Source organism: Crotalus tigris, unplaced genomic scaffold, assembly GCF_016545835.1.
Source record: "Crotalus tigris isolate CLP2741 ecotype Arizona unplaced genomic scaffold, ASM1654583v1 scf7180000017694.5664430, whole genome shotgun sequence".
Taxonomy (NCBI): domain Eukaryota; kingdom Metazoa; phylum Chordata; class Lepidosauria; order Squamata; family Viperidae; genus Crotalus; species Crotalus tigris.
In genome coordinates this window covers 1-144,179 of record NW_024096572.1, presented here as the reverse complement: position 1 = coordinate 144,179, position 144,179 = coordinate 1, and the positions used below count along the sequence as shown (strand labels likewise).

At 37.5% G+C, this 144,179-nt stretch overlaps 5 protein-coding genes and 1 long non-coding RNA gene across 17 annotated transcripts in view; 3 read left to right on the top strand and 3 right to left on the bottom strand.

Annotated features, from left to right (window-relative positions):
- WASHC3 (WASH complex subunit 3) overlaps window positions 1-13,007 on the top strand; it is a 16,979-nt gene extending 3,972 nt beyond the window's left edge. Inside the window, exons 2-7 of one of the 2 annotated variants that reach the window (XM_039338175.1) lie at window positions 180-278; window positions 1,386-1,451; window positions 1,793-1,906; window positions 2,509-2,616; window positions 8,807-8,871; window positions 10,504-13,007. In XM_039338175.1, the coding sequence (XP_039194109.1) occupies window positions 180-278; window positions 1,386-1,451; window positions 1,793-1,906; window positions 2,509-2,616; window positions 8,807-8,871; window positions 10,504-10,588 (537 nt within the window). In that variant the 3' untranslated portion in view covers window positions 10,589-13,007. The remainder of the gene's footprint in view (window positions 1-179; window positions 279-1,385; window positions 1,452-1,792; window positions 1,907-2,508; window positions 2,617-8,806; window positions 8,872-10,503) is intronic. The other variant, XM_039338176.1, reaches the window with a different exon arrangement.
- Window positions 13,008-27,211: 14,204 nt separating this feature from the next.
- DRAM1 (DNA damage regulated autophagy modulator 1) lies at window positions 27,212-52,394 on the bottom strand. 6 transcript variants are annotated; one of them, XM_039338173.1, is made up of 8 exons: window positions 52,159-52,388; window positions 51,526-51,714; window positions 46,310-46,377; window positions 39,311-39,453; window positions 36,049-36,226; window positions 34,638-34,696; window positions 29,074-29,166; window positions 27,212-27,538 (listed from the first exon to the last, which is right to left on the bottom strand). In XM_039338173.1, exons 2-8 carry the CDS (start codon window positions 51,654-51,656, stop codon window positions 27,494-27,496), a joined length of 717 nt encoding a protein of 238 aa, XP_039194107.1. In that variant the 5' UTR covers window positions 51,657-51,714; window positions 52,159-52,388; the 3' UTR covers window positions 27,212-27,493. The 6 variants fall into 6 exon arrangements, 3 of the variants coding, with proteins under 3 accessions (XP_039194107.1, XP_039194106.1, XP_039194108.1); XR_005556113.1 differs by adding an exon at window positions 33,598-33,714 and having other exon boundaries at window positions 27,495-27,538; window positions 51,526-52,394; XR_005556115.1 differs by adding an exon at window positions 33,598-33,714 and having other exon boundaries at window positions 27,495-27,538; window positions 34,623-34,696; window positions 51,526-52,392.
- Window positions 52,395-69,825: 17,431 nt separating this feature from the next.
- Window positions 69,826-109,550, top strand: GNPTAB (N-acetylglucosamine-1-phosphate transferase subunits alpha and beta). Its single transcript, XM_039338171.1, has 21 exons — window positions 69,826-70,117; window positions 72,727-72,812; window positions 79,226-79,345; window positions 79,581-79,622; window positions 81,176-81,381; window positions 82,186-82,250; window positions 83,379-83,513; window positions 88,399-88,560; window positions 88,766-88,945; window positions 90,197-90,367; window positions 91,709-91,832; window positions 93,910-94,113; window positions 94,988-96,099; window positions 98,198-98,397; window positions 99,486-99,705; window positions 101,831-101,944; window positions 102,831-102,916; window positions 103,831-103,929; window positions 105,205-105,372; window positions 106,360-106,450; window positions 107,469-109,550. Exons 1-21 carry the CDS (start codon window positions 70,001-70,003, stop codon window positions 107,544-107,546), a joined length of 3,780 nt encoding a protein of 1,259 aa, XP_039194105.1. The 5' UTR covers window positions 69,826-70,000; the 3' UTR covers window positions 107,547-109,550.
- A 1,209-nt stretch (window positions 109,551-110,759) lies between these two features.
- Window positions 110,760-122,426, top strand: SYCP3 (synaptonemal complex protein 3). 6 transcript variants are annotated; one of them, XM_039338170.1, is made up of 9 exons: window positions 111,254-111,387; window positions 112,386-112,524; window positions 113,883-113,964; window positions 116,047-116,081; window positions 117,089-117,206; window positions 118,057-118,156; window positions 119,111-119,209; window positions 119,691-119,795; window positions 119,932-122,426. In XM_039338170.1, the coding sequence occupies exons 1-9, from the start codon at window positions 111,346-111,348 to the stop codon at window positions 119,983-119,985; spliced, it is 774 nt and encodes a 257-aa protein (XP_039194104.1). In that variant the 5' UTR covers window positions 111,254-111,345; the 3' UTR covers window positions 119,986-122,426. The 6 variants fall into 6 exon arrangements, with proteins under 6 accessions (XP_039194103.1, XP_039194099.1, XP_039194098.1 ...); XM_039338169.1 differs by lacking the exon at window positions 111,254-111,387 and adding an exon at window positions 110,760-110,826 and having other exon boundaries at window positions 119,691-122,426; XM_039338165.1 differs by lacking the exon at window positions 111,254-111,387 and adding an exon at window positions 110,768-110,847 and having other exon boundaries at window positions 119,691-122,426.
- LOC120305857 (cholinephosphotransferase 1-like) lies at window positions 119,801-134,562 on the bottom strand. The gene is made up of 9 exons (XM_039338163.1): window positions 134,325-134,562; window positions 132,715-132,862; window positions 131,123-131,264; window positions 129,996-130,080; window positions 127,561-127,692; window positions 125,827-125,985; window positions 124,912-125,037; window positions 122,797-122,907; window positions 119,801-120,011 (listed from the first exon to the last, which is right to left on the bottom strand). The coding sequence occupies exons 1-9, from the start codon at window positions 134,553-134,555 to the stop codon at window positions 119,967-119,969; spliced, it is 1,179 nt and encodes a 392-aa protein (XP_039194097.1). The 5' UTR covers window positions 134,556-134,562; the 3' UTR covers window positions 119,801-119,966.
- A 5,144-nt stretch (window positions 134,563-139,706) lies between these two features.
- Window positions 139,707-144,157, bottom strand: LOC120305856. Its single transcript, XR_005556112.1, has 2 exons — window positions 142,407-144,157; window positions 139,707-140,407 (listed from the first exon to the last, which is right to left on the bottom strand). It is a non-coding gene; the product is annotated as an uncharacterized LOC120305856 (long non-coding RNA).
- Between the last annotated feature and the right edge of the window lie 22 nt (window positions 144,158-144,179).

The following is a 144,179-nucleotide window of genomic DNA, read 5'->3' as shown; positions in this document are numbered from 1 at the left end:
TACCTTGGGCATGAAGGCAGCTGGGTGACTTTGGGCTAGTCATTTCTCTCGGTCCTAGGAAGGAGGCAATGGCACACCACTTGTGAAAAATCTTGTCAAAAAAACAGCAGTGATTTTTCCATGTAATTAATTGATCTCTCTTCAGTATTGTATTTTTTCTATGTTTTGTTTTAATGCAGGTTCCAGCTATCCAACAAAAGAGAACAGTGGCGTTTCTAAACCAATTTGTGGTTCACACAGTTCAGTTCCTGAATCGATTTTCAACTATTTGTGAAGAGGTAATACATGCCATACTGTAACTTTCCAACAGTGTATACTACATTTCTCTATAATGCATGCTTGATACAGAAACTATTTCATTTCTCATTCTCTACCATAAAAAGGTTAAAAAATGGAGAGAAAGAATAATCTGCCAGTGGAAAACATGAAAATGTCTCTGTATTCAGAGTAGGCTTGCTAGGCTTTGGCATGCAATGTTTTGGGGAATATTTCTGGAAACTTGGTTTTCATCTTTTACTGCCTTAAACAAGAGGTAGTTATCACTTTTCATCACCATGTCACCATATTAATCTTTTTGGAGAAACAATACATTTTTATTTGTGGATATGAAAAATAAATGGAAACTTCAGAGTGTAAAGAGTTAATGTAGTTTTATGGGGGACTTTTTGTTAGAATTTTGACATTCTTTTAATGTGTTAATGTTACTTTGTCATATTCAGTGATATCTTGAAGTTTTTGTTTCTCTATAAACTCCAAATTGTCCAGGAATATTGTATTGCTTATCTGTACTTGTTATTAATTAAAAAGAATACTAAACCGTCAATAGGATTTTGCCTAGAAGCCTGTTGGGATTGTCTATTAAAACCTATTAGATAAATCACTATAAACCTTTTAAGGCTAATTAAGGGTATTCTAAATGTCCTGTGGTACAATCAGAATATTCAAGGATGCATAGATCAATAAGGGCTATCTGCAAGAGTTGACTGCTTTGAATTACAGTTGCTGAGTTAGTGTCTTTTAGTTAATCTTAAAAATATTTGTTAGCAAAGCTTGATAAAGAAGGATATATATATAATCATATGTCAATATGTAAAATGTGCAATCATGTTATTTGTTAATGGAATGATTATTAGCATAGTAGTATATTAAATCAGCTGAACATCACAATGTAATCAGTTATTTTAAACCATCTGCGTAATAGCACTTACAGGTTCATTGTCCAATATGTTTCATATTAGTCTCCAAAAGACAGAAGCTATAAGTTTGCTTTTCAGGGAGATGGATTGGGGTGAGGGAAAGAGCTAAATATTACTGGATGGAAAATGTGGAAGAGTTAAACGATACTGAGGAAATTGTTGAGTAATATTTCTCTTCCTTATTCCCAGAAATTGTCAGCACTTTCCCTCCGTATTCAGCAAATTGAGACTTTGCTCAATATTCTGGATGCAAAGGTTTGTTCCTGATATACCTCTTTTTATGTGGTAGTTTAAACATTCGTAAATATAATTTGTAGGGTACTGAGGGTAGATTTCATTTAGATCATGATTGTCTACAAACAAAAATGAACACATTTTTTCAGTATTAAGAAAAGTAAAGGAGAACAGATAGGAAATAGATACTTTCAGTAGCGCAAAGTGGAGGTAAAAATTTGGACATATGTAAAGTCTGACAGTACTAGCATCATGTAACTATATATTCTGAAAATTTCATAGAAGATAAATGTTTATCAGATGCTGTATTACTGATGAAAAGTTTGTATGCTCAATTGGTCTGTGATGTGCCCCGTCTTCAGTTATCTTCTGTGCCTGGCCTAGAAGATGAGATCTCAAACACCAGTGTTATGAATGGCTCTGTCTCACAAACGTTGGTGGATCCACAGACAACAAATGTATCACCTAACGTGGAGGTAAATTGGTTTTTCTAAAGCACAATATGACTGTATTCAAAAGTCAAGAAAATCAGAATTATTTGAAAATAACCAAATCATTGGTGCAAGCTGTTTGTCTACTCTCATTGGTTTTGAGAACTAGCCAAATAATCCAGAAATATCCATCCTTTGATTTGCTACCTTTAGCCTTGCTTCTCTTTAGATTCAAAAGATTAATGTCCTTTGACTCCAGTTTGACTTCTGGTGACTTAATAGACACTTGCCTAGTAAGTCCAATGGGAAAGTAGTTTGCCATTGCCTTTGTCTGGGATGCATCTTTCAGTTCCTCAGTGTCACCAACTGCCTTGGGGTGCACTAAGATCCCAAGTAGGTCCAACCCTGCATAGCTTTTTGCAGTCAGCCAAGCTTGACTAAATGTTATCTTAAAAAGTAATTCTTGATTCATAGGCATGGCTATTCAGGTTTGTATAACTGCTGCCCTGTCAGGAGGAGCCAAGCAGGACCAATCAAACTTCAAGTTGCTGGTAGAACTATAAAAAAAATTAACTTAATGTGATGTCCAAATATGGTAAAGTCCAAGGACATGTGACGACTGATATGCACTGTTTGTTGTATTGCAGACCAGTGTACCTGAGTTGGGGCAACAGAGGACAGATGGAACTGGTGAGAATGTCATCACTGTAGCAAAGGATACGCGTTATGCCAGATACCTCAAAATGGTTCAAGTGGTAAGTCACATTTATTTTACCAGGTTTTATCATAAACATTTGGGTTTCTATTCCCTGAAGCTTCCTTTAAACTAAAATTTGTCTTTTGAAGTTAATTGTGAATGTAGGTTGAATTTTACAAGTTTTTAGCATAGAAATTAGTATAGAAGTTGATTTTCTATACTAATTAATATAAGAGACATAAATATTGAGACATAATTTCCCTCTATGTCTCGCTGTTCTAAAAGCACAGTTATCCGTCATTACTAAAAATACGGACTTTTCATTGTGTGCCAAATATATATATACTGTATGCATGATCATGAATTACTCTATCCTGTTTAGTGTATAAAGAAATCTCTCCAATAGTTTCTGTAATTGTTTTAGTCCAACAGTGTTTATTTGTGATAGCCAACTTAAAAATCAGTTTAGCTTTAATTTTCTTACCATCAGTGCTGGCCATGGTTGTCCCAGAAAACCAGTTGCATTTCATTTATTCTATCACATATAATTTGCTTTTGACTCTTTTACTTGCTCACAAATGAACTCCTAGTGAAACAGACAAGCTTTGACTGAGCCAACGTTTTTCTTTTTAATGTCTTGTGATGCCGAAACATGTGCAAAATATGAGCAAGAGTTCAACTTGAATAAACTAATGTTTAAAATGTAAATAATTTGTAATCCTGGCAAAGTGAAACTAAATTGAACAAATAGGCATTTTTTTGTCTAATTCTGTATAAGTAATTTTATATATTGTAGATAATTGTAGATTTACAGATCCACCTCAACTACTGTTACTTATTTGCCCTATTTAGCTTCTGATCTGAGCATAGCCTCATCACAAAGCAGGTTAGAAATGTATGGTTTTGTTTTTTATAAAAATGGAGGTTTGTAAGACAGCTTTGCATTTAGTGCTACAGCTTGCAACTTTTCAGTATTGCCACGGCATTCTCCCAAATAGGATATGATGACAAAGCAATTTTTTCCGGAAGGGTTGACATGTATTTCCAAAGTCCCAAACTTCATACCAATAGTGATGATGCACATGGCATCCTGCTTTGCCACTCTGTGCAGTTTTCCTGGAAGCACACAGCTACCCCCTACAGCCATGGTGCAGTCCTGGGAGAAAAAATGACATTTGATTTAACAAGTTGTAGGCTTGTGAAGGCACCATGGACTCTGAAACATCTTTTGCTTTTGAAGCATTGTATATCTTGAAATGCAATATAGTATTATAGCTCTTTCAGTAGTGGTAAAAATCACAGGGAAATGTAAGTCTTTGTGATTGTACTTTTCCCGGATATACATGATGATATAAAGGAGGCCAGAGTTGTTCATTGGAGCAAATGGGTTTGTATTTGTATTTGTGTGTGTGTGATATAATCATATTTTCCTCAATGTAGAATCTCAAAGAAATAAATCTTTACATATTTTCTGAAGCTATGCTTTTTTACCTTGGTGCAATACAAATTGCTCTTATTTTTTAACTATTTATTTTTGAACTACAGCGTGTAGCCTTCCTGAAATTAAAATAGAACTGGCTACTTAAATGGGATGCGTGTATCCAACCGCTCCCATTGGATTAGGTTTCAATGCAAACCTTTCACATTTAGAAGGATTGTTAGGATATTCTGCCAGGCTCCTTTATTGTCTTACACCTTTTCCTCTGCATTTGGGGTAGCAAATATAATAAATATTGACCTATTTCAAATACAGGTAGTCCTCAACTTAATGACCACAATTGAGCCAAACGAAACATTTGTTAAGTGAGTTTTGCCCCATTTTACGACTTTTCTTGGCATAGTTGTCAGGTCCATATTTTGATAATGATTTGGAAGAAATGCTCTGGACTTCATACAATCCTAGTATTAATTTGCTAAAGAAATTCTAAGTCTTTTCAGGCTTCTGAATGAGCCTGAAAAAAAATATGCTGCTATTTGTGGGCATTCAGTATGAAGCAAAGAAATGCTCATATGAGGTCCCAAGTGCTTCTGAATCTTTTTCAAAGCAAGGAGAGCTCTAATAGTTTGACCACTGAGAAATGAATCTGATTCTAATCTAGTAACCAAAGAATTGGTTTTACTATAGTTCCAGTAAAAAGTTTGAAGCAATGTTGGTAATGGCAGATATTCGTGTGGAGCTGTTATCAAGATGGGTGCGATAAGTTCAAATGTTTGGTGTAAACTTCAGAATAAAAACAGAAGAGCTCTCTGTAGCAGTAACCAAGTCAACACAGAGCCTTAGGAAACAGAACTTTCCATTTCTAAATTGATACAGAATACAGTGGTTCTCTGTGTAAAGGTGGGTCTGGAAGTAAATGACCTTCCATTTGGAACAGTGTCTCCACCTGTTTCATAAATCTTAAACTAACCTTTAAGTAAGACCTAGAATATAATTTCCGTACATTAGTCATGTGATACAATTCCTTTTTTATTTAATTATCAGTCATGTTAGCATTATCTCTTTGATAAAATTATTGGCAAGTAAATAACTTTTGGTGTTTCATCTTACCCATTCCATCCTTCATATTATCCTTGACAGTTTCTGGGATTAAACATTTGATCTCTTCATTGTCAATTATTTTGACATTTCCATTCCTTGCAATAGGCATTTGATATTGGTCATTTTGATGTTCAGGAAGAAGCTGAATTTCTTGCTTTCTTCTTTAATCCTTTTGATCAGATTCAGGGCTTCTTTGGTTTCTGAGAGGAGTGTTGTGTCATCAGCATATTGCCACCCTCCTTGCTATATCTTGAATCAGTTCATATCTCCATATGTTATTTGCACAGTAGCTTCCTGATTTGTGTATAGCACCTGCTGCAATTTGACCCTCAACTTGTCATGCTCAACACAACCAAAGGCTTTCTTATAGTCAATAAAGCAGATTATAGATATTCTTTTGATATTCTTGAGACTTTCCCATGATCCAGTGTAGATTTGCAACATGAGTATGAGTTCTACAACCCCTTCTGAAGGCAGCTTGAATACCTGTTAATTCCCTTTTAATGGTTGGTGCCAGGCATTGTTGTGTGATCTTAAAGAAAATCTTGTTAGCTTGGTAAGATGATGGCAGTTGTGCAGTAGTTGGAGCAATCCTTGGAGTCACCCTTTTTTTGGCAATGGAATGAACACTGATAGTTTCCAATTCTGGAGCCATCTGTTTGGTGTTGAAAGTATCTTGCATATATGTATAATTAAAACATATTAAAATACTTGTTTTTATACATGTCTTATTTAACTATGCCAAGAAATCCTTGTAAGGCTTCCCCTCCTGCTTCAAAAAGTTATGTTGACCTTACTAATAAACCATTTTTTCCATGGTTATTTTCATGGTGGTATAATTTGAGATATCTGTTTAACAACATACATTTCATTAGAGAATTCTGAAATGACAATTTTCTTTAAAGTTCTTTCCTTTTACAATTTTGTGGGGAATTTTCAGCCTTAAATTTGTGATTCTCTTTCCCAGTAAAAATTGTGTACTGTTTACAAATGGAAAATGTTTACGTAATGATATCATGTAACATTTTCCATTTGTAAGACATAAGAAAGAAGTTCTGAATAACAGAGCACTGCCACCAACACAATTTAGTCTTTGTATTTCAGGTTACATTTTCCATATGGCAAACGGTGATTCCTAGTCATAAAAAAATGTGTGCTAACCATAATGACAACTCTGTAAATTACCACTCTTAAACTGCTGAGTTTAATTGTTTTTATTGGAGATAGCTAGTTTTATATTAGGCAAAGAACTCCAAATACAGATATGCAAGGGAAAATATTAATCATCACATCAGCATGGCTATTGCCATATTAGTCTTGACCACTCTATTGCTTTCCTCAGTGATACCAGTACAGAGAAACTTCTTTGAACAGTAAGTTTTTATTCCCTTCTTTTTAAAATATTGTACTTACCTTGGCCCAAAGTACTTGGGTTCCATGCCAAAACCAACCAAAATCAAGGTCTCTTACATCCTTTTCAGACCTCCAATAAACCTTGGAAATAAGACTTGCTTGCTTGCTTGCTTGCTGGCTTGCTTGCTGGCTTGCTTGCTTGCTTGCTTGTCAAAGGAATGTTCTATTTGAACTTTGTCAGCAGAAACATGGGAATAGCTTCTCTTGGAACATCTCTAGCAGAGATCTTGGATGTTGTGCTGTTTTCTGAGTTGAGCATCATTTTCTTAAGAAATTGTAGGGGAAAGCTAAATAAAAGTAGCTTATCAAAATTTCTTTGAGATAAATATGCTGTAAAATTAGTGAAAGTAATTGTTGAGAATAGTTGAACATTATATACTATCACTGATACAAGTTATATCTTTCTATTCAGTTTACCTTTGTAACATGAAAGGATACAGTAGTGATAATGTGTAACCTTCACATAAATACAAACACAAGAATGGTCTAGATCAGGGGTAGGCAACCTTGGCTCTTTTATGACTCGTGGACTTCAACTCCCAGAATTCCTGAGCCAGCCAAGGTTGCCTACACCTGGTCTAGATTGTCATCTAAATCAGGGGTCCCCAACCTGCGACCTGTGGCCCACTATCAGGCCGTGGCCTACTGGCCACTGGGCCGCAGAACAGGCTGGCCAGTGCGCACTCACCCCACTCATGCTAGTGCTGCTGCCACTATACAAACGGAGTGCTACGTGGCAAAAATAGGGCACCGCTGCTATGCAAACAGGGCAGTGGTGTGAAAACTGGGTGGTGCACGGTACAGAAACGGGGGGAACCAGGCAGTGCACAGCATGAAAATAGGCGGTGCGAAAACTGGGCGGCGTGCAGCATGAAAACTGCAAACCAGGCAGCACGTGGCATGAAAACCGGGCAGCGTGTGTTGTGAAAACCAGGAGGTGCACATTGCAAAAACCAGGCAGCAGGCAGTGCAAAGACCGGGTGACAGGCGGTATGAAAACCAGGTGGCAGGCGGTGTGAAAACTGGGCGGCAAGTGGTATGAAAACTGGGCGGCGCACAGCACGAAAATGGGATGATGCTAGCGCCCAAGCGACAAAACCAGCATGGTGCTAGCGAATGTCACATGGGTGCTAGCACCGCCCCATTTGCATTGCATGTGCTCGTGTCCCTGTTTATGCGCATGCGCACATAAAATGCTTCTCTCCCCCTTTGTCTCCGGGTCACCAACTGAGAAAGATTGGAGACCTCTGATTTAAATTTATGATTTAATGAGAAGCTAGAATTTTTTCCTACCAACTGCAACTAGCTAACTGTATTGGAAAAGATAGTTCCACTATGTGTCTTCTAGTATAGGTGCATTTCAGCTATGGAACACAAGATTATTCTGTCAGGTCATCTCTGCTTGGAATCTTGCTACTGCTGCTTACACAATCAAACTGGTTCCAGTGATGGCATGGCTTCTATTGTATTGTCACATCATTTGGAAAATAAAGTTCTGTGGGTTTTTTTTTTAAATGGTACCTTTGAACCATGTCTCATGGTGAAATAAACAATATTGTTCATTTGCTGTAAATATATCTTAGATGAATAAAAATACTGCTTCGTGACGCTTGGGAATACAAGTAGTATTCTGATTTGCATTGTGCCACTAAAATGATGGATTAAGTGATCCTTTCATCTTGTCTAACCTGGTGGCTTTCAGATCCCTAAGACTATTTAAAAAGGTTGAAATGATGGTAGGATCTTGGGAAGAAATTGGGTTGAATTTTGATCTATTACTTATTTGCAGCGTGGCCATTTCATACTGTCCTTTCTGCATTAGCTGTTTGATTTACCTTGGCTTCATTTCTGTGATCATCTTGCCAAATTCCAGCTGCTTTTACAGTGATATTTAATTTTGGCCCATGCAACAGATATAAGTAGTGCCTGAAAAGCAGTACTGAGCTTCTTGAAAGATTTACTTGAATGTATCCAATGTCTATCATACTGGGATTTTTTTTAAATTTAAGGCTAGTCTGTCCTTATGGATCCTGGAATAAATTGTTCAGAATTGTTTTTAAATGGAAAAGTATATCCCTTTTTTTTGTATGACTGGGTTCCATCATAGCTGCCATTAAACTCTAGCAGCATAAGCAACAGGTTGGACAGGATGCCTATAAATCAATCAAAATAAAATTTGTCATCGTTAATTGTATCCATCCGGGCCTTCTTTCTTAAAAGTTTGTATTGATGCTTATGTTTGGAGAAGAGCTCCTATGTTCTAAGCTTCTCGCTGTCTTTTTTTTTTCTTCCCTAGGGTGTTCCTGTTATGGCAATAAGAAACAAGATGATTTCTGAAGGATTAAACCCGGATCTTCTTGAGTAAGTAGCAATATCTGTTTTGCTTAAACATTATTTACATGGAACCTAAATGGAGCTGATGTTTGCATGTATTTTCCCAATTCCCAAGATTTCTCCTGAGATGATACAGTCCTCAGAAGAACAAAAGTTGTACAGCTGTGCCCAATTGGTTGAGAAATATTCTCTTGAATTATGTGGAAATAGGCATAGTAGTTTGAATTTATGAAGTGTTCTTGGAAGGCTCGGTGAGCCTGCCAACAGCTCTGTGAAATCAACCAGTGTTACCTCCTTATTGCAGAATTGTGAAGTCAACTGAAAGTTGACCTAAACTAAGCAAGATGTGAACTTGGCACCTTCCAATTTGCTTATTTAAGCCATTTCACAATACCAGTTATCTAGCCTTCCTGGATTTTTTTCCAGAGAAAAAAAACTTTTATATAATACTTCCCTCCACTGTGTCACCATATGTTTATGGCATAGCTCTACTACAGATGCTTTTCTTGCCTAGTGAGCATTTTATCAATTAATTTCATACAGTTGATGATTGTAGTTTAGGTGGTGACCTGGTTCACACAATATGCTGGATCATAATGTTATCTATTTGGCTTTAATTAGGCTTGTTTTTTTTTAATTTGTTATGTACAGCAACATTCCCCAACCTTTGCTGTTTGGTGGCCTGACTGGGAGGGGAAAGGGGAACTGTGCCATGTGAGCAATGGGCCGGTGCGCATACTCATGCAATTTGAGCTGTGTGCACGCACACATGTACTCTAGCAGCCACTCACGTGGCCCAATTCCAAATAGGCCACAGCTCAGTAGTGAGTCACGGCTCAGGGGTTGGGGACCCCCTGATGTACAGTATAACTACATTTATAATGTAATTTATAAATATGACTTAACATATTGTATGAGCCCAGGCTGTTATCCAATTTCTCAGGTCCAGAAGTCATTTTTGCACCTACACTAAAATTGTGGAAACCTTTTGGGAAAAGTGTACAGTAGAAATGCCACCTTTGGTTAAGCTTCCACCAATTTTTCTTCTAATTTCTTTATAACTGTAGCCTTGTTCACTTAATAATACTATTTTACCTTGCTTTCTAGGCAACCAGTCAACTCTTTGCACCATTACTTTAATTTTATTTCGTTTTACTAAATGAAAGAACACAAAAAACCCCAACCAACTTGATAGCAATCACATAACACACTGACAAATGTCCTCCTCTCAGCTTCAATACATGACATTAATAACTGAATCCTACTGTGATCTGATTGGCTCATTGCCAAAACAAGATGACACCTGATTGGCTCTCTAAACTCTCATGCTAATTTGCTACAATCAGATGAAGGAAAGCTACCTGATATCAACCTAAGCAAGTTGTGCTTCCTTTTTCTGGTTATTTGGCTATAACTTTTCATAGAATACAGTACAGATAATTGAACAAACTTTGTTGCATTACATTCTTGATTACATTATCTTTCCATTGATATATAATTTTATGGTACTACTTAAAAAAAAGTGGTGTTATTAGCCATCAAACCTCAAAGGTTTCCCCAATTTTGGCCACTATTGTATATGAAGCCACTTTTCTAGATTCCGAATGCCGGAGGATATAAAAGCTCACATTGTTGAGATATCTTTCCTTTTTGTTTCAGAACGCCAGAGGCTCCAGTGCCTGCATGGGGAGATGAGACAAATGCAGGAGAAAGTTCTGATAGTGAATCTTCATTTAGCGACTAATGGTGTTGTCCTTGATGGGAAAATGTTTCACTTTTCCTTAAAAGCACTGTCTAGTCTTTCTCTCTGTTAAATGCTGATGTACAAACTTGTAACATGCTTTCCTGAATTTCTTGAGCCATGTGAGGTATTCTCTAAAAGCAACAGCTTTGCACAGTAATACATTCATTTTGTATAGAATTTAGACTGAAAGCCCAGTTCAGTAAAACGGTCACATTGTGTAATTACATTACCTTATATAAGATGTGGTGTCTTTGACTTGGGTAAATGTTGCCCTAAGAATATTCAGGGTGAAGCTGAAGATGGGACTGGACTCAGATCTTTCCATCTAAATCAGTGTTTCTCAACCTTGACAATTTTAAGGCATGTGGACTTCAACTTCCAGAATTCCACAGCCAGCATTGCTGGCTGTGGAATTCTGGGAGTTGAATTCCACATGCCTTAAAATTGTCAAAGTTGAGAAACACTGATCTAAATAATGCCATCCTGCTTAACTTTTGATAGTACATAATCTTGTAAATTACAAGGATTATTTTTATGTTTATTCCTGGTAACTGTTCAGAATTCATTGAATGCTGATCCGTGTCTCCATGGTGTAGAATTCAAAGCACTATAGTCTGCCGTTGGGATAAGTGCGCACATTTTGTTTGTTCCATGATTTAAGAGTTGGAAATGGGAGTGACAGGAAGAAGGACTGAGGACAAAAGGGAATGCTGTCTGTTTGAAATGAACGGGCGTCATTTTGTTTTGGCAAGCCACTAGATGTTGTTATACAGCCTTTCATTTTTTTCTTAGAATATCCATTTGCCATCATTTGCAAATATAACCTTTGGATAGTAGCAGATTGTATCACTGTTATCCTGCCTGGCAAACCATATGTGGTCTTCCCTTGTTATAAAATTTTCTTCTTGAGAATTACAGTGAATTCAGTATATAGAAGATGTAAAATATATAAAAATGAATAAATTCTGAACACTGCTAGACCTAATTTCCTAACATTTCACGTGATAACAAAGTATTGATAAATTGAAGGAGAATTATAACTAAACAACCCACAACATTACATTATTTCAAAAGTCTGCCATTTGCTCATCAATCTTTTTCCAAAACCCGTTAGTCTTCTTATAGAGAAACTTAGTAAAGAATGATTAGAGAGGAGAGATATCTTTTTAGATTTTTTTTTAAAGAAAAAAATTACTAGGCCCCTTCATGTATTAAACAATGCATATATTTTCAGAGTTTGGCAAATTTGATCAATAATATTAACTTCACTAAAGACCATAATAGATTTTAAGTATTCTTTAAGTGTGCATATATGAACCACATTTTCACAACGTGCTAAACCTGAATCTGACAGAATGCCTTAAAATATAAGAAGCAAATATTTGACACACCCCGTCTCCAATATTTTATTGTGCTCTGTTTCTCCCAATAATAGAAAATGTTTTCACTATTGTTAATTATCTCTGAGCTGGAAGTCCTAATTAGTCATTTAAAATATATTCTGGCATTTGAAATGTACTTACAGATCCTAGTTTGTTTGAGAGTCTGGTTGAAATCTATCCTTATTCTCACCCCTCCTAATGCATTTCTGGCTACTGAAGTATCTTCTGTGATCAAGAGAAACCAAGAATGAACTGGTGTGCTGTAACGTGCATATGAACAAAATCCAAAATAGTTTATGGTTTGTGCGTTTATGTTTCTTCACGGGAACATTTAAACACAATGCATTACTATTGTTCCATTCCATCTGTCCTGATTTCTGTTAGCTATGACTTTTCTACTTGGAATAAAATAAATGTTATTAAAGCGTCCCTCAGACTGTCTTCCTGCATCACCCCGCCTAAATTTGTTTGAGGCCTACTAAACACATCCTCTATATAACAGAAGCCAAGATAGCCACTATATAGCAATAGTTCTGGCTCTGAACTGGAATCTCTTGCTAAATGGGTTGGGACAAAGCATCCCAGACCATTTAGTCTTGTCTGGAAGTGCTACCTGTTTCACAAAAGGTCAAGGCCTCTTGTTTCAGGAAACAAATCTAAGAGTATAATCTGTGATACATTTATATAAACTAATATGATTTGCTGCCTGATAAAATGCACATTATAACCTAAGGCAACTGGAACTTAACTTGGTATTTGAAAATAAGCATTTGTAATTAAAATTACATTTTGTAATTTAAAATGGTGGTCCTATTGCTACATGTAGATTTTCTTTGGAAATAACAAGCAAATAACTGGAGAGAAATTTAAATGCATAAATTGTATTGATAGTTCTCCAATAGTTATCAAATTATTAAAATGTAACTTATATGTAATATAGTAATACATGTACTTCTTTAATACCTTAAATCAGTAGCAAAGCAATAATTATGTTTAAAAGACAAGCAAGTTCCAATTAAATTTTATTTTTAAAAAAACATTTCAGGGTTAAGCTTTTATTTGGTCTCAGTAAGAAAACTGAATTTTTGAGTGAAATGCTACATTTGACTTAGAGGTTAGTAAAATAAAGTTGTAATTATTTTCCCATTCCCTGCCTGAAAATCTATCCATAAATTCCAGAGAAGAATCCCGGCTTTAGATCTATAGAGCCTCAAACAACCTACAACGGCCAAATTCATATTATTCATTTTCTTGGTAGATTATCCCATTTTGTGGGCGCACACAATCCATTGAATTGTATACTAGCCAAAAGGGATTGTGGCATATGTTCATACATGCTTAGTTTCTCTAAAAAAACCCGCAAAGCTTAAACATGTTGCACAATTGTATCCATTTGAATTTTAGCAGACCTGGTTCATCCTGTATATTACAACCTATTGCCAAAAAACCCCCCACAAATCTACAGTAATTCATACATAAACCCAAGTTTTTTTAAAAAAAACTCAGTTGGATATTGTAATGATTTTCCTAACTGAAACTGGAAAAACTGATTATTATAAAGAGAAAAGTTTTCCTGCTGAAAAATAACAATAAGAGTTCACTCTTATGCTATTTTTCAACAAAAAAACTTTTCTCTTTAGGTAATTGTACCAGGTTACCCAGGACACTTAAAAATTGTGCTGGAAAATAAATAACATTTTGCCTAAAAAAAGGTCTAATTGAGAATTAAAACCATGAATAACCCACCATAACAATCTGGAGAAAGTCTGCTGTTAGTTTTGCTTGCCTTTGCATAGAAAACAATGCTCACAAAGCAATTTCATGTCAGTAGTGGAGAAAATAAACTCTAGCTATCCTGGATTTTACTAGACCTATCCCACTAGCTTTAAACATGCTAGTCTTTGATTGTGAGAAGTGGAAAGTATAAGAGCCAAATGTATTTATTTGATTTGATTTGATTTTTATCCCACCTTTATTATTTTATAAGTAACTTGAACAGTGAATATACATAATACTCTTTCCTCCTTTTTTTTCTCACAACAACCCTGTGAAATGGGTTAGGCTGAGAGCACGTGACTTGTCCAAGTCTTTCATGAAAGCCCAAGACCAGCTTTCATGCCTAACGCAACACTAGAACTCACAGTCACACGGTTTCTAGGCCAGCACCTTAACCACTACACCAAACCAGCCAAACAAATGTGCAGAAGATCCTTTTTGTTGTATTTATTATCCACCAAATAGCCAAAGTTTTCTAGGATTGCTTAAAAACACTCTACTATATATATGTTATTTGTATAATTATAACATAATTCATATAAAGACTGCCTGAACAGAATGAAACATTTCCCCAAAATTCAAGAACAAAGCATGAAGGGCAACGTGAACAGAATTACCCACTTGCCAATTATCACGAAAGAAGGAAATGGCCTTTCCGACAGCTATTTAAGTAGAAATAAAAGTCCCTCCTGCATGCTATTGACCTCAAATATTTTTCAGTGCATTAATTTACACCATTGTTTTGGTACTTCATAACAATTACATTGCACTCTTCTTCCCTAATGGACCAAAATGATTTAAAAAGCACAAATATTACCAGATTGGCTATATCTTTCATTCAAGCTACAACAGGCCAAGATAAATTGAAAGTGAATATTTTTCCCTTCCATTTTTTTTTCTTTCAGCTAAGTAAGTTCATTAATTATAAAGATATTGAGAAGTCATCAGATTGCTTAAACTGCTTAGTTCAGGTTGGCACTATTAGAATCTTTCATGGAACCTTTGAATTGTTCAATGAAAGATCAAATGGGATTTTTTTTAAAAAAATACAGCATTATGAATTATTGAAAAAGTCTTTTACCATCTGTTGGAATGAGATTGGATGGATTTATATGAAGATTTAAAAATAAAAGATGTTAGGCATATTTTCCCCAAAATATCATTGATTACTTGACCTATGTTGGAATACGTGTGTAACAATTGGCCCAATTTATAAAGAATATTTTATACTCTCATAAAATTTATGTGAACTTTAACTGTTCATCCCCTCTCAAACTGGTAAATTTAGCACTCATGTAAAGCCAGAGAGTCTTTATCATTTTAACATATGGCATCTTCTAAGGAAAATTCAATACACTTGAATGCTTAATATTAAAAATATAGTATGAGAGGATTTTTTCTCAAGTTCAAATTTACAAATATGAATGGTGAATGACATCCCTATTTTTTTGCAGTAATTCCTTTATAGAATGTGATAAATACATCAGCAGTGCAACACTTACAGATGAGAAATAGCATGGATTTCTTTATCAATATAATTGGGTTGCAATCAAAATAATAAATCTGATGTAGTAACCTGTAATTATAGAGCAGAGCTATGTTTGAAAATTTCACATTTAATTTTGGTGCCTGAAGAGTAACTCCAAATGATTGGCCAATTAATCCATCCACATTGTACTTGATTAGATATTATTTAGTTGTACATATATACATGCAAACATTATGACAAGTGATTGACTTTGTAATAAATATCCATGGAAATGGAAATTGTGCTACATTCTTTGTGCCAAATTGAGAAGGTTCTGACTGTCACTTGTACAAGCACAGTTTGTTCAGGAAGGGGCTGTCCTAATACAATGCTGTTTGGCTGTTTGTTCCCCAAATGCATTTTTGATAAACACAACAACAGCACCTCAATAAATCAAAATGTGTCTGTTGGCTTTGTCTGTTGGTTCTTCCATATCTCAAAGGTATTAAGAAGTGCTAATATTTGCGGAAAACTTCATTAGACTTGTACCTGATTTGATAAAAAACTTGCTGAGGGATAAATGGAATTATGATTAGAGGCCCAATGGAGAATCATATTACATAAGAAAAACTTTAGCAAAATTTAGGAAAAGTCTCTCGGTGTTTATAATATAAGAGAAATAGCTGCTTTCTTCCATTTGATGGCCTCAGCTATGCTGGCTAGGAAGCTTGGGAATGAAAAACCACATCTAGAAATCTAGTTTATGGAAGTTTATTTTAAAAGCAGATATGAGGAAGCAATGCAATTCCAAACTATTGAAGTCCTAGTTGCCCTATGGTGAGGATTGTGGGAAGTCATAGCATGGTGATACTTTGAGGGCCATAGAATCTCCCTCCTGGATCAAGAGATTGATTTCAGGCCATGGTAATCACGGTAAATTAAATTTCATTTAAGCCTTCCCTCACCCTGTCACTTTAAAACAAGGGTAAAATGTGGGATTAGGTTACCTAAAACTTGCTGTGTGCATGTATGATTTTTGTCTTGTCACAATCTCATAACTCTTGTTTACAGTATTACAATGAAAACATAATCAAAAGAATCCCAAAACTGGGTGTGCAAAATGTATGTTTTTAGAAATAATGGTAATTTAAAGATACTATATCTCACCACAGGTAGGAAACTAGTCAGGGATATGAGTGCCAATTAAGTCTAGACTGCTCACTTTTAATGTGTTATTCTTTGATGTGGTGAAAAAGTGTCCCCAGAAATATGTGGTAAATTGACTCCTTACTGAGTTTGAATACACTAAATTCAAACTTTATTCCTGAAAAAGCCTCTCTCATATATCCCTTCTTATGTACCAATATAATAAGTGAAAATGAAACAGTTCTTTCATATTCAACCTTAGAGGACTCTGGATTCAGCTACAGGCTAATTTTGTATTACATTAGCTGTATTAGGAAGCATCTGCATTCTTTCCAAAGAAACTGATATATTAACTTACCCTTTATAGCAGTGTTTCTCAAGCTTAGCAATTTTAAGATGGATGGACTTCAACTCCCAGAATTCCCCAGCCAGCAAAGCTAGACTATGACCGGAAATTGTTTAATTTATTTTTTTAATCTTTTTCATTTCATATTATTGTACTTCCATGGTTTATTTTTATTGGTTTATCCTTTGCTATTGTTATGCTTACATTTTTAATCATTTTTTTTCTATTTTATTGTGCTAAGCCACCCAAAGTAGTCGTACGGCAAGATAGGTGGCAAAAATGTTTAACAAATAAATAAATACACCATGAATATTAACAACCCATCAAAATTTTCTTTTACTGGCGAACTCCTGAAGGAAGGGATGTTTCACTAAGGTTTACATCAGTGGTTCTCAAACTGTGGTCCATGGACCTCTGAAGGCCACAATGTCATCACAGGGTGTCCCCGAAAGCTTGAAGAAATGTTATGATTTAAATCTTGAGTTAAGTCTTGGTGGTCCATGGCCATAGTCTATGGCCACAAAAATATTTAAAAGGAGTCTTTGGTGAAGAAAAGGTTGAGAACCACTGGTTTACATTACCAGTATCGCTCCTTTCAAATCCTATCAGAGCACCTCCTTATGATTTTGCTGGCATCTAGACTAGGCATGGTTCAAAAACAATATATATTTCCATATACAGGAGTGTCTTGCAGAATAAAACCCATGACAGCACATGAGCTAAGAAGTAACATAATCTGAATGTTTAAAGAATGGTTAAGTTCAAGTAGGAAACCCAAACATGCTTTCCAAAAGGCAACTGGACTTTCGTTGTTTATTCCTTGAAGACATATTGCTTTTCATCCAAGAAGCTTCTTCAGAACTGAATGAGAATCTTCATAGACGTCAAGTAGGAAAGAAACCCAGAAGATTAAATGCACAGGCAGAAATATAACTGGGCTTTTTTTGTAAATGAGAGGACTGATCCAGAAGCTAATAGACCAGGGACAACCAAAAGGTTTGTCAGAAGCATAAGGGCAATGCTATAAGGCAGGGGTGTCAAACTGCTGGCCCGTGGGCCGGATGCATCATGCCAAAACCGCGCCTACCCCATTGCCGGCAATGGAAAAAAGTCGCGATATGTCATGATACGTCACGTGACATTGCCAGTTTGACACCCCTGCTATAAGGGACAAAGCAATACTTTTTTTTTTTTTACAGATTTCATGGTCAAAAGAAGGTAACTGCAGGTAGAAAACAATCTCTTGCTGAAATTCGGGGATTCTAAATAATCTGCTGTATGAGACACATTAAAGAACTGCTGTGAGAAAATATCTGCTCCCACTCCAAATTATTTTCACTCCCATTCTCCAACATACTTTCTCAGGTTGAGAAGCACTGCATTGGAGGTTTGCTTTCTCAACTGTTCTTTTTCTCCAGCAGTTCCCCTTGTATGACTTCTTATGCAGTTGACTGGGTTTTATTATTCCCACAAGAAACTGGATGGAGTTAGTTTAACCCTGTGTGTAACTGGGTCAGCCTGGGGCTAAATTTAACCTTGCTAGAGTTAGTTGGCTGGGTCAATTAACTGCTTTTTCATATTCCCACACAACACCCTAACCCCGATATTGGCCCAGTTAAGCCTGCTTTTGCCAATATTATTGTGCTTCTCCACAACTGAAAATCTTGCCAATCTCCAAGGACTGAGATGTAGCAGCTGGGTCTCAGAAGTTTGTAAAAAAATATATTGATAGAAGCTATATATATATTAAGCCATGCTTAAGATAGAGATGTCCAACCAGCAGCACAGGACTAATACAGTACTCAGCTCAGTTACAAAACCAAATGGCAGGAGAAAGATTCAGCTACTGCAGAGGAATGTTACTTTCTGCCACCATCTGTGCCTTTCTGAACAGATTACACTGAGGAATATGGCCATTCACACACACACAAAAGTTAATCACCCCAGATTTAGGTTTTTATCAAACTTTTTTATATAGAGCAGAAACTGAGTAACTAAGTCTTAAGTTTTGGAAGAAGCACAAAAAACTGCATACATTATAAAGTTCAGTAAAGAAAGTCCACCTACCTAGTGTTTTGGTTTTTTCCCCCATATGTATTAGTATATCAGATTTTGGGGGTTTTAGGACAACAATATTGCTCAAAAGAAAATCATTGAAGTAGGAAGAGCTGCTGAAGCTATTGACTGTCTTCAATCTTCTCACCACTGCCAACCACTTTGATTTCAGGAATGTTGGAAATTTTTCCAATGAAGTAATAGAAATGATTTGAGGACTGTGAACCAAAGTTAGAACAATCTCCGGAAAACGCTGGAATGTATTACTACTTGTTCCAGCTGATGAAGCAATAGCATCTGCTCTTTGCAACAATAACAGCTAGTCAACAGCAATTAAAAGTATGTGCCAGTTTGATGCAGTGGCAGTAATGCTAATTCCTGTTCTAATGACAAAACTCCCCCCCCCCAGTTTTTGATTGAATTTTCATTTTTGAGCCATCTAAACATAACACACTAAATTTTTCATTTCACAATTTGCCTTCCCATGACCTTATGGAATATCCTACATTTAAGTAGCCTGTTTAATGAAAGACATCCTGAAGTTTTTGCCAATTCTCAATTACATTATGTACTCATAGGGGATTTAATATATTTAACTGTGGATAAAAGCAACCCACTTTTTAAGATATACTGATATTCTGATTGAATTTGACTTTTAAGATGAGGTCATGCTATGATCAAATATTGGTAGAAGACATCCTAAATAGACAAGATTCATTGTCTTATTCTCTTCTCATCACAACAATAGTTGTTACATCTAAGAGAATTTTTCATGTATGTCTCGTCTCCCAAAATGTTTATCAAATGGGGTGGGTTTGTATTGCAAAGGGATTGGGATTAGATTACAAAGGGACATATCATGTGGGTGAACCCAGGAAATTGTTTTTTTTTCCCCTGGATTTGGGGGGAGTGATCTTTTGATTTTAAATTTTGCTATATCAGGTGATAGCTTTCACTACAGTTTAGGGATGCTTTTACTAATATATCAGGAAATTATACTACAAATTTTCAACAAGTATAGGAACTTGGAGGAGGTTGTGAGGGCACCAGAAAAAAAAAGAGTCTGGGGACTATGCATGGCCTTGGAGTCCCAATCCTTGTGAGAAGGCAGATGACTATATACTGTAAGTAAGATCCTATATTAATTAATACCCGGTTTGTGGGTATCTTGAGTTCTTAAAAAAAGACCTGCATGACATGAAATCTGTCAATCAATCCAAGATTAAAAAGACCACGGAATGGAGCAGCACGAATATGTTGGCCACCAAGCAGAATTAGCTTTGGAGCAAGATGGCCCAAAACACACACTCATCCTAGTATGCAATATGTGTTTGCTTTACAAAGAGAATCTCTATGAACCAAATATTATGTAACACCGAATGATGATAGTAGAGAGGAAAAAGAGATGATTTGCCAACACTGTGCCCCAGTAGCAAAGCATGGAAATAGTAAAGAAAAGCTTGCACATGCTCAAGAGAGTTAACCCTTCTTTGCTGGGAATGGCCTTGGTTTTGTGTTGTTATTTGCTCTAGGAAGTTCTCTCTCATCTGCCTTCTTTAAAATAATGCTATTTCAAGAACTGTATTTGTTTAATAAAAAAAAAATTCAAGTTAACTTCAGAAACACAGCGAAATCTTATCTCTCTTTGGATCAGTGGAGTCATTCTGAAGCCTTGTGTTTAAATACTTTAGGCCTTGGAAGCAGCCAATGCATTTCTTTTGGGCCTCAGGGTAAAGGAGTGGGTGGGGAGAGCAATAACCCATCTTCCAGAACAGAAAAAGCCCACATGAGACCACTCCAAATGATTACAGTTTGTTCTTTTACTATTTTCTTTTTTGGGGTTTCAGAAACATAAGAGAATAACCAGAGTTTTCCGTAAGGGCCAAGCTGAAACTTTTAATGTATTTGCTTCGCAGCTGGATGGGTGGGGGTATTACTCTGGCCCTCTTTGATTAGGCTTCTGATCAAAGCAACAGACATTCAAATGAAAAATCCATGTGATAATTTCAGGGGCCAGGTGGTGAGTGCGCTTGACTACATTCACGAAAGCTTGTGGTTTTGGATCAGAAGGCCTAAGTAAATATCACACGTAAATGCCCAGTAATCTCTCCCCCCCCACCTCTCTCTCTATCTTTTAAAAAATATTGTACAGCAGGAGACCTGCAGGAAAGATTCTATGAGGGAAAGTGTGCCTTTTATATGTGAGTTTCGTTCTCTGCTGTCTCCAAATTTCCTTGAAGCCACCTTGGAGATTCTTTTGGGTGCTATTCAAGCACTGATAACATTGTAGATTTGTCCAAGTCATGCCTAGTATTCCCTGGTGAGTTCGTATTCCAGCCCCAACCAAATCCAAGCCTGCTTAGTTTGTCATCTTCAGCCAAGGTCAGTTAGGTTTTACAGTGAAGGAGGGCTTTGCCACATTAGTTTGTGTGAAAGTAACCACAAAAGTGTTCTGAATCCTTTAAGGGTTCAGCAACTCTAAGATGTGTGGACTTCAGTTCCCAGGATTGCCTAACCAGCCATGCTGACTGGGGAATTCTGGGAATTGAAATCCACATATATTGAAGTTGCTATGGTTGACAAATAGTGCTTTAAAGAGTGAAGCATATCTTGCTTCCCATACCACCTCCCTCCTCTCTCTTTCTCGAGTTTTCATTATACCCATAATAAAGAAATAAATAGCAGGTATGCATGATATGCTTAACCACCATTAATACTCACCATCTCACAGTTCACATAAAATATTAATCACACAGGCTGAATTCCATAAAGATTCCAAGCTAAAATCTAATTGCCTAATTTGCAATTTAGTGTGTCAGGCTGGTTTCTAGCATCATAGTGTTGATGCTGCTCCTGCTACTGACACGTCTTTCTGTTCCCTACTGATACAGGGGATTATGATTCTCAATGCAAAAGTGTTTCAAAGCAAAATAGTGGCTTTCAACAACCTACTTTAATCCCATGATTACCCCAGAAATCAAGGTAACAACCAACCCAGCACAATCAGCACTATATCATACTGGTTTGCCAAGATAAAGCTGATGAATTTCATGTACAGGAGAACAAAAATTTACATTATGTTGTAACAGATATGGGATTTTAAAAAATAATTATTAAAAGTGAAATAAAATACTATTTCACAAGGATATTGCAAAAAATAAGATTTTATTTGAACTGGGTTCTGTCATGTCAGTTTTCTTCTTGATAGAGTTTTTTTAAAACTAGAAGCATTAAAAAGGAGGATACAATCCATGTGATGTCTCAAAATCAACACTCTGCATTTGTAGATCCAACATTAAGAGAAAAATCAGATGGAAAATTGGTCATTAAATTTAGTCATTCCAGTCAACTGATATACATACAAATCTAAGACTAATTCCTAAACTTCAGTAATTTTTCTCCTACATTCTGATTGAACAATTATTTATTGTTTAAGGAATAATGGAGTCATGGGGAAAAATAGTCTACTTGGCTTATGTAGGGAGATGTCATGCTTGAGTTTATTTTTTTTTAATGGAGGCATTGATAAATGTTTTAGGCACTGGGCCCATTAAGTAAGGTGCCAATGACTTTTTAGAAAAATTTAGATTGCTGTTTTTCAAACTTGGCAACTTTAAGAGATGTGGACTTCATCACCCAGAATTCCCTCACTAGCATGGGAAGTTTGCCAAGTTTGAAAAACACTGGTTTAGATAAAGGTTCTTATTAAAAACTATGAAGAATGAATAGGATAGTAGCCGCCAAAGAGAAAGACAAATCTTTTCATTTGGAAAATAAAGACTAGAACTGACAGCTCGGAACCCAAAGAATTGGTATATATCATGTTTTAAGTAAAAACAAAGATAGAAGAGATACATCTGAACAGGATGCCAACATTTTTCAGGATTATAAATCAAAGCAAGCCACAATAAAGACTTAAAACCTGGTGCTTTGGAAGGAGAATGAAGGGGTTTTAATCTGGAACATAGATATGCTGTAGAAAATGGCTTATTCTTATTTGGTCAGAGTTGTTTTAGTATTCATATTGTTATATAACAGTGGTTCTCAACCTGTGGGTCGGGACCCCATTTGGGGTCAAACGACCATTTCACGGGGGTCACCAAACAAGGCTGTCTGCCATTTTTTCCCCCTTTTCTTTGGCCACGCCCCTGGCACCTGGTGATGTATAAGTGGTTGGGGGTCACCACAACATGGGGAACTGTATTACGGGGTCGCGGCATTAGAAAGGTTGAGAACCACTGTTATATAGGATTACACCTGGGTCTGTTCTTGAAGATGGTTGGAAAGTTCAATCACTCGAAAAGATTGCCTCCAGACTACCATATATTTCACCATTTTTTACAATCTTTGCTGCCTTCCACTTCTGCTCTAATCCCAAATTAGGTTGCTGGTATTATTCTGTAAATTCCTCACAGATGCATCTTCTCAGTGCATCTGAGAAGAAAGCTTCTTGGAGTGGGATTCACATTGATTTTCATGGGATGACTCACCTTAGTAGGTAGGTAATAGAACTTAATTGCCATTTTAGTGTTATATGAAGATTTTTTATTGCTTCTTTTGTATACCCTTGAAAAGTGGCATTTTTTAAAAAAAAAACACTTTGTATTTACAACATAATGTGCATGCAGAGGCTGGCTGGGGAATTCTGTAGTTGAAAATGCACACATTTTAGGATTGCTGAGGTTGAGAACTTTGCTAGAGTAAATATCCAGAAATTATGTCCAGGTATTTCTAAGCAAAGATGCCCTAAAATTCTGGTGTGCTACTGGGAGAGCTGATTATATTTGGCTTGACTTTTTAATGCCTGTCTTCATCATAGTAAATTTCTGTACAGAATTTTAATGTTGCTGGGGATGCATTTTTTATGTGGCTGTAGGTAAAGGTAGGTTGTATCAGCTACTTCACAAAAATTAGTGGGTTTTTTTTGTCTTAACAGCAGAGAGAGATTTAGACTAGCGAAATAGGACAATAATTCCATTTGAAAGCAACATTAATTTGTGTAGATTCCAGTTAGCAGTTGCTTTTCCTAAATCATCCAGGAAAATCAGATTTGTGGGTGGCTTTTTGATAAAAATTCAAACTGCCACAAGTATTTATTCAAGTAGTTATGTTACTAAGCGTTATGACTGCAGTCCATTAGTGCCATCTACTGGGCAGTGGGGAGAACGTTAAAAATTTAGCATCAGAAATCTCTACATATTTCCTTCAAAGCTGCCCTTCAAGGCTCAAATGAACTGTAATCCTAAGAGCCAGTAGTGGGATTCAGCCAGTTCGAACCACTTCGGCAGAACCAGTAGCTAATTTTTTGTTGCCCAGGCCCAGAATTGATTTTCGGAAGCGGCATCCACACAGAGAACCGGTTGTTCACATATTTGAATCCCATCACTAAGAGCCCAGAAATTAGTTATTTGCTTAGAACAGGGGCCACGACATGCCAGAAACCGGTCTGCACAAACAAGCAAAGCCCCATCTGTGGGATGCAGGCAGCACACAAAACCACGCACCCTCAGGTCCGCGGAAAAACCTCTCTCCACAGAACCAGTCCCTGGTGCCGAAAAGGTTGTAGACCTCTGGCTTAGCAAACCACACCTGGCTTATGTTCATACAATATACTAAGCCAAGCCCAAATAAAACATGATTTCATGGGTTCTGCAAATGAGGACAGCTAAACCTCTCTAAACACACATGCATAATGTAGAACCCTGGAGCGTATTTCTCATAGACTTCAATTAGCACAAAACTTAGCATCTCTCCTGACGTACCTGGAGATCATAGGCTTTTGTTTGGAGTAAAATATAACGTGCTGGTTATCATCTTTAAAGCTCTTTATGGTCTGGATTCAAAATACCTGTCTCATTCCTGCTCACTGAGGTCCCTCAATGAAGTTGACTTGCAGAAGTAATGGGATTGCTTTGGTGGATACTTGGGCACTGAGCCTTTTTAAGGCTGTCCCTGGGCTGTAGAATTACATACTGTTGAATTGAGAGAATGGCATTTCATTCGAACTCCATTCATTTCTATGTAACAGAAACCAGGAACGTGTTATTCTTTCCTATATGCATATAGCAGGGAGGCACAGTGGCTTAGCGGTTTAAGATGCTGGGCTTGTTGGCTTGAAAGCTGGGAACCCAGGTTCAAGACCCGAGTGCCATATGACAGGGTGAGTTCCCAGCCTCACCACAGCTCCTGTCAACCTAGCAGTATGAAAGCATGCAAATGTGAGTAGATAAATACGTACCATTTCGGTGGGAAGATTAACAGTGCTCGGTGACATAATTCTGACCCACATGACAGCAGAAATGTCATCGGACAGCGCTGGTTCAGTGGCCTTGAGACAAAGATGAGCACTGTCCCCTATAGTCAGCAATAACTAGCAGAGTAAAATCCGCAAGGACTCTTACCTTACATGCATATAGGCATGATTTGTGAAGCTTCTCGCTCTTCTTGTGCACTAAGAATCATACATATGAAGGACTTACTTCACATTATTTTATATGCAACAGAAGAACATAGCTCCCACAACACAGAGGGAGCATCCTTGGATGGATAAACATCTCATATTTCATGAGAATTATAGTGCAAACTCACAAATTCAACTCAGAATTCAGAAATTGGTGTAATATAACTTGGCCAATAAGAACAGTGGCAGTGATCTACAAAACAGCGGGATGCCAGACAAAAGTGAATATTCTCCATTCTCCTTTCAACAGATTTCTTTAAATATACATGTGACCTTTATTAGATGCTTCCTACGTGAAAAATAGAACTGTATTAATGTGATTGCCAAAGTAATCTCTAGTACAGGCAGTAAATAGATAGACTCAGCACGTCGATGGCCATTTTTCTTCACAGCTGAACCAACCTGATGGCTTAGATCATGGGTGTCAAACTTGCCATGTCACGTAACATGTGCAACGTATCGTGACTTTTTTTGCATTGCCGGAACTGGGGTGGGCACGGCCTCCACATGATACAACCAGCCCCGGGCTGGCAGTCTGACACCCCTGGCTTAGATTGTTGGGCTTTATTGGGGAAAACCTGTTTAGATCTCCTATGCTACGAACATGTTGTAGATGATCTGCTTTTTTTAGCAGGACAGAAAGAGAGTTAAGTACAATATTCTGTCAGATTTACATGATAGAAAAACTTCTAAGAAAGATCAGAGGACAATCAGTAATAGCTCCAGCAAAATGTTTTTCAAACTTGGCAACTTTAGGATCTATGGACTTCAACTCCCAGGAATCTCTACTATGATCTCTAGATCCTACAGAAATGAATAAAATTTCATTTCTGACCTATGTATTAGAAAGATATAACATATAATTCTTACAGCCTCATAAACTGGGATCTAGACCTTCTGGAATGCACTTCTTGATGTCCTGTAGAACCCTAGTCTTCAGCTGATGGGATAATTTGAGTTTAAGAAAAGCTGGAATATTGGTTCTTGAACAAAATATTTGCTTGATAATTTAGTTGCTTTTAATAAAAAATATAGTTATACCTGGAGATATGGACTTTCTACAATGCTTACAATTTTTTTGTCTCTAGACAAAGGTCTCTATAATGGTCTTAACAGAACTAAATAACATAAAATTCGATTTTTTTCTGCCTATTAACTGTACCATTTCTACAGTGATATAATTTACAATTTCTGCCATCTACAATGTGCTATTATTTTCTCAGCTTTTGTCTGGCAGCAACATTTTTTTCACCAAAATGTGATTTCTGCATATAAAAAAATATTGCTCAGTATTTATCAAAATCACTTATTTAGCATAGATTTTCTGTATCAGGCACTAATTTTCCTTCTCTATAAAAATTCGTAAGAAATGAAGTTAATAACATTAATGATAAACAAAACCTATCTACTTTCTAGGGAAACTATGCAAACTGTCCTTTTGCTCTACCTGGGCATAGTGTTCTACTGAACATAAATAAATATTTATAGATTCCAACTGATTTTCTTTTGAAACCTGCTGAAACTCTTCTGATTTTATAATAGCATGCATCATTTTTGATTTGTGAGGTAGCCATTTTGATATCTAATATATGAACCAATCTTCCTCAGAATGGCCCTCTGAAGATGTGAGCAGACTGTAACTTCATGACATTTTGACATGTGTTTTGAAGCACATTCACCTAAAACTGGGGTCCCCAATCCCTGGTCCGTGGACCAGTACTGGGCTGCAGCATGCCAGCAACCAGTCTGCACAAACAAGCAAAGCCCCATCTGTGGGATGCAGGCAGCACACAAAACCATGCATCCTCTGGTCCATGGAAAAACTTCTCTCCACGGAACCGGTCTCTAGTGCCCAAAAGGTTGGGGACCTTTGACCTAAAAGAAAGCCCCATTGAATTCAGTTGGCATCTTCCAAGGAATTGGTAGCTGGAATTGCAGCTTGAGTTTCATTCTGAGGCCATCTTTATCCACCAAATGAGTAAAAAGGAAAAAGATTGTAACAGATAAACATTTATTCCTTGGTGATTACATATTTCAGAGGTCCTCTTTTAAAAAACTTTAAAAAAACAGAAAATGTATTTATAATACAAAAGATTATTAGTAGATAGGTTACATAGGAAAATACCCTAAAATTAAAAACACATTTTTTTTTTGACAATGATTACAAAATTTGCAGCAGTGATGCATCAGGTTCATGCCAGGTCAACCTTGGCCACTGCAACATTTTCTTTATATTCCCCTCCCCTTCCTAAATCCAGCTAAGAAAAAGTGGTCAGTGGTTTCCATGAATTTCTGTTAATATCTGTATGGTGACTCCCTAGAAGAAAAGATTACAAGAAAAGGCAAAAATCAGCAAATCATTGCAAAGCACACATTTAATGTAAGCAGAAGATACCAAGTTTAGAATTAGGGGAAGATTTACTATATAAAACAGCTGCAACTAAAATCTGAAAAATTTGCTAATATTTTAAATGCCACAACCTTAACTGCGCACTCCAATGAAAAGGCCTAGATACAGGTGGTCTTTGTTTAGGTACCACAATTGAGATGAACAGCTCCACCACTAAGCAAAGCCATCTCTGAGTGGGAAATCGTAAGAGGATGATTGTGTTTTCTGTTTTCCACTTCCCTTGAATGCTCATCTAGACAGTACTGGAACAGCTGACTCAAAACTGGCAAGATCAATCAGTTTTACATATTGACTTTTTATTTATTTATACCCTGCCTTCATGATTTTTATGTATAACTCGAGGCAGAGAACATACCTAAAACGCCTTCCTTCTCCTATTTTTCCCACAACAACTGTGTGAGGTGGGTCGGGCTAAGAGAAAGCGACTGGTTCAAAATCATCCAGTTGGCTTTCATGCCTAAAGTGGGACTAAAACAGTTTCCTGGTTTCTAGTCTGATGCCTTAATTGCTAGTCAAAATTGGCTCTAATTTGCCTCCAAACCATTATCCCACTCACCCAGCATTCAGATAATTAATAAGAAGAGAATTAATGTTTGCATTTACATTTATTGGAGAGGAGGGGATTACAAGAAAGTAAGCAGGCACACAATGGGGAATACATATTGAAAGCAATGGGCTCTTGCTGGCAGCCATGAGTATGCTACACAAACTGCCCTATTGTGTGCTTGCTTACTCTCCAGTAATACCTTTCTTTCCAACCTTTTTGCTCTGTAAGGGGGAGAGGAAATAAAACAATAGGTCAGTCACAGGACAATGCACAATGACACTGATGATGATCATGTCAATGAGGGACAGGACCACAGTCACTTTGAATGGTTGCTGAACAAGGCAGTTGGTAAGTGAGGACTACATGTAATACACCACAGTCCCACTAGTATAGATTTCTGTACTAACACTGTTAATGAGATCTAAGTATGGGGAATAAATTTTCAGAAACGTTTCTTCTAACAAATGTGGCATGAAATATGATTTAACTAGGTCACATCAAGATCTTACAGCTGCATTCACACAGCTGTTAGCTGAATTAGTTTTAGCTTCATTTTATTTTTCAGGTTTTATTACTTGAACCAAATTAAGCTAAGTGAATTATATGAGCTCAGCCCATTTCTTTTTCCCCTTCTTCCTATTCCGCAATAATTCCTGGCCAAATAAATTTGGAAAATTTCTGAAGCATTAAGGTTTCACCCATTTTCCCAACTTTCAAAATCTCTAATAAACCCATGTTCTAATCAGTCCACATATTCTTTGCAGGTGAGTGGCCACTGGGCTACAGCTTAGACAAGCACTCAGAGATGCAATTTGCAACAATCAGTGTCTCTATAAAGAGGCTACGCGAATTACTTCAAATGAATTTTGCCATCCTGATAGTCCCACATGCTTACCTGAAAATCTCTGATATATGTTAAGAAGAAGAACACAAAGCTGAAGGCTACTGTCCATTCGCAGATTGCACTTACAAAATGGTACACATAATCCTAATGGAAGGAATACATACGTAAAAAGCCGTTAAATAGAGCCATTAAATTGTTTGCAATGGCAAACAAAAGGTGAGTCAAGCACAGAGATAGCAAATAACTATATACCAGATGCACAGTGTGGTGGGAAAGTACTTATTGATTTAGAATGGCATCCAGGCACGAGTCTCTTTGATTCAACAGAAGCCTCATCAGTAGGAAAAGGATGTAATTGTCAGTAATTGACCTCCTCCTGCATTCTCCATGTTGTTCTGGAGAATTGTCCCTCAAGGATTTGGGAAGAGGAGAAAACTTCAAAGCCTGCCTTTTTCTCTATTTCCCTGACAGAAGCCCCTGCTACCTCAAGCCCTGTTGTCATCAAGTGAAGACAGTCTTATTGATTTGCTGAATTTCAGTACACTTAACTATTTTATTTTTCCTACATGGCTAATTATTACCAATGAAAACGTAATATTAAAATATAAAATACTCTACATCTGGATCATTTTTCATTACTAAGTTTCTACAAGCACCCATACAAGATATGACAAATATTGGAGCGCTGATAGCACAGTGGTTAGAATGCAGTATTGCAAGGCTAACTCTGCTCACAGTCTGGTGTTTGATCCTGACCGGCTCAAGGTTGATTCAGCTTTTCATCCTTCCGAAGTCGGTAAAAAGAGGACCCAGATTGTTGGGGGCAATAAACTGACTCTGTAAACTGCTCAGAGAGTGCTGTAAAGCACTGTGGAGTATTATATAAGTCTAAGTCAGGGGTAGGCAACCTTGGCTCTTTTATGACTCATGGACTTCAACTCCCAGAATTCCTGAAACGTAATATTAAAATATAAAATACTCTACATCTGGATCATTTTTCATTACTAAGTTTCTACAAGCACCCATACAAGATATGACAAATATTGGAGCGCTGATAGCACAGTGGTTAGAATGCAGTATTGCAAGGCTAACTCTGCTCACAGTCTGGTGTTTGATCCTGACCGGCTCAAGGTTGATTCAGCTTTTCATCCTTCCGAAGTCGGTAAAAAGAGGACCCAGATTGTTGGGGGCAATAAACTGACTCTGTAAACTGCTCAGAGAGTGCTGTAAAGCACTGTGGAGTATTATATAAGTCTAAGTCAGGGGTAGGCAACCTTGGCTCTTTTATGACTCATGGACTTCAACTCCCAGAATTCCTGAGCCAGCAATGACTCAGTCCATGAGTCATAAAAGAGCCAAGGTTGCCTACCCCTGGTCTAAGTGCTATTGCTATTTTCTTGAGAATCATTGCTCTTAGTCATTTTGAGTTATGATTATTATTTGAATTATTTCAGTTATTTTATTTTATTTAAAAAAACTGAAATATAAGTTCTTGACTTCATGACAATGTTTTCTATAACAAGATTTTTAAGGCAGGAAAAAACAAGCTTGAAAACCTGTGCTATTTTCCTAAGAGCTAGATAAGTACCTTCTTTGGATCATCTGCTAGGATAAAGTAGATCACAACCTACTACTTGACAAGATAGAAAAATGTGGGGTAGACAGAACCACCACCAGATGGATCCGTAGCTGGCTGACCGGCCGTACTCAGCGAGTGGTCCTCAATGGAACTGCATCTATATGGAGGGAAGTGTGTAGTGGGGTGCCCCAGGCCCAGTACTCTTCAACATCTTCATCAACTGGAACTCATCAAATTTGCAGACGACACCAAGCTGGCAGGAATAGCCAACACTCCAGAAGACAGGCTTAAGATACAGAAGGATCTGGACAGACTTGAACACTGGGCACTAACTAACAAAATGAAATTCAATGGTGAAAAAGCAAGGTTCTACATTTAGGCAAGAAAAACCAAATGCACAAGTACAGCATAGGTGGCACCATGCTCAATAGTAGTAACTGTGAGAGGGACCTCGGAGTCCTAGTAGACAATCCCCTAAATATGAGCCAGCAGTGTGCTGCAGCTGCCAAAAAGGCCAACACAGTGCTAGGCTGCATTAACAGAGGGATAGAATCAAGATCACGTGAATTATTAATACCACTTTACAATCCTTGGTAAGGCCACACTTAGAATACTGCATCCAGGTTTGGACACCACGATGTAAAAAAGATGTTGAGACTCTAGAAAGAGTACAGAGAAGAGCAACAAAGATGATTAGGGGACTGGAGGCTAAAACATATAAGGAACGGTTGCTAGAATTGGTATGTCTAGTTTAACGAAGAGAAGGACAAGGGGGGACATGATAGCAGTATTCCAATATCTCAGGGCTGCCATAAAGAAGAGGGAATTAAGCTATTTTCCAAAGCACCTGAAGGCAGGACAAGAAGCAACGGGTGGAAACTAATCAAGGAGAGAAGCAACCTAGAACTAAGGAGAAACTTCCTGACAGTGAGAACAATTAATCAGTGGAACAGCTTGCCTCCAGAAGCAGTAAATGCTCCAACACTGGAAGTTTTTAAGAAGAGACCGGACAGCCATTTGTCCGAAATGGTGTAGGGTTTCCTGCCCGAGCAGGGGGTTGGACTAGATGACCTCCAAGGTCCCTTCCAACTTTACTATTATTATTATTATTATTATAAATAGCAATGAACTGGTCAAAAAGGCAGAGGGCCCCAACAAGGGATTCCAGTTGAGAGTTTCATGGGGATTTATAAGTTGATATAAGGTTTGTTTTGTACATTGTAATAGAACAGTGATTCTCAACCTGTGGGTCGGGACCCCATTTGGGGTCAAATGACCATTTCACGGGGGTCGCCAAACAATGCAGTCCGCCATTTTTTTCCCCTTTTCCTTAGCTGTGCTACTCCCTTTTGTTCTATTGGCTTTTGAAAGCCAATAGAATAGATTCTCTTGAATAGAGTCTAATTCTATTGGCTTTCAAAAGCCAAAAGGAATTGTCCAGGCTGTCTCTGTCCTGCTGAGCCTGCCAAAAGTCCCATTCTGTAAACAGTGCTGCACCAGTTGAGTAGTCCTCGACTTACAATCGGTTCGGGGTAGTGGCATTAAAAAGATTGGGAACCACTGTAATAGAAGAAGGAAAGGGTACCTATAAAATAGTCAGCATTTCTCTTTCTTGTGAGAGGGAAACACTTTTGTTCCTGGGACACAAAATCTAATCAGTATGCCCATTTTAACAACACTCATTGTTATCAACAGGATATTTACAGAACATCCTTAAAAATCGTGTTTCATGGCAAAATCTTTCACCCACTTTGCAGTTCTAAATAACAAACAGAATGTAGTAGCTAAGATATGATCTGGCTAAAATTGATTAGTGCTCCTGATAGAAGAAATGATATGATCAAATGAAACATATAGGGTTTTTGCAGCCAATATATATCATTATAGTCATAATCAAAATTGAACATCATCATCATCATCTAACACCATAAAACATATCCCTGGTCTTTGGAAAGGACTCGATAGGTGGATATAAATATCAAATCCAATCTGATTGTGCCACAAACCATAACTAGTAATATAGAATAGTTCAATACTATCTTCTTGGTTGACTTTCTATTGTATTTGAAACATTTACCTACCAGATGCAATCCTTACCCATTATTTTATGAAAAATAACACAAAAATGCTCCCTTGTGGTCTATTATGTACACAGAAATAGTAGTAGAGAATCAACACTTTTCAAAGAGTAGCTATTGTCTGCTTGCCACAAAAATAATGAAAAATCTTTATAGTACCAAAACCAAATTTATTGAGGCATAAACTCTCTTTATTCCTGCATCAGATGCTTTAAGAGTTATCCTCAGTTGATCTGTCTTAGCATATAGCACTAATCAGCAATAACTATTATATTTTATTCTCCTCCAAAATATTTAAGGAAGGATCGTCAACATCATTAATTATTCAATTTCCTTCTTCAACTCCAGGCGTAATCTGCAAGCCCAGTCATTTGTTGACTCCTGGAGATTGCCTGAACAAGTCTCTGCAGTTTTCTTGTCGGCAAGTTTTAGAAAGTGGTTTGCCACTGCCTGCTTTCTAGGGCTGAGAGGGAGTGATTGGCTCAGGGTCACCAAGTTAGCTTTATGCCTAAGGCGGGATTAGAACTCACAGTCTCCCACTCCCTGGCCTCATGCCTTTAACCACTGCACCAAACTGGACCTATATGTTTATATGGCTGCTCAAGTGTCAGTGGCTCTGGGCAACTGAAAAATAAATAGAACAAACACACTACTACTAAAAACAAATTAAAAAACATTAATACAAACAATACTGTTATTAGTTGCTGAGCTATTAAACAACAGTAAAAGAATATTTCACTTTTCACCAATCTGAGAGAAAATTCTAGGAAGGATAATCCCAAATCATCTGTCAGACCAATTATATTATTTTAAGGATGCATGTTTGTGTGTGCAGGGATATAGCTTCAGAGCAAATGTCAATAATTCTTTTTTAAAAAGAGAGAGAATTTCTATCAATATAGGTTGCATGAGGCATACCTGGTCAGAGCTCAGATTTGTGAGTAGTTCTGGCAAAGAGTCCTTTTGTTCTGAATATTAGACTGACAACCTTCCATTCCTGGCCTTTGGGTGAGAGGCAAATAGCCATGGATTATTCTGAAAGGAGAATTTACACAAACCTCAATTCTCCAAGTGCAAGTCTGTATACATTTGTTTTGTTTGAACTTTTACAAAAAAAAAATTAATTTCACAGTTCTCAAATCTGTATGTGAACCAGAATGCACTTGCACATTGAAAACTGCACTTCTCAGAACTTAACAATGTAGTTTTTGGTTTTATATATAAAAAAAAACCCTACAACTTTTAAAATGTGTATACCAAAGAAATATGTGTACAAAAAAAGGATAATACCTCATCTATATCTTAATATAGAGGAAATATCTAGATTTTTTGTGATTTTTTTTTAAAAAAAACCCAAATTTGAAAGATGAGAATTGAGCAAAACAAATTTGCAGCCAGAAAAAAAACTGAACAAGAGTTAATACTTATTAGTCATCTATAAATGTATTTTTAATTTATGAATTTATTGAAGCTAAGCATAGATTATGATTATGATTATTACTCCTACTGATTTCTTATTTTCCATAATATTTCTAAAGGAGACCTTGCTTCCTAAAATGCTTTTAGGGTTCCAAACTTCTCTGTATCTTTTAGTCTCTAGTTACAATTCTTAATTTTCTCACAATTTTCTCATAACAAAACCCATGAAATAGGAATAATGTCCTCCAATTTATTAGCAAGTCTAGAACTCTGACCAAATATATCTCAGGTAACCTGGATTTACAGAAAGTTAAACATCACTAAAAATCAAAAAGCACTGAGTTTGAAAGCCTACATATATCTACCAGGCAATCCTTAAAATTTAAAATATAGATGTCACAACCTATTAAATAGCATTAGCAACATGCAAACTCTGATTATCTGTTTCCTTCAGTATCTTAGTAAAATTAACTAATACATAAAGTTAAGCTGCACTGAATGGGTAGAAATATTGATTTTTTTACCTAGTATATGTTTACCTTTTCACCTGGATTCCAATCTATTTTTGTTATGGATATTAATGAAGCACATGCAATCACTGAGAAAAAGGAGTTAAGAGGAAACAACTGATTTAAAAAATAAAACATATAAAACTACATTTTCCTGTTACCAATATACAGTACATAACCTATGAAATAATGAAAGGAATATATCATTAATCAAATGGGGGAACAGAAATAGTAATAATGGCAGATGTACATGAAGGCAAAACTGATATCTGATAATAATAGAATTATAAACTTTTTATTTGTGATTGTATACAATAACTATTGCGCACAGACATGTTAGCAAGCCCACTCAATATGAAGAAGCAATGAATGTAAAGTTTCCTTAGATTCTAAAATCTCTTGGTTTGGGTATACATTCCTAATTTCAGTATCAAGAATGTGTACTTTAATTTTTAAGATAAAGTTCATCTCTATCTTTTTGTCTGTGCAGGAGAGCCAGGCCAATGCAATGTAATGCAAGGCTCAATTTTCTTTCAGAGACTCCACTTCATAGAAACCTTGTACTATTCTCCTAGCAAGTAGTACTTATCCCTATAGGAGGTTCTGTTTTTTTTAAAGAGGTTCCCTAGCTTGTGAAGCCTTCTGGAAAAAAAAAGTCCCTACAACGTCATGATAAGTACCACTTGCTAGGAGAATAGCACAAGGGCTGGCAGCCTCTGCAAGAAATCTAAGGTGAGCCTTGCATCACATTGCATTGGCCAGGCACTTCTGTAAAAAAATGAAAAGTTAAGTTGGTGCTGCTGGGCCCTGGAGTTGGGTTAGGAGCAGGTCCCTTGGGTAGCTGGATGGGAGACAGGCCTTGGTTTACAAGCTATAAGTGTCCTCTGTGTGCCAGCTTTAGGCTCCCTTGCTTGGTTGAATGCAGTTTGGGAACAGGCTGAGGCCTGGGGAACTCCGAGGAACAGGAAGCAGAGCACTGGAGACAGGTCTGGGCCTGCACTAGGTCTCAAGGGCCTCCCCCATCCCTGAAGCACCCAGTACTCCACTTAATTACCCACATGTTCGTTTAACAATTGCACTGGGGATGTATGGGTTTAGGTGAGATGGTTCATTTAATACCACTGCAACATGCAACCATAATGGGGAGGCTCCATGACAGTTGTATCTCAAGGACTGTCTGATATCATGAAAATAGTTTCAACATAGCTGGTACATACTATATATCTAGGTATCTTCTTATGTCTGGTGCGTCTCTGCCAAGGTCTCATTGTTTTATAAGCATGGCTTATATCTCAAATTTGCATATTATGAACTGTATAATTTTATCCTTTTCAGGAAATACTGTAAAACTGAATATAGAAATAGTAAGCTGACTTGAAACTGTGGTGCTTGTATTATTAAGAACTTTGACATATTAATATTCTGCTAAAAAAAAGGATACTGGGAATGACAGCTACCCAAGCCATTACAGAGAGGAATAATCTTGTGTGACATACACATGGGGTGCTCCATTGTGGACGTGATTTGTAAGAGATAATTGTCTGAAGAAGAATGTAGAGAGCACCAGAGACAAAAGCCAAAAGAGCTCCCCCATCATGGACAGCAGGAACTGCTAACTCCTGAAAAGACAATTGAAAAGTGTTGTATATTATTAGAGTTGCAATCAATGTACAGAAAAGACTATAATTAGGAAGCAAATAAGTGTAGCCAGACTACAGTAGCAGTGTTAGGAAGGCATTTTGGTTATTACAAGCAACCTAATAGTACAGAAGTCCTCAACTTACAACAATAATAAACAACCAAAATGGTGGTGGTAAGTTGAGCTGGACCCTATTTTATGACAATTTTATAAAGGTTGTTAAGTGAATCATGCAGTTGTTAAGTGAATACCAGGGTCATTGGACAAATCCAGATTCCCTAATAGGCAATTTATACTGAAAATCAGCAAAAAAAGATCACAAATCACAATTAGTGACCACAGGACACTGCTATCTATCAGTGTCATAAATATGAGCCAGTTGCCAACCATTCCAATTGCAAACATGTGACTGTGAGGGTGAAACAAAGTTGTAAATGCAAGTACAGATCATAAGCCAAGATAATTACAACCAGTCTACAAAGTTACGGCTGTTGTAGAGCCTTGCAGTCATGTGATCAAAATCCAGGTCCTTGGCAAGCCACTTGCATTTACAAGCACATGGTGGGCTTCAACTTCCCCCTACCCGCCTGTCTCCCCCACATCTCTGCCCTTTTGGCTGCTCTGCTTTCCGCCCTCCCCCCCCCGCCATCTCTTGCTGACCTACACTATCTTCCTCTACTTTGAGGACTGCCTGGCCAAGGCAGCTGCTGGCCCTTCAGAGCTATTGTGGAGGCCTCATGAAAGCCAACTGCTGCCTTGGCCAGGCACTCCTTAGCAGCAGTGGACAATGATGTTGGTCAGCTGGGGATGGCAGGGACGAGAGATTACAGGGCAGCCAAAAGGGCAGAAATAAATGGAGATAGATGAGGGGGGGAATTGAAGCAGAGGCAAGTAGGGCAGGGCACTGGAGCCTCATCTGCTGAAGGGAGCTCCCTGAGACCAGTTGGGAAGAAGGCAGTTCATACAAGGCAGATGTGTGAGGCCATTCCCTAATGACAGTGCAGATCTTGTCCAACAACCATAACCAGGACTTCCAGAACAATTGTTGGTATGCACTGCAGTCATGTGGTACTTTACCTAACAACTGCTGCAATGGATACCAATCAGGGTTGTTAAAGAGTGATGACTACCTGTATGGTAATTTATGAAGAGGACAGATTTTTCTAATAGATACCACTGACTTATCAAAAAAAAAAAAAAAAAACCACCTTGATTACTAGGGCCTGGCTAGGGAAATTGGAGGACACAGAGAGAAAGATCTTATTCAGTTTATATAATGTTAACTGTAAATACAACACTGGCTATCATTTTATGCACAGATGTTTCCTTTAATCTTGATTTTGTTTATTGAAAACTCATTTTTATGTCATATTTTGTGAATGATTTCATAACACAGTTCAGTTTGCGGTTGAATTCAGTTCAACAAAAACTTCAAGTTTATAATATCATTCCCGTCCTACTTAAATGTCAACTCAATCCAAATGTATCTTGGCTTCTTCATGACCCATATTAAATGGGCCTCATGAGTCTATAAATAACATATTTGTACTCTTGAAATGAATAAGTCAGAATTTACAATATCTCTCCATGGATGTAGTTCATTACTGCTATCTCAAATTTGCTTAGATTCTAAGCCATAAAATCATACACTGATTTGATTTACCATTCACTGAGGTACATCAAACAGTCTGCAAATGCTGATATTATGTAATCTTTCCTGTTTTATACTCCCCTTGCTTAGTCTTAAATCTGTTTCAGAAAGTCCCTCAACTATCTCAAACAGATTTGGAAATTAGCAAGCAACTATCTGGGAAACTATCACTTCTTCTCACAAGAAATATACCAAGTATACCAAGTATCCATTGGATATCAAAAATTCCATCTCATTCATATTATCTAATGATGGATCATAGGTTCAAAGTAACTTCTTTCATTTATTTCCACAGATCATCAGAAGACACTTTTTTTGAGAAGGACAACAATGTCTAGGACAAAAACTTTTATCAGTAACATGCAAATCTGGAATTCTGTTTTGCATAAAATGCATATCTATTGTAGTTTTAATTATTTAGGAAAGGCATTATTATGGCATTAAGCTAAGAGCAACCCAAAGGATAAATGAATATTGATATTTCATGATCTCAATGCTATCTTTGGAGGACATGGTTAGAAAGAAGTATCTACTGAGCATACTGTATAATCCAGTGGTTCTTAACCTTTTTATACCGGCGTAGTGCCGCCAGCTGAGAAAAAAAAATGGCGGATCGCGTTGTTTGGCGACTCCCGTAAAATGGTCGTTCGACCCCAAATGGGGTCGCGACCCACAGGTTGAGAACCGCTGGTATAATCGTTGCCTCTCGCGAACTGAACATCTGATTGCAATCAATTCTAGACTATAGGTCAGCCTCAAGTTACCACCTAGGTGACTATACTGCAGGAATTACTATTCTGTTTTATTTGTACTGATATTTCTGATAGAAATTTTTAAGTTGATGCTTTCTCTGGAAAAGGGAATAACTATAGGTAATCCTTGGGTTATGACAACTGAGCCCAAAATTTCTGTTGCTAAGTGAGACAGTTGTTAAATGAATTTTTCCCCATTTTATGACCTTTCATGCCACAGTTGTTAAGTGAATCCCTACAGTTGCTAAGTTAGAAACAGGATTGTTAAGTGAATCTGACTTTCCCATTGACTTTGCTTGTGAGAAGATCACAAAAGATGATCAGATGATTCTAGCACTCTGCAACCATCATAAGTGTGAACCAATTGCCAAGCATCCAAATTTTGCTCACATAATCATGGGGATGCTGCAATGGTCCTAAGTATGAAAAATGGCCATAAGTCACTTTTTTCACTGACGTAACTTTGAACGGTCACTAAATGAACTGTTGATAGTCATATATTGCTCTGATTCTCTCTTGATATACACTAAGTTATTTTAAAAGGCTGGCCTTATGAATATATTTAATGCTCATATAAAATTCTTAATAATTTGTAAGCCATTGAAGGAGAAATGAGACATAAATTTAATAAATAAAATATAAACATATCTTTCTTACTTACCTGAAAACTTGCAACAATGCCCAGTCCAACAGAACCCAGAATTCCAACATACAATGTCAATAAGTTGAAACAAGGGGAAACAAAATGTGTCACATCATTTTGTTTCTTGACAATTAAATATTTTGTATACATTGTAACTACACCTAAAAAAAAAGGAGAAAAATATTTACAAATTGTCCTAAAGACAAATGATGCAATACAAAAGTGAGTCTGGTCCTGACAAAACATTGAAAAGAATAATTTTACTTACATAAGGAATATGTTATATAGAGTTCTTGAACTGTAACAGTCACGATAATGTGTTGGCATGTCCCTCCCTACTAAAATTATTTTGCAATAATCTGTCCCATTCTAAACTGATCAAGAAATAAAATTTGGGCCAGGGCTCTGTTGATTGTGCTAAATGCTGTGGATCACTAGAAATAATTCTTTCCAGACAATGAGAGGACTTGAGATTGCCTAAAATGCTCCACACAGCTGCTCCTCCAAGTTAGTGATTTCTGGTGGGTTTAGAGCTCTGAGAGATAAGGAAATAACCATCATGCTCAAGCCGTGGTTGGCATTCTTGAAAAGACACTAAAGTCACATACTTCCCCCTTCTAATGACTTTCAGAAATTGCTTGTTAATTGCTTTTCAGTTATTACAGATCTTTGGATCAACATAGCGCTGAATTTCTTTCAATCCTTAGTGAAAGAAGTTTTAACTAAAAGTTTAAGAATTTTTTTTACAAATGGGGAAATAGACAGTAAAAGAATGATTAAAACTTTTGATCTAGAAAATTACAAAGATTGAGATAAGTTTGAAATAAGATTTTGGAATTAATTATAAATAATCCTTCCAGTGGGAAAATGCTTTATTTTTTTAAAAAAAATTAAAAATTGGATAGTAGAGGGAACTAGAGATTATAATTAAAGGAGAACCCTTAAATTTGACTTACAGAAAGAAGCAAAATATTTTAATATTGAATACACTAAAGGATCTTTTTAAAACAGATAATGCTGTTATCTCTGATAACCGTGAATGGTTTTTGCTGACGTCAGATTGAAATAACTGGACTACATGGATTTGTTTATAGATAAAAGACAGGATATTTGAAGAAGAGATCATTTGTTGTATTTTAAGAAAAGGTGATCAGTTTAAAAAAAATCCTTTTATCTGTTATGGTGAAGAGGGAAGTCACTTCTTTATATATATATTTTCTTTTTCTTTATTATTTTTTCTTTCTTTTCTATTTCCTTTTCTATTGTTTTTCTTTCTTTTCTGCACTTTTCCCCTTTCTTTTTAGTTCATATTAGTTTTTACCATTAGAATTGTAATCTTTAATAAAATTATTATTTTATAAAAATAAATCTTATAAAATAAGATAATGAAGCTTTCCTACCAGAAGGAAAAAGGGAAGACTCCTAAAGAGGACTGTATATATACAGGCAAAGATCTTTAAATATTGAAAAGATTTAAAGGGTTTGGAAAGAGGGCACATAACTAAAGAATACAAAATTTTATTGAAAGAGATTGTCAGGCACAAGAAACCAGGAACTGGGACAGAATTCAAAAGCACGGAAACCTATATACAAGAATCTGAATAACTAATGGTCAATGCGGAACTGGCACCAGATATGAGTCAACAGACTTTTGGGGGGAGGGAGGGGCTGGACTTAGGTCTCTTTTGAGGGTAGAGGGATCCAGACTGATGATGACAGCCATTTGTCCGAAATGGTGTAGGGTTTCCTGCCCGAGCAGGGGGTTGGACTAGATGACCTCCAAGGTCCCTTCCAACTTTACTACTATTACTATCCCACCCCTCAGGCTCAGTCTGGTCATCTCTTACAGAAATGACAAAATTGTGTCAGAAAGGCTAAAGCTCAGAATGAGCTGTTGCTGGCAAGATATACCAAAACCACAAACAAAAGGGGGATATTTATGTAATTGAAAACATACAAAAAAGGCAAAGGAGTTGTAAATCTATTTTAAGAAAAAATAATATACTGATAATGGGAAATGGCGAAGAGAAGGAATTTTTAAACTCCTCCTCTGTGTCTAACTTTTGTTAGAAATTAAATGGAGCCATAGTTAGTTATCAGTATGTGGAGAGAACCAGCAGCAGCTTAGGGCAGATAAGAAGATGAAAACCTAGCAGCTAATTTAAATGAATTCAACTCTCCAAGGCTAGATGGATTACATATTAGGATACTAAAGAAATTAGTAAAGAACTGAACTACTCTTTGGAGATCCCAAAAGAGTGGAGAACAGCAAATGTCATACCCATCTTTAAAAGGGGAAGAGGAACTAGGACTGGTCAGCTTGATGACAAGAATGGGCAAGGTCTTTGACAGACCATCCACCATCATACTTGTGAACACCTTGGATAGACATGCTATAATCAAACAGGAGCCAGTATGGGCTTGTCACAAACTCATCATCATCATTTTTTCACTAATTGATTGGGGGAATACTTAGCAGTAGTTGACAAAAAAATGTCATTAAATTATCCTTCTTAATTACAGTAAAATATTGGTAATACTATCAGATATATTCATAACTCACAAATAAAGGCAAAAATAAGTATCCCAGGATAATAATAATCTAGGTTGGTGTGATACACACCCACTCTGCCCGAGAGAAGTTTCCCTGAGGATGGGCTCCAGCTTAAGTCCAAAATGCTTGGAAGACAAAACTCTGGTTCCGGTGACTGACCCAGATTGGATCTTGCATATAAATAACTAACTGCCTGAATGACTTCATCCCAAAAAAGTTGGCAATGTCCCAGCTTGGTGGAAAATATCAAATGAAGCCCATAGGCTCTATCCTGGGATGCATGTTACTCAATAGTTTTATCAATGACTTGAATGAGGGAGTTGAGGAGATACTTACGAAGTTTGCAAATTACACAAAGCTGGGTGAAATGGGAGGAGAGAGGATTTTAAAAGTTTTACACAGGATTCAACAAAGAGCTGAAATGAACAGAACAGAATTTAACTATGAAAAATATAAAGTTACGCATTTCAGTAGAAAAAATGAAAGCACAAATATTAGATAGGGGAGACTAAACTTGGTGGTATGTATATGAAAAAGACCTGAGAATTCTTATGAACTTCGAACTAGCAACTTAATGTAGCTGCTAAAAACAACTATACTAACTATACAACTATACTGACAGGAGTATAGAATCCACCGCCACAAGATGTAATTGTTCTTGTCTATTCTGTTCTGAACAAAGCGTGAAATATAGTTCAGAAGAGGGTTATCAAGATGGTGATAGAAGCTATGTCCTATAAGAAATAATGGATATTATTTAACATACAGAACAGAAAACTGAAAGAAAATTAGGATAGCAGTCTCCAGGTACCTGTACAGTTGTCTCATACAGAAGAGAATGGATTAATTCTCCACCGTCCCAGAACACAGAACCAGAACCAATGGTTAAAACTACAAAGTGTGGTCAGGTAGATATCAGAAAGAACTTCTGACTGTACAACTGACCACCTTGTGAAGTCTACCATATGTTAATTTTCCTTTGCTGAAAGTCTTCAATCAGAGGTTGGATATTCATTTATTGAAGATGATTTACTCAATCTTGCACTGGCAGAGGATTGGTTTGAACAATCTCTAACATCCCTTCCAACCATGTAATTCTAAAAGATCTACTTACACAACTAGAACTTTTATTCTGTTGACAAAAGCAGTAGATAACAGTAGTGGCCAAAATTGTGGAAACCTTTCAGGAAAAGTGTACAGTAGAAATGCCCACCTTTCGTTAAGTTTCCACCAATTTTTCTTCTAATTTCTTTATAACTGTAGCCTTGTTCACTTAATACTATTTTACCTTGCTTTCTAGGCAACCAGTCAACTCTTTGCACCATTACTTTAATTTTATTTCATTTTACTAAATGAAAGAACACAAAAAAACCCAACCAACGTGATAGCAATCACATAACACACTGACAAATGTCCTCCTCTCAGCTTCAATACATGACATTAATAACTGAAACCTACTGTGATCTGATTGGCTCATTGCCAAAACAAGATGACACCTGATTGGCTCTCTAAACTCTCATGCTCATTGGCTACAATCAGATGAAGGACAGCTACCTGATATCAACCTAAGCAAGTTGTGCTTCCTTTTTCTGGTTATTTGGCTATAACTTTTCATAGAATACAGTACAGATAATTGAACAAACTCTGTTGCATTACATTCTTGATTACATTATCTTTCCATTGATATATAATTTTATGGTACTACTCCAAAAAAAAGTGGTGTTATTAGCCATCAAACCTCAAAAATATATTTTTCCCAAAAGGTTTCCACAATTTTGGCTACTAATGTAACATGAAACAGCAAAATAGTAATTGTATAATAATGAAAGCAACCTCCCTATCAGGTAATCAGCAGAATTGAGGCTAAAAAATGATGCTTCTTTAATATAGATCTCTTGTGAAATAGTTTACCACTACAAATTAGATTGCTCCAATTCAGCCTTTCAGAAGCAAGTTAAAATTGAGTTTTTCCATTTTAATTTATCTAATTTAGAAAGTGCTGCTAAACTGTTTATGTGCTCCCATTTAAAAATATTTAATTTTGTTATGACTGAGTTAGTTTTGCTTTATTAGATGTTTTTCTCCATAAACCAGTAAGAGTCACATGACTATAAAAACAAAACAATGATTTAAAAACAAATGTCATCTCGTTTCAGACAGCAAAACATGGATCAAAGACAAGAGGCAGCAGAGACACAGACTGAGTACAAAGAAGGACATATACTGCAGTGGAAAAAGCAATCCTTTACTATCTTCCTCATAAAACAATCAGGCCTTTAAAGTAAGAACCAGACTTAAAACATAGTCCAAAAACAATTGGGCTAAAATAACAAGTGAAGATGATACAGATCTGTAGTGATATATATTCTATCCAGACTTGGTGTCGCTTATTTAAAACCAATCACGTGCTTTTCTAAGACATGACACATAGGAAGTATTAAAATAGTTTATATGTAAATACTACACAAATGCAAATATCACATAAATACTTCTAATAAAGTCTGTCTTCTTGTATTCAATCTAGAATATTTCAAGGTCCATCTATGAAATTCAATAGCCCACCTTCCATAGTAGAAATCCAATAAAAACTGTTTCTCCGCGCACATCATCATAAATTTAAATAGTATTTTACAGAGTAACATCAAAAGTAAACAAGACTGTATCCAGAGAATATAGTCTCTGCTACAGATCAACATAATTCAGCAGACAGAAGCAACATGAGCTGTTTGCTTAAGCTAATATTAGACTATAACCTAACTACTCCGATGAATATTACATCCAGAAGTATGCTCATTATAAATTATTTGGTAATTGTATTTGCACAATGCACATGTTTTCAAAGCTGCTGTCATATTTAATTTATTGCACACACCTTAAAAAAACCAAAATGCTACTTTAAAAACATGTATGAAATTGTTTAACAGTGAATAATCCTAGATATACATTATAGGACAGAGTAAATATTCCACTTTATACATTTAAATAGGGCATGGATGCATGTGATTAATCAAATGGTTAGTCAAGATATACTGCCATGATCCACAATCAAGACTGATTAGATGATTAGATGATTTGTATATTTATATACAACAGAAAGTCCCTTGGACTGCAAGGCGTTCAAACCGGTCAGTCCTAGAAGAAATCAACCCCGACTGCTCTTTAGAAGGCCAGATCCTGAAGTTGAAACTCAAATACTTTGGCCACCTAATGAGAAGGAAAGACTCATTGGAGAAGGGCCTAATGCTGGGAAAGAATGAGGGCAATAGAAGAATGGGACGACAGAGAATGAGATGGCTGGATGGAGTTACTGAAGCAGTAGGTGTGAACTTAAATGGACTCCAGAAGATGGTAGAGGACAGGAAGACCTGGAGGAACGTTGTCCATGGGGTCGCAATGGGTCGGACACGACTTCACAATTAACAACAACAAATACAACAGAAAAAAATCCATATAAAAGTCAGATCTTCATGCAGACTCCATATGTTCCATTTGAAAGGGTGTTTTCCAGCTGAGACATTTACTTCACCCTTTCTCATGCACATAACTGTATGGATGATACAGGTGTTGCTTCCATTTGTAACCCTCCTGTACTAAGGAAGATGGACTAAGCCAGTGGTGGTGAACCTATGGGACGGGTGCCAGGGGCGGCACTCGGACCCCCCTCTGTGGGCACACATGCCATTGCTGCAGCCTTGCCTCCCCCCGTGAACCCCTCCTCACCAGAAGCCCTCCCGGAGAAGAGTCACTCCCAAGCATGGCCCATGTGGAGCAGTACAGCCAACGACATGGCAGCCAACAGCGTAGACAAGACTCTGCCCTCATGCCCGATTGCACACAGTTGATGCTGCAGGGCGCGGGCAGAGGGTGTGGCTGCCATGGTGCTGCTGGTGATCTGCGGCAGGCCCTGGAGGCGATAAGTGGCCCTGTGGGCAGGTGGGGTGGGGGCAGAGCTGGGGTGGGACAGGGGCAGGGCCAGTTTTTGGGCACTTGGTCTCTAAAAGGTTCGCCATCACTGGACTAAGCTATAAAGCATCTTTGACAAAGTATTTCAAACGAAACACATCAAATGAAAGCACTCTGAATTCTATGCAATTATGAAGATATGACTTTGTTATCATCATGACTTATCTACTTTTTATACATCTTCCTAAGATGTTTTATACATCTTCCTAAGCCTGAAAGTACACAGCTGTTTGAACTCATTTGTATAAAAGTTCTTGTTTTTAACCCATCACACCTGCTCTCTGCTTCTTCTTCTTGAGTTACTATGATTATGGATTACAGAAAGCTTACTTTATTCCAGGTCAATATACTGTATGACATTTGTAAAGTATTATGTATAAATGAATTACTTTAACTATAAATCCAGATGCTTGTGCCACATCCATCTGGAGACAGGATTGTTAGAAATATTTAATCATTGCAACTCTTAAAAGATCATTTAACAAGTAATACCTACATACCTAAGAATGCAGAAACATTAATCATAAATCCAAAGATACCGCTTTCTGGAGGTTTTGCTCCTGTATCACTAGCATAAATGATAAAAATGACAAGTTAATATAAAAATAATACATGTAAATAAAATATTTCTCAAATCAAAGTTGACTCCTGGAAACTATATACTCCTATATACATCTAATTAAATTGATAATGATATAACTCAGAGAAAGGCATAATTTCTATGATCATTTGTGAGAGATGTTCCCAAAAAAACCAAGTGCTTAATAACCTGGGCCAGTGGTGGCGAACCTATGGCACAGGTGCCAGAGGCAGCACTCAGAGCCCTCTCTATGGGCACACACGCTGTCACCCCAGTCTTAGGCCTTCAGCTGGGTTTTATAAAACCTTTTTGCTTTAGGCCTCCGCCTCTGTGTGCAAAAAAAAGAAAAAAAGGTTTAATCAGTCAATTTCAAGTTCTCACAGGGAAAAAAAAGATCTTGCAAAGTTGGAATTGATCGATTGAACTTTTTAGTCCCACCCAGTCTGCCGTTACCACCGCAGCCACGCCTACCCAGTGGGCCACGCCTACCCAATGGGCCATACCCAGCCAATGGGCCACACTGACGATGCATAAGTGGGTTTTGGGTTGCAGTTTGGGCACTCAGTCTCTAAAAGGTTCGCCATCACTGACCTGGGCGCTTGAATTCAGATCAATACTCCATTCATCATCTGACATGCAGGCCTAAGAGTGTAGTTTGATTCTATGCATACATACTTGGATGGATATTTATCAATTGATCTAACTTCCTAGAAAGGCTGTTCTAGTACACATTTAGGCATGGCTTATTTTTCATTTGAAATGTTGAAGTACATTAATATAATTATCATTTTAAGTATTAAATATGAGAAAAATAATTCCTGTTCTTTTTTCAAAATGGATGGATCATTAGAAATGATAACCCAATAGGTTCCAATCCTCAGATATGAATGAGATGATTGAAATGGGTGGACTAGCAATATTTTATTTTATTTTACTTTATTTCATTCGTTCATTCAATTTCTTTAGCCGCCCCACTCAACCAAACAACTCTGGGCAGCTTACAATATACTGTTAGGCACAGCTAATAGTCCAAAAGATGGCTAAATCTATGATTTGACAGTTTTAATTTAGTGGCTTTAATTCCATCTTCTACATTTCTGAGCTAACAAGTGACGATACCAAATTAGCATGCCAAATAGCCACTTGGCACTTGGTTTACAGTTCTCAATTTATGTATGACACTACATATTCAGTCCCAAGAACATGAAGCCAATCCCAGAAAATATGTTCATTTTATTTTTTCATTTCTACTGTGATTCTCATAGCATTTAATTCTATTTGTTAGAAATTAGAGTTACCATGAACATATATCTAATGTTAAAAATCTGTTATATCTACTAATGTTTTTGTAAAAACCAACAGATATCTTCACCCTGTGTTGTTTTCCAAATCTAATAATATACATGCCAATACTTCTATCATTCTGTCCATCCCTTCCAAAACAAGGCATAGCTAATTCATTTAGTGTGGACCACACTCTGTGACTGTTCTGAAGTAAAATACACCCAATTTTCCCATCACATGTAATTTGATCTCAAACAGAAATATTAGAAAACCTGCCTCTGCCGACCATCAGCTGAATCCCTCAATATTTATAGCAATGAAATATTAATGTTGTTCATGTAACATTCAAAAATACTCTTACTTTGTTAATTAACTCACTATTTAGCTAGAAACAAGTTTTGAGAACCAAAGCTCTAAGTGAAACACTCGACAAATTTGAAGTACTTTTGCAACTAAAGACTGATACCACCTAAAAACTATACTGAACTGTGATCACTTCAAAACCTTTAAGAGCTCTATGTCAGATGAGAATGGAATCTGCTGCACCTATGATCAAAGTACGACTGGATTTTTTCCTGAAACACTCAATGTTGTAAGGGCATTGCAAATAATTAAAATTGTTCAATGTCATTCATTTGCATTGGATTTAGAAGAAACATTAATAAATGTTATTAAAAGTTAAATATTATTAAATACATGTTATTAACTTCAGTGCTGATTGTTAAAAATGAAAATCAGTCACAAAGGAAAAATTGTACTTTTATTCTTGCACTTTTTTTATTATAACTAAGGCAACGAACACGTCACTGGTCTCAATCTTGGCTCTGGCACATGCAGAAACTGTCTTTAGTGCAGAGTTGATGTGATTTTAAGATGGAGAACATTGACACCTGTCTTTGCCATGGCCAGATCAATATCTATGAATGTGATCACTAAGAATTAACATTAGTCATTCAAAAGAGACAATCAATGAGTTAAAAAAGGAAGAAAAGGGAGAACAAACACCATTTCCTGCTAGCACTGAGGATGTTACCTAATTTGGGTTAATGAAATGTCTACAAGAAAACAACCAAGCTGAGACAGCACCAAGGACCCCTCATCTCAACCCTGAGCTACAAATATTCTCTTGTATTGGAAACATAGTTCTTAATCACTTTGCACCGAGATTTCCAAAGATTTCAAAATATAATAGATATGCAAATTCTTAGAAAACGGAATTTGTTGCAACTATATGTAGAAATAAAAGATTTGTGTTTTGTTTTTTCTTTAAACGTATTACTGTCAGTAGAATAGGAGCAACTGACCACTGAAATCATATGCAAATACTTTTTTTCCCCTTCTGCTAAAAGTCTGCATTTTGATAGGTTTAAATTCCTTAGCAAAAACAGCCATTGCATAAAGCAAAACACTTCACAGATGCTGCTTAATGTCTTTAGTTGGGAAAAACTCAGGATTGTTTTTACAGTGTAAACAGCAGTTGTCACTATGATGAACAGAGGGAAAGAACAAGACTTGAGTATACTAGATAGAAGCAAAGAGCTGGTTTTCTGCATTGTTTTATTATAATGTAGTGACGCTCCAGAAGGCAGTCTCCAGATATGATATGCCTGGAAATATAGGTGTCCCAGAATAATGTTGCAGAATCCAATCTGAGTTGGTCACCGGGACCAGAGGTTGGAGCCCATATTCAGGGAACTTCTCAATCTGCTGGATGTGTGCACTGTTGACTCAGTGACCCATTTCCTAGGCGTCAATCAGGAGTGATGATTTACCACCAGCTTACCAGGTACTTAAGAGCGGAGGGCATAGCAGCACAAGGAAACAACAATCAAAGACTTAATACCCCATCAATACCCCAATCAACAACTAAAAGCCATAGGCACCATACATACAACCCATAGAATAGCCCAATGCACACATCCGGGAGATTCAGAAGTTCCCTGAGGATTGGCTCCAGCACAAGTCCAAAAGCTTGGAAGAACAAATCTCTGGTCCCAGTGACCATCTCAGATTGGATTCTGCCTGATATATCTGATGTAATACAAGATAGTATATCTCAGTGTATCTCTGTTAAATTAGGTTATCTTTCTACGGGTAGTTCTCAACTTACAACCAAAATTGAGCCCAAAATCTATGCTGTTAAGTGAGAAATTTGTTAAGTGAGTTTTGCTCCATTTTACAACTTTTCCTGCTACATTTGTTAAGTGAATCACTGCAGTTGATAAATTAGTAACACAGCTGTTAAGTGAATGTTTTCCTCATTGACTTTGCTTGTCAGAAGGTTGCAAAAGATGATCACATGTCCCCAGAACACTGCAACTGTCATAAATGTTGTCAAGCATCCGAATGTAAATCACATGACCATGGGGACGCTGCAATGGTTATAAATGTGAAAAAAGGTCAAAAGTCACTTTTTTCAGTTCTGTTGTAACCTTGAATGACTTATAAACTGTTATAAGTCAAGGACTATTTGTACTTATTTGATAACACTAATTAAATGCAGATTAAATGTTATTTCAATTATACTTAGTAGAGAGAATCAACTGCACTGAAACACTTTGGCTTACTTTTAGAATGTATGTTTAGCATTGTATCTTTGAATTTTAGAATGAAAGGCCTTTCAATTCCAATATATACAGAGAGCAGAATAAAATAATTAAATAAGCGGTATCAGTCTGGACTGCAATTGGAATGTGTTCCCAGATTCAAAGCAAAAAAAAAAAAAAGGGGGGGGGCGAAATGCAAGAATTAATCCTGCTTCCCCAGCCTGATGTTCTTCAGATATATTGGGGCTATAACTATCAGAATTTCAATTTCAGTTGTTAGGGATTATCCTGAGATATAATCAGATCTTAATTAGCACTTCCCAAAGGATTTTCACCCAGCCCTATCATTATATCTCTGTTTCTATCCCAAAAGAATGTTTTAAAGAAATTATGTAAAGGGACTTGGTACTGTATCTGACTATCTGTAGGATAACTCTCAGAAAACTGAACAGACTAATTTTCATATGTTAGGAAAAGCTGGTAAAGAAAAAATTGGTGTAAAAATGGGCCAGATCTAGATGGGGGCTGCATAGGAGGAAAAAAAAATCTTCCACTGCATTCCTAGTGGAGAGACAGTTGACCAGCAGCTCACAATAAAAGGACTATTCCATTCTAAACCCTGCTCCTTCTTCCTTCTCAGTCACAAGACCCAGAGTTAATTGTTTTAAAAGCATTTGGAAAGAATTCCTGAAGCCACACTTTGCATGTTGTTCTTATTTCATTAAGGTTCCTAGTTTTTACCCTGTATGAGTTACCAGGTAATTTTTTAAAATTTCATTTGCAGAAGTTTCTGGAAAGGGGGCCCACATAACAACACCTGCTCCAATTCTCCTTGTTTTTTGTTTGTTTGTTTGCTTGCTTGTTTTTGGAGAAAAAAAAAAACAGTGGAGATCAAAAAAGCAGCATCCTGCCTTTGGCTCTGTATCCACCACCTCCTCAGAACCTTACCCCGTTTAGCTCAGATTACAGAACCAGGGAACAAAATGACCTGACTGCCCTTAAAGTGAAGTGGAGGAAAGCAGAGATCCAGATATTCAAGTTGTGGAGAGCCAGAACATCATGGAGAGGCCTGGGAAGTCTTCAGCCAGGCCACTTTTCCCAAAGCAGGAGAAGTGACTCACCACACTTCTGCCCCATTTGGGGCAACCATCAGCTACGAAGTGCTCGACCGAGAGCAGGGAAAAACTTTATTTCCCTATTTGATTTTGATGGATTTAAACACTGACTACAGTTTCTGCCCTGCGTTCCCCACCTAAGCAAGGGCGCAGAAGCCAACAGGGGGCGCCCTTCTCTCTCCCCATCTCACCTGATATACGGGAAGAGCGGCTCCACATGGCCGCTGAGCACGGCGATCGCGTAGGAGAGGATGAACGCAGCCGACGACCAGGAGACCAGGAACGTGGGAATGAAGGCTGCGCCTTGCGGGAAGCAGGGCATCCTGCGCCACCAGCGAACACCCCGCGGGATTAGCGGCTGCCTTTCCCCGCCACCAGGCCTGGAGGCAGAGAGGCCCCGCCAGCTCATAGGGGTTACTAAGATCCGCCAAGTGGCTGAAGTCATAAAAGCGGCTGAAGTCACAAAACTTTAACTCGGGAGTGGAGGAGGAGGAGTGGGGGGGGGCAGGACGAAGCCGCCCCGAGGCGTCCCTTCGAGAAGAGGAAGAGAAACCGCTCCCTCCGGGGGCGCTTCCTTCCAGAGGGCGGCCCAGGCTGCGGAGGTCTTTTCCCCCGTGAGCTTGCCTCCGTACCCCCGCCCAGCCACGAGCTCTTCCCTTCCCGCTCAGGTCGCGGACACGAAGTCCTCGTGGCAGGTCAGGCAGCCGCCCCCGCCCCGTCCTGTCGTTCTGCTCCGACCTTCCTCGCCCCCCACCCCGCCAGAAGTTTCCCTAACTACGAGTAGGGAAAACCCGTCGGGGTGAAGACGGGCTTTCCCGCCTCACCAGCGGCGGGAGGTTGCTTTCTCTCCTCCGCGAAAATTAAGCTGGCTTTTCCCGCTGGTACAAAAGCTCCGGGCACGGCAGTTTGACTGTTAGCGCAGCAAACCCACATCCCCTTGGGGCAGGCTCAAAGCGAAACTCTGAGGAGCCGCCGATGCCTCCCAACCAACTCAGCAAAACGGTTCCCCTTCACTCTTAGCTGACTTGGCTCTGACTTCTTAACATTGTGCAATGTTGAGAAGTAAACAGAGCATAGCTTCCTCCCCTCGCCCGGCCAAGAAACAGGATGCTTTTAGCTTTCGTTTCCTTGTCTATCACCCCACGCTCCTCCTTTGCGATTTATTTTGTGAAACGAGCTAAACCAGTGGTTCTCAACCTTTTTAATGCTGCGACCCCCCAACCGGTCGCAAGTCCAGGACTACTCAACCGGTCGTAAGTCGAGGACTACTCAACTCGTGCAGCACCGTTTGCAGAATGGGACTTTTGGCGGGCTCAGCAGGGCAGAGACAGCCTGGACAATTCCTATTGGCTTTTGAAAGCCAATAGAATTAGACGCTATTCAAGAGAGTCTATTCTATTGGCTTTCAAAAGCCAATAGAATAAAAGGGAGTAGCACAGCTAAGGAAAAGGGGGGAAAAATGGCGGACTGTGTTGTTTGGTGACCCCCCATGAAATGGTCGTTCGACCCCAAATGCGGTCCCGACCCACAGGTTGAGAACCACTGAGCTAAACCATAAGTCACTCCCAGTCAATTCTGATGCTCCTGGCTGAGAAAATTTGACCAGCCTTTAACTCAACTGGGTAAATGGAATCCTGTATTCAATCAGCAGCGGAAGTGGCCGAGACAGTGGGTAGAACATGCTGAATCACAAGCAACGAATTGGGGTTAACATCAACCAAATGTAACCTGTGGTGTAAATGCAACTAGTAGGTTTTCAGGAACTTGTTTAAGTTTGTTGTGGGGATACAGCCAATTTGCCTAAGGAGCAACTTTCTCTGGAGCAGTGTTTCTTAAAGTGCTATTCAGGAATCCCTATGGCCCGTCAAGAATCTGTCAGGGATCTGCAGAATCAAAATTATTTGCCAGCTTATGTTGAAAAGTAATACAGTATTAAAATCACATCAAACAGTCATGAGAAGCAACATTAAATGCACGGATTTTAGTGTGGTAAACATAATACTACCCATGCAAACAAAAACTTGCAATCCTTCATAATTTTTAAATGTCTTAAAACAAAAAAGTTTAAGAAACATTGGTATTCGGGAGCAGTGGTGGCGAACCTATGGCACGGGTGCCAGAGGCGGTACTCAGAGCCCTCTCTGTGGGCACACGCGCCATTGCCCCAGTCCTAGGCCTTCAGCTGGGTTTTATAAAACCTTTTTGCTTTAGGCCTCTGCCACCTTATGCCAAAAAAAAAAAAAGGTTCAATCAATCAATTTCAACTTCTAGGGGGAAAAAAGAGATCTTGCAAAGATGGAATTGATTGATTGAACTTTTTAGTCCCACCCAGTCTGCCGTTACCACTGCAGCTATGCCCACCCAGTGGACTACGTCCACTCAATGGGCCACACCTAGCCAATGGGCCACACCCATCCAACACTCGACGATGCATAAGTGGGTTTTGGGTTGCAGTTTGGGCACTTAGTCTCTAAAAGGTTCGCCATCACTGTTCTGGAGTAACTGAACAGTGATACTTAATCTGAGGACAAAGAGGATGCTAAGTGTTTTATTTTCAGGCCATTTCTTAACAAACAACCTATAACGTGCGTGAATATGATTAAACTATAGTTTAAGTTGCAGCCTGCATGGACAATGGTGAAAAATGCTGAGAGCTGAGATTTATCAACATCTAAAAGTACATTGATACCCCACCCCAATAATTATATTTCCATAACAGTTCTCATGACTATTTGTTTGGGTTTTTTTCAATTTTACATCAATTTCCAAAGGTATTGCTCAACATCAATATATATACTGCCTCAGTTTCAAATATTTCTTTAATTTCTTTCCAAGAGTTTATATTAATATTAAAATGAGTCATCTTATGTTTTTCCATCAGCTATCTAATTATGATCTACATGGATGGGAAATTTACCAGGTGATTGCAATTAGGGAAGAACCATTTGTTCTCTTTATATATGTTACATTACCGGCTGTCACAATTACGCTTACACAAAACAAACTTTGTTGGCATCAGTTGAGTTTATATATCATCAAAATTTGCATATTATCTAGCAATAAGCCAGTTACAAGGGCTCAGTGCTCAGATCATACTAGCCAAATTTGTTGGCTAGTTTGTGGGCACAAAGCTTAATTTTTCAAAGCCTAATTTATGGCTAGCAGTCTAGGGTTCCAGAAATCTGGACAATCACTAGATAGCAAAGATATACCAAAACTTATCTTTGCTGACATTCATTGAAGTTGAGGAGCCCTATTTAACTATCAACTCAAGAATAAATTTTCAGGGGAGAAAGCTATAAAGGGGAAGGGTTGAGCCTCTTCTCTCTATGCATACCAACCCCTCCCCAAATGCCCTGTCCCCATAACAATTAAATTTACTATTTAAAGTTTCCCTTTCTGCCAAGCTTTTTTTTTGTCTAAAATTAATTCCTATGCTAAAGGAACGAAATATCAAGTGAAGTTGCAGTGGGGGAAAAAAGTCCTTCCCTTTCACTTATGGAGAGAAAACTATCAATAGTTCCAGTTGGTTTCCCTTCAGAGACATGCATACTTGCACGAGGTTGGGATAGATTTTCCTCCAGAGGGAGGGAGGGAGAAAGAGGGAGAGAGAACAGTGGGAAAGGACAGAAGTATAGAGCAGTGATGGTGAACTTTTTAGAGACTGAGGGCCTAAACTGCAACCCAAAACCCACTTATGTATCATCGGGTGCCGGGTGGGCATGGCCCATTGGGGTGTGTGTGGCCCATTGGGTGGGCATGGCTGCAGTGGTAATGGGAGACTGGGTGGGACTAAAAAGTACAGTCAATCAATTCCAACTTTGCAAGATCTTTTTTTTCCCAGTGAGAAGTTGAAATTGATTGATTGATTGAACCTTTTTTTTTTTTTTGCACACGGCAGTGGAGGCCTAAAGCGAAAAGGTTTTATAAAACCCAGCTGAAGGCCTAGGACTGGGGCGACGGTGTGCGTGCCCACAGAGAGGTCTCTGCGTACCACCTGTGGCACGCATGCCATAGGTTCGCCACCACGGGTATAGAAGGTGCAATTGGAAAACAGGGTGAAATGGTGTTATTTCTAAATGTTTAAATAGCCTGCATATTATCTACCATTTTATGTTTTTTATCCAGGAATTGCATTTACACATGGTTAGTCACTTCATCTTGAACCTCATTTTCTCTCTGTCCACCATATCCACCTCTCTTTGGGTCTGCACAAATAATGTTGGTGTAGAATTTGCTGTCCACATTGTTAACACCAGTTCTGCTTCTTCTGTAATTCCTTGATATACTAAAATGCCCAGTCTTTAAAGGCATACTGATTGATTTTCTCATTGATTAATATCATCAAGCCAGCTAGTAGGAAAACAACCATAAATCAGGAGATTCAGCACAAACAGAATGGGTTATTGCACAATTGTGGGAATTTTTCTTAGTTTCTATAAACTGATTGCTCCTTTTTCTACAGCATGTTTGGGCAGCCATTGATTTAAAATAATGTAAAGGGAACTTCCCAGTCACAAATACATGTCTTAATGTAAAGGGAAGTTCCCAATCACAAACACATGTCTATCAAAAAATGACATCATCTGTAGTTCACCAACATTCCGATATAAGGAAATTGGGAGAGAGATATTAAGGCAAAAACTAGCTCAGAGAAGACTGCATAGACCACATTATGATAGTATGCCTAACTACATGTTACAGAAGCAGATAATTGAAACCTGCTGCCAGCAAAAAGGTCTATCACTTTAGAAGGAAAGTGTTCAAATTGACAAATTAGTGAGACTGGCAAACAAAAATTAATTTATCATTGTTTTCTATATGGTACAGTGAGGAATAATGGGGCTGATGCTGCTACTGTGATGCCATTTTCAATGTGCCTATACCTAAGGTGACCAAATTTTTAAAATGAAAAGGACACAAATAAATTGAAGAAAAAAATATTGTAAATAAAAGAAACATTTTATTCATTGCAACAATAATACAGAATACACTATAATATGTTAAATGCATAATAAAAACATTTGTAACAATAACATTTTATATTGTAATTATGCTTACATACCGCGCCCCCACCCACAGCTGCCCTGCCAGCACTGCTGCACCGCCGTGTAGAGTGGGCCCCGCGGCTCCCAAAGCACCAGTTGCACTGGCTCTGGCCCTGGGGGGCAGCCCACCGTCGACATACCCCGCCTGCAGCCGCCCCGCCAGCACCACTGCCCACCCTGCGCAGCCTCATGTAGAACAGGCCCCGCGGTTCCCACAGCACGGGGGGCAGCCAGCCACCGCCACCCCTCACACCCCCGCCCGCAGCAGCCCCGCTGCCCCTGCCTCTTGCGCCTGCAGCCATTATTGCCCTAGGAGGGCCGAAGATCAAGAGAAAGTTACCATGATGTCGCTGCTCCAGTCTCCTCCAGGTATCTTCGGGACTAACTAGGAGATGGTGTAGTTGGGTAGCAGGGAGGGATACAAAGTTCCTGCCAACTTGCCTTCGCTGCAGACAACTTACATGTGCAAAGTTTGCCGGCCGGGTGTTTTGGCACGCTCAGCAGCAATTCTTATTGACTTTCGAAAGCCAATAGGGGGAGCAGCACAGCTCATGCAAAAGTTGAAAAAAAAAACCCATCAAAAAAAGGTGCCGGAACGCCATTCTGAGCGTTCTATGAGAAAAAAAAGCCCTGCAGATTAGTCTTCGAATATCGAAAAGGAGGACATGTAGGAGAATACTTTTTGAGGGAGGACAGAACTTACAAAAGGAGGACTGTCCTCCCTAAAGGAGGACGGTTGGTCACTTTACTATACCATTGCGCAGATAACTTTCGTCCAAATAATATGAATTCAGATATCTATGGAATTCTGCTTGCCTCTCTTTTATCAGGTTGGAAAGCTGATTATCTAGTGCGATTGCTTTCCAAGATAGGGAGAAGTAGCTGAAAATAAAATAGGAATTAAAAAAAATTATTAATAGGACAAGTGCTAGGAGAAAAGTAACAATGACAGAGACTGTTCAGTACCAAAAGGAAAGAGGTAAATGCATGCTCAGATACACCTCTGATTACTCATCTGAGCTCAAGTCCATAATAAAAGGCAAGCACTGTGATTTTTACTTCCTGAAATTGGGGAAACTGTCAGATTAAGGTCCAAAACTTTAGGGCTATGCCATAATGTGCCTTTTTTGGACTTTCCTGTTGTTCTACAACAGTGATAGTGAAGCTTTTAGAGACCGAGTGTCCAAACCCCCTCGCCCCCCCACCCACCTCCACGGCTTGCCACAACAGATCGCCCCAGGCAGCCCTGCAGCACCATGGTGGCCACGCCCTCTGCCCACACCCCGCAGCATCTGCCCACGACGGGGCATGAGGGCGGAGTCTTGTCCCTGCTGCCCGGCTGCCATGTCCTTGGCTGCGCTGTTCCACGCGGGTCGTGCCTGGAGGTGACTCTCCTCCAGGGGTCTGCTGGTGAAGGGGCTGTGGGGGGAGGTAGGGCTGGGGCCACTACTGGTAGGTTCACCACCATTGTCCTACAAGAAGATGCAGCCTTCTTTAAAGAGTTGCTGTGCTGGTAATCCTTTATGTAGATATGGCACCAGCAGTCAGAAGGCAAATGTATTATAGGTGTGTAGAATATGGATTAATTTACTCACACCTCCCATGTAACAGGTGTATAAGAGCATGCACACTCCAGCTTTATTTTTCTCCTTTGAAACAGAATTAGTGCACAGCCGTACAAAACACTTGTATTCTAGTAGAGAAAGCAACAACACAATTTAAATAAATGTAAAGAAATGTAGCTCAGAAGACTAAACCTCTGGTCCCAGTGACCAACCCAGATTGGATCCTGCAAGTTTTCCAAAGTTGCTGATCTGGAATTTTCTGGATGGTTCAATAGCCACAATGTCATCCATGACTGCAAAAACTACTCCCCGCTGTTATTCTTTAGTCACTGGGTTTTCTTTTCATGTTTGTTCTCATTGGGTGTGAAAAAGGTCGTGGTACAAGGTACAACTGACCACTTTGCAAGGAAAAAATATTGGAGATGAGGGGATGGGGATGGAGGCATGATGCAATTCCCATTCACTATAAAAAAAGGGCAGAAGTTCTAGAAGAAATAAGCTCCTTCCATTAGGAATTCCACAATTCGAGAAGAAATGCTGCAAAGTTATAATTACAAAGTTTTCTCAGGACCGGCTTCCTAAGCCCCACAACATTGTGAGAACACACAGGTATGATTCTGATTTTTCATCTGCATACAGTTTGCATGTGGAGCTGCTTTTGTATTGTATATTTTTCTCTTTTTTCCTAGTGAAAAATAGATATCGTGCCTGTTCTTCAAGCATTGTTGCAACATAAAGCTTGCTACACGGATCCTTTCAGCAGAATATAGATCTGTAGGTTTTTATTTATTATATTACTGCACTAAGCAATAATTACAGGTCTTAGGTTGTGTGCAGATTAGTTAAAGAAATAATATTGAACAGACAATAAGACAATAACCATCATGGAACCAATGCAGTATAATAGCAGCGGGTATCTTTGAATCTCATTTGGAAATTTTATTTCTGAGATCAATCTGATTATATAGAGAATAATGTATAAAGAATTATATTAGGATCCCATAGGTGGGTCCCATCTGTGACTGTAAGAATCATATTGTGATTTTTTTTTCTTTTTCAGCATTATACAGAAATGCCTATTTGGCTAAGTCAGAAAACCATGATTTAAAAAAAATACCTTTAGTTTTACATGAAAGCAACTACAGAATTGGAAGAACCTTTGGAGAACAAGTCCATGGAAAACATAAGGAAAATGCAAATAAAAAGATGTGGAAAACAAGCAGCACAAGGAGAGAACAAGCATATTAATACAGTACCTATGTAGCAAGACAGAAAGTTACTATTCTTTCTGTAGAATGTACCAAGTTAATTATTCCATTAATCGGAGTGAGACAGATATTCCATCTGAAAACATTATCTGTGCCATATGCAGTATTCCTTGTTACAATAAGAGCAGTGTTTGTTTAGTTTAGCCAAAGTACTGCAAGTTCAACCTGTTTTCCTTAGTTGTGCTCTCACTTTTTTTTATAGAAGCCAAAGTGTCTTATCCGGACACTACCTTTCTTGTTTGCTATGGTTTATGTTTAAGTCCAAAGTCTTATTTTAACATAGTATAGCTAACAGCCACCTAACATAATTTTTCATGGCGTGCTGTAATTATTTTAAAAAACACAACTAATTATTCATAATATAAATATGTAATAATATAATATGAACTAGAACCTCAAGAGTATAGTCTTATACATTTTACATCGGAAATAACCAATTAATTTCAATAAGTTTTACTCAGGAATCTCAGTTCAAAAGGGCAAACAACCTGTTGCTTGGTTCAGTTCATAATTCATTTATATCTTGCTTTAAATCATAAAATGATTTCTTTGGATTGGATTTAACATATTGCATGCCATTTGTCATTGTATGTCATTGTATGCAATAGGTTAGCAAATCTGATAATATTGCCAATTCTGATTTTTTTTATATAAAACATGATTAAATAAAACATGGCTTAAAGTTTTGTTTGAATCCAGTCATTATAAACTGAAGTGGATATGTTCTTGTTCTCTTTGTGACTTGACTCCTGTAAGTTAGAATCAGAAACTTTATATCCACCATGGATTGCTTCATTTTAAATGAAACTGAGCAGTTTGGAAAAAAAATGATCCATTTTATTCCTACCTAAATCCTGTTTTATTCTAAGTTAAGTTCTTGTTTAATTAGAGCTCAACTCTTGGTGATTTCTTGGACATGTCCCTGTTGTTTTCTTGGCTATAATATGAAAATAGACTGCTGTTGCTTTTTTAAAAAAAGTTTTTTCAACTTCCCAATCTGGTCTACAGACTTAAGGCTTCTTGATAATCTCCCATCCAACAATTAACTAGATCTAGTCCTGTTTCTTTGTTTAATATATCTGTCTCTCTGTCTGGGAGCTGTGTACAACAAAGTTATCAAACATGTTAAAACAACCCCAATCATTATTTAAAAGTTTTTTAAAAATCATACAACATTTAAATTAGCAAGGGAGCCACCTCTAGATCTCGCCAGTCCCCTGAAACCCCCAGGGGATTTTGGGAAAGTAAATAGGGATGGAACTGACCTCACTTCAGGAGGCAGAGGGAATGTACCATAAGGCGGAAGCCACGACATGGGCCTACCAAGTGTGATTCCCTAACAGTCCTCCCATAGGACCCACATCTGACTCTTCTGCTGGATCTGATGGGACGGGCAGATGTAATTGGGGAGAGGTATTCCTCAGATAGCTCAGTCCTATTCCATGACGGGCTTTGAAAGTCAAAACTAGTTCCTTGAACTGGACCCAGAACCAATGCAACAGAGGTGTAACATGCTGAAGCACACATTTTGCTGCATTTTGCATCAGCGGAATCTACTGAATAGTCTCAAGAGTGGCCCAATGTACAGTGCATTACAACAATCCAATTGGTGTGTGTGTGTGTGTGTGTGTGTGTGTGTATGTGACTAAGCATGATTAACTATGAACAGAGCTCTCCAATCCAGCAACAGGCACAATTGACACAAGGCCCTCCTAACCACCTGTTCTTCAAGTAGGAGGCAGGAGTCCAGGTTTTGCACCCAGACTGGGGCAGTGCAATCCCATCTGTCACAAAAATGGCATAGTCTTGGAACCTGCTGACTCCAAGACCTAAAGCCATTTAATCTTGCTAGAGTTCAGCTGAAGCCTGTTACCCAAAGCCTTTCTGTCTCCAGACACAGGATAAAACATTCATACAAATTTACATGGGACTCTGGGCGGCATACATAGCTTAAGTAACATAACCTTCCATCATTAAAACCAATTTAAAAACAAAAGCTACAGTTAAAAAGTACAGTGACAAAAGGATGGGAGAGTCTTAAGATATATTAACATACATCTAAGCTATACACAGTGTAACCATATAATGAGCTCTATGTTTCCTTGGGATCCCTAAGCTGGATAGCACATGGAAGTGTTGAGGGTCTTCCAGAAGGCCAGCAGAGACCAATCTCATCTCAGGAGAAGCCAGTGGCATGGCAGAAAAAGTCAACCTTTCTGGATTCTGCCAAACAAACCTCTTTCTGCTGGACCTAAAGGGATGGCTGGTGTAACTGGAGAGAAGTGGTACTCAAATAACATGATCCCCTATCACTTGGGGCTTTAAAGATCAGTATGCCATAGGTAACCCTTGACTTATGACCACAACTGAGCCCAAAATTTCTGTTGCTAAGCGAGACATTTCTTAAGTGAATTTTGCCCCATTTTACGACTTTTCTTGCCACCGTTGTTAAGTGAATTACTGCAGCTGTTAAGTTAGTAACACCGTTAAGTGAAACTGTTTCCCCATTGACTTTGCTTGTCAGCAGGTTGCAAAATGTGATCGCATGACGCCAGGAAACTGCATGAGTCAGTTGCCCAGTATCTCAATTTTGATCACATGACCATAGGGATGCTGCACTGGTCGTGTGAAAAATGGTCAGAGGTCACTTTTTTCAGTGCTGTTGTAACTTCGAACAGTCATTATACGAACTGTTGTAAGTAGAGGACTACCAATATTTATCTTATTTTGAAATCTCAAAGTGTTTTAGTCATTTTCTACGAGTAGATATCAAAATATACTTCCATTGTATGAAGTATGCAGTGTTGCATCTTCGAATCAATTCTTACTTAGTTTTATAATTTATAATTTTGCAGTGTGATATAATACATGACATTTCAGCATGGGAGGCACCCAAAGTTTGTGTCATGTTTATGCAGTCAGCAAGTGATTTTGCTGACTGCATAAATTTCTGCACTGGATGGCTTAAGGCTGCTGGAGTTTTTATGTTTATAATAACACAGATATGCAAAACTCAGGTACACCTGCATCTAAAAAATTAGTATATCTGCCTGGGAGGCTTTAAAGTAGTGTGACGTTAGAGCTTCAGGTATGACAAGACCTACCCAGTTTAGTACTGAGGATACCATGCGCAGAATGGGTGTTCTTTCTTTACAGAATCTGAGTTCATAGTTCTGAGTAGCTGTGTTTACACACAATATAACTAGCCATAAACTAACCAAGAAGAGAACTGGAGAAGTTCCTTCATAATGTTTTTCCTGGGGATAAATTGGAAGCACTGAAAAGAGGGCTATACAATGAAAGATGGAATACTCACATGTATATCTGCGTCATCTTGTAAATAAATAAATGCAAGACAATCATGCTCATTTTAACGAAAGAACCCTCAACTAATATTAATTTCACATTGTAATTTTAACTTCTGTACTTAATTTCCCACAAAATGTTTTTTCATTTCTACTCTACAGTTTCAACTGCCTCCATTCTTTGTTTTTCCTCCCACTAGTTCATATTTAGAAAGCACGCGCATTAGCATTTTCTAATTGCTGTCATAGCTATTTTTCTATCCCATGTTTCCTGCATGTTACAAAATTGTAAAAACTCTAGTGGCTGTCAAGGGGTGCATAAGGAAAACTCCATTGACCAGATCTAATCAAAAGATCAAATCATAGGTCTCCCCTCACACTCTCAGTTGATTTCAGAACTGGAAAGGAACCTCCGTTACTATGAGCGGATATCTGATGAAGCTTCTTGAATAAAAAGCAAAATGTTTTCTTCCTCCTCTTCAAAGAAAAAAACAATCCAGTTGCCTTTTGAAAAAACACCTTTGGGACAACTATGACCTGGATGACTGAGAATCCCCACAGACATCATTTTCAGGCAACAATTAGTGGGTTTGGCCATTTCTCCCCCATGAAGAGCCTGCTATTTTAATATACAGTAATTATTTTAATCCCAAACAATACCATAACGAGTTATGATACTGTGTTTTTCCAAAAGTAAGACCTACCCCCAAAATAATCCCTAGCTTGATTTTTGGAGGTGGGCCTAATATAAGCCCTACCTCAAAAATAAGCCCTAGTTTTGGAGTAAGGCACATGCCTAAAAATCAAGCAAGGGCAGGGGTGGGGGTGGAGCTGCCCCACGCACCCCGCACCTACTGTTGCGGCCAGGCCTCCCATGAATTGACACCTGCCTTGTCGGCCCACTTCTTCTGCAGCACCGCTCTCGGACTGCATTTTGCCATCAGAGGCCTTACGGAAAGGCCTCTGCAGCCAAGAACCGAGCTACGGAACAGTCTGGGAGATGTCACGTGAGTCAATCCGAGTGTCACAGGTTCCGACTAATGAAGCACTTCAAAGAACTTTCAGGCATGTTTCCTAAAGTCTTTATTTGCAGAGCTACAATTTTGCCGGTCACCATGATGGACGGGTTGATGCCAGAATCTAATTTCCTGTTGCTGGCATCAACCTTTTCTTGCTAAACCCCTCCCTTGTCTTGCAGTCACAAGTCACATTATCCAATTAGTGTGAAGGTCAAAAGTTTACTTCCTCTTTCTTTCCCGGGCTTTTTCTCCCCCCCCACTCTAAGCTGTGTATTAACCCAGTAATTACCAGACAGTTTTGCATATTGTCAAAGCAAGAATATACAGTATTTTCAGCATTGACACCGAGCTCCATTTTCAGCTGCAGAGGCATTTTCTTCAGCCACAGAGGAAGTGGGCCAGCTGGGTGGGGCTGTTGGAGCCGCTGCTGCGAGGTGAGACCATGGAAAAGACACCTCCCGAAAATAAGACCTGGTGCCTCTTCTGGAGGAAAAAATAAAAATAAGACCAGGTCTTATTTTGGGGGAAATGCAGTAACTTGTATTCTTGTTTTGTTGAGTTCTATCCTGACCTTACTTTCAATCTTTTATAGAATACTACTGAGTTAGAAGCTCATAAGACAGAAGGATTTAGGTACCCTCTAGTGGCTAGAAGTTTGATAACAGAAATTGTAGAGTGAGAACTTGAAAAGTCTCGTTTCTGCACTTTTGGCAATACGCATCTTTTTAAAATCTGTTGGCAGTACTATATTCTATCCTTTAGCCAACTTCTAACTAGGAGCACAGAAAGGTGACGATGCTTTCTGTCTGTATCTTTTATCTATATCAGTGGTTCTCAACCTTTCTAATGCAGCGACCCCATAATACAGTTCCCCATGTTGTGGTGACCCCCAACCTCTTATACATCACCGGGTGCCAGGGGCGTGGCCAAAGAAAAGGGGAAAAAATGGCAGACAGCCTTGTTTGGCGACCCCTGTGAAATGGTCGTTCGACCCCAAATGGGGTCCCGACCCACAGGTTGAGAACCACTGATCTATATGGACTGTGGTGGAATGTATTCTGGATATCCAAGAGGGAGAGGCTGCATTCCAGAGGGGAAAGGAGACTTTGGAAAGTTTGGTCCACAAGAAGAGGGTTAAAATGGCTCCCCTGTAGTTATTCCCAGTATATATCTATAGTTATGCTTATAGTTATTTTAATCTGGCAAGATTCTGTCTATAGATGAAGAATAATACAGGAAACTAGTCGCATGTAACTCAATGTGTGTCGGGGAAACAACCAGGTCCATACGTGAAAGGTTTAAAATTACTGATTTATTGCTTAAGTCTATGCACAGGAACCTTCTCTGACTAATGGTTGCACCTGGGTAAAACTAGATAAGGTTCAATGCCAATCAAAGGGTATTGGACTTTGACCTCTCGTGTCTATATATAGATTCTAAATTAATTCCTTGCTTGACTCCTCCCCCTGACTCTGCCAGTCTCTCTTCCATAATGTGTCTTTCTTGGTTTTTAGGGCATGATGTGGACAAAGTCATCAGTATGCCAATAACTTTCTGCCCTATTTCTTACTCTAGAACCAACTGAAGGAGGCACTGACTCATTTAAATACATAATCAGCTGGCTGACAACTAATAAGTGAAGTTGAATGATGAAAGACAGGCACTGGGACACAAAGGATCCAGCCTTTGCTTATCAAAAGCAAGAATGACCCCCAATCTTAAGGCATTCCGGAGAATGGCCAAGTCCGGGCTTTTCTGGAAGGCCTTTGGAGATTGAGCAACCGCAGTTAACATCTGTGCCAGATATTCTTTATCATTGTCAAAGGCTGTGCTCTTTTTGTGCTATTGTTACTCCGTATTTTGATTTATAGGTAATCAACTTATAACCACAAATGAGACCACAATTTCCATTGCTAAGCAAGATGCTAAATGAATTTTGCCCCATTTTATAACCATTCTTGCCACTGTTGTTAAGTGAATCACTGTAGTTGATTTATTTATTTAGCGTATGGATTACAATATCAGGGAAATCTATAAATGCTAGACAGAATGCAGTCCTGACAGCCTAAATTGCTAGTTCATTTTGTTCAGTACTTGTGTGCCTATCCTTGGTGCACTGCAGGGGGCAAACTAATTTACACCAGCTGACTAGTGAGTATTTTCCTCTTTGCCATCATTTATGGTAGCAATCCACAGTCCTCAAGATACTGTACAACTGGCCATTTAACAAATGTTTGAAGTTACACACAAACCCCCAAAGCTGTTTTTGAACCTGTTTCAAAGTTATAATGCCTGCAGTGTCCCCACAGTCATTCACTCTTACAACTGACCACTCTTACATCCTGTCCTGCTGGGTCCCCACAGTACTGAGGCCACTTTGTCACTCAACTGTGTTTCAACATTCCTCTCCACTCCAGTCACCATTTGCTCACTCACCTTTCAAAGATATTCAGAGCTCAGGAAATCGGAATAGGGAAGGCCCAATTGAAGAGAAGAAATCTTGCTGGTTTAGCTTTCCTCCCCCAGGGCCAGCAGTGCTAGCATAAAGCAGCGTAAAGCATTGCGAGAAAAGTAAAACCGGCAGGATTTATTCTCAGTTCTCCTAGCCTAGCACCACAAACTCTAGCATTACACTAGTGCTGCTGGCCCTGGGGGAGGGCAGGATTTCTTCTCCTAGATCATGGATGGGCAACCCGCGGCTCCAGAGCCTCATGTGGCTCTTTGAGCCTTCTCCTGCGGCTCCCAGCCTCCTCCGCCATTTGCAGAGAGACAGAGACAGAGAGAGGCACTTGTGCTTCTCTCTCTCTCTCTCTCTCTCTCTCTTTTCTCTCTCTGTAAAAAAGAGAGTGGCCTCACGCTGTTCTCCAAGCTGACAAGCTTATTGAGCAGGGCTCCTCCTTTGTGGTGTCTCTGCAGGAAGCAGGAAGCTGGAGGAAGCTGCAAGCAGCAGCTCTCTCTCTCACTCACTCACACACACACTTACACTGAGTGGGGGAAGAGGACTGGCAGACCAAGGGCAGGAGAGAGCCAGCCCAGTAAGAATGTGTGTCAGCTTGTCCGAGAACAGCGTGAAGCCAGCTTACCAGGTGAACAGAAGATCGGAGAGGGAGAGAGAGGGGGGAGAGAGAGGGGGACAGAAAAGAGAGAGAGAAAGAGAGAGGGAGAGAAAGAGAGAGGGAGAGAGAGAAAGAGAGGGAGACAGAGGGAGAGGAAAGAGGGAGAAAGAGAGAGAGGGAGAGGGAGAGGGGAAAGAAGAAAGAGAGGGGGAGAGAGAGGGAGAAAGAGAGGGAGAGAGAGGGAGAGAAAAGGGAAGAGGGGGAGAGAGAGAAAGAGTGAGAAAGAGAGGGAGAGAGAGACAGAGAGAGATGGAGGGAGGGAGGGAGAGAACTCATGCACAGCACCCTCTATTTCTTTTAATTAAACTCTTCAATCAAGCCCCCCCCCTGCGGCGCACATACATGCGTGGGCGGGTTTTGCGGCTCCCAGTGTTTTCTGTGGGAAATGGGTCCAAGTGGCTCTTTGAGTGGTTAAGGTTGCCGACCCCTGTCCTTGATTGTGCCACGTGGCCCAGCAGCAAAGCGGCCTTCCTTATTCCAACTTCCTGAGCTCTGGATATCTTTGAAAGGTAAGTGTATGATTGCGATGGCATAGGGTGGGGAAAAGGCCCACAGGGCTTTGGGGAATCCAACGGGCAGGAAGCAGAGCATGGGATATCTCGGAGGTTGGGGTGGGAAAAGCCCTTGGAAGGCCCAATGTGGATGGTTCTGTCCCTGCACTAGTTCTCCCATGGTCTCTCCCACCCCTGAATTACCCCATGGAGTTTGACACCCCTGCTCTAGTAGAGAAAATTGCAATTAACCCATTTCTGGAGGGATTGTAGGATACAGGGAATCATAAATTAACCATATAAGTTAGATTCATACAACTGAGTAGACTTAAGCGGTGGTTATCTAGTTCAGTTTGTTAACATTGTCTACTTTTTTCAATTAATAAGCTACACTGTGACTCTGCTCGTTTCTTTAATGGTAATGTTTTATGTTACATCTGGCATCATTCATTTCAACATTTTAATGCAAGACTAACCTAGCATTCTTCAATAATTGAAAGTGATACATATGCTGCTTATCATCTTGTTCTCTTCACAACAACCCTGTGAAGTGGTTGAGGTGAAAGATTTTGGAAAACCAAATAGGTGTTTCACTCCACAATCACATTTTCTCACTCTAAACTTTGCATACAATACATCCTCTATATCAGGGGTGTCAAACTGCTGGCCTGCAGGCCGGATGCATCATAGCACAAAACCACCCCACTGCCAATGGCAAAAAAACCACGATATGTCGTGACATGTCACGTGACATTGTGAGTCTGACACCTCTGCTCTATATAGTTGGGCAACAAACACAACATCATAAAGAGAAGAAAGTTTGTTATCTAATGCAACTGATTGCAATTCATTTGAGCATATTCAATAATAAATTACTCTTCAAAATGTCACAAGACTGTTCCTCCCATAGGCACAAATATTTCAAATAAAAATGGAATTACAATCTCAGCAGTAAAAAAACAAAAGAGTCAGTTTGTTATAATGGTTAAGGCATCAGGCTAGCAATGGGAGACTGAGTTCTAATCCCGCCTTTGTCACAAAACCAATTGGGTGATCTTGGGCCAGTCACTCTGTTTAACCCTAGAAAGGAGGCAATGGCATAGCCATTTCTGAAAAGGCTTGTCAAGAAAACTGCAAGGCCCAGTCCAGGCAATCACCAGTAGTCAAAAACTGATTCAAAGACACCTACACTCTGAAAAAAAAAACACATTTCAAATAATACTAATATTTGTGTCTCTTTCATTCTGAATTTTTGGGAAACCGTGCCCTGATTTCATTCTGTCTTCTGCATAAAGCAGGGGTGTCAAACTGCCGGCCCGCAGGCTGGATGCACATCCAGAAGCTGTGCCCGCCGCATTGCTGGCAATAGCAAAACTGTCCCAATACGTTGCACGATGTCACGTGACGTCGCGAGTTTGACATGTCTGGCATAAAGAAAAGCATATTTGCACACATAACTGCAGGAAAAAAGCTGAAATAATGTAGCCAGAGCTAGAGTCTCATTCTTCTCAGAAATTATTAAAAGGAAATCAGATAGAATTTAATATTGGGTTTGTTGAAAGAAAAATCTTCATCAGGGTCCAGGCCAAGCTGGGAATAAACAAAATGGAGAGTGCCTTAGAAAGAAGGTTCCTGTTTATTGAAGAGCAGAACCACAGCAGCATGTGGCTCTAGGACAGCTGACCACATGGAGCTGGGAGTGGTGAGTTTTTATACCTTCTTGGGCTTTTGAAGTTGTTTCCTGTTCCTGTTTGAGGCTTTGTATTTCCTGTGTCATGCACTTTCACCTGAGTCTGAGTGTGCCCTTTTAGTATTGGTGGGTTAATCCTATTACGTCCACAAAGGTCATATATTTTAGAGTTTGGGTGGGGTATGTAGATTTTAGAGGTTTTTGTCTTCCTAATCTCATAGCTTCTAGCTTCCTGGCCCCAACCTTCCTGAATGGATTACTGAATTTGCATTTTTAAAAGCTGGCGTCTGTCTAGGGGCTGGGGCTGATTTCTGGGGCCAGGTTTCTGTCTTTAAAGATCTTCTCCGTTATTCCTTTGGGGAAATATATTCTGCCTTGTTAATATTCCCCAAAATATTTCTTTTTCTGGATTCTTCCCACAGGTTCCTTCACCAAGCAAGATATTGAACAAAATACAGGGAATCCTCGACTTACAACAGTTCACTTAGCGACTGTTCAAAGTTACAACCGCACCCAAAAAAAGAGACTTATGACCCCTTTTCACTTATGACTATTGCAGCATCCCCATGGTCACGTGATCAAAATTCAGATGGTTGGCAGCTGGCTCATATTTATGAAGATCGCAGTGTCCCAGAGTCATGTGATCCCCTTTTGCAACCTTCTGACAAGGAAAGTCAAAGGGGAAACCAGATTTACTTAACAACTGGGTTACTAATTTAAGAACTGCAAGGATTCACTTAGCAACTGTGGCAAGAAAGGTCATAAAACGGGGCAAAATTCACTTAACCAATGTCTCAGCAACAGAAATTTGGGGCTGAGTTATGGCCGTAACTCGAGGACTACCTGCACCCTTGAACAGCCGCTCGGGAAACCTCATCGCGGCTCTTTCGCTCCCTCCCAATCACGAGACGCCTGACAAACCCATGACCGGATCGCAGCGAGTTGCAAAACCGAGCCCCGCCCCCGCCGAGGAAAGCCTTTCCCCGCCCACAGGGGCGGGGCCATCTGCCGGAAGCAGCCTGCGCGCCGGAGCCTCCGCGATGTGCTGGGGGCTGGAATTCAGCGGTTTGGAAGGCGGCGGCGACTGCTAGGATTGCCGGCTGCCGATTGCGAGGAGGGCGGCACGGGTGGCGCTGGCTGCAGGGTGATGGTGCCCGGCGGGCCATGCTGCTGAAGCTCCTGCAGAGACAGACCTACACCTGTCTGTCCCACCGATATGGGCCCTGCCTTTGCCTTGGAGGCATCGTCCTCCTGATCGTCTCCGCCCTGCAGTTCGGCGAGGTAAAGCGCGATGCCCGGTGCCCTGTTGCCAGCAGCCTCCGTCCGAGCGCTGAGCTCCGGTTGCCCGCGACCCTGCCTTCCCCCGGCTTCTCTCTCTCGCTCTCTCGCCTCTTCCTGGAGGGTTTTCTCATTCTTTACTCCAGCCTTCTGTCTCCAAGCGATGTGCCTTCTCCCTTGCAGAGAAGCGCTTTTGCTCCCCCGTGCATTTCAGCCTGGCCTCTGGGCCCTTGAGGGTTGCCTTCTTGGCGGAAGCGTTTTCCCTTCAACGGCGTATCAACCAAGGCCAAAAAACCTCCCCTTCACCAGCTGGATTTTTCTTTGGCGATCGCTCTGAGAAACGTAAAGCTCCTGCTGCGAACTTTATGTTCAAGCACTGGCTGAACCTCTTGCCTCTTCTGTCCCGTGCTCGGGTCCTTTTCTTTAAAATAACTTCCCTACATTTTATCATTGCCTTCACTTGCTTGCAGTGATTTCCTGCTGCTTTGTTCTGAGCCTTTTCCCGTGGGAGCAGCCAGCCAGCCACCCGTGGGTGTGTCAATACATGAAAGGCCGTGGAGGCAGCCGCCTTAGGCAACTCTTGTTTTCCTGGCTATCGCTCCTAAGCCTGCAGCAGTTTTGATCGGGGTAGATTTGGGCTGCAAAAATCCGGGCGGCCGTTAGGTGACAAAAAATAAGAATGAAGGGTTTGTTTTTTTTAATTTATCTGTTGCCATACCTAAAAATCATCCACATGTTTGCCTCCCAGATGTGATATGTAGTAGGCCCTGTAACAGAATAGTGGCGTAGAGGTGAGGAAAGGGCGCTACAAGGAGTGAGGAGTGAGACTTCTACAGCTGTGGCTCGAGTTTGTCAGCCTTTTGTCAAATTCCAATTTGCCCTGGAAAGGGCATTTTCAGAGATCCCAGCATGGAGGCTGCTGTTCTTGCAGTCTTCTTGTGAAGGAACCAGGATAGAGAGAATAAGTATACCACGCCTTATTCATTTTAATTAAATTTATATGCTGCCCACCTTAGCTGCAAAATTCCAGGCAGCTAATAGATGGCACCAAAAAAAAAAATCTCAAAAATCTCCTAATCCTTTTATTTAAGGCAGGGGTCTTCAGACTTGGCCCTTTTATGACTTGTGGACTTCAACTCCCAGAATTCCTCAGCCAACTGTCATAAAAGGGCCAAGTTTGAAGACCCCCGATTTAAGGGATGCCTGGACCTTTGCAGCCTAAAAAGAGGTAGGCTTAAAAACTTAAAGGTGGGGATCCAGTGAGAAATTTCTGAGAAGAGGATACACTTACAGGAAATCAAACAGCAGAAGAGAGAACCCATGAATGATAAAATATGGTCATTAGCATCATTCAATAACAGAAGACAGATAAATATAAAACAAGATGGAAATTAGCTGTTCAGAAATTATGGAATGTCATAATAAGAAGCCCATGTTCCATTTTTCTGATAGAGGAGGTGGGCTAAAAAAGATCAGCTGGTGAAATTCTTAAAGCAGATTCATGTGAATTGTTTCCCTTAAATTCCTGTAGGCCAATGGGTGAAAAGTTGAAGGATTTTTGCAAGGGGCAGGCATGAACATGGAAACTGATAGTCAGCTAGTTATTTTCAAGTGACATTGTGATTTATAGATAAACTCCAGGTCATGTAGACTGCCATACTGGATGCCTAACAGCTTTCATCTGCTGATCACAGAGTCAGTGAACTTCCCTAATGCAGGGGTCCCCAATCCCCAGTCCTTGGACCAGTACTGGGCCGTGGCATGCCAGCAACCAGGCCGCACAAACAAGCAAAGCCCTATCCACGAGATAAAGGCAGCACACAAAACCATACACCCTCCAGTTCGCAGAAAAACCTCTCTCCATGGAACCGGTCCCTGGTGCCCAAAAGGTTGGGCCTCTGCCCTAATGCTTTGTATTAGCTTTTATTTTGTGGACTCATATGAGGTTTTGTTATAGAATTCACAGGTTGTTTCAGAATCCATTAATAAATGTCTGCAGGGATGATAAATCAGGACAAATGACAACCTTGACACTGCGAGGCAAACCATATGACTTATGTACAAATGTCTTATGTCAGAACATAAGTACAAAAGGCCAAGGTTTATGTTATGATATGCTTTTTGTTATTGTGATTTGAAGCGGACAACAATTCTGTGAATCCTAGTTGTCAAGAAAGACTTCATAAGATTGAAGACTGGGGTAATTCTATGCTGAAATTATTTGTGGGATGAAGTTAAGTGGCAAACTGGTAGAATGTAAAAATAAAAAGACATAACATTTTTCTGTATTGGAGTCTTACAAGTCATTTTTACACATATATGGCTGGAAAAAGAAAGAATTATACCCATGATTCAAATTAGAGCAGGTATGTCGTGTTTAAAAGGATCTTTAATAATAATAATGTTTGATATATTTGACTATATTTGTGGAGAACCTTCCACTCTTCAGGAACAACTTAAGTAGTTTGTTCTACTTTATAAAATATCCTAAAAATGTAAGAAAGGGTAGACTTAAACCTTGTTCTCTGCATTTCCATTTACAAGTTATATTAGTTTTAAAAAATATTTCAGTTCAATTATTTTAGAATATAATCTCAAGCATTCTTCCATAGGTTGCATTGGAGTGGAGCCGGGACCAGTATCATGTCCTGTTTGACTCTTACAGGGATAATGTGGCTGGGAAATCATTTCAGAACAGGTAAGCCTCAGATCTGGAAAGGCATTGCTTCCCCCATTGTGTAAGAAAAGCAGATGCTAGTGTTTGCACAAGAGGCAGGCTGGTTTAGTGGTTAAGGCACCAGCCGAGACCATGAGTTCTCCTTCTGCCTTGGGTGGGTTATCTTGGGCCAGTCATTCTATCTCAGCCCTAGGAAGAAAGTAGAGGCAAAACATTTCTGAAAAACCTGCCACGAAAATGCAGGGTCTTGTTCAGACAGTCACTGAGAGTCAACACAGACTCAAAGGCACACACTGAAAAAGGAGAAATTGCAACAATACTATTTCTTCTACGTTATTTTTCTCTTTCCCCCTTCCTCAAATTCACTATACAAATTGAAGAAAAGAAGAGAGGAAAAATATAATGAAACACTGAAAAGAAATATATAAGGGATGTTTTTAAAAATCAAATGTTATTATATCCAATACAAATGTTGTATACAAATGTTTGGTTATTTATTTTTATTTGAAATAGTTTTAGTTGTTAAAAATGATAATATCGAAGAAACAATGTTGCTGCAATTTCTCCAGATTCTTGAAAGTGGAGATAAATGTTTTCATTTTTTTAAAGCAATATGATACTTTGTAAATGTTTAGAATTGATGTACATATGAATGTACATAGTACATAATATCTGTTATAGAAACAATCTTTCAGTGTGGAATCTTAGGTAAATTTAATGTTGGTCCCATGATTTGGCTCAAAACCCAGCCAACAGTTGTCAAAGTTGCCCACATTTTTCCTATGTCACTTAGTTGTTATATTCTTATCTTGGTTGACTAAGCCACGGTCAGCTAACCCAATTTTCAATGTTTAAATAATTAAACCTAGGAGTTTTGTTTTTATATAGTCTGAAATGTGGCTGATTATTTGTAGCTTAAGTGTTTTACAAAGAATTAAAAGTTCCTGGCATTTTCAGAGATTTGGAAATAGGCAATAGCTTTTTCAAAAACATGCTACCCTGAGAATAGCTCTGATTTGGTGTATTGATAGCCACTAAATGTAGAACAAAATACAGTTCTGCTTTGCAGATGCCCTAAATCAGAAGGCAACAGAATGGCAATTTGGATCCTTGTCTTATGCAGGAACAAGTTCTGGATTAGTCTTATTCCATTCATCTGGATTGGCCTTTGAACCTTCCTAGACAGCAAAGTTTCTAAAAGGCTCCTAAGTGCCTGAGTAGTTATTGTTCTGTTGGATTTTATTTCACTTTTTGTTAGTTTTGATTTCAAACTTTCTTTCTTTCTTTGTCTTTTGAAATGCAAATTAATTCACATGGCATATACCTGTGGTGGCGAAGCTATGGCACGCGTGCCACATGCGGCACGTGAAGCCGTCTCTGGTGGCACATGAGCCATTGCTGGGCCGAGCTGCTCCCTCCTCCTCTCCGCACATGCGCAGTCTGGGAATAGGCGAGAGGCTATAAAAGGAGCAATTTTCTGTGGAAGCAGCATTTGCTGCGGACAGCTTGAGAGCGAGCACGAGTCGGAGCGGACAGCGAGCGAATGAACGAGCATGAGCCGACAGCTTGGTGGCCACGCCCACTTGGTGGCCATGCCCACCCGGCACCCGGCGATGCATAAGTGGGTTTTGGGTTGCAGTTTGGGCACTCGGTCTCTAAAAGGTTCGCCACCACTGGCATATACAATCCTTTTGCTAGGCCAAAGGTCACAAAATATGCAAGCCTTATGATCTCTGTATCTCTTAACCAAGCAACATGCAACCTAGGGAAAGTAGAAAAAGGCGAGAATCTAGATCAGGGGTAGTCAACCTTGGCTCTTTTATGACTCGTGGACTTCAACTCCCAGAATTCCTGAGCCAGCTGTGCTGGCTCAGGAATTCTGGGAGTTGAAGTCCACGAATCATAAAAGAGCCAAGGTTGACTACCCCTGATCTAGATGTTAAAGTCTATGAAGTCTCTATGAATTGTAAAACTGAAAATGGGAGGAAATTATAGACATTTTTATATTAGGTTCTGCCTGATTTGAAAAGGAGGTACACCAAGAATAATAAAGAAAAAAAAGATGTTTCACACTTCTGAAAATAGCAAACCCAATCATTATGTGAACCCATATTTATCCTTAGGAGAAACATACAGGCTTTTTGTCAAGATAGCCAGGGACAGATTAATTAGACCATTCTTACACTGACAAAGCTAGAGATAGTTATAAATGGTATCACTGGTAAAAAGTGAAAAAGAAAAAAAAAGTAGGTATTAAATTGGATAGTTATGTCATTTTTTAAATTCTTTAAATAACTGAACACCAGGCTTCACAAATTCTCTGTCAGATATCTAAGAATTGTCCCAAATTAGCTGCAGTTTATGATAGCAAGTTATCTCCAAGAGCTGTAAATAAATTAAGAGAGTTCTTAATAGACACATAAAATTGAGTTTATATGGTGGCAATTAAAAATAACAGTGCTATTACTACTTTAAAATCTGTATATACGTCATCTAGATATCACAGTTTAAAAAACATTCTTTGTGCCTTCTGTATAATCCATGTAGAACTATATATGAATATTCAGTTGTTTGTACTGCTACTCATGCTCTTTAATATCATGGATTTTATGTGTAAAATTTTGGAAGAAAGGACAACAGAAAAATACTGTAATGTTTCAATGTATTTATTTAATGTGTGTAATTCATGGTAGAGTCAGTTCTGATTCACATAGATGAGTCACATGCTGTTGCTTCTGATTTGAATTCACATTCTAAATAAACAGAAATAGATTTTTTTCCTATGAGTCATCAGCCATTTATAATTTTGAATAATCATAAGAAGGATGGAGATACTTGCTCAGTGTTGTCTGCAAAATCTCTTGTAACCTTAATTCCACTTTACCAAAAATACTTTATTTCATTAGTGTAATGTTATGACTTCAAATGCTGGAATTCCATTTGAGATAATTGACCTAAGTATGATCTTGACCGGTCAGTCCTAGAAGAGATCAACCCCGACTGCTCTTTAGAAGGCCAGATCCTGAAGTTGAAACTCAAATACTTTGGCCACCTAATGAGAAGGAAGGACTCACTGGAGAAGGGCCTAATGCTGGGAAAGATTGAGGGCAATAGAAGAAGGGGACGACAGAGAATGAGATGGCTGGATGGAGTCACTGAAGCAGTAGGTGTGAACTTAAATGGACTCCAGAAGATGGTAGAGGACAGGAAGACCTGGAGGAACGTTGTCCATGGGGTCGCGATGGGTCGGACATGACTTCGCAATTAACAACAACAACAACAACAATGATCTTGAAGTGATGGTCCCATTTTTTTTAAATTTGCAAAGAAGCAGGCTTGTCTATTCTTTGCATTTGAGGTCAAGTTGCAATGAGAAATTGGGGATCATTTTTAGCTGATTCCATGGGAACCATTGTGATTATTCTTACTCCCTTTCACATAACACACAAAAAATTTATGATGTAATGTGAGAGGTGATCGCCTGGATTGGACATCCAGTTATGAGACCATTGCCATACTTCCATAGAAGTTTTACTTATAATTACATGGACTGTGTATATATGTTTACTTTGCTTCTGACATGTTCTTATACACTAAATAATAATAATAATGGCTGTAATATACTTTTTGCTCAACAGTCCAGCTTTCAAACTATTGAAAATTATGAATTGGGCAACTTCTATGTATCAGGGTATGATTTATGTAACTATATAAAAGCTTCTGTGGATTTTTATTTTCTACTTCTTTAAACTGTAGGACACAATAGCTTGCTATACTTAAACTGATTTTATGGAAAGCCTTGTCTATCATACATTCATGTGGAGACTATGAGAATTGCTAGTAATACCAATGACTTATAGCAGTGGTGGCGAACCTATGGCACTAGTCCCAGAGGCGGCACTTGGAGCCCTCTCTGTGGGCACATATGCTGTCACCCTAGCCTCACCTCCCCCCGTAGTTCCCTTCTCACCAGCAGCCCCCCGGAGAAGAGTCACCCCCGGGTACGGCCCGTGCGGAGCTGCACAGCCAAGCACATGGCAGCTGGGCAGCAGATAATGCTGCAGGGTGCGGGTGGAGGGCGTGGCCACCATGGCGCTGCAGAGCCACCTGAGCGATCTGTGGCATGCCGTGGATGGCCCTGAGGGTGGATGGGGTGAGGGCGGAGCAGGGTGGGAGCAGGCGGGCGGAGCGGGGGTGGGCCGGGTTTTGGGCACTCGGTCTCTAAAGGGTTCGCCATCACTGACTTATAGGGATCCCAATGAACTTATTTGGCTGGAGAAGGCTCATCTAGAATTTCAGTCTTTTTAAATATGCTAAGCCAGTGGTTCTCAACCTGTGGGTCGGGACCCCATTTGGGGTCGAACGACCATTTCACGGGGGTCACCAAACAACGCAGTCCGCCATTTTTTCCCCCTTTTCCTTAGCTGTGCTACTCCCTTTTATTCTATTGGCTTTTGAAAGCCAATAGAATAGACTCTCTTGAATAGAGTCTAATTCTATTGGCTTTCAAAAGCCAATAGGAATTGTCCAGGCTGTCTCTGCCCTGCTGAGCCCGCCAAAAGTCCCATTCTGCAAACGGTGCTGCACCAGTTGAGTAGTCCTCGACTTACGACTGGTTGAGTAGTCCTCGACTTACGACCGGTTGGGGGTCGCAGCATTAAAAAGGTTGAGAACCACTGTGCTAAGCCTTAGGATTGTGCTTTCCCTCTGTTCTGCTTATACTCCATTGACAAGACATTTGAGACTGGTGGGGTGTGTGTGTTACCCTGTACACCTATATAGAGCACATCTTTGCTCCTGACCTATATTCTTTTTCATAGCAATTTTGAATTCTTAGGAGCAGATATACAGTAGTTACCTCCTGGGCCTCCTGAATAAAGGAGAATAGATCTGTGCCCATACAGGTACTCCTCGACTTACAACAGTTCATTTAGTGACCATTCAAAGTTATAACGGCACTGAAAAAAGAGACTTATGACCATTTTTCACACGACCTTTGTAGCAGCCCCATGATCATGTGATCAAAATTTAGATGCTTGGCAACTGGTTGATACTTATGACCGCTGCTGTGTCCCAAGGTCATGTGAGCAGCTTTTGTGACTTTCTGACAAGCAAAGTCAATGGGGAAAGCCAGATTCACTTAACAACTGTGTTACCGGTATTAACTTATCAAGCACAGTGATTCACTTAACAACTGTGGCAAGAAAAGTTGTAAAATAGTGCAAAACTCACTTAACAAGTGTCTCAACAGAAATTTTGGGCTGAATTGTGAGTCATACATCGAGGACTACCTATATTTAAAACTACCAGCAGAATAATAATAATAAAAGGGATTTATAATGCATCATGCCTAGCATTTGCTCATAAGTACCTACCAGTTTCTGCGTAACCCAGATAAAAAAATAAGTAGCTAATCGTTTTGGATCTTTAGAATAGATTGGCTATTTCAAGGATTAGACAAACATATTAATAAGTGTCTTAATTTTCCTTAAATGGAATTAAATTCTGCAGAGATGCTGAGTTTAATGTGATTGCTTGTAATTCAGGATTTCACCAGTTGCTCTAGTTAGGCAAATCCACATTTCATCTTATTCACCTTTGCTGATAGTTGTTATAATGGCTAGGCAATACTCATCCTTCCTAATTAAAAGTACAACTACAAGTATCTAAGAATATAAAGATATCAGGTAGCAGTTTATTAAGAATATTTTTAAACTATATTTTTGTCTGATCAAGGAACTGTATCGGATTTAGGAAAAGGCTCTAATCTTAATTCCCAATCAAGAAGCTCTGTGGGTAATTTATATTCACAACTGGTCATCAAAAGGATAAAATGGGGAAATGAATCAGTGAAACTTTATATTGCATCACAAGTTGTTGTTGAGTGTTGGGAGATAATATTGACTTTCATCTTTATTCTTTCTTATCCCATTCTGGCCTCCTTTGGGGTCAGTATACAATTAATTAAAACAGTGAGTATCTGGTTGTTGGCAAAGTAGTGGAAACATTGAGATCAAGTTGTCTCTTTAGCTTTCTAAATATTAACTATTTTTTAAATAAAAAAGGCTGTTGATGCATTGTTTTCTTTCACAGAAGTATTTCTGGAATGATTCTCATTATAGAAGAAAGTCACACAGATCATTTATTAAAAGCACGATGGATTATTGAATGTTTGATGCCTGCCAGCTCGTGAACTTGATGGAGTAATGGAAAGTTTCATTAACAATAAACCTTATGGTGTTCAGTGACAAGAACTGGAAGGTTTAATTAAACAATGTTAATGTATCAAATGTATTAAATCCCTTATCATTTGCAACTTGTCTATTCCAGTATTTGAAGAAAAATGTAATGTGTAGCACTATATAATGCTTCACAATTAAATCCTGATCGACTAAATAGGATTTTTTAAAATGTGTTTTTCAATTATTTCTAAGGCTTTGCTTACCTATGCCTATCGATGTAGTGTATACCTGGGTGAATGGTACTGATGTTGAATTGATGAAGGAACTGCAACAGGTGAGGAAACAGATGGAAGAAGAACAGAAAATAATACGGTATGGATTTTGTTCTTTGTGAAAGTGTAAAACAAATGTTATTTCTTAATGAGACACTTCTGTTCAGAAGATATTAGTGAGCAAAACTATTAACAGAAAAAGGCCTTCTGATGGAGATTTTGTTGATTTTCAAGAAAGAGCAGAACTTTTTATCTATATATAGTGCATACATTAATATTGTATCTGTGTGATATATTTGAGGTGTGTAATTGTTTTATGTTTACTTGTTCTTTAGGGAATTTCTTGGAAAGAATGTCACTGAGCCAACAAAGAAAAGGTAAAAAAAAAATTAAGTATTTTGGAGCTATGTTTTCTGTATTTCAAATTGGAGCTTAACTATGAGAAATTTTAAGGGAGCAAAATAATTAATATTTAACCTTAATAAAAATTGTCGAGAATATTGTAGGAAAATTTTGTAAATTTTCTCTAATGTCCAATAATAAATATTTTATGTATTAACCAAATGGACAATCTGTGTTAGACACTGATTATTATAACCCAAGTCTTATAAAGCATATATCATTCTCGTGGTGAGTATATACTGTATAAGTCACCTTGCGGCAGTGGTTTCCAACCTTTCTGGCTTGGCAACCTGGTGGGGGGGGTAGAGGGGATTGTTCTGTGTTAATGGCAGGCATGCAGACCGCCTGCCACTCATACAAGTGGAGCTGTGCGCACATGCTTGCTCGCCACTCATGTGGCCTATTTCCAAACAGTCTGAGGCCCATTAGTGGGTCTTAGGTATATCTATCTGAGAGAGATATTTAGGTCTAAATATAATACAGAATTAAATTATTTGGATGACAAGATTCGAATGAATCAAGCTAGTAGCTGTCAAAAATGCTGTTACAAAATGACCTGCTGATAATGTGGTGGAATAAAAATTAATGTGGAAGATAAATAAATGGTCCATCTTAATAGAAGGAAAAAAAGAACGAGGTCAAACAATGTTGAAATAGGGTGAGTAGACTGCAGGAAAACAATTGGTTACTGTGGTGGGGCCTCATGGGCCTAGGATTTACAGACACTTGGAAGTTTTTGTTTTGTTTTGTTTTGAAATTAAAGGTGGAATGGGAGTGGAGTGTCTCCATGAGGCCTTCTGCTTCCATTCGCACCCTTAAAGCCCTCCAACTCTTCTAAAAAGAGTCCCTTTTTAGTGAAGTTCCCACTTGAGTCCCTCCTTTAGTGAAGTTCCCACTTGAGTGGATGACTTTCAGTGGCCTTTTAGAATGTATATTACTGCTTCTAGCCTCTTAAATGTTGCCCACCCCTATATTATAGTAATTCATACAGGGAAGTAATCCATCAGGTGTGCAATGTACTACCCACAGATGCAATGGCACCTGCAACCTGCCAGGTGTCTATAGACCCAATCAATCAGCCACAGGATCTTAATAATTAAATAGCCATTTTACAAAACCAAAATGAAGAACGTTGTATTAGTGTGTATAGAAATAGCATGTTTACAAAAACATGTACTTTCTATTCTTGCTTATGTTCATTGATATGTTCCACATAAAGAGAATGTAGATAGCTTCCCAGTTCATCTCTAACTTCAGTATTTGACTGAACTGCGTGATATACATAAGCTGTATGCAACAAGGTGTGAAGTCTTACTTGAGAACTCTTTTTTTTTTAATGATACCATATGTACAAAGTTGATGTGGGCCTGAATATTAATGAGTTGGTAAAGAAAAAAAACTATGCAAAAAACAATATTGTGCTAGCTTTTCAGATTCTGTTTGATCAAACATCTGTCATACATAAATAATAAGCTATGCAATATTAATCCTAAATATAAGTCTGGCTTTGATCCTGTCTTGATCCTAGTGAAAAACAATTGGAGTGTTTATTGACGCATTGCATCAAAGTGCCAATGCTTGTCTTGGATCCCGCTTTGCCAAACAACATTACTCTTAAGGACCTGCCATCTGTCTATCCTCTGCTGCGATCTGCCAAGAATATATTCTCTGTTGCAAAGCCAAAAAATCCTTCCACCAATGTGACGGTTGTTGTTTTTGACACTGCTAAAGAAGGTACGGATCTGCTTTCATCTGCTGTTGCTGGAATACGTGTGGTTTCAATTTACCACTGAGTTGTTCGCATTGGTTTACTTCAGAAACTTCTATAAAGAATTTCACTGCTTCTCCCCTTGTTGCCATGATTTAAGAAAATCATTGGATAAATGTAGTAGCAGAAAACAATGTATCTGAAAAAAATAATCTTTTTGATCTAATTCTATATGCAAATATACACATAGATATTATATCTATCTATCTATCTATCTATCTATCTATCTATCTATCTATCTATCTATCTATCTGTCTATCTATCTAAAGTCAAATCTCCCTATGAACAAGTCTATTTATGTGAATATTCTGTATGCAAATAAACACATAAATATTCTGTCTACTTATAGTCTGCTTGGGTGACCTTGGGCCAGTCACTAACACTCTGCCCTGGGAAAGAGGCAATGCAAACCACTCCAAAAATCTTGCCAAAAAAACTGCAGGGTTTTATCAGGGCAGTTGCTCAGAGTCAGCATTGACTTGAAGACATCCTCCCCCCACCACAAAAAGGAATGGGGAGCTGTGGCCTTCAAGCCTAATCTTAATTAAACAAGGCATACACTGGCATGCTTTTGTTCATACAGGAGTATTTGGGAAGGAAGGGCTCTCTGTGTTTATCTTGACAGAGAACTCTAATAAATAGCTTAAATGAACTGTCATCTCCTTTCTCCCATGCTTTAAAAAGTGCCCCTGTGTGTAATCTTAATTTTAACTTTTAAAACTGCAATTTATGAAATGATGACCTGGGATTTGAATTCCCTTTTCTTTTAGCCGAAGATGCCCATTCTCTGATGCTGAAGGAGAGTATCAAGCAAATGGCATGGAGGGGATATTTGGTATGTTCCCAAACATTTGCTGGAAAGTTAATAATATATATGCTTGTAATAAATTGTGACTTGCAGCCTTAGATTCTGTTTAAAAAAACCAAGCCACTGATTTTAAATATTTATTATAATGTTTCTTGATAATTGTAAGTGAAAAGTTTAAATAATCTCTATATAATATTTAACATACTTGAACATCTCCCCCTCCCCCCCACAAATATGGTAGAGTTCACCTCTGGGAAGAAAATAGAACTTTCTTAAATAAATCAGTATAGGAAAAAACCTACAGAACGTGGCGCTGAAAAGTTTTCCCATCTCTTTACCAACTGTGGCCATAGCTGAGGTCTATATTGTCTTCTATTGCACGTTGTACCTGCTTATACTCATGTGTATAGATCGTCCTCAATTTACGACCACAATTGAGCTCAACATTTTTGTTGGTAAGCAAGACGGTTGTTAAGTGAGTTTTGCCCCATTTTATGATCTTTCTTGCCACAGTTAATTCAGTAACTCATTGCAGTTAAATGAGTAATACAGTTATTAAGTGAATCTGGCTTCCTTTGGTTATCAGAAGGTAGCAAGAGATGATCACATGACCCTGAGACATTGCAACCATCATAAATACATGCCAGTTGCAAAGCGTCCTAATTTTGATCATATGACCACATGACCAGGGGGATGCTATAACTGTCCGTGTGAAAAATAGTCTTTTTTTCAGTGTTGTTGTAATGTTGAATGGTCACTAAACGGATGGTTGTAAGTTGAGGACTACCTGTATGCATGTCTGCTCTCCTTCTTGTTGTATGTGTGTGCATGTTGGAAATAGGGAAAGTGGTTACAGCAGACGCATTGTTGACACTGAGGTGCTATCCAATTGCCTCTTCCCATAAGGATGAACTGGGGAAATTTAAGGAATTGCCTATCTGCAGCATTGAGTTAGATCTGGTCCATTTTTGAATCCAGCCTTTCTTTTTCTTGTTAGTGGCCCAGACCTCAAATTTGGTTGCATTCTCTTCAGTCTTTGAAGAGTTATTTTGCTGATGGACAGACAGACAGAATTCCAAGGTTCTTTACACATTCTTTCTCAGGTGTTTTGGGATTGGAAAAAATAAAACATGGTGATTTTTCTTCTTCTTTCAGACTACAGATAAAGAAGTTCCAGGTTTAGTGATAATGCAAGATTTGGTGTTCCTGAAAGGATTTCCACTTACTTTCAAAGAGACAAACCAGCTAAGAGCAAAGCTGCCAGAAATCCTTGTGTCCAAAATAAAGCAGGTAGGATGGCAGGAGCCTGAGGAATGAAATCAACTGCCATTCAATAAAACCTCACAAATAATAGGATATGTCCTTTACTAAATACTATCTTTAGTTTTCCATTCTTCTTAATCCTGTCCAGTTTTAAAGTAAGAATACTTATACAGTCAAAACTGAAATTTGAAAATGTGGAGATCCATAAACCTACCTTACCTTACCACGATGCACTAATTCATTGGAAAAATGTGGTATTATAATTAAGAAATTGCAGGATAACATGAACCAAGTATTGACTTATTTATTCATTTATTTTCAACATTTTACATGGCTGTGTATATTATATAAAACAGTCCTAGCCAACTAATGTATACATACATAACAAAAATACAAGTTTAAAACTCTTAATACATCAGCAGCACCATCACAATACCCTCTCAAACATGCACACAAAAGGCTGAACTGACCTCCCTTTGTATCCAAAATTGAACCCAGGACAGTTGATGTCGACTGCTTTAGAGGCTGGTTGAATATCTGTATAGATGTTTCCAAGAATTCCATGTTTTGGGTTTTTTTTAAAATATGTTTATTGATTTTTAACATACACCTTAATAGTTGGTAAACAGCATGTTGTCTGGGTTAGTGTTTAAAAAACAATAACAATTAATTTCTATAATTCTATAGTCCATATAATAGCTTTACTTGATTTCTACTTCTTCCAATAACATTCTCTTTTGCCAACCTTAAATTAATACAGTTCTTATTTAAATAAATGACAATTAAATGTAGAGATTTTTTCTCATGTTTCTGCAAATCATAACCACATCAGTATAAAGCTGCTTTTCATTGATCATCTTGATTGCCTTGTCATAGATCCTGTTTACAAAATTCTTATTTAGATTTTTTCCCCCACAATATTCAATGCATTCTTCCTTTTTAAAATTTTCTCAAAATTAGTTACACTTAAGTATTTAAGTCTTTTTTCTCATACAAGCCATCACATTTTTACATTTCTCTTATCTTAAAGAAAAATAAGAAAAAAAGACAAAACAGAGAAAACATTTCTTTTACATAAGCCATACCAATATTTTTATATTTCTCATGTCAAAAAACCAAACACAAAAGAAAGGGGTTCATCCCTCTTAATCTAATCTTCATTTATATTCAAAGTCTTTCTATTTATTTAACCATATTCAAACAAATGTTTAATTTTTAAATATTCCCTCTGGTAATTCCATGTTTTTAACAACCACATGTTATTTAAATTAAAGATTTAATTAAAGGCATGGTAGAATTGGGAGAAGAGGTGTTAGTTGGTTCTATTGCCTTTCTTGAGACAGATATTACATTTACTTGACAGTGGACACAAGGAATTTCATAGATCAACCTCTGATCACTAGGTGTCACTGCATCCTTATCATATACATTTGAATATGCTACTTAGTTCAAGATTTTTTTAAAATCGGTACCTATAAATAAATATGCCAGATTTGTGCCTTTTGGAGCCAGGAAGAATAATGAAATATAAAACCTGAATTTTAACTGAATTTTTCTACAAGTATAAATGAATATTGGTACCAGCCAAACTGGAAAGGCATATTCCTACTCATATTGGTATCTTATGACTATCGCTTGCTGGTTGTAACTTTTGATTTATGATTGTATCTTATGACTTATGATTTATCACTTTGTTGCTTGTATGTATACTGAGAGCTTATGCACCAGAGACAAATTCCTTGTGTGTCCAATCACATTTGGCCAATAAAGACTATTCTATTCTATTCCTCCCGGGTTTAGTCTAAAGAGTTTATACTCACGAAATGAGGATTGTACAAGGTTCCTGAGCTGTAGCAGCAAGCAAGATTTATAGCTGCCTTTTATCTCTGCTTATTAACAAGTGGAAAAAGCTTTTAGTGCTTTATAAAAAATATTAAAAACTGAATATTTAATTAAATGGGGCTACATTTGGCTTCTCCAGCATTTTCCCATCTTTTCAGATGTTTTGAACTATACCGTCCTCAGCCTGCAAACTCTATACTTCAAAGGGATTATGATCCATAACAAAGTAAATTTAGTTAGCTCCATATAGATCAAATTATAATTTTTTTTTTTAGAAGAAAAACTGGGAACAAACATCAAGTGCATAAAACGGGATCCTAAATGTTTTGCCATCCCTGTAATGGATTATAGCATTCAGAAGTCTCATCTAGGAATTTGGAGAATTGTCATGTAACGTATCTAAATATTAGGATAGTTTGCAGACTGTATCTCCTTGCATATCATCCACAAGATCCCAAAATAAAATAATTTCATGTTAAAAATTAAAATGAATTTTTATTTAAATTTAAAACATGGGATTAATTACCAAAATCTCACAAGATTTTCCCAAGAGACTGGATATTTAAAAAATAGTGCCAGCATTAGCGAATTATCTGTCAAACCTTGCCAGTTTCCTACAGGATCCTTGGTCTTGAACTGGGAATCACTACTGTATATGGAATTCTTTGATATTTAGGAAGGTAAGATGCTGGAAAACAGATACATTAATGCAACCTTCCCGCATGGGAACATTGCATAAACAGATATGAGATGATGGACTGCAGAAAGGACAGAATGACATTGCTGAGCTTGTAAAGCCATACAAGGGATCTGAGGACAGTTTTGCAATCTGTAGCCTTATTTTTGGAGAGTGTCTCCACAACTCACCTTGGTCTTAACTCCAAGGACGCTAGCCTTTCATCAGATTGTCAAGAAGATAATGCTCTGGAAAGACAGATAGTTATCCAATTTTCCTAATGGCAGAAGTCATGAGTCACATATGGAGCTATCAGGAAGCAAGAGAATGCAAATCATCAAAAGCCTTAAAGAGTAATAAGTGACAGCTGCTCTTACCTTTATGACTGAATGAGATGGATAGATTAAACAAATGTGGGAAAGGAGAGGAGAAAAGTCTTGTTTTAATCATTTTGGCTCGGAGCTAAGTTACCTTGCATTTATGATAGCTGAATAAGCAGGCAAGACAAATATATTTTATGACACAATTGTGCTGCTTTGCCACAATTGTCTGGGTTTCTAAGTGAGTTAAAATGGTGTACAGGGAGTCCTCAACTTAGAACCATTCAGTTAGTGACAGTTTGCAGGTTACAATGGCACTGAAAAATGGGCCTGAAACGGATCCTTGCACTTAAAATCATTACAGTGTTCCCACAGTTACATGATCAGAATTTGGGTGTTGGGCAACCACCATGTATTTAGAATAATTGCAGCATTCTGGGGTCACATGATCCCCATTTGCAATCTTCCCAGCCAGCTTCTGTTAAGCAAAGTCAATGGGGGAAGCCAAATTCACTTAACAATCATGTGATTACTTAACAAAAGTAGTGATGACAAAAAAGATTGTGAAATTGGGCACAGCCTTGCTTAGCCATGGAAATTCTGGCTCCAGTTGTGGTTCTAAGTTGGGGAATATCTGTATTTAATAAAGTTCTTTGTCTACTTATCTTCATCCTATCTTTTATAATGGGTTTATATTGAGACAGACTAGATCAGTGATGGCGAACCTTTTAGAGACTGAATGCCCAAACTGCAACCTAAAACCCACTTATGCATTGTCGAGTCTGGGTGGGTGTAGCCCATTGGCTGGGTGTGGCCAATTGGGTGGATGTGGCCAATTGGGTGGGCATGGCTGTGGTGGTAATTGCAGACTGGGTGGGACTAAAAAGTTCAATCAATCAATTTCAACTTTGCAAGATCTTTTTTTTTCCTGCAAGAAGTTGAAATTGACTGATTGAAACGTTGTTGTTTTTTTTTTGCACACAGCGGCAGAGGCCTAAAGCGAAAAGATTTTATAAAACCCAGCTGAAGGTCTAGGACTGGGGCAACGGCACGTGCCCACAGAGAGGGCTCTGAATGCCGCCTCTGGCACCTGTGCCATAGGTTTGCTACCACTGGACTAGATCAACACAATTTTAGCTGTTTTTGCCATTTTTTTTTTCAGAATTTCCATTTCTCCCCAAAATATATATATATCTGACATATGCTTTATTTGACGATAAAAACATCAATTTGCTCTTTTCATGTCACATTGCTGTTTGATGCACTTGCCCTTTATGAAAACAGATATCTAAAATAAATACTGGTAAGTGACAAAAATAACAAACCATATCAAATGGTTTCCTAGTAATGGATTACCTTTCAGCAAGCTTGTAATAATGACTGAGATTCTGGGAAGATCAACAAGTGGGTTTGTTCTCCTTTTCTGTATCTCAGTTTACTCTATGCTTTAAGTCAGTATTTTTTAACCTGTATAACTTCACGTTTTATCCTGGTTGGGGAATTCTGGGAGTTGAAGTCCACACTCCTTAAAGTTCCTGAGGTCAAGAAACATTGCTTTAAGCCAAGTTCAAATGCATTGGAGAATACTGTATACAGTTTGGAAGTTTCATTGCAAGATCTTGTGTGCTATCTCAATATGATACTAAGCATAAATGATGTATTGTTTGGGAAGATATGATGTAACAGGATTATAAAGTGTTTATTTTAATTAAAAAATAAATCCAGATTTATAGATCTTAATGTAATGAATATCAAAGAAACCAGTTGATGCGAGATTTAACACATTTGACCTGAAGCAGAACTTGAAGAATTGGAAACAACCTCTGTATTCATACTTCTTTTTCTTTCCCCTCTCCTCGTGTGTTGCCTTTCTGTATAAATTCATTAGTTTGTCAAATAATAGTTTGTCTTTTTTAATATAACAACTGGGCTTATTAGTGCTTCCAAAACCAGGGTTGTATATTGGTGCCAAATCTATGTATTGTAACTGCTATAATAGAAAACCATTTGAGTTATGAAAAAGGACAAGAAATAATTTCATTCCAAGGTGTGAAAATATTGCTTTTCTATACAGTTGCAGCTTTATTCCGAGGCCAGCGTAGCTCTCCTGCAACTGATTGATCCCAAGGTTTTCCAAGAGCTGAACAAACAAGCAAAGAAGAATATGACTATAGAAGGAAAAGAACTGACACTTAATCCAGCTTATTTATTGTGGGATCTCAGTGCCATCAGCCAGGTAGGCAAAATTCTTTAAGGTAGGAAAAACATGACAACTACATTTTATAGTATGAGAAAAAAATAGAAATGGTGAATTGAAAAATGTGTATCTGTAGTCTCGATGTTTTGGATCACAGATATCATTTTCAGCCAGATGAATAGTGAGAATGGTAGCTACAGTCCAAATATATGTATGCTGAAGAAGTCACATGCTCTTCCAATAGTCTAAACAGGATGAAGATATTTCACCCAGCCGGTTTGAGGATAATGAAGAGTTGCGGTACTCAATGCGATCAATAGAGAGGCATGCCCCATGGGTACGACATATCTTCATAGTCACAAATGGGCAGATTCCTTCCTGGCTCAATTTGGACAACCCTCGGGTTACTATAGTAACACATCAGGTAAATGTTTTTGGAAGCCTCTATTTCCTTCTTGCATAAAGTAAAAAAAAAATATGTTTGTGACATTGATAGATTAGGTGAAGGAGATAAGGGTACCATTCACAGCTCATGAAAAAAATACATTAGTACAATCTTCTTTAATCTCGTGTCTTACAAAGGGGTGACTTCAAATCCTCACAAATCAGAAAACACCAAGTTGGAGAACCTTGATTTATTGCAACCTGAATGAGCAGCATGTATCTTAGTAAACCATTCTTCCTTTTTTCCTGTTTTTCCCATATGGCGCTCAGCAATTTTTGTTTCTATGTTGCTTACCACAGCTGGCAGTGCTGGCTGACCTGAAATGGTGGTTGAAGTTCACTATGATTAGTTGAAAACAAAGCAGAACGTAAAACATAGAATCCATAGGAAAGGACCTCAGAGGTGTTCTAGTCCAACTCCCTGTTCAAGGCAGGGGACCTTGTATCATCCTGGTCAAATGGTTGTCCAGTCTATTTCCAAAAGCCTCTAGTGATGGAGCACCCTCAACTCCGGAGGCAAGCTGTTCCTTTAATTAATTGTTAATCTGTCAGGAAATTTCTCCTTCTAGATTGGATCTCTCTTCCACCCATTACTTCTCATGCTGCCCTCTAGTACTTTGGAGAATAAATCAATCTCCTCTGTGACAGCCTTCTCAAGTACTGGAAGACAGTTATCATGTCCTAGCTTCAGTAATATGCAATAAGCTTGTTTTAAATTATCAGAAGATAAAAATTGTTGTTGAACCTACTGTAGGTGTGGAGGCATGGACTAATGATTTGGGTCACACGTAACGCTAATCCACCATATAGGTTTTTGCTTTTGGTTTATTGTGAAAGGTGACTCTTCCTTTCAAATATTATGGACTGCTATAAAACAATCTCAGTGTGATGTGTCTAGGATAATGGAAAGTCCTCCAAATCATAATTTCATTTCCTGGGCTAAAAGTATCTTGAAAGAAATGACACGACCTCTTCCATTTTGACCTTCATTTGAGAATATAGTCGAAAATGCACTTGTTATAAGAATGATGATATTACCATACTTTTATTTTAAAAAATCAACTATTCTTGTATGAGAAATGTTCAAGTACATTCATGTTTTTCTGCTATTATCACATAGCATGTAGGAAAGCAATTAAAGAGCTTCTCCAAACATTTGGCAATATGTTTTGAAACATGTTTTAATATTTTTTACAAGTAAGGTGTTTTTATTTTTGCTTTATTAATCAAGGACCTATTCCAGAATTTGAGTCATCTGCCTACCTTTAGTTCTCCTGCCATTGAAAGCCATGTTCACCGCATTAGAGGTCTATCCCAGAAGTTCATTTATTTAAACGACGATGTGATGTTTGGGAAGGATGTTTGGCCTGATGATTTCTATAGCCACTCCAAAGGTCAAAAGGTAATTTCATCACAAAACAATTTGATGCATAGGATTTGATAACTCAAATAGTCTTTCTTCTAGCCCAGCTTGTCCCTAATAATTGTGGCTATTTTATTAGCTATAGAAAGATGAGTTCCTACCCCTTTCCCCAATACTTAGATGTGACGTGAGAGTGGTGCTGGTGGTGCCTTACTTTCAGTGAAAAGCAGAAGCTTTTGGAAACAATGTGATGGGCCAACGGCAGGCAAGGGAATGTGGATCCCTATGAAGATGAGTGCATGATTGAATGAGGTTTCTTGACTGCTGAATGTGACCCAATTTGTAACATCTAAGCAGAGATCTCCTGTTTTCTTTTCTTTCCTTGGTTGCCTGGGCTCCATTTGCATTCCTTTTTGCTGTTTTTTCTGGATGGAGTAAAGAAACTGTGGGTGTCTGCACTTTTATGTACAAGAAAGTTTTGTGAATGAAAGAGAATGGTGGTTATATACAGACAGAGGATCAATTATTTTTATGATCGATTTATTGATTATATCCCATCAAGTTAGTGTCATCTCTTAGAAAACATATAGAGTTCCTCCAGGATGATTCTAACAGAGATAGATACATACATATAAATATGCATACAAGAGTGTTATGTACATATATTTATTGGGGAGGGAAAAATATAGAAAGTCTGCAGGTTATAATGGCAATAGGGACTGGAATGTCAATCGTTAAGCAATAAGGTAATAAAGTATAATTTAAATAACTGCATTGCTCAGCGGCAGCAATTCTGGTAGTCCCAGTTTCCACTCTCGGTCATAACTCCAGGACTGTGCAAGTCATTAAGTAGGAAGAGGTTGGAGTCTCAGGCAAGCAGTGCAGAGGGTGCAATGGGTGCTGCGGGGGGGGGGGGGAGTGCTATGGACTGGTGCTACAAAGTGCGGAGACTGCAAGGGTATCGTGGGGAGGTGCCACAGGCAGGTGCTAGGGAGCATAGACAGGTGCAGTGGTGGCGCAGTGGTTAGAATGCAGTATTGCAGGCTAATTCTGCTGACTACCAGCAGTTCGATCCTGACAGGCTCAAGGTTGACTCAGCCTTCCTTCCTTCCGAGGTCAGTAAAATGAGGAGCCAGATTGTTGGGGCAATATGCTGACTCTGTAAAGAGGGCTGTAAAGCATTGTATTTTGAGTTTTTTTCTTTTTCTTTTTTGCTGTCACCTGAAGGAACAACAAGAACATGTTTGTCCACATATAAATCAAGGTTAGCATTATATTTTTGGCAGATGCATATCAGTCTCTGCTCTACAGAGGTGAGTTTAAACCACTTTTTCAAAAGCTGTGAATATGAAAACATCCTGTCTTTCTGACCATTATCAGGTTTATTTGACTTGGCCTGTGCCCAACTGTGCTGAAGGATGTCCGGGTTCATGGATTAAAGATGGTTATTGTGATAAAGCCTGTAACAACTCTGCTTGTGACTGGGATGGAGGTGATTGTATTGGTAAGGAGAAACACGTCATAATGCCTGGCCTTTTATATTTCAGGAACCAATTATTAGATGGATGACATGTTTATGTTTTAGGAAGCCACAGATGTACATTCATAAGGCTGTCTTGAGCCATTCAAAGGGTTGTTTACAATGACAGGACATTTTAGTCCAACGTTCAGTGGTAAGCATGATCATGCAGCTGCATCTATACAGGAAACGTATCACTTCCCCTGCAACATTTTTCTGATACGGAAATATTTGTACAGAGAAAATAAGAGACTTGGGTGTGTAGTGTTGATTTTACTACAAGCACCGAGCAGTTGCTACTTTCCTTTAACAGAATAACAGAGTTGGAACGGACCTTGGAGGTCTTCTAATCCAACCCCCTGCTCAGGCAGGAAACTGTATACCATTTCAGGTGAATTGTTCTCCAGTCTCTTCTTAAAAACTTCCATTGTTGGAGCACTCACTGCTTCTGGAGGCAGGTTGTTCCACTGGTTAATTGTTCTGATTGTCAGGAAATTTCTCCTTAGTTCTAGGTTGCTTCTCTCCTTGATTAGTTTCCATCCGTTGCTTCTTGTCCTGCCTTCAGGTGCTTTGGAGAGTAATTTGACTCCCTCTTCTTTGTGGCAACCCCTAAAATGGAACACTGCTGTCAAGTCACCCCATTATTTAACTTTCCCACCATTTGGAGGAAAAAGTTGTGCTTCTTTGATATGCAGTAGTGATAAAACCTAAAATTACAGATAGTCCTCGACAGTTCATTTAGTGACCATTACAACAGCACTGAAAAAAGTGACTTATGACCATTTTCACACTTATGACCATTGCAGCGTCCCATGGGCACGTGATCAAAATTCAGACACTTGACAATTAATTCCTATTTATGACAGCTGTTGTGTCCCAGCATCATGTGATCACATTTTGTGACCTTCTGACAAGCAAAGTCAATGGGAAAGTCAGATTCACCTAACAACCATGTTACTGACTTAACACATGCAGTGATTCACTTAACAACTGTGGCAAGAAAAGTTGTAAAATGGGGCAAAACTCACTAGAGAAATGTCTCACGTAGCAACAGAAATCTTGGGCTCAATTGCGGTTGTAAGTTGAGGACTACCTATATTTTCATATCCCAGTGTTAATATCTAAACTAGTGGTTTACCAGAATTTGTTGGCAGTTCCTTCATGAGGGTGACACTCTCAGTATGATAGCATTTCATCAGTGAAAAGGCCAAAATATCCAAAGTGGCTGCGATGAATTAGCAGAATAGAAAAGTGTCTCTTTAGTTCCAATTATTTCTATCTTCCTCTTGCCCCAAGCTAGATGTATTAAATAGTAGAACAATCCTGTTTGTGTTACTCCTGATCTTTATTTCTAAAAGAAACTATCCAGGCAGGAAAAACTTTTTTTTTTTGTATATTTGATACTTAGAATATTGAAAACTTTAGGAAAGTTTAGTTTTCTGTGCACAAGTATTCCTACACTAACAACCAGTTGCGTAATGACCTTTCAAACTTACGATGGACCTCACCAGAGCTACTCACAACCTGTTTTTGAATTGCAAGGCCACACACCCCTCCCCCCAGTACCATGTGATTGCATTTTGAGCATTTGGCAACCAGTTCGCCTTTATGGCTGTTTGCTGCATCCTGCAGTCTCATAATTGTGACTTTTTTGCTGGTTTCTGGCATTTACTTCTGATATCTGGCAAAACAACAACAAATACCCTATTGGGGGGGGGGGGGGAGAAAGGATTCATACAATGACCACTGCTTACTTAACACTTGGGGCATTAGCTTAATGATGGTTGTAAAAACAGCCATGACTTTGAATCCAGTCACGTGATGTCTCCACTTACAACCAGAATGAGTTACAACCGTAATTTTGGGCTCAATTGTGGTCATAAATCAAGGACTACCTATAAAACGTTTTACTCTTAAATATATAAAAGCATTTAAATTAATAATTTAAGAATTAAGCTACAATTAGATTTTTTTAACCACCTCTTTTTTCTTTTATTTAAAGATTTTTCACAGTGGCAATATGTGGCACTGCCATCTTTTTTTTTTCTTTTTTTTTTTTTAGGTAACAGTGTGGGTAGCCGTTATGGTGCTGGTGGCGGAGCTGTTGGAGGTATAGGAAATGTCCCATCCTGGCAGTTTGGTGCAGGAATAAGTGGAGTTTCTTACTGTAACCAAGGCTGTGCAAATTCATGGCTGGCTGACAAATTCTGTGATCAGGCATGCAACGTTCCCGCCTGCGAATTTGATGCCGGTGACTGTGGACAAGGTATGCCAATACATATTTAGCAACAATGCCTTGTGTGCAAAGGAAGGTAGCAAAGTGAACCAAATGCTTATAAGACACATTTAGGTTTGGGGAAATTTTATTCTTTTTTTTTAAGCTTATCTTCATTTTGTTTTGTTTTGGATATATAGAAGTGGAGTAAAATAGGCCTGTAGCATAATAGGATAAGCAAACTGAATAGTTAAATAGGGACCCAACTTTTCTGTTATCCTTCAGTTGTATGCAAAATAATATATCCTTTCCCTACTTTCACTATTTTTTTTAGTATGTTAGTGTTTTAACATGAATTCTTCGGGGAACATGGTTATGTTTCTTAATGTGTTGAAATTTTACAATCTGCTTGAAGCACTAGAACTGGCTAGGGCAGTGGTTCTCAAGCTTTTCTTCACCATGGACCCCCTTTAAAACCTTTTGTAACCATGGACCTTCAAGATTTAAATCATAAAATTTCTTCAAGCCTTTGCAGACCTCCTTTGATGACATCACAGCTCCTCAGGTATCTGCGGACCACAGGTTGAGAACCACTGAGCTAGGGTATTCATAACTCATTTCCTGTATATATTATGTGAAAATATAATTGTCCACTTTGATTAAACATCAAAACCTGGAAAACACTATTTGTCTTAGAAAGATAAGATAATGGGAAATTAGCAGATCATACCAAGTTAGTATGGTGTACTATTGGACTAGAGTTATGGATACCCATTTCCAATTCACTAAGTGCCCAGCATCCAGTCATATATTTTCTTTGCCTGCCCTAACCTATTCCACGGAATTGTTAAGAAGATAACAGAGGACCTGGGAGAAAGGATGAAAACAGCAGCACCATGTAAGTAACAATATTCTCTTCTTCCAGATCACTTTGGTGAGCTGTACAAGGTAACTCTTCAAAAGAATCAGACTCATTATATCATTCCGAAAGGTGAATGTCTACCTTATTTCAGCTTTGCTGAAATAGCCAAGAAAGGACTGGAAGGCACTTATAGCGACAACCCAATAATACGCCATGCTTCTATTGCTAACAAATGGAAGACAATCCACCTGCTAATGCTTAGTGGAATGAATGCAACCGTGATTCATTTTAATCTTACGTTTCAAAGTAAAGGTGAAGCAGAATTCAAGATGCAAATAACCTTAGAAGTGGATACTAGGGAGGAATCCAAATTGAATGCAACTGCCGCCCAGCAGCCTGCGAGTGATTTGAAAGCTACAACTTCAATGCCAGAAACTGAAATGATATTTGAGAATATTCCTGAAGAAAGACGTTTCCCAAGAGTTAAGAAGCGTCTCAGTGGTACATCCAATAATTTAGATGAAGAAATGGTAATTCAGGCAGTCAATATGTCTGCACTTCCTGAAGATGTAAAGATAGCTCTGCAGAATTTGGAATTGCAGCTGACAATTGGCGATATCACTCAGAAGGGTTATAATCTATCCAAGGCTGCTCTCCTAAGACCACTCCAGTTGATGCCTTCGGAAACAAAGGCGGGTCTAAACGATCTTGAGGGAACAAGGAAAAGGGACAAAGGGATGAAAATCGTTGGAAAGACCATGCTTTGGCAGAGACCTTTCCAAAATGACAATGAAGGCAAAATAGTAGCTACAGAAAATATGCAGAATATGTCTCTACTAGGATTTGTACCAACAAGTAGCATTTTGGTGGAAATGAAGGCGACCAACAATTTTTCTTTAAGCTACCACTCTACAGTAAAACCAAAATCCACACCTGTTGTCAGGAATATGGATAAGAAGCACAGATCTCAGGAGAAAGCCTTGAATACCCTTATGCAGAAAGAAATCCAGGAAAGTAAAATTGAACAAAGAAAGAAGAAAGAAATAGATGTAAATCCAGCATTTTCTGAGGAAGATATCGCAGAAGGTCCAAGAAGAAAATTACAGTATTACACTGGAAATTATCAAGGCTTTTTGCCATGGGAAAAGCATAAGTATTTCCAAGATCTTCTTGATGTAAGTATGCAAAGGGATAAAATATTTTAGCAATGGCTTTTTACTTATTTCTAGCTCTTACTGAATTCTATATATGCTTTAAAAAAAAAACTGTGTTCAGGAAATATATTACAGAGAAACTCCTAAATTTAGTAAATAAATATATTCAGATGGTGGTTAATAATATACGTAATAATGTACGTACATGCTTAGAATTAACTTCAGTTGAGTTTATTAGAAATTATTTCCCAACTGAATGTAAAATTGCAGCTATAGACTCAACTTCACTTGTAGTCCTCAACTTACAATCATTCATTTAGTGACCTTTTAAAGTTACAATGACACTGAAAAACGTAACTTATGATTGGTTCTCACGCTTACATCCATTACAACATCCCCATGATCACATGATCAAAATTCGGGCACTTGGGATTTTTTTGACAGCTGCACTGTCCGGGATCATGTGATCACCATTTGTAACCTTCCCAACTGGCTTCTGACAAGCAAGTCAATGGGGAAAGCCAGATTTGATTAATGACTAAATGATTCACTTAATAACTATGGCAAAAAAAAAGTTCGTAAATTGAGGTGCAACTCCCTTTACAACTGCGATGCTTAGCAATGGAAAATTTGGGCTCAGTTGTGGTTGTATGTCAAGGACTACATGTAATATGGAGTGATAATGACTTATCTGGAAGGTTTATGATGACAATTACATCATAGTTTGACTCTGAACAAACAAAAGCACTATATTAATGCAAGTTTCCTTAATATTTCTCATAGTTATAAATAACAAGTTATTCATTCGTCAGGATAGTATTAATCATTATCTTTAATATAAATAACAGAATGTTAAAATTAAAAGGGATAGTGGAAGCTATACAATCATCTCTAATACAAACAAACATTCCTTAATGTCCAACTGCTATTTAAAATATTCCCAGTTAACAAATGTCCATAACCTTCTGAGATAACCTGTGCCATTGCCCAGACTGAATTTTTGATTAAGTCAACTGGAACAGTAGCCAATATTTGAGTTACAGGAATTCTGTTTTAGGCAAGAAAGTTAAATGTTCAAAATTGATCAAAAGGAAGACACATGTGATTGTTTACTGTATCAAGTCGATCTTAAATAGGAAGTTGGGACAAACTGCAGACAATCAAATTTGGTCCTGTTAGGTTTTGAGCTGATGTTAGAAAATTCCAAAGGTTACTAGGGGTAAGAAAGTAGCCAATAAAGATCAGCTCAGTTTTCAAAATATAACATCTATGCTTTCTCCACTTTTTATAACAAGATCAGTCTTCTTGGTAGGTGGGTATGCTCCAGGTCCCTTCAATTAAACATTTGCCATCTATTGAGACCTAGGAAGTGTCTCTTTGTTGCAGCAATTGTTCTCTGTAACACCATCCCCCTAGACCAGTGGTTCTCAACCTTTTTAATGCCGCGACCCTCAACTGGTTGTAAGTCGAGGACTACTCAACCGGTCAAGTCGAGGACTACTCAACTGGTGCAGCACCGTTTGCAGAATGGGACTTTTGGCAGGCTCAGCAGGGCAGAGACAGCCTGGACAATTCCTATTGGCTTTTGAAAGCCAATAGAATTAGACTCTATTCAAGAGAGTCTAGTCTATTGGCTTTCAAAAGCCAATAGAATAAAAGGGAGTAGCACAGCTAAGGAAAAGGGGAAAAAATGGCAGACTGCGTTGTTTGGCGACCCCCATGAAATGGTCGTTCGACCCCAAATGGGGTCCCGACCCACAGGTTGAGAACCACTGCCCTAGACAACCATATAACTCTTTTTGAAGACTTGGCTATTTTTCCAAGCTATGGGGTTGGTTGATATTAAGCCCCAATTGGTTGTTTTTATTATATTGCATATTTCCCAGATCCATGTGATTGTTTATCCTCAGTTTTAAGGTTCTTTCTATTTTAACTGTAAGCTGCCTACGTTTGTCTGGACTTGGGCAGCCACTAAATCTATGTAATTAATTAAAAAACAAGTTATTAACAAAGATGGATTAAGCAAGTAATTTAGGCTCTTGCATTAAGTAAAAAAAATATTGAAGCTGAATTGATTCTGTTGCTTATATGAGCATGATGTGTGTCCTTATTTTTTTAGGAAGAAGAATCATTAAAGAAAGAGCTGGCTTATTTCACAGAAAGTAAACTTGTTGGAAGGCAGTTGAAAGATACATTTGCTGATTCCCTCAGATATGTAAATAAGCTTCTAAATGGAAAATTTGGATTCACCTCTCGGAAGGTCCCTGCTCATATGCCTCATATGATTGATCGAAAGGTGATGCAGGAATTACAGGATCTGTAAGTCCAATGGGGGAGGCTAATTATTCTGTTTATTTAAATATTTTTCTTCCACTTTTCTACTTAAAAAACACTGTGAGCTCTTTGTTGATGGAAATATTATTCATTGGACTCTTTGAAGATACAAGCTTAGCATGGTTTGGCTCACCTATTTTCAGAATCTTAAAATAACAAATAGCACTTAAACTTATATACTGCTTCACAGTGCTTTATAGCCCTCTCTAAGTGGTTTACAGAATCAACATATTGCCCCAACAATCTGGGTCCTCATTTTACCAACCTCGGAAGGATGGAAAGCCAAGTCAACCTTGAGCCCCGGCTGTGGGCAGAATTAGCCTGCAACACTGCATTATAACAACTGCACCACCACAGTGACATAGGACTGATGTAGTTGTTTTTCTAAGGTGTTCAGGCAAACATCTTTGGATGTTCAGTGGTTGGAGAGCATGATTGCTGTGAATATACTTGACTGCCCAGCCCCAGAAGCCATGCATTTGTGAAAGGCAGTGTGTGTGTGTGTGTGTGTGTGTGTGTGAGAGAGAGAGAGAGAGAGAGAGAGAGAGAGAGAGAGAGAGAGAGAGAGAGAGATGTAGGATGTCATAGATCTTAGTTGCACAGATGTCCTGGCACTTGGTTAGGGATGACATTGCAGAAGAATGACTTACAACAAGTCTCAACAAATGTCTGACGTTGTCTGAACAACCCTAATTTTTGCATTTAATTGGCGGACCAAAATTGTATAAGAACTACTTTAAAATAAAAAGATACCGCTGAAGATGACAGTTTTATACTATCTTCCACTGAAAAATTACTTAGAACCCATGGTGGCACAGTGGTTAGAATGCAGTGTTGCAGACTGACTCTGCTCACTGCCAGCAGTTTGATCTTGAAGGGCTCAAGGTTGACTCAGCTTTCCATCCTTCCGAGTTTGGTAAAATGAGAATCCAGATTGTTGGGGGAAATATGCTGACTCTGTAAACCACTTAGAGGGGACTGTAAAGCAGTATATGTCTAAGTGCTTTCCCTACTAGAAACAATTGTTGAAACTTTGTAAATGTGAATAATTCATCCCTTTCTTTTCTGGACAGCTTTCCTGAGGAATTTGACAAGACCTCCTTTCATAAAGTACGCCATTCTGAAGATATGCAGTTTGCCTTTTCATATTTCTACTATCTCATGAGTGCAGTTCAGCAACTAAATATTTCCCAAGTTTTTGATGAAGTTGATACAGATCACTCTGGAATATTATCTGATCGGGAGATTCGTACATTGGCCACAAGAATTCATGAGCTCCCTTTAAGTTTGCAGGTAATTAAAAAAAACCTTGTAGCTTCTTCCATATAATTGCAGAAAGTATGATTTAGATCCAGGAACATGCAATAGAGTTGGCCAAATTAGTTTTTTGAGTGAACTTCATGGGGTTTTTAAAATATTTCACAGTAAGTCAATGAATCTTGTTCAAGATGTCAATAGTGTCAGTTGTGGTGAAAGGGAAGAGTCTTGGAGATGAAAAGGTATCTTCTATAAATTATATTTTTAAACATATGACAAATGATACAACAATATGCATTTAAAATATTGTCTCTATTTGTCAGTATATTAACTTCCTCCAGGCTTATATTTTCTATAGTTGGGAGAGCAAGCATAAAGGCTGTTCTTCCACTTCTAATTAACCAAAGCTTGCATGATCTGAACAAGATAAACAATGGTTGATATTAATTATGGAAAGTTTTAAGCAAGCTACATTCAAACTTTGGTTAAGAAAACATATAAATTAACTATTGCTAAAATTAAGTTCCATTTTCCTAAGATATGGTAAGCTATGTTTAATCAAAAGAGCTACTTTCCAACTCTACTTTGCAGCTAGGATGTGAAACCCACTATAGTAGATAATGTTGACATAGGATACGGAAACCTTAGATTTAGAATCTAATTCAACCACGAAACTTATTTCATAAACTTTGGGAGAATCTTATTGTAAACTATTTTAAATCTAGAATTAAGGAGAAACTTCCTGACAGTTAGAACAATTAACCAGTGGAACAACCTGCCTTCAGAAGCAGTGAATGCACCAACACTGGAAGCTTTTAAGAAGAAACTGGACAGCCATTTGTCCGAAATGGTATAGGGTTTCCTGCCTGAGCAGGGGGTTGGACTAGATGACCTCCAAGGTACCTTCCAACTTTATCATTATTATTATTATTTCAAAGGGCTAGAGTAGAGTAGAATAGAGTAGAGTAGAGTAGAGTAGAGTAGAGTAGAGTAGAGTAGAGTAGAGTAGAATAGAATAGAATAGAATAGAATAGAGCTGGAAGGGACCTTGGAGGTCTTCTAGTACAGCTCCCTACTCAAGCAGGAGAACCTATACTATTTCAGTCAAATGGTTGTCCAGTCTCTTCTTAAAAACTTGGAGCATTCATAACTTCTGGAGGCAAGGTTGTTCCTCTTATTAATTGTTCTAACTGTCAGGAAATTTCTCCTTAGTTGTTGAGAGAAGGAACAGGGGGAGCATAAGGTTAAAAGATAAATCATGCTAATTTGAGTTAGATGCAGTTTTCATAAACAAAATTCTGTAACATGAACTGAGAAGACAATACAGGTAGTCCTCAAGTTATGACCACAATTGAGCCCAAAATATATGTTGTTAACTGAAATATTTGTTAAGTGAGTTTGCCCCATTTTACAACTTTTCTTGCCACAGTTGTTAGGTAAATAATTTGTTAGGTTAGTAACATGGTTGTTAAGTGAATCTGGATTCTCCATTGACTTTGCTTGTCAGAAGGTTGCAAAAGCTGATCACATGACCTCAGGACACTGCAACCATCATAAATAGGAACCAGTTGCCAATCAGCTGAATTTTGATCATGTGACCATGGGGATGCAGCCACGGTTGTGGGAAAAACTGTCAGAAATCATTTTTTTCAGTGCTGTTGTAACTTTGGTCACTAAATGAACTGTTGTAAGTCGAGGACTACCTGTGGAGAACCCTCTTTTGCCAACTTATACAGTATGTAGGTTCATATGATATTTGTAAAGTGTTTGTCTTTTGGTAGCTATCTAAGATGAAGTATCCTATTTTGGATTCTAGTTCTCAGAATGTCATCATATGTTTGGAATATATCATTTCAGAATAGTGAATGCTGTTCCCTATACCAAAAATTTTTCTTATAGAAATAGAACCTGTCAGGAAGAAAGATTGTCACTTAAACTTTTCCTGATTATCCCATTTTGAGAAATATTATTGAATTTTAAGGGAGTGATTTATTTGCATCTAAAGCAGAGACTAAGTATAGGTTGGGCAGTTTTCATCAAGATGATAAAGAAATTAATGTGCTGAGATAATCACATTTGTATTTATTATATATTTAAGATTGTGAAGATTGCAGTAGGAAACATGCATAACCCTTTCTCCTTTTTACCTCCTCCTTACTAGGATTTGACAGGACTGGAGCAAATGTTAATAAATTGTTCTAAATCCCTTCCATTAAATATAACTCAAATTAACATCATACCACCAACTCAAGAAGCATACTATGATCCCAATCTGGTAAGCAACTGCTATAATGTGAGTTTATTTTGCCATTAATTTGAACAGATTGTGATATCAGACAAAGTCAATTAGCAACACATATATAATTTGTAGTAGGTCAGATTGTTAAATTAAATTACTTTTATATACTACTATAATATATACTTGTCAGGTGCAAACAACCGGGTCCATGTGTGAAGGTTCAAAATTACTGATTTATTGCTCAAGCCCTTGCACAGGAATCTGCTTAGATTAATAGTTTGCACCTGGGTACAATTTGATAAGGGCCAATGAAGAGGGAGAGATTGGACTTAATCCTCTTGTAACCATGTAGAGATTCTAAATCCTCTTGTAACCATGTAGAGATTCTATACTGTTGGCCCACTTGACTCCTCCCCCTGGCTCTAACAGATTCTCTCCTACTATACTATATACTATTGATGCTGTAGAATGTTCTCTTCACATTTTTATTTGAATTGTTTCAGTTGGGTTTCCAGGTACAAGATGTAAGTCTATTTTAAAAAATCTCTTTAGAATTGAAGTTGTATTTCTAGAATTATTTATGGTTTTGCCACCAAATGTTTCTTAAACTGGAATTAGGAATCCCTGCTCAGATCTTAGTGGGTGTATTTTTCTGATTGTCAAAGATTGGCAAGTATTTTTCTTCCCTGCTGGAGAATATATTGCATACTGTAACATATATATGAAATATGGAAATGAATGCAATTATTTTTAAAGTTACTCTATTTTGTATAATATTAGAATTATGTCTCTGACATTTGTTGAACAATTGCTATAAATCCTGGTTCTTTGAGGAAATAAAAAAAATATCAGTGAGTTTTTTTAACTGAAAAAAAATATAGAGGTAGTGATCCATATTTTTTCATAATTGTTTATTTTTCAGCCTCCGGTGACTAAAGGTCTTCTAATGAACTGTAAACTTGTGACTGATAGAATTCGCAAAGCATATAAGGACAAAAACAAATATATGTATTGATTTGTTATTATACTTAAACTGCAACAATAATAACATAACTAAAGAATGAGGGAGAGGGAGAGAGAGAGAGAGGGAGAGGGAGAGATCAAATTCAAAAATGGTCTGGATCAGGCTGAAGACTTAAGAGAAACAAATTCCCCCCAAATTCTCCTAACTCATCCTGGTGGGAGGGGCAGGTGGGCAGTGGCTCAAATGCTCCTAATTCCTTCATTCTAAGACCTCTTGAACATATGACCCAGAGAGAAGCCTATGTAGCTCACCCTGTGCTTCCCATTTTTCAAATGCACACATACACACAAATACAACATCAGAGTTCAGAAATGCAGATGCAAGCACAATATGTTCCTTTGTTACACAGAAGAAAATACAGATGCCTTCTTTCATCTCAGGCATTACATCAGGTCATTATGAAGAATGCAGAACTCCATGCCTATATCTCTGCATTATGTGAATTAATCAACCTTTAAAATAATGTCTAATGTACAAATAGGAAAGAATGGAAGAAACTAGAAATCATCACAACTGGAGATAGCTATTAAAATATCATTGACTAAGGATGAATCAAGCGGTCCTAGATCAAATAAAAGCTGACTATTTCCTTGAGATGATCAACAAGTCGAATGGGGAATGCAAGAAGATGAAATTTTGCTTGAAAAGATTGAGGGAGGTGAAGGGGAAAAACAGAAAATAAGGAGGGGTGGAACAGATGAAAGAAATATTACTATAATGCTGCTGAAAGAGCTATTCCTGGAGACGGAGTAAGATGGCAAGCATTTGTCCATAGAATTTCCATGAGTCAAATCCAACCCAGCGGCACTTGAACTGTGAAGAAAAGGATAATGCCATTCCTTTAATTTCCTAGTGCATATTATTTTGTTGATGCTTACATTTTTTATATATCATCAAGGTTTGAAATTATGGGAGAAGAAGAAGTAGCATTCAAAATGATCCGTACTAATGTTTCTCACGTAGTTGGACAGCTTGATGACATACGAAAAAATCCCAGGTGTGCATCATTTTTTAATCTCAATTTTTTATCCTGTAGAAGAAATATTTTTGAATAGGCTTTTAATCATTAATGGTTTAAGTTATAATTTTATTTATTTTAGATTACACTGAAATTTCAGAAGTTCTAAATTGTTCTCATTTAATGACCACTTAAGCATCTTTTAATGGACACAACTGATCTAAACTATCAATACCCCAGTTGCTTTTGATTTGTTTGATTTCTAAACAGGGAGTTTCCCAGAGCTTAAATGGGAAACTTACTGTATTGTCTGTCACTTTGCTGTAAGGTTTCAATAAGGTCTATGGGGAGCAGGAATTGGGGAAGATATTTAGTTTTTCATGTATAGTACTGCATTCATATAATACTAAGCAAAGAATGTACAGTTGTGTTAAGTATGTCAGCTGTGACCATTCTTGAATGCCTATGATCTGCAAGAATTATCTATGCCTTTGTTGCATCATGTCTAGACTATGGTAATGTATTCTACTGCATTGTCCTTAAAGTGTCCAAAGATTTCATTTGCTATAAAACTTGGTTGCTAGGTTGTTAATAGTGACCCATACTGTGATCATATAAAAGGTCAGCACAAATTGCCAATTATTTTCTGGCCTTAGAAGATATTGGATGTAACCCTTAAAATTTTGAGCATCAATGAAGTTGGTTATCTGAGGTCTTGAGTATCTCATTACAGGCCATTCTTGGTGTAAAGATCTGCAAAACAGGCAATTCTGACTAATGCTCAATCCAGGCTCTCTGGATCACTGCCATATTAGGGATGGCGTCATTTTGGAACTAAGTGGGACCCTCACTCCCTTAGTTAATTGTGAACCTTTTAAAACTGCTAATAAATTATTAGTTTCAATCTTTTAATATGGTTTTATTTTACTTTTCTTTGTGAATTATTATACATCATTTCTGTGACATTACTAACAATGACAAACACCGATTGCAATGAAACCATATTCTTATATTGGGAACATAAACACTGTTAGTGGTCTGTGAAATACATACTATGGACAGAGAGAAGATAAATCTTTTAGAAATGTAAAGGGAAGATAATACGGTCTTATATATCTGCGTAAGTACAGATGTTAGTGTTATATATAGTAGACGTTCTCAACCTTTTTATTCTTATTACTTTGAAATGTAAGATCATCACATTGATTTTAATTGAAATAGGAGAATGTATCGATTGACATTAATAGCTAATTAAAAAGTAAAGTAGATTTGGCTCCAGCAAGATTTTTTTATTGTATGTGGTTTTTTTTCCAGAAAATTTGTTTGCCTTAATGACAACATTGATCACAAACATAAGGATGCCCAGACTGTAAAGGCAGTTCTTAGGGATTTTTATGAATCCATGTTTCCCATCCCGTCACAATTTGAACTGCCAAGAGAATATCGAAACCGCTTTCTTCATACGCAGGAGCTTCAGGAATGGTGAGTCCTTTGGCACCCTTGAAATGAATATGCAGGTATTGTGTTACCACTCGAACTAAAACTTTCTGAATTGACCAAAGGAAATGCTCCTTTCTTTTAGGGTGAATTGAACTTACTTAAAATTAAAATTGCTAATATTACTATTCTTTTAAAGACAGACAACAGAAGAACAATAATTCAAACATTTCATTGATATTTCAGATTCTGTGTAATTTAAACGTGCTCTCTTATAGGGTCTCATTTTAATAAGTTAATCTTTGCTTTCAGCCAACATGGTTAAATGTTTTAATTAATGCAAGGGTAAAATACCAAAATTTGTGTCGGAAGTTTTATTTTGTTCACTCTTTCAAATGTTGTTATCTTCCTCAGTCAAAGATTACAGGTAGTGCTTGACAAATTGAGTCCAGAAGTGGTCAGTTGTTGCGGCCATTGAGTGGATCACTATGTGACCTGATTTGATTTTAAGACCATTGTTACGACATTCCTTAAGCGAGTCACTGCAATCATTAAGTGAATCACATGGTCGTTAACCAAACCATGAGGTCATTAATTTAGCATATTCAGTGACATTTTCTGCTTGAAAATGGCAAAAAAGTTGCAAATTGTGGTCACGTGTCCATGGCATGTTGAACCCAGTCATAAATGCAAGTTGGTTGCCAAGCACCAGAAATGCAATCATGTAACTGGGTATAGGGGCAGTATAACTTTTTTAAAGTCAAACTTAACTTCAAACTAATTAAGCAATAGGTCATTAAGTGAGGATTATCCGTAATGCACAAATCTAAAATTGAGTATGGGGGATTCTCTCCATCCGCTTCCCAGAGTACTGGCCTCTTATTTTTATTTTTTAAAAAAGGCTTCCCCAAAGCTTGTTGAAAGCATCCTTTTCTATAAAGAGTAAACTTTTGGTTACATAAATTTTCTCTGTATTTTGGATTTAATCATTCATTTTAAAAAGAATCTTTTTTTTAAATCATATTTGCTTAGGAGAGCCTACAGAGATAAGCTGAAGTTCTGGACACATTGTGTATTAGTAACGTTGATTGTGTTCACAGTCACCTCATTTTTTGCTGAGCAGGTAAAGCTACATACATTGAATTTTTTCTGGGAGATCAATCACTGTATATTAGAAGTTCAAGTATGGGAAAATACAGTAATATACTAAGGTAAATCTTAACTTGTTGTACCAGCCACCAGTTGTGTGGCTTCTACAGTATCAAGCAATTACTGAAATGAATTCATCAAAAGTAGTAGAAGATGTAATGGGATACAATGGGTGTGGAAACGAGAAAGAATTCCTCTAAGATGACCTCTTCATTTCTGCTTCTATGAAAGGAATTGCTGTTACAATCATGGGAACAAAGATTCTTAGTTTCAAATTTTTAGGAAGGGCATTTTTTACAACTACACATTTGGATTGATAGTGTGTTGCTTAAGGAGACAAATAAAATACAATTATGTTTTATGAACATGTTTATGGGTATTTAGCTAAAAGGCTGGGCCCAAAAATTGAGATGCATATACATCCTCAATAATACCAATAGTCTGTTCAGAAAAAAAGATTGGATAGATTTATTTTCTCCAGAAAAAATCATGGTAGAATTGTTATAATGATTTGATGGAATATATCACTTTCTAGATCAGTGGTTCTCAACCTGTGGGTCGGGACCCCATTTGGGGTCGAACGACCATTTCACGGGGGTCACCAAACAAGGCTGTCCGCCATTTCCCCCCCCTTTTCTTTGGCCACGCCCCTGGCACCCGGTGATGTATAAGTGGTTGGGGGTCACTACAACATGGGGAACTGTATTATGGGGTCGCGGCATTAGAAAGGTTGAGAACCACTGTTCTAGATTAATGGAGAACCATGTATGTAATCATTTCAAAGGCATTATATACAGGGTTTTATGGTTTTCCTCAAAGGAATGTATTATGCTATAAAGTCTGCCATACTTTCTAGAGAAAAACAGTCTTACCTTTGTAATATAGGTGTTGGAAATACAGATGTTGGATAAATGTTTCCAGAGTATAGAATATAACGACATGACCATGTGCATGAAGGTTAAAAAAAAATAATTTGTTCTTTTGTTTTTCAGCTAATAGCTCTTAAACGGAAAATTTTTCCAAGGAGGAGGATTCAGAAAGAAGTTTGTTATGAACGAATGAAAGTGTAAAAGAATACTTATTTGTAAATCAGACTACCTCAACATGTGATAAGCATGTAAAGTCTTTAGTTTCAGAAGTGTATTGATAGTTATTTCTGGGGCATATGTAGAAATGGCCCCATCCATTATTGTTGTGTTTCTATGTGTGATCCATGCTATTGAATTTAGAGAAGAAAAATATGTTTGTGAGGCAGGAAGCTTTGCGTTGCCAGATTTCAAATGTTTGTGACTCACAAGTGATTTTCTGAATGCTTTATCCTTTTCATAAAAAGGGTTACTGAAAAATAGCTGCATTTATTGCAGCATCCATTGCCAATGAATTATAATACTGGAAAGTTATGTTTTTATTAGATGTGTTCTAAGCTTCTGTCGCAAGCCATTTAATGAAGTATTAACCATTTGGTTACTTCTTTAATTTGTTTATTCTGCTCTCTGAATCAGAAAATATACAAATTTGGACTGTAATTCTGCATCCCACTAATACAAAGAGTGAGCTAACATACATTGAAATTGTTATCACAAGTATGTCATGGTATTCTTTCCTGCAGCCAGTTAGATCAATAGGATGATTTATGTAACTAATTTCAGGTTCCTTATCTGTAGATTACTGTAGAAGAGAAGGAAGAATGTGATATGAAGCCAAAAGAGAATCAGTTTCCAGATGTTTTTATGAATATGCGAGTAATCTTTAAATTGATAGAATTCTCTGGTAACATTGTGGCACAACTGGAATTCCTAATCAGGTTTAGAGTCCCTATCATTTATCTGTGAATCTTGCACTTTGCTTTAACACAAAGGGGCAAAATTGCTACTTTAGCTTCCCTACTTCCAATTTACATGCCACTTATTGTATTTATATGTAATGGGTTCAGCAATAGGTTATTTTCTGAAAGATTCAAGATGTCAGTTTTGTTGCTATGTTTTCTGTAATTAGGTACAAAAAATTGGTACATAAATACTATTCAAATCTGTGGTGCCTTCATTAATCATAATGTAAATTGCTGCTCAATCCACTTAATTGAATTTTTAGTCACATTAATAACTGAATGCTAAATTAACATTTAAATGTTACAATCAAGTAAAGAGGCTTAGATGTAACTATTATTTATACAAACGTATATTTTAGCGGTAAAAATGGATTGCTACATTTTGTCATACATTGTACTGTTATGTAAGTGTATTAGCATGAAACCGACTTAATTTCTCATATCATGTTTTTAGAAAACTGAGATTTGTTCTGTAATCTGCTTTATCACTAATTTTCCAAAATCAGGAACAGAGAAAAGGGTAATTTAAAAAAGATACTTTGAATGAATTGTTCTCAGTCATGAATAACTTTAGTAGAGTTAAAATTACATCAATCATTTTATAATGAAGATAAAAGATTTTCATTGTATATATGCTGTAAGATATATGTTTTCTTTTAATAGATAGTGTCACTGATTTAAAATGTTTTCTGGAAGATGTGTCAAAGAATGATCAAAGATTTAATTTTTTGAAAACTTTAAATATTTCCAAATAAAAGGCACCTTATTCTTTATCTAGAACAGTGTTTCTCAACCTTGACAATTTTAAGGCATGTGGACTTCAACTCCCAGAATTCCACAGCCAGCAATGCTGGCTGTGGAATTCTGGGAGTTGAAGTCCACATGCCTTAAAATTGTCAAGGTTGAGAAACACTGATCTAGAAAAACACATGATTAATTTTAAATACAATAAATTTCTTTCAGCTTCTGTAAAGTAGCTTTTTAAACTTTTTTTAAAAATAAAAGCATTTTACCATGACAAAAAATTAAATAAAGGACAGAAGAGATTGTTGTAATGCTAAAAAGGGCAGGGGGATAATGAGTTTGTAACTTCTGTAAAGGAGAGAAGTAGCTTCTGTAACTATGGGGCTTTTTTCTTTTAACGGTATTCTGTTCTGCATTTTTACCTTTTTCTCCTTTCTTTATCTACTGCTATATGTCTTTTAGCTATGTAAAAACTTTTAATAAAAATTAACACTAAAAAGCACTACTAGATACATGAGTTATTTCAGTGATCAAATGATGAAGACTAACATTTGGAAATGTTTGATCAGGGAAAAACAATTAGTACTTTTTTTGGAAGACTGGAAACCTTCTGTAGTCTTTTTGCTAAAAGAAGAAAAAAGTGAAGTGATTTATGGAATTAATGATTGAAAAAAATGAGGAATAAGGCTTTCTTAGCTGTATTGATATCCTCTTCTGCATCCTTGCATTCAATATTTCTCAAATTTGGTAAACAAACTGTGACTACTGCCATTTATTTTGAGTCCAAGTTGAAATCAGAATTGACCAAGGGATACAATTGTCATAGAGATCTATCTCTCATGTTCACTGTATACCGGGAGCCAAAGTAAATACAATAGATTTGTGTTATAGCTCCTGGCTATATTTTTTGAAGATTAAGATTACTTTCAAGGGAAAATTCAAAAAGCACTGCTGAGGGCCTTGAAAAATGTATAAGAATGCAGCCAGGAAAAATGCATTTTTACAATATTCGTTTCACCAATAAGAATATATAGTTGTTTTGGTTCCCCCCCCATATTTTTAAGCTGTGATAGCCATGCAATCTTGTCATGTACATGTGTATTCTCAGGTTTGACTGGGAAGGCCTTTTGACTTTCAGTACAAAATGACAGAAGTCTTCTCTTAGGGCTATCAAATCTGAACAAAAAAATCAACAACTGCTAGATGACAGCATGAAATAGTCATCTGGTTTGCTGCACCTCGATCTGGTAGCCTTATGATCTCTCACCAAAATGCAGAAAAGTTAAGAGGGTTACCCACTTTAAGTATATATGCTTGTACACACACACACACAATGATTCATTCAGTTTCCACAGCTGCCAATTCATCTGAATGACTCTGGGCAACTTAAAATTCTATAGCTGTACTTCTGTTCAATAGGGAAATAGAAAAAAATAAGTGGTCTCTACTTGCTTTCTAGTAATAAAATCCATGCACTGGTAAAACTGCTCTTAGCTCTTCTGCCTTATTTTTTCTTTAAAGTAGGCCACTGTTTCTCAAAGTGCTGAGCCATTCCCAATCTGGCCTGGAGTGCTTTCACCCAAACACTGGTGCTGGATGACTGTCTAAATATGGAAAGGCATGCGGGGGGGGGGGGGAGTATTAAGCCTCCAGTAAGACTTCTAAACTGAAACACACGCCCCGTGGGAGGGGGGAGGAATCTCCGGAACAGATTGCGGAGTGGAATTGAAAAGCGGCTTTGTGAACTAGTTCAGACGTTTAGGTGAAAAAGCATCCAGGTTAGGTTCAAACAACACCAGGTAGAGATGCAGTAGGTTCAAAAAGCTATATTTGGATTGTGTGCTTTGATAGAAATGCCCATTTCACAATCTTGGGTATTATATGTGCCTGTGTGTTGTTTATTTCGATTTATATATGGTCCCCTATCTCACAATCTTCTAGCGGATGTAGGTGTCCTTCCTTTCTTCCCACTCTTCAATGGTCATGAAGAAAGGAAAGTAAGCATCTCGCCACTCCAAATTCCCGCGGTCGACGGCCCAGCCTGGCACGCTCCCTCGAGAGTCAGAGTCTTCTCTGACGCAAGCGCAGACCGAGCCTTTGAAGAAAGGGCGGGGAGGATTCAGGAGAGCAGAGCTGGGTGCGGGCGGCATGTTCTCTAAATCTCTCTCTCTGCGTGGGGGGAGGAGAGCGCGGGGCTTGGGGCGGAAAGAAACTAGCGGGAGGGATAATCTGGGTGCATGTGTGGCTGGGCGAGAGGTGGGTAGCTGGTGGCCTGCTGTGCCGTCCGCATAGGGGAGATGAGCTCAGGCAGAAAGCGGGGCCGCCAGTTCGGCTCTGAGGTGATTTGGGCGGGAAATAAGAGGCAGCGGCTGCTTTGAAGAGCGAGCAGAGGGATCGTTTTGCGCTATCCTTTTTCCTCCAGGGGCGCATCGGGGAGAGACTTCCAGGAAAGGCGAAGGAAAAGATGGGCCGATTAAGGAAATAGGATACTTAGAAAAGGCTTTCATCTCATTTATTAAACTTTTATTTATATATAGACTTTCAGCGTGTCTGCATATTCCAATCAAAATTGTTAGCGTCGGTAACTCACAAGCCAGCAAATGTATAGAGAATGTTATAGTCTAATACAAATAAAATCCTATCCCAAAGACAGCTTTGATACCAAAAAGACATTACTGTGCCTCTTTTAAGAAGCATTTTTCAGTCTGTGTTTCATGTACAGTATATAGTTTTTATAATACAAGTTGGCAACAACCAGTCCCAGAGTAATAAAATGCAGAACTATAATCTTGTAATTCAGTGTCCTACTGGTTGTGTGTGCGCGCGCGTGTGTGTGTGTATTTTAAAGCCTCCTCACTACAAACAGACTTTTCTAGCATTTCAACTACAGTATTTAAATATTGAAACATGAAGATACCAGATACTGAGAACTGCAACTGATCCACAAACAACTTTAATAAGCCAACAATTCTATAAAGTTGGAATAATAATAAAATTGTATTTTGGTCTGTTTTGCAGTTTACTTAAAACAAATTAGGTTGTTAATTTATGAGATTGGTTTATTCAGTTAAACTTGGATGATGAAATAGTTGTTTTATGTATAGTGACAGTAAAAAATTAGACGAGTATTTTCTCATAAGCTCACACTAATTTCATCTGTGAAAAATGTCTTTGTATAGTATAAGAAATTCTGCACATAAGGGACATAACATTACTGAATTCCAATTAGCTTTACAAAAAGATGCAAGATGCAACTACTCTGTATTCAGATTTAATTAAACAAATGTGACATTTGAATGTTGATGATGTACATTTATGTAAATTTTACTGCATTTAGAAAATCATGGCACCATCAGGAAGAAAATCCACAGGAAAAACAACCAAATTAGCACAAGAAGATTCAGTTGTACATGTCTATAACTTTGAAGATGACCCAAAAAAACATTTGAGTGGTTCTGACGAGGACATTAGAGAAGGTGCAGTAGTCAACTTAATCAATAAAACCCACTATTACACCAGATACCCATTGTTTAGAACTCAAAGTTATCTGTCATATGAAATTTATCTACAGACAGGTTTTGAGAGGTGGAAAGTTGAGTAAACAAAGTAAGCAATTATCAATAATTATGTAGAAGTGCCCCAAAACAGCCTGATAGACATTTAAAGAAATATATTCATATTGTGCTTATGAGAGTGGAAACAGCAGAATTCTGTTATACTTTTAGTGTTTTAGAGGCATCTGAACTTTTTTCATGCACTAATTCAAAACACTTAAGAGCTCTGAAGTTTACATACAGTACAGTTTTCCAAGTTGTAGCTGTCAGTTTGTTGCACTAAAAACAACAAACATTCACGGCAATTTAAACAAAAAGTTTTATTGTGACTTAAACTCTAGTCCACAAAAGATTACTATATATCAAAACTTTTGGACACAGTCTTTACAAACTGATATGCTTTGTAATTTATTTCAGCTAAGATTTTTGCATAATTTTTATCATGAGTATGTCACTAAAGTATAGTGCTGAAAAAAGTATAGCTGATTCTCTAAAAGCATTAAAACGTTTTAAAAATTAATTAGAAATTAAATAATATTTTAATATTTAATGAAACCATTTTGCACGTTAACCCTAAAATCTGTGTGTGACTTGATAGTACAACCTTTTTTTGTATGTATAAAATCTTTAAATGCAGTCTTCGGAATAATAAAATATTACAGGAAGAAATTCTGCTGGGATTTTTGGAGAGCTGCTGTTAGGCTGAATAAATATTGCAGATATAAATGGAACAATACAATTATTGTTCACTCTTCCATATTTTGTTCTGAAATATATTTCATTTTGCTATTTTATTGGTTGTCCTCACAGAAAAATGTACACAGAAGATAATGAAAGCTGGCTGGGTGATTTTGGACCAGTCACACACACTCGGTCCAACTCGCCTCACAGGGTTATTGTGAGGAAAATAGGAGGAGGAAGGACAATTTATTGTACGTGTTTGCCATTTTGAGTTATTTATAAAATATTCCATATGGGATATAAATAAATAAGTAATGCACAATAATTTGATATATCAGGCTCAGCATAGAACTATAAGGATTTAATTTATGAAAATTTGTAATGTTTTAAATTTGAGTAGCGAAAGTATGATTGGATTAGTGAATGTAATTACCATGTCACAGCTTCATTGGCCTCATGCATATGAGTGGACACTACAAGACACACTCGGTGTTTGGGGTGGTTCACACAGCTTGAGGAACACTGAGGACTGACCTGTTTTCTTTCATCTTTTCCTGGTGATGCAGCTAATTAAATTTATATTTTGCTTTTCTGTAAAGATGAAGCTCCAGTGATTGATAAACATGGGAAGAAAAGACCTTCAGTAACTTTACCTCATGCAGGAGTTGAGGATGATGTTGGGTAAATTGCTTTCTCACTCATTTTTTTTGATGCACAGCTATTATATTAAATGTAATTATACATTTATAATCACAGCAGTAGAGTTATAGTAGTCTATCACAATCAGAAGTGCATATGTATAAAACTTTTCGTAAGTTTGGTGACAACTTACGAATAATTTTCTGTATATCAACTCATACGATATTGCATAGAAAGATTGTCAGGTCAGTGTAAGATGGCATTGCAAAAATGTGTGCATGTTTTAAATAAAGTTTGTCTTTATTTTACATAGAAACAAGAATTTGTTAAATTACTGGATTGGATCAAAAAATACAAGTATGAGAAATTTCAAGCATTCAGTCTCTCTTTAAACTAAGAATTGAATTGGGAAATTGACTTATAACCATCACACAGAGCAGAATTTATAAATCCACATGCTAATAGAATAAGACTATCATATTTGCAAAACTGGATGGCCATTAGATAACAAAAATTCAGAAAACACCTACTCTTTGCAACCAACAAATTTTCCTGGGTTTTTCAGACTAGATATGCTGAACTCCATATTAGATATATTAGATATTTTAGCAATTTATACCAAAATATACATAGTGCTTGGTTAACGACCACTTATTCAGTGACCATTCAAAATTACAATGATGCTGAACAAGTTGTGATTATGACTGGCTCTCAAAGTTCTAGCCATCCCAGCACCCCTGTAGTCACATGATTGTGATTTGGATGCTTGACAACTGACTTGCACTTATATTGCTTCCATGCTTTGGCAGTTATGTGATTGCAATTTGTGATCCTCCTTGTTTGCTTCATACAAACAGGAAGCCAACAAGGAAGGTCACAAGTTGGTCAGATAAATCTCCTCACTTACATGCCATCCCACTGTCCTGCCTTACTAGCCCACCTGCCCACCCTCCTGGACCCTTGCTGCACTTATGCTGTGCCTCCCTGGCCACTTGCACGCCTTCCTCCACCTGACATCAGCCACTTATCTATCTCCCAGCCTGCTTGCAAGCCAACAAGACTTGCAGCTTTTTACCAGCTTCCCTTATGGTTGTTGAAAGCCAGCAGGTAATGGCAAGGAACTTATTGCTTAATGACCTTAATGCCTAACAGTGCCAGTGAGGGTGGCAGCAATTGCCTTTTCTAAGTGGTCATGTGACATCATGTTTTATGACTGTCACTTGATGGAAATTCCAACCCTGATTGCCTTTGTAACACAAGGACTATCTGTATAACTTAATTTAAAATGTTAAAATTGCTCTATAATGAAGATATTTTCATAGTAAAAATAGGAAATACATCTATCTGAATTAAGCGGGAGTTGCTTTTAAAAAAAGAAATTATAGAACTGCAACCTGAAATCCAAATTTGATTTGACAAGGATCCATTTGTTTTTTGTATAGTAAATGAACTAATAGTAAGCCAAATAAGAACTATTGAACTTATTAAATAAAGCTTTGCCTCATCATCTCTACAAAATTTGATTCAGTTTTTTTAATCTTCCACAATTACTTTTATGATAAGAAAAATAAAGATGAGCATACCAGCAATAGCTATAAATAAAATACCATCGTTGAATATCCTCCCTTTGATGCTATAATTCTCATCCAGTTAGACATAAGGTGGCTGCAATAAAGTACGCATATGCTGAATACAGAAGGGCTAGTCACATACTTAACAATGGTTTGATTATAATATTATATGTAGGCTACAAATATCTGATTGCTTGGTCCAGAATTAGCTGAATATTCATTGAACTCAGGAATTCAGTAACCACAGTTTAATGATAATACTGTTACTTAGTTATTTCTTCACAGGTAATACCTTCAATTATTTCTTTTAATAATATATCTCTATATTTTTCTCTATTTTACCGTATTTTTAATATTGATAGGTGCCATTCACAGTATTGATTGTACAACATGTTTTAGGAAAGTATATTTCAAATATTAAGTATATGGGTACATATTAACTATATAATTGTTATGCTATGTTAAATCTCTATTTTGTTGCTACAAAACAATATGAGAAATATAATTTTTTATAATGTACAAAAATTACTCTTAAAATTAATCTATTTTATAGTGGAGAAGTGCAGAATATGCTGGAACGATTTGGAGGTATGTCATAATTTATGTCACTAGAGCTGAATGTAGTAACACTATTCTACATTCTTTACTGTATTTTAGGTTTCCTACTTTTGTAATTTCTCCAAGAAGAGTTGAGGGGTAGGTAGGAATAATATAAACCAGGTAAATCAATTCATAAGATCCTTCAGTATATATTAATATTTGAAGTGCAACATCAATAGTAGGTAAAATACTTTTTGAATACTTAATGTATTCAAAATTGTCAGCTAACATTGAATTAATATCTAAATTTTATTCAATTTAAAGTCAATATTTTGTTTTTATTTCTGTGTACCTGCTGGTATGATGGTCATGTGCATCAAGTTCTTCCCAAAAACCTGGGAAATTGCTTCTTGTTTATATGTAGTTTATTATATAATTTACTTACAATCATTTAAACCAGAGGTTCCCAACCTTTTGGGCACCAGGGACCGGTTCCGTGGAGAAAGGTTTTTCCAGGGACCAGAAAGTATGTGATTTTGTGTGCTACCTGCATCCCCCAGATGGAGCTTTGCTTGTTTGTATGGACCAATTGCTGGCATGCTGTGGCCCGTACTGGTTCACGGACTGGGGGATTGGGGACCCTTGATTTAAACTTTATCAGGTTTATAGCACATTCTTAAAATTGTTAATTAATGCATTTCCAGTTTGGTTCTCAAGTGAAGTTAAACTTTTGAAATGGCCTTACTGAAAAACTTTCAAGGATTAAGTGGAACTGTAAGGAAAACCTGTTTTACTGCTTTTTCTGTTGATCATCATACATTAGGGCACATTATGTTTACCAGTACAGTTTGGTATTGTAGTAGAATTTATCCATTTGATAATGTTAATGATTCAATATTTATCAGCATACTGGCTTATTGAAAATATTATAGGTAGGTGTACAATGTATATAATACTCAAAATTAGTCTGAAAAGTTGCTATAGTAATGTTTGGATTTATTACAAAGTGTTAAATCTACTTGCTAAAAACACACTGTACAATTCTCTTACTGTAGCGGACATTAACAAAGCTCTTCTGGCTAAAAGGAAAAGATTAGAAATGTATACAAAAGCTTCCCTTAAAACAAGCAACCAGAAAATAGAATTTGTTTGGAAAACACAACAGGAACAAAGGTCAGTTACTTCAAGAATCATATATTTCACAGGAAAATCATTACTTAATTCTTTACAAATAGTCCTTGACTTACAACTGTAATTGAGCTTGCAATTTCGGTCCTAAGTCATGACCATTATAAAGCCAGTCTTCATGTGACTGGATCTGATTTTACACTTTTGCAGCAATCATTAAGTGAACACACAAAGCAAACCCTGTGATCACTAAGTGAGCATGGTTTTTAAATGAACTCATTTTTTTGCTATAGGGTAAGCTTTTGCCAGTAAACACCAGTTTCCTGCAAAAACAAAGTGTAGTCACTTGACCGTAGGACACTGCAAACCCCCATAAATGTGGGCTGGTTCCCAAGTGCTCAAAATATGGTCACATGACCACATGGCGGCTGGATATGAGAACTTTGGGTCATAAGTCCCATTTTTGGAGTCCATCATGACTTTTAAGCAACTGGTCATAAAGTCAAAGACTATATGTAAATTATGACTAAATTTTGTTCAGCATTTTGCTTACTGAAAAACAAACTTTTAGCCCTTGGAGAAATATCCTAGCTGCTTTTTTTAGTATCTGGATTACATATGATGTGAATGAATCTGGATTATATTAACCCAGGGATTTAAAAATAAAAACATTTTTAAACATTTTTAAAAAAAATCATTGATTTTCATTTCTGTTTGTATATTAAAAAATGCCACAATGTTGATACTTAAAGCATTAAAGTCTGCAATCTTCCAGGAGTTCCCACAAGTATGCCAATTTAGTTTGTTAAAGTCAGCATTTATTCCACACTCCTGTGGATTTATTCTACAAGATATTACATATTACACTCTTTGTAATGATAAATATATATTGTAGGCAAAAGGTTAACCATGAGTATTCTCAGCAGTTCCTGCATGTATTTCAACAATGGGATGCCGATATACAGAAAGCAGAGGAACAGGAAGAAAAGCTAGCGGTTTGTTTTCTTCTATTATACTAACCATCAGATTGCTATTTCATGCCAACTTCTGCTTTTTCTTCCTATGATACAGGTATCCCTCGACTTACAAGCATTCGTTTAGTGAACAAAGTTACAACTGCACTGAAAGTGACTTATAACCAGTCCTCATACTTACAACTGTCACAACCTCCCCACAGTCATGCAATCAAAATTCAGGCACTTGGCAACCAGCATGTATTTATGACATTCACAACATCCCAGGGTCATGCGATTGTCATTTTTAACCTTCCCAGCTGGCTTTCAACTAGCAAAGTCAATGGGGGACACCTGATTCGCTTAATGACTGCAATTCACTTAACAACTGCAGTGATTCACTTAACTGACAAAAAGTCATAAAATCAGTGCAACTCACTTAACAACCGCCTTGCTTAGCAATAAAAATACTGGTCCTAAATGTGGTTGTAAGTTGAAGATGACTTGTATAGGAGAAATTATCAATCAATAATCAAAGATAAAAGATGAAATATTCAGTGGCATAAAATTGTGTGCATTCCTAACTTTGTGAAGATATTTATTCACACAGAGTGCAGGAAATTCAAGTAAAATTAGCAAAGTCAAGCACTTCATCAAAATTAACAAAGTCAAGCAGTTTATAAGGTTGCTTAAAACAGGTGAGATTTAAGCCCAGTTAGTAAGTAGGTAAGACACCTTTAACTTTCCTTTCTGCCAGAACTGAGTCTTAAACCAGCTATCCCAAATTGTTTTGTAAGCGATCTCTTTCCCAAAATAAACTTGAACATCAAGGATTCAAGTTGAATTCAGGTGTACACAAACAGTTTTGAAACTGAAAATATGCAGCACCATAAAACTTGGAATAAGTCTATTCCTGATATGTCTTTTGTCAACAAGGAAAATTTCTGTAATTGAATTATATCAACTTATTAACCGTTATACTTTTTCCCCCTTCAGAATGTATTTCGACAACAACAGAAAGCTTTCCAGCAAGCAAGAATAGTTCAAAGTCAGAGGCTGAAAACAATTAAGCAGTTATATGAGCAGTTTATAAAGGTCATTTTTAAATCAAATGGTAGTTCTGGACATAGTTTTATCAAGTTCACATTTCTACTAATTTTTGTTCCATCATGTAATTTTGAGATCAGTCTTAACAATGCCAGTATAACATACTGGAGTTGATACTATAATCCAACATCTGATTTTCATTACTGGACAAATTTCTTATGTAATATGTATCATCTCAACAATGTTCCACTTTCAAGCTTTCTTCATACATAAATGATGCATGTAGTGATTTTTCTATTATCTTTCAGGTTTTCTTCCCAAATCACTTCAGAACTTGTAGTGCCAAGATTAGTAAATTTCCTCCAAATGAATTTTATCTTGGTAACTTAACATTTCCCCTATATGAGATTATGTTCCTCAGAATACTAAACATTTGAAGGATTTAGTCTATATTTTAACTTTACAAATGAAAGAGTGTTCTTGATGTGAATTATTGTCCAGTTTTCATGAAGGCAAATTCTAATTGTAGAGTATGGAAGACATGGAAAAGACTCATGAAAGTCTTTTAGCAGGGGCACAGAGTGAACTTCGCAAAGAAATGTCCATGTTGCAAAAGAAAATCATGATGGACACAGTAAGTATTTATACTGATTTATGAAAATTTCAGTGACTTAAATAGAAAAGATATTGTTTATAATTCACAAGCTAAGAGTACTGTGATACAAAATGCTGCATTTGATCAATATATTTTTCTTTCTTTCTCATAACAGCAACAGCAAGAGATGGCAACTGTTCGCAAATCTCTTCAGTCCATGTTATTTTGATGGTTCAGTGGAGAAACAACTTGTACCTAAATAACATGATACATATATACACATTAGCTATTGTGAGGAGAAAAAAAGAGACTGTTTCACATTCCATGTTAAAAATTATATGTGTCTGAATACTTCATTGTTACAAGAGAAATCAACAAGTAATTAAAAACAATATCTGTTTTTTCATTTTCACAATATTATGATTCTTTTATCATAACGTTTTTCCTTCATTTTCAAATTACAAATGTAAATACCTGGTTATGACAGTATTTGTAAACTTCAAAATATTATAGTGTAGGATTATTCCTAGTTAGGCACAGTAGTTACAAAAGTCCATTAGTTGAATTAGAAATTCAAGTCAAAATGAAAAAGTCCTAAAAGCCAGGGGGGGGGGAAGCATTACACACATTAGAATAAAGTGCTTTAACATGAGAATTGAACAATACTGTTTACAAATTCCTTACTATCATATGGTAAAATATTACACTATGTTTTCCAGATTTAGTACTGTATTAATTTAAATGTATTAATACGTGGCATAATGTACTATTTGAATGGAAAATTAGAAGTTAATTGATACATCAAACTTGTTTTGAAAATACAAATTTATGTAATTAAATTAAAAACCCTTAAAGTACCATTGCAGTGATTATTGAATAAAGAGTAAGAAAGCACTAATTTCCAACTGAAATGTTTCTTACCATCAATTGAAATATCAAAAGATTGATTCATTGAGTTTATGAAACAAAAATTTTAAAGATAATTTACATTTTCATACTTCTAACACACATTCAAACATTACAGATGCAGTATTTATACAGTTATGGAATACTTAGTTAAAGCAATTTATAATTGTTTCAAATCTGATTTCTTTTTTAAAAATATTAAATATATTTCTTCTATTTTTTCACCAAAATTTGCTTGAAATATTTTATTATATTTAAATATCAAGGTTTTGCACTTATTAATTACCATAATGCCACTCCATTAATTAATGATTTTCTATATAGAATTCACCATAGTTGCATAAGGGCAATTTTTCAACTGAATCTGTAAATATGATTTTGATATAGATCAGCTTATGAGGCTTTTTTTACACCTCATTTAAAATTCAAGGTGATAGATTGTTCTTATAATTCTATTGGGTTTTCTAATTTCTAGAGAGATGTTATAATAATTAGTGGTGCAGACTGGAATTTTTTTTACTTAACATATAAGCAGTGGCCACTTGGGATTGATTCCCTTATGGAAGTGTACAATAGAAAACAGCAAAAAATAATAACCAGAGAGCAATATTTTAAAAAGAATCAAACTATCCTGACTGCACCTACAACTGCTTTTATTATAGTGTCAAAGTTAAGATGAGACACATTTTTTGAAATCAAACATAATGTCTATTAAATGTGTTCAGTCATGGCTCCTACATCATATTTGCTTTCCATAATCTAGGAATAGTTTTTGAAAGATAAATTCATAAATTAACAAACTTAATGCATCAGTGTTACATAACAAAACAAACTCATCTAACAATATAAGGAAAAGAATTATGGTTATAAGTTTTTCTAGAGACATAAACATTCAAAAGGAAGAATACATTGCTTGCTCTGCAAAATATATTCTAAAATGTTAATGTCTATTTTATACCAAAAAAATGCATGTATTTGCAACACATTTTTGTAAATGAAAATAGACTTTTTGTTGCTCTAAATGTAGTGGACCAGATTAGTTTATGTTCAAAAATAGAATGGCTTCACATTTGAAAAAAGGGATTGATTTCATTCTCTTATATCCAAAACTTTGAAGTACTTACCCTCCCCACACCAGCCCCAAATTTTCCTTTTTATAAACTGCTGTCTGGGAAGTTACAATTTGCAATGGCAAAATAGGGCATCCAATCCCATATTTGTATATGATGAAAAGCAAATACAGGTAGTCCTTGGGTTATGACTATTCAACAACCTATTCAAAGTTGCAGTGGCACTGAACGAATGGTACTTAAGATGACTCCTTATACTTCTATCCATTGCAGTATCTCTGTGATCACAAGATCATGATTTCTGATGTTCTCTGCCAGCTTCCCACAAGTAAAGTCAATAGGGAAACTGGTCAAAAATTGCAGCCAATGCAATTTAGTAAAGCCAGCTGGGACTGCTTGAATTGCTGTTGCTAAGTGACAATCACTTGATGTTGTGCTTTATGACTGCATTATTTAATGATGGGAATTCAGGTCCCAATTGCCATTGTAAGCTGAGGACTACAGCTTACGAGAAAAAGTGTGCCAGAGGCCAGAGGCGGAAAATGTTTAAATGTTTCTGTCTACCACAAACTTCAACTGAAAGTCAAAAATGCAAACTATATTTTGTATGACCTGAAAAGAATACCATAGCCTTTTAATCACTGATTTCTTTATCTACATTGGTTAAATTTTTAGCTAATTTGAAAGGTCAAGACATTACAGAATGTATAATGCTATTTTTCTACCTATATACTAATCGTAAAGTTATTCTCCTAAAAAGTCAAATTTATTCATGGAATAGTCCGTGCTAGTGATTACCTGCTTTAGACTTTTAACCATATGTGTATACAAACAAAGTATTTACACAGGGATTAGTTATCTTTTAACAAAAGCTTCTGTGATTCAAAATAACTACACGTCTTAGTATAATTTGAAATTTTATGAACTCCTTCATATATTTGGTTTGCTTAAAAAGCCTTCAGGTTTATATTTCTTTTAAAACAATATTTTCCATAATTCAAGATTTCCCCCTACTTCTTCTTTTCTTCACATTTAATTATAAGTCACTCATTATGATTGTGAACCTGTTCAAAAGCTTGAGGAGGTGAGATCTTGAAGACTTGTATGTGAAGGTGAGCAGCAATCTGTAGGCATAGTCCAGTAAAGTATCTCAGCAAATCAAACAACGAGATGAACTAAAGATGAAGAAGGGGAAAAAGAAATCTTACAAGTTAATATTACAGCACCTACTGCATACAAGCAGAATTATTCTTACTTTTATCCTACTACTGGCTCTATCAGATAATTTAAATTCTTGTAAAGCCAAATAAAAAAAATAAAGTTACCAATCAAGTGAGAATTGTAATACTTTTAATATTTTACTGTTCTGTACAATTATAGAAAATATGTCTTTGTATAAACTATAAAGTTTAATTTTCTCACTCTTCCATCCCCCAGAAAGAGAAAATTCCAATTGTGCATCCAATAAATTACAGAGTAATGAATGAAAAATAAAAGGCCATGGTTGCCTCCTCTTCTAAGTTGGTGTTAATACATGCAAATATAATGATATATTTCAATCCATTAGTGACAGCTATTAACAGTAAATCTAAATCATCATGTGGTGCAGTCTTTTCTCTCTCTTCAGTTATGTTCCTGCCTAAACATACACAAATTCATGGCATTCTATTCTCTCTTTTTTCCCTCACTTTTTTTTTTCCACAGGAGAGTCCGGAAAGCTGAGCTTAAGGGTATTCGCAAAGATGACAAGAAAGCCTGCTAGAATCTTTCTTGGCTGCAATAAGCAAACAAGTTCTTAAGTTAAGCAGGTTCAAGCTGGATTTAGACAGGAGACAAAGGGAATGTGGGCTATGGCTGAAAAGCAGGTTAATCAGTATAAATGTAAAATGATAATAGACTATATGACAAAAATATGAGACTGTCTTTATCCTCATTTAGAAATTATGGAAAATAATTCACTTTCATGATTTTTTTTTCATATCATCTAATGGTATGATGGAGTTTCTGCAGAAATGTCCTCAAATAACAACTGGATAATTTCATTAACTTCAAAAATTGAAAAGTCTTTATTCACTAGTGTTTGATACATGTTAATTTCTCTCACAAGTACATGTTCAAGGAAAATAACTAGTTCCTGGTCAAATTAACTTAGCTTCTTTTTCAAAGCATCTTTTTGCTGGTGCCAGATTTCTTCTCAGATAGAAACTCCATCCCCTATGAGTTATAGAAATGACTTATAGAAAAAAGATTTCACTCTATTCTTTTACAGTAATTGAGGTCCACTCAAAGGGGAAATATTTGCTGTATTTCAATAAAGCTGTAATGTATGCCGGTTTTTCAGGGGAGCAACAGGAAAGGATGTATGTCAATTGTATTCTTATTTAAGCTATCTCCTGGTTAGTATTTCCTACAGATGTTTGGATAATTATGCTACATTGCATAGAGTTTCTAGGGATATGATAAAGATATTGGGTTTCCTATCCCAGTGTTCTCACACAATCAATATCTATCATTCATCCTTTCAAGACTATGCTGTCAACTCATAATCATTTTCAGTAATAATGTGATTCTTTTAGCTTACTATTATGGTGCCATTTTGATATCTTTTAAAAGACATTTAAAGATTTTTAAATCTTTTATTTAATGTTTCAGTATGATTCAATAACATTAGTTCTTCTTTATGACCTCATTTTATCTAAATCTAGATTACTTTGGATAAACTCTAGCATAGGTTGGACAGATAAGGAATGATGACATTATATTTTCTTTATAAGACTATATACTTTGTGGAGGCTATTTTAAGACATAAGGGATTTGCGTTTTCAAGGTAGATTAATTCCACATTTTCTTTTCCTTTATTGTCTCGCTGGAAGAATCACTATCCATTATTTGAGGAGCACAGCCATTTGTGCCTTTTCCTTATCGCTGCCTTGTTACGAATAAAGCTGCTATATGTCTTTGTACCTTCTTTTTAAAGACTTTTCTAAAATTCTTACAAAATTGTATCATTTATTTCAGACCGCTTAGGTATGTTTCAGTTTTTAAAATAACTTCTTTCAATTCTTGATTTCTAAATTAGATAATCCACTCAAAATTCAAATTACCAAACATTATGTGTAATCATATACAAAATTACATTAAAAATAGAATACATGCAAATTCAATGGAAATTTACTTACCAGTGCAACCCATAAAACAATATATTCATCAATAAAACAATTGAAGTACTGGTTTAGAAATAAGAGGCCTGGCCCAATGAAGGCAGTGTCTTGAAGTAAGATCTCACTTTTTGTCATGTGTGCTACCTATAAACAGAAATTAAGTTATCTATTAAATTAAGACTTTAGATTCTATTTAACCTTTTGCAATGCAAATATACTATCAAGTCTTGGGAGATATTAAAATGCTATAAAATCAAAAACCATTCAAATTGATCTAGAATGTATGCTCAGTAAGAATAGTAAGAATTCACTTTTTAATAAAATAAAAACTACAAAAATATTGAACAGATTTTGTCTGCTAGTAGCGGTACTTAATCACAGATACAAACTTTAATAATTTTGATGTAGAATAGAAACTGTAATATACAATATATATTCAATGTTTATTAAAACTGGATTTACATGGAGTAAATACATACATTCTAGATCATCTTGATGTCCAGTAAATGTGGCCTTAATAATAAGATCTGAAACTATATTGTTTGCAAATATTTGCTTTGGCAAAATAGTACCATGAAATCATTCTTTGTTTTGTTTGTTTGTATTAATAAACCATAATTTGCAGTAAGTGTCCACTTTTAAAATTGAATTTATATACTATCATCATATTCTAGATCTCTAAGTAGTTTTTAAGAAACATATGTTCAATTTGCCCACATTAGCTACAATCCTAATCACACTAATTTGGAAATAAATTCGACTGAACTCAAAGGGCCTCTTTTCTTGGTGAATATGCATCAAAGAAAGTATTACTTCGACATTTTTATTAATATCACATTAATCCTGATTTTTAGCATTCTTTAATATGTTAAAATACTTGGGTTACATCAGCTAAACATATTATATGTACACCAAATATCAAAAATGTTTTACCACCAATTTTTGTGTAATTTTTGCAGACACAAATCCAAAAGTTAAGGCATACAGACAGGGATGATTTTCAAACAGTTGAGTTGGGGATTTTTTGTAGATCATTATTGCCAAAGTAATAATTAGACCAATGTGAAGGCCTGGAGATAAAACACTTGTTCCCTGAAATACATAAAGGCATTTATGTATTCTTTTTAATAAGGTATGTTTTTGTTATTTCTCTCTGTAGCTCAAATAATAATAGTAAACATAAGTAGATGTTAAAATATAACAGACAAATTACAATATAATTAGCAATACCCAAAATATAATAGCCCTTAGAAACTATGCAAAACAATACAATCTACTGAATTTCAATCAAATCAAATCAAATGCATGTCGGAAGAAATGCATGGAAGAAATCTGCCTTATTCTATCCGATGTCAAACAATTTAGATCTTTAAATATTAAACCAGAATTCCGAAATCACCCAGAATTCAATGGATAATCTTTGCAAACTGGGAGAGGAGATTGGTCACCATTTGAAGCTTCCAAATGCTTTTAGAGCAAGCCGTAGAACCTTCCAGAGCAGTTTAATTCCTAAGCAATGTAGGGGACGAGGTTATGATGGCAATTGGGATCAGGATTTCCATCACTAAGCAATGCATTCCTAAATCAAGACATCATGTGACTGCATCTTGTTTTGCCATCAAAACCCAGAGACTGCGGGTCATTAAGAGAAAACCTCAAATAACCCTAGGCAAGCAGCTTGGCAGGTGAGGGCTGCAGGTGGGTGGATGAGTGCTACAGATGGACACATCTCAATGCAAGCAGGTCAGCAGAGGCTGAAGACAGATGCTTCTGAGTACAGACAGGCTGTTGGGGGATGCAGGCAGGCAAATGGGGCTGGCGAGGGCCACAGGTAAGTGTTATGGATCATGGCCAGGCCTTTGGGGGCTGCTACACAGAATAGGCAGGTGGGGGTTGTTACAGAGTGGCCCTCACAGCCCCACTCATAATCTACAGTGCCCACACATAACAGTGAGTAAAATGGTGGAAATGACCTATAGGTGTAATTTACAACTTTCTGCAAGCTTCCCCATTGATTTGTTTGTGGGAACCTGGCAGGAAAGACTACAAATGGAGAATATGTGACTGTGGCTGGTTGTGATTGTGTAATCGTGATCCAGGTAACCAAGCACTCAAATTATGATCACATGATTGTGGGGACAGCGTGACAGCCAGAACTCTGAGAATGGCTGTAGGTCCTCCTTGTTCATTGCCATTATCACTTTGAATAAATTGCTGAACAAGTGGTAGTTTTAGAAAGTTTAATATTGTCAGGAAGAGTAAAAGCTAGTGTGTCCCAATAGTTCACTAAATCTTTTAAAGAAGATTTTGGCTTTTGTACCAGGTAGAAGTAGAAAAAGGCTTATCAAATTGCTTGATAAGTTGCTTGATTGGCTTTGCTTTGAGAACTTTTAGCAAGAGTGAGCAAAAATTCCACAGATACTTAAGAACTAAATTAATAATCTGATCTAGAAATTTCATGGCTGCTATATTATCTCTTTTCCACTTCTCCTTTGTAATATGAAGCTGTAGAGCAATTCAAGCTATAGCATAATTTTATTAGTACATTTCACAGTGCATATTGCATTTAAGGCTTTCTAAAACAGAGTACACAAAATAACACTCAATTTGCATTAGCATTAATTAAAATTTACATTAACCCAAAATTAACATCTTACAAATACTTACTGCTATTGTAGAGCCATTCTTCCCCACACCGCCTCCAAAGATTACTCGGAAATAAGTATAACTTGACAATACCGTCCCACACAATAAAGCAGCAATAGGTAATATCTTCAGCTCTAGTTCTAGCAGAGGGATCTTGTAAAGAAAATGATCATTTAAAAGGTTTAAAACTTTCTGCAACTACTGAAACTTAGCAATTTATCTGAATTATCCATTTTTCTTCACTTACAAGCAAATGCCACTCATATCCAAAAATTCTGTTAGCAATCCCAGATTATGATTGAAGACTGGACACACAAGCACTATTCTTTAAATTATCTTACAATTATATATGACATTGAATTTGGAATCAAGAAAAAAACATTCTTAAGTACAGTAACTGGACCTGATTGTATAGTCTAGTACAGGGGTAGGCAACCTTGGCTCTTTTATGATTCGTGGACTTCAACTCCCAGAATTCCTGAGTCAGCATAGCTGACTCAGCATAGCATAGCTGACTCAGGAATTCTGGGAGTTGAAGTTCACAAGTCATAAAAGAGCCAAGGTTGCCTACCCCTGTACTAGTATACAGGTAGCCTTTGCTTAACAGCAGTAATTGAGAGCAGCAGCTCTGTTGCTACATAAAGTACAATGTTACACAATTGTTCCAACTTACAATGACAATTTGAATAGTTTCCAGTTATTGTTGTTAAGCAAATCCCTTGCAGTCATTAGGACACAATGTCGTGTAATCCCCTTTTGCAACCTCCTGCTAGTTTCTTCGTTGACTCTGCTTGTCAGAAGCTGGCACTGAAGGTTAGAAATGATGACCATGTGACGCTTCAACAACCGTGCCCCAACTGCAGTCATGTGATTGCAGAGATGCTATGACGGCTGCAACTACAAGGACTGCTCTTAAGTCTCCTTGTTCAGTGGAATTGTAAGTTCATTGTAAGTCTGAATAGTTGCTGAATGTGGTCTACCTATATACCATCAACTGCATTTCCAGAAAATGGATAGTTCCTTCATATTCACTGATCTATACAGCTGTAAACATCACAGGAAATGCAAATACCATCTGCCCATTTTGCTTAGATCAGATCTCAAGATTGTATTATCCACATATTCTAGCTAATAAAACTTAGCACAAATATTTACCTTTTTTTATTCAACTGTAGTTAGAAGGAAACTTCCAAGAGGCAGCAAAAGGTTAAAAAGAAAAGCAAAATAAATGAATCCTGTAACCAAGTAGGTTACATTTCAGAATACAAAGTTGCCTAAGATGCAATTTCCGAGATTACTGTATCTTAAATAATCCATTACTCCAATAAAATAACTTGCACAGTGACGATGATTTAAATTGAGTAGTTTAGCTGTCTACATTTAGCTTCAGGGAGGAAAAAAATCATTTTCAAAAGAAAACTGGAAAAGTTTCAGTAATAATATTTGAACACTGAATTGGTTTCATGCAGGTATTCAATAATTCAAGTATGCCAGAATATTAAATCAGTTTCAAGAATAAAGTCAGCCAAGTGATGCTTATGAATTGCTTAAATGTTCATAAATGTAAAATGTTGAAAGTGTATATTGTAACTATATAAATACTTATGCAGTGGTTTCGTTATTGCCTTTAATGCAGTTAATTTTTTTTTTTTACTCAGTCTGCTGGATTTCTAAAAGGCTGAAAAGTCCAGGGAGGCTAAGATATCGCCAGTAAAAAGATCAGATTTATCCAACATTTATCCATGTTATGTTATCCAAATAATATCTAGTGGATGTAATTGTCAACATTTTCAAGAGGTCATCCTAACTAGCTCATGCTTCCTTTGAACAGTAGTTCTCTTATTACTTTCTGTAAATCTAAATCAGGGGTGTCAAACTGCCAGACCGTGGGCCGGACGTGTCATCCAGAAGCCACGGCCACCCCATTGCTAGCAATGGCAAAACCACCCTGATACGTTGCGCGATGTTGCGAGTTTGACATGTCTGATCTAAATCCTACCATATTGACAAAAATAGTCCAGCTCTGAAAGCAGAAGGAGCACAATCTGCTCTGAAATTTTCAGAAAATAAAAGAGAGATGCATCCTGTTGACTTATAGCAATAAATTCAGCACAGCTTTGAATGGTACATGAATGTTTGAGAACAACAACAGACAGCTGGTAACACGTACATAATAAAGAGCAGAGAACTGGGAGTATTATGGAACATCATATGTTTAAATAATTGCAGTAATTTAATACAAACTTTAATTATAACATGTGGAGTCTTTTTCTTTTACGTAGTTTTGAATTCATGCACTGGAAAACGCATTACAAATGCAAAAAGGCATCTCACAATAAACATTTAAAAGTAGGAAAAATCAACGTTCAACAAAATGCAAAGAATTAGAATCACTTAGTATCAATACGTTTCAGAGATATGAAAATATATTTAAATCTGTAGGTATATTGACTTACCTTTGTGTCCCACATTCTTGTTCCACCAAATGAGGATAATAAAAGCATCATTATTATAGCTATTTCAGATTCAGTCACATCAATTCTAGAACAAAAAAAGAAAAAAGAAATTAACTCATACCAGTGACTTTTTTTAATGAATGGGGATTCATATGCCAAAGGTTATTCAAACATTTTTCTAAAATAAATGTAAACATCAGGGAACTACTACTAATAATGAAAGTAGCTTAATAATTTATTTTATTTCTTGTAATTATATTTTCCTAATTCAATGTATAAATTGGCAGAAATAATGGCTGAAATATAAATAAAGCATCACTATCTCCTCCTACCCAAAGTAAGATACAAATCCAACTAATCCTGATGCAATTAAGAAATCATAACTTGGGATATATGTGAACCAAACTTCACATCTACCTATTTGCCTGTTGCTGACCAAATACTAATTGCTGGACACCAGTAAAACTTTGTCTCTTTTCATGGTCTTCTACCTAAACCGGGATTAAATCCGAGCCAGAGAGCTCCTTAAAACAGACAATAGCTTCAGAAAGAGAACTGCTCTCTGATAACCATTAAAAAAAATAGCAATAGCAATAGTACTTAGACTTATATACTGCTCCATAGTGCTTTACAGCACTCTCTGAGTGGTTTATAATGTCAGCATATTGCCTCCTACAATCTGGCTCTTCACTTTCAGGCCTCAGAAGGATGAAAACTGAGTCAACCTTGAGTTTGTCAGGATTGAACTGCAGGCAGAGTTATCCTGCAATGCTGTATTCTAACAACTGTGCTACCCAGGACTCTTTTCATCCCCTTTTCATCCCAATCTTAGTAGCTGAAAGCAATAGCAGATGTTTAAGGTTTCTGACTCATCTTTAGTATCTTATAACCTTTCCTGCAAAGTTTTTGATCCTTCCCATCTAACCTCCCTAGCTTTCAAACTCCTTTGTGAAGTATTATCATCTCATTTGATGTACTATTAACTCAGCATGGAATTCACAAATAACATACTTCCTACTAGGATTCAGGAAAAAAAAAACCTGGTGTCCAAGTTGAGGGTGACAGTAATTTTTTCTTAAGACAAGTTGCAAATTCAGTTATCCAGGCATTCACAGGCATTCACTTACTTGCTGAATCTGAGCATGCCGGAGACATAGGTTTGCCAGTGAGCACAGTAAAACAGGAATATCGCAATAAAGAGACAGAAAAAGAGCCAATCTGGATTTGTTCCCAAGCGAACTGCAATGCAGGCTGCAACAGTAACGAATACTGAAAAGGCAAATTAATTTAGGTTTCATAGCTGTTTTGGAGAATATCGATAAAATAAGACTTTGGGCATAACCAGTACTTACCTTTCATTGGTAAGTAAAATGGAAGCTATACTAAGTGGGAAAAAGAATCCCCACACTAACTAGTAAATTCCACCCATCTTAGGAAACCTATGTGTTTTCTTACCCCTGCTTTATAAAAGACACCATGTATTTAAAAAAATATTGATGAGCTGAGCGCCCATAAAAAATAATACTCTCCATTCCAGGAATTGTTGCTAATATGATCTTCATTTAATCTAAAAAATTACCACCTCGCTTCTACTCATTTTACTTCATATATGTTGAGCTGGTTTATAGAACCAGAAGATAATATTTTGGCTCTTGAATCCAACTTCCAACTTTGTGTAGAAATCCAGTTTAAAGTATGCCAAACAGATAGCCGTCTGGCTTCTTGGATAAGTGATTCCATTCTCAAATTGCTCTTCCTTTTAAAAATATCCTACCTGTGATCAATTCTATTAATTAAATATTTAAAAGACCAAAGGGTGTGATGGCTCAGCAGTTAAAGAAGCTGAGCTTCTTAACTGGAAAGCTGACAGCCAAGTTCAAGGCCTGAGTGCTGCATGATGGGATGAGCTCCTGTTACTTGTTCCAGCTCCCACCAACCTAACAGTTCAAAAGCATCCAAATGTAAGTGGATAAATCGGTAACACTTCAGTGGGAAGGTAACAGTGTTCTGTGTACCCAGACATGCTGGCCACATAACCATGGAAGTGTCTTTGGACAATGCTTGACTAAGAAATAGAGATGAGCACCGCACCCAAGAGTCAGACACGACTGGACAAGGGAAAGATTTACCTTTACCTTTTGAAAGACAAATTTCAGTCTGGTTTTAGATGAAAATGTTCGACAGAAATTGCTTTGGTTGCCCAGAAAGAATGTTTGTTCTACAGGATGGAAGGACTTCTTTCCTGGGCTGCTCTGCATGGTGACACTTGTTTCAGCCCTCTGGATATGGAGTATGCAAGGGTACTCAAGATAGCAAGTAGAAACTCAAAAATGACTCCCCCCCAGGACACACGACAGCCCTCTGGAGTTGCCATTAGATGTAGGAAAAAGTCACTTAATGATTTAAAGAATTGCAAAAAGTTATTACATGCCCACATGCATCAAAGCACATTTCCCCTTTAGACTGGAAGCAATTTACAGGCCTAGTGTTAAGGTGGCTTCATTTCCATCTGAAGGATTGTAGGATGAACTTGAGAGTGAGGTCTGTTGAACTATGGCAAGTTGTCTAGAAAGGCATGGATTGAATTCACAGAGAGAAGCAACCCTATATTTTGACTAGAGGAGGGGACTGCATGGGTTAGTCTACAGGGGTTAGACTAAAAGACCTCCTTCCAACTCTATCAGTACATGATGCAAGCCTAAACTAATTAAAAAGTTACCTGTTGAAATAGAATCACAGCCATGGTCAAACAATTCTCCCAAAGGAGAACTACTATTTGTTCTTCTGGCTTGCTTTCCATCAATCGCATCCAGAGATTGGTAAATAAAGATTCCTAATGCACAAAAGAGGAACACCCAAGGAGGAGCCTGAAACAAATATACAGAAACAAGCTGTTCTGCCATTCTCATCTAATAAGTATAATAAGGACAGAGTGGCCTTGATCATCTGTTATGACATTCCCCTTAATCACTACTTTGTCTTCAGCACATTGTATCTTAAAGTAGGTTACAAAACCAGCGATAAGGCACTCATTAAGACTACAGCTAATAACCTGGTCTACAGTTTCTCTATCTTACTAAAAAAACATGAGCAAGGAGATCCTGTTCTAGTCCTCCCTTAGGAACAGGAACCAGCTGAATGCCTTTGGGCCAGTCATTGTTTCTGAGCCAAGACAGGAAAGTTAAATAATATCTATTTACCAATCCAAAGTTGACTAGCATGGTACATTACAAACCATAAAGAGTCACTTGGATGAGATGGGCAGTTATGGAAACTGAGCTCATAAAATAAATCATCTTCAGTGAAGAGGCCTTCATTCTGCAGCAAATTGGGCTGATAATAATATGCATCATGGACTATGATCTAGTAGTCAATCTTGAAAAATCATGCAGGGTCAAACCTGGCAGTCCTCAGATACAGACTATCAGAAACTCCCAGAAGCAAGGAAAGTCGACTGGGAACTTTAAAAAGGAGGCTGCCACTTACTTATTGTTGTTGAGAAGTTAATATATCTATGGAGTCATCAGCAGTGAAACTCCACAAAAAGAAAATTGTATCTTTGTGTGTATTATGCAAATACAAACTTGTTTTATAAATGAAAAACATTTCTCTTTCAGAGAGGCAAAAATGTCTAAAATCAGCCCTTTCCTAGCTTCTACTAGAACAGCTCAAAACGTACATACTGTGACTCTGGTCAAGGATCACCAGTCTAATCCAAAGTGCCAATCCTAAATGCCTTAGCACAGGAAAGGCATGGTGTAAGTCTAACCATTAAATAAATGCACACCTACACAAACTCTGTGATTGAGCTACTTCGTTTTCCCCAAATTCCAACATGACTCAAATATTTTCTTTAAAAAAAAATTATGACAGCCAACACAGACCTTTCTCAGCACAATCTGCACACACTGGACTCCACAGCCCATCATATTTCTAACCACAAGGCTGCAGGATTGGCCAACAATAAGTCCCTTCTTCCCCTGAGCGGAGGGGAGCTTCTCTTACGGAAAGTGTGCACGGCAAAGAACTGCAAGACTCCGTGAAAGCTTACCGGGCAGTTCACACGAGACGAGTTAAAGAGTATATCCTAAGTACGCTAAGATCTTAACACTGCTGTCGATCAGTCTGAGTATCTGCTGAATAGGCTGGACAGGGCGAACCCCTGGAATTTGAACTCCAGGGCGGCCCAACCTTTTCTCTTTCCCGGCAACCTGACCCTCCGCCTTCCGCAATGCCCCATAGCGGGAGAGCGCTAAAGCGAAACCAGGGGAAGCGCGCATCCACAAGGGCGACGGCGGAGGCGAGTCTCCCCGGCGTGGACTACCGTACCTCTTCGGTGGCGCTAGGGCAGTAGTACATGAGAATCAGCGAAGGGACGAGGGTGAAGGCCAGGCCGACGAGCGTGATGGCGTTGGGGGCCAGCCAGAGCGGCGTGCGCTCCACCAGCCAAACCCAGTAATGCTGCAGCGGCGGCTCCAGCAGCGAGCGCCCGGACGCGTTGTACCTGTGCTCTTCCAGGCGCTTCAGCTGCGCTGCGCTTAGCGGCTCCAGCAGCGCCATGGCGCCTTCCCACGGGCCCGAGCTAGTTCCGAGAGGCAGCACCCGCGCAGCGGCAACGGGAGGAGCCGGGGGCGGGGAAGCCCGCTGGCCTGGCTGGAGGCGGGCAGGAAGTGGCAGGCTGGGAGCTGCGGCCGCCCAGTCCCGGGTGCGGTTTGGGGACTCGGATCCGTCCCTCTCTAGACTACTAGATTACCAGACTACCCGATTCTGTAACAGTTTTGTTCCTTATGTCACTCGTCTGGTAAACTCGCAAGATTCCTTTTTCTCGCCATGTATATGTATACATCCGAACTAGACTGTTGTTTCTCTGGGTCACGTGTGTGTGTGTATGTGAGTATATGCACATTTTTTGGGGGTCAGGTTTATGCAGTGTATATTGGAGGTGCTTACCCTGTATGCAACGAAATCATATTTTAATATGTGCTGATTAGTGTACATTTAAAGTGACAATAAAGTTATTATTCTAGTGGTCTATTCTCTCCTGCGGACTTGTTTTTTGCCAACAGCTGCCTTTCCTTCGCCGTCGAGCTAGTGCAGGCAATTGGAGGAATCCGCTATTTCCGTTTCTTCTTCGCCCCTCGTCTGGTCTGGAGAAGGTGGGGTCATCCTCAGGCAGTCGGTGAGCATCAGGCCAGCGTTGATTCTGAGGTGATGCCGAAGGCTGCGTTTCGTCTTTATTTATCTGTGCTGTGTGAATTAGCTCACTGGGCAAATTCAGAAGATTAGTTTGAGCAAACCAAGGTTAAGCAAATCAGGACTATGCAGGTCTCGCCAATTCAGCGATCGCCATGTAGGAACATTTCCATGCACAGACAAACCTATATCGACTGTACTGGGGGTTGATGCACAGACAAACGTTGTATGCTATAATTTTGGCTGCAGTCACATAATATGTCGTTAATCAAACCACTTTTTTTAAAAAAAAATTGAACCCAGTTACTTGGATATGAACAGTACACTGAACCACAACCATATTTTAACATAGAAGAGTGTGCATGGTACTAAACTGTGCTCACGTTTGTGATAGCAGCTTTCTCTTGCCTCCATCCTGGATCATTGCCCATGCAGATTAGCAATTATAGGATATCTAGAAAGCACAAAGCTGAAGGAAGGCTGATATCAACATGTTTGTCTTGCCTGTATATTATAATAATAATACCACCAATAGTAATAGGCGCCTTGGGTGCAATCCCAGAACAACTGGAGCACCACTTGAACACCATTGGCATTGACAAATTTGCCATTAGTCAATAGCAAAAGGCGGCCTTACTAGGAACTGCTTCCATCTTGCGATGATATCTGTAATACCATCAAACATCCACATCTGCCTATCCCAGGTTCTTGGTAAGGACTCAATAGGTAGACAAAATGCCAAATCCAGTCTGAACATCTGGCTGACTGTGCGATGATCCATAAAGTGGAAAGTGGGAAGGGACCTTGGAGGTCATCAAGTCCAACCACCTGCTCAGGCAGGTAACCCTATACCATTTTGGACAAATGGCTGTCCAGTTTCTTCTTAAAAACTTCCAGTGTTGGAGCATTCACCACTTCTGGAGGCAGGTTGTTCCACTGGCTAATTGTTCTAACTGTCAGGAAGTTTCTCCTTAGTTCTAGGTTGCTTCTCTCTTTGGTTAGTTTCCATCCATTGCTTCTTGTCCTGCCTTCAGGCGCTTTGGAAAATAGCTTGACTTCCTCTTCTTTGTGGCAGCCCTTGAGATATTGGAACACTGGTATCATGTCCGCCCTCATCCTTTTCTTCATTAAACTAGACATATCCAATTCCAGCAACCGTTCCTTGTATGTTTTAGCCTCCAGTCCCCTAATAATCTTTGTTGCTCTTCTCTGTACCCTTTCTAGAGTCTCAATATCTTTTTTACATCGTGGTGACCAAAACTGGATGCAGTATTCCAAGTGTGGCCTTACCAGTGGTATTAACACTTCACGTGATCTTGATTCTATCCCTCTGTTAATGTAGCCTAGCACTGTGTTGGCTTTTCTGGCAGCTGATTTTCCACAACTTTTCAATATAAGCCTTGCATTGGAAAATAGTTGACCCAGGCACATTAGGAAGTAATTTCTCTATTTAATCCTTTTTCTACATCTAATACTGTGATTATAACAGCTTGAATTAAGCATTATTATGTACATTTCATAATCAGAGTTTTGATTTGTGTTCGTATGTTTTAATGTACAGAGTTGCTGCACTTGTATATAAATGGTAGGAAACTTCGGAAACTTGTCACATATAAGAGAAAGTATAGAATAAATGCTAAAGATAATTATCCATCTGTATTGCTGCTTCTGGAGAACTTTAATCAGTAAGGATATTAATCACTCATCTCTGCTTCTAAATTCTCATGATTCTGATGGTTACTCCACTGACAATACCTACAACATCAGCTCCAATCCATCTCTAAGCTTTTTTGCCTTCTCAAAAATCTTTGTTTTCTTTCGCCTGTTTTTATGTCTGATTTTTAAATACAGAATATACAGTAGAAGGTACCTGAATTACTTGTGAAATGCTACTGTACTGGGGGATGGTGCACAGCATCTCTGATGATTATAAAACTGAGTGAGGTGTAACCAATGAATTACCTGTCCAAACTCTAGACAGAACAATATATAAACATTGAACAGATGTCTATGTTTAAGAGATTTGGCTGGGAAAAGAATGACCAGAAGGCCATTGATTTAAACACCCCTGGTATTTAAATCCTGGAACATACATATTAGAAAATTTGATTTCTGTGTTCTGCACAGGGCAGAATATTTGTGTATAAGTGGCCTTTTCTTATCTGCAATAAAGCACTTTTCAGTTGTATCATGTTTACGTCTTTGAAACTCCTGCTGTAAGCAAGTCCCCTGAGCTGGGTGTTTTGTATGTCCATGTTGTCCTGAACTATAACATTCTAGGATGTCCGTGTTCTTTGTGTATATTTTTGCAGAAAAGTGCTCCTAAACATCTGTTTTTCCTGAAGAAGAGGGAAATTTTATTACTTTGAACAATGCATATGCAAAACATATTTCAGAGGATACTTAGAGAGCATTCTCTGAAGTCTGAATCAGCTATACATACTAAGATTATCAGATCTGGGCAGCAAAAATTCACGCAACCATTACTTGATAGCCATAATACAAAAAATTCAAATACATTTTGATCTGCTTAGGCCTAATAGCCTTGCATGTGAGGTTTGACTATCGTTCCTCTGCCTCGGCCTGTTTGACAGAAAATAAAGAAGTCAATCAGCATAACTTTCCTTCAAAATACTGCATTCGAGTTCAGAAGGTACCGTATGAGCTTGCAGTAACCATTCATAAAGTGAAGAATTAAAGTTGGTTTTGTATCCATTGACCTAAAGGGTTGTGGTGTGTCTTTTAGGCACTCCTATATTATTTTAAATTCCAGATGTAATTACTAATACATTAAAACAATTACTATGCATACAGCCTTAAGCCTTGAAATCAAGAAATTCCACTGAGCTTAATTCCACTGGTATTTTTGTATAAAACATGCTTGGAATTATGTGAATAGGTGATAACTCTACATGAAATGCTTCAAAAGAAGTAATTGTTGGTAACTCCATTAATATGTATAAGCTGTTGTGCTAGAAATTGTCAATATGTGTCTTACATATACTGTATTAATCTGTCAATGAAGATTCTCAGTCATCCAGGTGGAGTTATTTGGAAATTGAGTCATGGCATATGGACTTATCTTTTTAATTTGAAATATTTTACTGCTTATCCAAATAGCTGCTTCCCTCTGAGCAAGTTGGTTAGGAGAAACCATGTATTTGTCCTCCAGGGTGGTTTAATTTCTCATCTAATCTGAATAGGGTTGTTAGGTAAGTAGGCAGAGTCTCATTAAGAATCTGTGAAATGGTTTTGATCTTCCTGGGGACTGACGTAAGAGAAGTATAACAAATGGGAAACAGGTTGTGTCTGAGGCCTCCATCAGGCTTCAGATACTACATAGTTATATAGTACTCTGTTCCAAACTTCCAGGTACATTCTGAAATTATGTCTCTTGCCTAGCACTGTGGTATATACACTGCATATACCTACTAGTCGGTGGGATATAGGAAACAATGTTAGCTTGGAAGGTAGTTCCCATATTTGAGGGGCTGCCACAAAGAAGAGAGGGCCAAGCTATTCTCCAAAGCACCAGAGGGCAAGACAAGAAACAATGGTTGGAAACTGATCAAAGAAAGAAGCAATCTGGAATTAAGGAAAAAGTTCCAGTAGTGAGGACAATTAACCAGTGGAACAGCTTGCCTCCAGAAATCGTGGGCACTCTATCACTGGAGATTTTTAAGAAGAGACTGGACAGTCATTTGTCTGAAATGGTATAAGGATCTCCTGCTTGAGCAGGGAGCTGGACTAGAAGACCTCCAAGGTCCCTTTCTATTCTATTCTATTCTATTCTATTCTATTCTATTCTATTCTATTCTATTCTATTCTATTTGAGACCTTGCCTTAAATAGAATAATGTGAATATGCTTGGAATAAAACTAGGTTTGGGCCAAAATATGCCTAAATTGATCAGTACTGTCAGGTATTATTACAGGTTTGTGTAAAGAAGTGAAATTGCCCATAGTGAGCTTCTGTACACTTTATTGTATGAAAATGAGAGTTTGCCATGGTGTAAAAACACAAAAGTTGAATGCAGTGGGTACTTAAGTAGTATGTATAGCGAACAAGACAAGAAAGAATAAGAGCTGAATAAATGATACAAAAATTTGTGGCCAGGAAGATGAGGAAATGTGTTCATGGAGAGAGTGAGCCCTGACTCACCAAACAAGTGTATGAGGAAAGACTGAATGTATTGAGAGGAGAAGACTAAGAAAGTTGTGTTTGGATAAAATTTGCAAAAGATGTATGAAGTGGTATAATGAATAGAGTTGGCGCAAACTAGATTCACTTATATGATATTTCTTTTTCTAATATGATGCCTTTAATTTTTCTTTCTTATGTGCTTTATACAACAGTGCTTACCCCCAAATGGACTAATGTAATGGATAAGAATATATGTGAGTGTATCTACATCCCAGCCCATAATCCAGTGTTTGTAACTGCAAACAAAAAGCCAAGACATGATGAAAACAAAATAACAGTGATAGTGTAACATAAAATAAGCATAAGAACCCCAAATATGTGACTAGGTCATAAACACTTCAGCTTTATTGTACATCACCAAAAAAAAATCCCCTGTAGTAGCTCAAAGAAATGGGATTTACAAATGAACAACAGAGAAAAAAAAACTCTTTTAAATTGAGATGCATTCAGCTCAATTAATGGTTAACTGCTGTAAATCGTGTACACAGGAAACATGTCCACCTATAATTTGTTATTTGGTTATCAAAAGAGGTATGTTTTGATTGCATTGTTATTGGGTATGGCAGCATCTACGTTTCACAAAAAAAGTATCTAGCCATATAAATTAGAAACTATAAATGAGCTCTCATGCATATTTCTTTAGCTTGTCTTTTTTTTTTTTGCATTAAAAAAGAGAGGGCAAAGAGAAGGAAACAGAAATACACAATGATACAAAATGCAGGTAAGCATCAGCTTATTTCATTAAACTTCAAAAAAAAAAAAAAAGCAATCCATGCGTGAGTTTTTCTTTCCACCAGCAACAGGAGCAAGACGGAAGGGGCAATATATGATTTAGGAGGATCACGGTAGAAATGAGAGGCTGTGGAGTAGCTAGCAGTTTCTGGTGCAGAAGCAGAGAAGCACTGGGGCCAGAATTTATTTTTTTCCAAACTTGCTTGCTTCTATTTCTTTCATATAGGACTGGGCAATATGCGGAGGTACCCCTTGTAGTAGTAGTCGGAAGAACGAAAGACCACCTGAGGACAAAACAATTATGAAAACAACCAAAAGATAGACTTGATCTTTATACCTGCGCAAATTTGTGCAATTACAAAAGGAGAAATATGCCATCTTTTAACAGAGCTTCCTTTAGTGTAAATAGATTTAGAATTTTTAGACAGGATTGCTCTCCGGTTGCCACTTTTTTTTCTTTGCGTGTGAATGAAATAAATTCTCCCAAGAATGATAGGTCAGGAATTCTATGTTCCAGTGACCATTTTCACTGTCCAATGGATGGGGATTTGATGGATCCAGCATGAAGTTGCTGCCAAAAATGACAAGTTATTCTTGTTGTGGCTGTAAAGTTGTCAATACCCATCAAAGACTCATAATGTGAGTCTTCATAAATTCTCCAAGCCAAATATGGTGAAGAAGCTTTGAAGTGAAGTTGCCTATCCATATTCTAATTATTGGAATAAAGAAGTGGGAGAAGGAGAAGAAAGGAGACTCAGCAGGATGCTGGGGGTCCACATAGTGAAAGTCATCCAAAATAATATCTGTTACAGCATCAAAAATATTCAAAAGGAAAATACCAAGGGGAACCCAACACTTTTCTTCTGTAAACAATGATATTAAGCTTTTATTACATTTTAACCATGTGATTGTTTTTGCTACTACATTCCCAGTAACCGTGTTACACTGAGCTATAATTAGGGGAGGGTCAACATCATCAAACTGGCTGGTGCAACTGGGCAGTCAAAGCCCCAGTCCTTTTTAACATGCATCACATGCACCATACACACATAAAAAGAGGTGGGATTTTGATTGCCCATCTGTGCCAGCCATTTTGATGCTGATGACCTCCTTCTTTTCATGTGTGCCCCTGAGTATGAAATTACTGCATACAATGATCTCCTTATCAATATCTTCACCACACTACACATTTGTCACTGATTGAAACCAAGCTATCTAGATGGGAATGACTGATATTATAATGTTGCAGTGGGAGTTAATATAACCTACCAGACCAATAATGTAAGAATATGCATAAGGTGCCAAACCAGTGCAATATAGTGACTTCATGCTCTTTTTTTGGATTGTTTAGCAATGTTGGTATCATGAGAATTCTGTACACGGTTCTAAGCCTTTCTAATCGTCTAAATTCCCAAAAAGTTACCTTAGCTTGTTGAGATTCAATGAAGTAACAATAGTTAAAAAACAAACACTGAGATGCTTTTTTAAAGACAGCCTTGGCTAGAGAGAGAGAGAGAAAAAAAACATGCCCTTTTATAAAGAACTTACCTTTGAATGTTTGTACCATTAAACTCAAATGCAAAACTCTTTCAAAACTCTATGGATTATATTTTATGATTTACTGTCACAGAGATACATATTTTGCACATTCAAGCAAATAAAAATGCAAATGACAATTATGTGCACAACCCAGCTAAAACAAAACTACTTGATTTAGCTTAGAGCAATTAAATATGCTGTCAAAGTTTTCTTTCTTTCTTTCTTTCTTTCTTTCTTTCTTTCTTTCTTTCTTTCTTTCTTTCTTTCACCTTTTTATGCTGTGACACACAAAATCTGGCATGCTTTTAAACTAGTTTCTTAAAGTTGCTGCAGTGTACATTTTCAAGAAAAGGAGGTAAGAGTTTGGTATAATTAAATAGCATTACTTCCTAGCTGCCTCAACCTTGAGGCAAATAACTGGCATTAGATGTTCAAATGCTGTGGATTTATGCTTATTTATGTATAGTAAGCTGTTAACCTGGTTCATGCTTTATCACCCCCTCTATAGCTTGTTAGTATGTGTTGGCATCATAGCGGGAGCTGCTATCACAAGCATTTATTCAGCAGATTCAGCGAGAGTTGTTAATTAAGAACACAATACAAATAGTCAGTCCGTTGCTACATTGATTTTACTACCCCATTTTCATTAAATGACATAATGAAAATTATGCCATACTTTGGTAGGTTTTGTATGACATGACAACAGAAATAAGCTTCATATGCAGAGACCATATGAAAGCTTACCTTAGATGACATTATACATTCAAAAATCCTTACTGTGTAACTACAGGAGAGAGAGAGAGAAAGAAGTTGTAAGCACTTTACTTCCTAAACATAAAAGTACAGACTCTATTGAGTGAAAGTATGACCACAGTGATGAAAAGATGATGATTTAATTCCTTAGTCATGTAAAACATGAGAGAGACACAGAGAGAGAGAGACAGAGAGAGAAAAAATGAGAGAGAGAGAGAAAATGAGAATGAGGAAGACAATGGAAAGTCAAAAGATGAAGGGGTCTAGCACACTTTCAGCATTATCATTAAGGTAGGAAGCTTAATTAATTATGCACAAACACAAATGATTGGCTGCCACACTAATCTAAGAGAGATAAAGAGCCAATCTAATTGTGTCACTAATCTAGAACTAAAACAAAAATTAGGTTAAACTAAATTAAAACATTTTAATTAAAATGATAGATATAGATATATGTACACGCACGGGCACTCACACACAAGTATATCCAGAGTGTTTCTCAGAATAGGAAAAAGCCATATGCATAGCATTGAACCATTTTTATCTATATCTATTTTTAGTTGAATAACTACTAGGCAAATTTATCAAGTATTACTGTATAAAGATAACATTCCAGTATATACTTTTTGCACAAGGCTGATATAATTTAACAAGCTTTAGCCTTTTAAACTATGCATTTTGTAGGAGAAAAATATTTTCTTAAGAATACATTATAAGTAGCTACTAAATCATCATATTACAGGTTATAATTCACTTTATAAAATTTACTACGCATTCCTGTATTTCCTCAATAATAAATTTCATGGTGTCTAACAGCTTATTCCCAAGTGTGTGGACATTCTTAATGTACCACTAAATTATATGTTATCATTTTTATTCTTGACAATTTAAACACTCATGATATGATTCTGCTGAGAGACTATTACTTATTCAGCTCTATTCTTCATAATTTTGCCCTTTTGAATATAAACTATCTAGAAATACTTTTTAATCTATGATATATTTATCGAAAACAACTATTTGATATTGACTAAGAATATATATTTTTTTAAAAGAACATGGAAATAAGACTATATTTATTGATAAATGAAATGTTAACCTTAGCTACTATAATCTAGACTTTAGGTACTATATAGTCTTGATTAATTTGACCTTCTTTGCCCATGCCATATAAGTATGCCATGGTGCAAAGATAAAGAACATGTATGAAATACACACTTATCATGCAAACACATTTTATATAACAAGAAAGGAATAAAATGGAAGGTAATGTCCAGTTGAATATGATTTTAAACACCAGTTTCTGCTCCTCCAAGAACGTTGTTTTTTCTGGCAAAATTTCTCCATGTTATATAATTGTAGAATTATTGACCAATGTTTAATTTCCTTTTACATTCTATTCCATCACTGTTTAACAACATTAAGCTTCTTCTTTTCTTTCAGAACTGCAACACCAGTTGTAGTTCTTTCAAGCTTCCAACACAGAGAAAAAAAATGATTCTGTCCAATATTAAAATGCAATGAGTGATATTAAAGCATCAATATATCTTAGGGCACCATAATCAGAATATACAATCTAGGGTAGTTCTACAGATGTCTGTAGAATTTTTTTGGGAATAATTAATTGTAGCTTTGGGAGTGATCCAAAGTGACTTGTTCATTTGAAAATTCCTGAGTTAATCTGACTTATCTTTTCTTTCATCTGCCAAATCTTTGAAAAAGATGAAAATAAAAGAAACTACCCATCTCATTTTTTTTAATTAT

Bases quoted from the DNA above. Each gene is read 5' to 3' on its own strand.
- LOC120305857 (XM_039338163.1), bottom strand. From the start codon at position 134,555: ATGGCGCTGCTGGAGCCGCTAAGCGCAGCGCAGCTGAAGCGCCTGGAA. The intron at 132,863-134,324 runs GTACGGTAGTCC...TATTTGTTTCAG, and splicing joins GCCCTAGCGCCACCGAAGAG to GCTCCTCCTTGGGTGTTCCT. The intron at 120,012-122,796 runs GTTCACAATCAT...CATGTTATTTAG, and splicing joins CTCCTCAAGCTTTTGAACAG to GTACAAGTTGTTTCTCCACT.
- SYCP3 (XM_039338170.1), top strand. From the start codon at position 111,346: ATGAGCTCAGGCAGAAAGCGGGGCCGCCAGTTCGGCTCTGAG. The intron at 111,388-112,385 runs GTGATTTGGGCG...TACTGCATTTAG, and splicing joins GCCGCCAGTTCGGCTCTGAG to AAAATCATGGCACCATCAGG. The intron at 118,157-119,110 runs GTTTGTTTTCTT...TTCCCCCTTCAG, and splicing joins AACAGGAAGAAAAGCTAGCG to AATGTATTTCGACAACAACA.
- DRAM1 (XM_039338172.1), bottom strand. From the start codon at position 51,779: ATGACTTCAGCCACTTGGCGGATCTTAGTAACCCCTATGAGCTGGCGG. The intron at 39,454-46,309 runs GTATGTAGGTAT...CTTTTTTTTTAG, and splicing joins TAATGTTTCTGCATTCTTAG to GTGTAGTTACAATGTATACA. The intron at 36,227-39,310 runs GTAAGTAAGAAA...TTGTCTTTTCAG, and splicing joins GCATTGTTGCAAGTTTTCAG to GAGTTAGCAGTTCCTGCTGT.
- GNPTAB (XM_039338171.1), top strand. From the start codon at position 70,001: ATGCTGCTGAAGCTCCTGCAGAGACAGACCTACACCTGTCTGTCCCAC. The intron at 83,514-88,398 runs GTAGGATGGCAG...TTTTCTATACAG, and splicing joins TTGTGTCCAAAATAAAGCAG to TTGCAGCTTTATTCCGAGGC. The intron at 96,100-98,197 runs GTAAGTATGCAA...TTATTTTTTTAG, and splicing joins ATTTCCAAGATCTTCTTGAT to GAAGAAGAATCATTAAAGAA.